General features: G+C 37.3%; 1 protein-coding gene and 1 pseudogene across 1 annotated transcript; both read right to left on the bottom strand.

Moving 5' to 3' along the window:
* Positions 1-56806: 56806 nt before the first annotated feature.
* On the bottom strand, positions 56807-118876 carry TEKT3 (tektin 3). The gene is made up of 7 exons (XM_036767578.1): positions 118298-118876; positions 113783-113866; positions 87349-87419; positions 75773-75916; positions 73574-73796; positions 67750-67904; positions 56807-57023 (listed from the first exon to the last, which is right to left on the bottom strand). Exons 1-7 carry the CDS (start codon positions 118874-118876, stop codon positions 56807-56809), a joined length of 1473 nt encoding a protein of 490 aa, XP_036623473.1.
* Positions 118877-125380: 6504 nt separating this feature from the next.
* Positions 125381-126858, bottom strand: LOC118856994 (annotated as a pseudogene).
* Between the last annotated feature and the right edge of the window lie 17321 nt (positions 126859-144179).

Below are 144179 nucleotides of genomic sequence, written 5' to 3'. Positions count from 1 at the left end.
TTCCTTAAAGTCCAAGAAATGGTAAGAAGCTCCAACTGACAGCAGTAGCAACAGATATCCCAAGGTTGGCAGATTCCTCTTCAAAGTCCCTCTTTGAAAAGTCTTGGTGATTCCTTCTTGTTACTAGAACCCCAGATCTGATGATTTCCCAGTTTATTCAGCCACTGGTCTAATGCTGGGATATGTCATGATGGTCTGAGCACTGCACAACCTCTACTATTTAAAGAGACAGCTTTTATGTGTTCTTTCTGAATTCAGAGAACATGAAATATCTATTCAATATACAAAGGAGATTAAATTAATAGGGAGTGATTTGGGTGGCACAATTGCAATTTCAGTATTCTAAAAATGTGATAGCCAAACAATCCAGATAAAACATTTTATGAAAGTTGTCAGCCTGGGTAACAGCAAAAAATGGTTTAAATACGTGATATTATTGTACCTGGGTAGTGAAAAAATGTAATACACTATAAAATGTGCTATAAAAACTATAAAGTTATGGTAGAATGATACCTATTCTTATGGTTAAGAGAAACAATTTGGCATAATGGATAGAATGAGCATGGAGAAAGAAAGATCTGGGTTCTAATATTGTCTTGTGGCTTATTAGCTGTGTGACTCTGAACAAGTCACTTAATTTCTATTTTCATCAAGAAACTCTCTGGGATTTCTTTACTAAGCCACATATCAGTATGACTTTGGGCAAGTAACTTAAACTTATTAGGCTTCATTTTCCTAATCTGCAAAATGAGAGAGTTGGATTATATGTCTTCTGAGTTCCTTTAAGCTCTAGATATATGATTCTATAATCCTATGATAAAGCTTTGTTCTGCATTGGTGGAGGGAGTTCCCATACCCAATTTCCAAGCTGAACAACATATATTAAATATTTGTATAATGTGTTACATAAGCACTCTTCATTTCTTGAACTCACTTTACATACAGCATTCCATAATATTGTTTGAGGTGGGCAGAGATGAGATTATTAAAGACATGGTAAAGAAAAATTCTCCAGGGCCAGATGGATTTACAAGTGGATTCTATCAAATATTTAAAGAACAATTAATTCCAATACAATATAAACTACTTGGGAAAATTCTCTTTGTGATACTAAAACTGGGAAGAGGCAAAATAAAAAAAGAAAATTGAAGACCAATTTCACTAATGAATATAGAAGCAAAATTTTTAAATAAAATATTAGCAAAGAGACTACAGCAACATATCGCGAGGATAATACATTATGACCAGGTAAGACTTACACCAGGAACGCAGGGCTGGTTCAATATTAGGAAAACTATCAGCATAATTGATTATATCAACAACAAAGCTAACAGAAACCATATGATTATCTCAACAGATGCAGAAAAAACTTTTGACAAAATACAACACACATTCCTATTAAAAACACCAGAAAGCATAGGAGCAAATGGAGTGTTCCTTAAAATGATAAGTAGCATCTATCTAAAATCATCAGCAAGAATTATATGTAATGGAGATAAGCTAGATGCATTCCCAATAAGATCAGGGGTAAAATAAGGATGTCCATTATCACCACTATTATTCAATATTGTGTTAGAAATGTTAGCTATAGCAATAAGAGAAAAAAAAAGAAATGGAAGAAATTAGAGTAGGCAAAGAAGAAACAAAGCTGTCACTCTTAACAAATAATATGATGGTATACTTAGGGAATCCTAGACAATCAACTAAAAACTACTTGAAATAATTAACAACTTTAACAAAGTTGCAGGATATAAAATAAACCCACAAAAATCATTGGCATTTCTATAAATTAGTAACAAAGAACAGCAGCAAGAGAAATTCCATTTAAAATAACTGAAGACAAAATAAAACATTTGAGAGTCTACCTGACAAGACAAACCCAGGAACTATATGAACACAATTACAAAACACTTTTCACACAAATAAAGTCAGATCTAAATTGTTGGAAAACTATCAGTTGCTGGTAGGCTGAGTAAATATAATAAAGATGATAATTCTACCTAAATTAATTTACTTATTGTGTTGGTAAGCAAAATGGTCTTTGTTTTCTTTGAGTAACTCGGTGTATTTCATTGAGCCTTGCTAGGTGCTGGGCCCCAGGCCCAGAGTGGAATCTATGTGGGTGCAGATTGGTGACTGGGGTGGGGCCTAAGATGGGGCTGGCTAAGGGGAGGTGTTAACTCCAGAGCCATGCCCTATTGGGTGTTAACCTAATCTATGTGGATGTGAACCTCCCAGGGTCCTAACGGAGGGGCCAATTCAAGAACCAATCACCAGAGCCTGGGCTCTGGTCTTTCAGATGACGCTTGATGATGTCAAAAACTCTGTAAGAGGAGAGAAGACAGCTTGAAGATCCTTTTCTGTTGGAGCTCTACCTGCAGCAGTGGTAGCAAGCATGACTCTGGGCCAGCCCTTGTTCCGAGCTCCCGGTCTGAACCTAGGTGTTGGTAACTATGAATTGTATTGGGTCTGGCTGTTGATGTTTGTAATTTGTTTGTATTTTGTTCTGAAAGTGAATGCTGTCTGTATGCTGGATTAAAGTAAACTGGTCAACCCCTTCACCTTGCTTTCCTTGGTTAAGCAGATCAAAAGAACCTGTGCTTTCCCAGTGTGCCAGCAGCTTTCTGGGTGCTGTCTGTGGGTGGATCTTACACCCCCACAGAAGCTGCTAGCCGGGTTGTGGAAACACTTATTCAGTGCCATACCAATCAGTCTGCCAAAAATTATTTTATGAGCTAAAAAAAAATAATAACAAAATTCATCTAGAAGAACAAAAGATCCAGAATTTCAAGGGAATTAATGAAAAGAAATGCAAAAACCCAACAATATCATTTCTAGGGCTGCATCCCAAAAAGATCATACAAATGGGAAAAGGACCCACATGTACAAAAATATTTATAGCAGCTCTTCTTTTGGTGGCAAAGAATTGGAAATTGAAGGGATGGCCATCAACTGAGGAATAGTTGAACAAGATGTGGTATATGAATGTAATGGAATGCTATTGTGCTATAAGAAATGATGAGTGGGTGGACTTTGAAAAAACCTAGAAAGACATATGAATAGATGCTGAGTGAGGGGAGCAGAACTAGGAGAACATCATACACAGTTACAGCTACATCATATGGTGACTAACTTTGATAGACTTGCCTCTTCTCAGTAATGCAAGGTTCTAAGCCAACTCCAAAAGACTCATAATGGAAAATGCTATTGACATCCAAAAAGAGAATTATGGAGTCTGAATGCAGAATGAAGCAAGCTATTTTGTCTCTTCTTTCCCATTCATTCCTTTGGTTATAATTCTTCTTTGAAACATGACTAATGTGAAAATATGTTTAATGTGAATGCATACGTAGAGCCTATATTGGATTGCATGCTGTGTTGTGGAGGGAAGGAGAGGGGAGGAGGGGAAAGGGGGGAGAAAATTTGAAACTCAGGTTTGTGGGACTGAATGTTATAAAGTAAAAATAAATAAATTAATTTAAGAAGAAAAAAAAGAAATGCAAAAGAAGGTGGTCTAACCTTGCCAGATCTAAAACTGTATTATAAGGCAGCAATCATCAAAACTACTTGGTACTGGCTGAGAAATAGAGAGGTAGATAAGTGGAATAGAATAGGTACACAAGACACAGTGTTCAATGACTGTAGTAATGTATGTATGTATTCAATGAATGTAGTAATGAAAACTTTTTGATAAACCCAAAGATTCCAGCTTCTGGGATAACAACTCACTATTTCACAAAAATTGATAGGAAAACTGGAAAATAGTAGGCATGGACCAACATCAATGGGTACATGATTTAGATATAAGATACTATAAGCAAATTAGGAGAGTAAGGAATGCTTTACCTGTCAGCTTTATGAGGAATGGAAGAATTTATGACCAAACAAGAGACAGAGAACATTATAAAATGCAAAATGGATAATTTTGATTAAAACAAATTTAAAAAGTTTTTGCACAAATAAAACCAATGCAACCAAGATTAGAAGAGAAGCAGATAGCTGAGAAACAATGTTTTACAACCAGTATCTCTGATAAAAGCCTCGTTTCTAAAATATATAGAGAACTGAGTTAAATTTATAGGACTACAAGTGATTCTCTGGTTGATAAACGGTCAAAGGATATGAACAGGTTGTTTTCAGATGAAGAAATCAAAACTATCTATAGTCATATGAAAGAATGCTTTAGATCACTACTGATTAGAAAGATGCAAAATAAAATAACTCTGAGGTATCACCTCACCCCTATCAGATTGGCTAACATGACAAAACAGCAAAATGATAAATATTGGAAAAGATGTTTGAAAATTGGAACACTAATGCATTGTGGGTGGAATTGTGAACTGATTCTGGAGAGCAATTTGGACCTATGCCCAAAGGGCTATAAAACTGTGCATATCCTTTGACCCAGCATTCTAGGTCTGTATTCCCAAAGAGATCATAAAAATGGGAAAAAGACTCACATGTACAAAAATGTTTATAGCAACTCTTTTTGTGGTGGCCAAGAATGGGACATTGAGGAGATTCCCATCAATTGGGGAATGGCTGAACAAGTTGTGGTATGTGAATGTAATGGAATACTACTGTGCTATAAGAAATGAAATCTGGAAGGACTTATGTGAACTGATGTTGAGTGAAGTGAGTAGAACCAGGAGAACATTGTACACAGTAATAGCAACATTGTGTAATGAGTAACTTTGGTAGACTTAGCTCTTCTCAGCATTGCAAGGATCTAAGACAACTCCAAAAGACTCATTGTTATCCACATCCAGAAAAAGAACTATGGAGTCTGAATGCAGATTAATGCATACTATTTGCTCTCTTGTTATTGTTGTTTGAAGAAACATGGTTCCTCACATTGGTTCTAATTCTTCTTTACAACATGACTAATGTGAAGCTATGTTTAATATGAATGTATATGTATAGCCTATATCAGATTGCCTGCCATCTTGGGGGCAGGGAGGGCAGGGAAGAGGAGAAAATTTAGAACTCAAAATCTTATAGAAGTGAATGTTGAAAACTAAAAAGATAGAAAGAAAGAAGACACGGTAGAGTTTTCATGATCTATTTAATGTTACAAACCAGAACCAAAACTATAATCCAATTTTGTTAATTACTGTAGAGCTTCTTGGTTGTGCTTTCTCTGCTTTAACTATATTATCAGCAAGAAAGATGCATTTGAAGAATATATATTCTTAGTGGCATTCTGCTGTTTTCTGAATATAACTCAACAAGTATTTATCTACTGCTATATTTAGTAGGAAAATACAAAAATTTTATTATAACTTTATATTTATATCTATATTTATATTTAAAACTTTATATTTCTATCAATTCAGTGCTTTTCAGACTTTAAAAGTGCTATATAAATGTTAGTTATTGTTAACTCTCATTGTATAAGAGGTTATGATTTAATTGATATGAATATAATTATTATAAAATGTAATGTATCAATAGTTCTTTTTTCGAAAATTTAAAATATTTTATTATTTAATATTTTAGTTTTACTTAGTTTTATTATTTAATATTTTAGTTTTCAACGTTGATTTCTGCAAGATTTTGAGTTACAAATTTTCTCCCCATTTCTACCCTCCTCCCCATCCCAAGATGGCATATATTCTGATTTTCCCTTTCTCTAGTCTGCTCTCCCTTCTGTCACCCACTGCACCCCCCCCCATCCCCTTTCCCCTTACTTTCTTGTAGGACAATATAGATTCCTATACCCCATTGCTTGTATATCTTATTTCCCAGTTGCATGTAAAAACAACTTTTTCTTGAACATTTGTTTTTAGAACTTTGACTTCCAAATTCTCTCCCTTCTTCCCTCCCCACCCACCATCCTTGAGAAGGCAAGCAATTCAACATAGGCCACACATATATCATTATGCAAAACACTTTCATAATAGTCATGTTGTGAAAGACTAACTATATTTCCCTCCATCCTATCCTGTCCCCCTTTATTCAATTTTCTTCCTTGACCCTCTCCCTTTTCAAAAGTGTTTGCTTTTGATTACCTCCTCCCCCTATCTGCCCTCCCTTCTATCATCCCCCCTTTTTATCAGTTTCCCCCTACTTTTCTGTGGGGTAAGATACCCAATTGAGTGTGTATGTTATTCCCTCCTTAAGTCAAATCCAATGAGAGCAAGATTCAGTCATTCCCCTTCACCTACCCCCTCTTCCCTTCCATTAGAACTGCTTTTTCTTGCCAATTTTATGTGAGCTAATTTACCCCATTCTATCTCTCCCTTTCTCCTTCTCCCAATATATTCCTTCATATTCAACTCACCCTGTGCCCTCTGTCTATATATATATGTATATTCCCTTCAACCACTCTAATACTAAGAAAGGTCTTGTGAGTTACAAATATCATCTTTCCATGTAGGAATATAAACAAAATCGTTCAACTTTAGTAAGTCCCTGATGATTTCTCTTTCCTGTTTACATTTTCATGTTTCCCTTGATTCTTATATTTGAAAGTCAAATTCTCTCTTCAGCTCTGGTCTTTTCATTAAGAATGCTTGAAAGTCCTCTATTTTTTGAAAATCCTTATTTTGACCTGGAGACGTAACACTGAGGTGGATAATGATGAAGCAAGATAGGAAGGGGAGAGGATTTCACCTCAGCAAACTTCAAATATAGTATTATGGATTTCGATAAGTTAGGTGGTCATGAGTACCTGAGAAATGAGATTTCTCAAATCTATTGCATATCAGATTCTATTGCATGAATAAAATTAATACAACCAGGATAAAGGAAGGAAAATGGTTGATTGGGTAAAATCTTTGCAGCTAGTTTATGATGGCTATGACTAATCCAGAGGCATCTAGGTCATGCAGTGGATAGAGTATGGAATTTAGAATCTGAAAGACTTGAGTTGAAGTCCTGCCTCAGACGACTTTTTGCTATGTGACCCTGGGCAGTTCACTTAACCTCTCATTCTCAGCTTCCTCATTTGTAAAATGGGAATGATTTTTTTTTTAGCACCTACCTCACAAAGTTGTTATAGGGATCAAATGAAGTAGCATATATAAAACACTTTGCAAACCTTGAAGTACTACATAACTTCTAGTCATTATTATTATTGTTCATCCCACCATGTATAAAGAAACTTTTGTCACATAGGATTTCTGAAACTACAAGTGTCATCCTTCCTTTAGGAATATAAACATCAATGTGGCTTGATCTTAGCAAATGGCTAAACACACATACACATACACGCCTAAGAGGAGTTGAGTAGATATGCTTAATAAAGCTGGAGATTGTTCAGAAAAGGGCAATGAGGATTTTGGGGGGCCTTAGGTCCATGACACTGTTTCAACAATCTGGCTAGCAGCTTCTGTGGGGGTGTAAGATTCACCCACAGACAGCACCCGGAAAGCTGCCAACAGCACAGGTTCTTTTGATCTGCTTAACTAAGGAAAACAAGGTGAAGGGGTTGACAAGTTTACTTTAATCCAGCATACAGACAGCATTCACTTAGTTCAGGGGAAAAAGCCAGCACCCTGAACTTCAGAACAAAATACAAACAAATTACAAATATCAACAGACAGACCCAATATGGATTCATAGTTACCAACATCTAGGTTCAGCCCAGGAGCTCAGAACAAGGACTGGCCCAGAGTCACGTGCCACCACTGCTTCGGCAAAGAGCTCCAAAGAACAGACAGCTAACCCCTGGTTTTTATATCCTTTTCAGCAGCAGGGGTGAGTCACACATGCAACTCACCCACGTGACCTAAAATCGTCACAAAGAGGCGGACTTAAACCCACGTGGTCTAAAAGCCCAGACATGTAAAGTAGGCCTTCCCTGGAGTTAGCCCCACCTTGGGCCCCACCTTAGTTGCCAATCTGAACCCACTAAGGTTTTACACCTAATAGGGGTTTGGGCCTGGGGCTTAGCACCTAGTAAGACTCAACTAAACGAGGGAACAAAAGCCAAACTATTCAAGGGCACTTGTTGAACTAAGTGCTAAGGAGCCCATTTTGCTTACCAACACAGACACATGAAGATTAATTTAAGGAACTGGGGATCTTTAGCCTGAGAAGAAAAGACTGAATCTTACTAACAGGGAGAACCTGGTTACTGAGGTAGAAACTGTGCAGATTTTAGGGTCAAGTTATCATTATATCCCATAGTTTATGATAAAAAAGGATAGAAAAACTAAAAATGGTGTGACATGTACCTTAGATTTTGGAAAAGCAGATTTCAGTGGGCCCAGAGGAAAGATGGGCAGATCTTATGGACTAAAATAGGGAAAGTCCAGGTGATGTGGGAGATGATAATGAATGAAATTTTGCAGACATAAAGGAAAAAAAATTCCATTGGGAGATGTATCAGTAATTAAGGTGGAACTTTTTTTTTTTTTTTTTTTTTTTACTGTTTTCTCTTTTGGAGCACTTATTTAATCAAGTACCCTTGATGAGTCTGGCCTTTGTTTCTTTGATTAAATCAGGAGTCTCTGATGATCTGCTTACTTCAAGGGAAAGCCTAGTTTACATGGGCTTGAGTTTCGTGTTTGTGATGCTTTTAGATCATGTGGATTTGAGTCACATGTTGTGACACCCTTTGACCCTGAATAGGGTATATAAACTTAGAGGTTGGTGTCTTGCCTTTGGGGGATCATTCATGAAAGGAGTGTTGAGACTCTTGGCAAGACATTTTAACTGCCCCCTGGCTTTGCTAACCCAGACCCATTGGTTCTTCTCTGGTAACTGAATTGTGATTTGGTCTGTTTATATTGTCTCTGTTTGTAATTTGTTTGTATTTGCTCTGAATTTCAGGGTGCTGGCTTTTTCCCCTGAACTGAGTGAATGACATATCTATGTTTAATTAAAGTGAGACTGTTAACCCCTTAAAATTGCTTTCCTTAGTAAATCAGATCAAAGAATCTGTGCTGGCAGTTCTTGTTGCTGGTCTTGTTGGGTCTTACACTCCTACAGCAGCTGTTAGCCAGATTGTTGTTACAGGGGAGCAGGATGGGATTTGTCTACAGAGACTGATGTAGAACATTATAGGGATCTCACTAAACAACTAATTTTTTTTAAAAAAAGAGATATAAAGAAGATGAAAGCAAGACCAGGTAACAGAAGATGAATATACATGTGGCACAGTCCTATAAAAATGAATGTAATGCCAAAGGTTGTAATGAATTGCAGTTGGTTAAAGGAGCTAAAGGGGAGAGTTAGGTGGTACAATGGATAGAGTGCTGGACCTGGAGTCAGGAGGACCTGAGTTCAAATTTGGACTCAGACATTTACTAGCTGTGTAACCCTGGGCAAGTCATTTAACTTTTGTTTGCCTCAGTTTTCTCATCTATAAAATGAGCTGGAGAAAGAAATGGCAGACCATTCCAACATTTTGTCAAAAAAACCCGAAGTAGAGTCATGAATAGTCAGACACAACTGAACAATAGGGACAAGGGAGCTGAAGACAACAAAAAGGATTTTTAAAGTTATAATGGAAGAAAGAGGAGAATCAAAGAGGGTATAGGACTTTTACTTGGTGTGAATAGGATGATGATAACTGGCAACAGAAAGAAGGCAGAGATACTCAATTTTTTATTTTGTTTCTGTATCAAAGATAGTGTCCTTTGCACTAGAAATGGTCGGGAGAGATTTGAAGACGAAGAAGGAGTTGATATCCAAGATAAGTAAGAGAGATCTTAGCTGTCCTTCACAAATTCAAGTTACCTGGCCTAGAAAATCAAAATTTTTGGATCCTGAAAGAACTGGCAGATAAGATTGCTGAGCCACACTGTCAGTGATATTTGAAAGATCTTTAAGAACAAGAGAAGTACCATAAGATTTAAAGAAAATCAAATGCTTTGAATACTTGGGAGGTAGACCCAAGATGGCAGAGATAAGCCAGGAAGTTGCCTGAGCTCTCCCCAGTTTTCCTCAGAAACAATGTTAAATCAAGCTACTAAACAGATTCTGGAGCAACAGAATTCACAAAAAGACAGAGTGAAACAATTTTCCTATTTAAGATAACTTAGAAGGACTTCAGGAAAGTCTGTCTCCAAATAATGTCTGGGCAAGCCAGTGGGAGGCTGGCACAGCACAGATCAACAACTGAGGCCCTTTAGTTTTGGCTCAGCAGGCCAGTTGTGAGGCCTCCAGCCCAAGTGCAGAAGGCAAGTTACGAGCCCCCAAAATCAGGCAACAACAGGCATGACTAGGCCAGGACACCGCTGTACAGTGCGTAAGCCACCAGTATCTGAGGCCCCAGGGCACAAAGCCAGAGGCCAGGTCCCTGGTCCCCAGCACAGGAAGCTTGGGACAGTGCCCCCCCTGTGCCCCAGGAGAAGAGCTCAATTTTAAACACCATGAAATAGGCAAAAATGAGCAAGAAGCAAAAAAGAACCTTGACCATAAAAAATTACTATGGTTATAGGGAAAATCAAAACACAAACTCAGAAGAGGACAACATTGTCAATGTACCCACATCTGAAACCTCAAATAGAAATACAAATTGGTGTCAAGCCCCAAAAGCCTTCTTGTAGGAACTCAAAAAGGATTTTAAAAGCCAAATAAGAGAGGTAGAAGAAAAATTGGTAAAATAAATGAGAGGTATGCAAGAGAGAGTCAACAGCTTGGAAAAGGAAGGACAAAAATTGACTGAAGAAAACAATTCCTTAAAAAATACAATTGGCCAAATGGAAAAAAAGTCCACTGAAGAAAACAACTTCTTAAAATAGTAGAATTAGCCAAATGGAAAAGGTTGTACAAAAGCTAAGTGAAGAAAATAATTCCTTAAAAATTAGAATTGGGCAAGTGCCAGCTAATGACTCTATGAGACATCAAGAAGCAGTCAAACAAAATCAAAAGAATGAAAAAAAATAGAAGAAAATGTAAAATACCTCATTGGAAGAACAACTGACCTGGAAAATAGATCAAATAAAAATTATTGGACTACCTGAAATCCATGATAAGAAAAGAGCCTAGATGTAATCTTTCAATAAATTATAAAGAAAAACTACCCTGATTTTCTAGAACCAGAGAGTAAAATAGTCATTAAAAGAATCTGCTGATCACCTCCTGAAAGAGATACCAAAATGAAAGCTTCAAGGAATATTGTAGCCAAATCCCAGAATTATCAATTCAAGGAGAAAATATTGCAATCAGCCAGAAAGAAATAATTTAAATATCATGGAGCCATAGTCAGGATTACACAGGACTTAACAGGATCAAAGGGCTTGGAATAAAATATTCCAGAAGGCAAAGGAGCTTGAATTACAACCAAGAACAAACTTCCTAGCAAAATAGCATAATTTTTTAGAAGAGGTGTCATGTTAATGAAAATAAGAAGATCTTTCCCATCCACTAATAGGCCCATGTGACCTGCCTGAGTCACATGAGTCTGAGTCACACGAGCCTGTAGTGGTAGGAGCTTGCCCAAAGGGTGGAGCAGGAAGTTGGAATGAGTCAGAGCTGGGAGAGAGACAGAGGGAGCTGGAACTTGGAGAGAGAGGAGGCAGATACAGAGAAGAGAGCAGCTAGCTGTATCAGTAATTATGGTGGGACTTTTTGCTGTTCTTCTTTTAAGTGCCTTTAATGATTCTGGCCTTTGTTTGAATGGGGCAGGTAAAATGGCATCTTGGAGTGTTTCTCAGCACTAAGCCAATGTAATGGTAATCTGGGCAGGACTTTTTGTTGTCTTCTCCTTTGGAATGCTCAGGTAGTTAAGTACCTTTGATGAGTCTTGCCTTTCAAATGCAATGGCCAGCAAAATGGGATTTTTCACTGTTCTTTGAGTGCTTCTCAGCACTGGGGTAATCAAGTGCCCCAGGGCCCTAAGACTAGTATATAAGATCCAAGGTTAATGTTTGACTTTTGGGGCTCTCACTCACTGGAAGAGTGGTGTGGGACTCTGGGCAAGCTGTTGTAACTGACCCCCGGCTTTGCTAACCCAGACCCATTGGTTCTTTGGTAACCATGAATTCTGATTTGGTCTGTTTATATTGTGTATGTTTGTAATTTGTTTGTATTTGCTCTGAAGTTCAGGTTGCTGGCTTTTCCTCCAGAAATAAGTGAATGATATTTATATGTTGGATTAAAGGGAGATTGTTAACTCCTTAAAGTTACTTTCCTTAGTAAAGCAGGTCAAAGAAACTGTGCTGGCAGCTATTGTTGCTGGTCTTGTTGGGTCTTACACCCCTACAGCAGCTGCTAGACAAATTGTTGTTACAGTAGTGTGAGTGAGAGAGGGAGTGATTTTGCTTAACAAAGGAAGGATTGGGCAGGGTGGTGCCCCCTGCATTGTTAATGTGGATAGATCTCTTTTTTTACTATGATGGATTTGGCTTTCTGGTGTTTGAATAAATGTTTTTGTTTCATCTTACATGGAGAGAGTCTGTTATATGTTGTGATTCAAACCTCCAAATTTACCTGCGTATTCTTAGCAGCTGCTGTGGGTATTGCATTGGTGGTATAGGAGGAAATGGATATTTAATGAAATAGAGGACTTTTGACCATTCCTGATGAAAAGACCATAACTGAACAGCAAATTCAATCTTCAAGAACAGGACTCAAGAGAAGCATAAAAAGGCAAACAGGAAAGAAATACAACAACATATTATTGAATAAGGTTAAATTGTTTACATCCCTACATGGGAAGATGATACTTGTAACTCTTGAGAACTATATATCTTCATTAGGGCAGTTAGAAGGGGTATACATAGACAGAAGGTGTAGGTATAATTTGATGCAGATGTGATGATATTAAAGAATCATATAAGGGGTGAAGAAAAGGATTGTATTGGGAGAAGAGGAAAGGGGGAGGCAGAATACAATAAATTACATGACATGAAGAGGCACAAAAGACCTGTTGTAGTAGAGAGAAAGAAGAGAGGGAGGTGAGCATTGTTTGAAACTTACTCTCATCAGATTTGGCTCAAAATAGGAAAAACATATACATTCAGTTGGGTAAAGATATCTATCTTACCCTATAGGGAATTAGGAGGAGAAAAGAGAAGCAAAAGGGAAAGGAATGGATAGAAGGGAGGGCAGAAAGGAAGGAAAAAGTAGTAGTAGGGGAAAGGGCAAAGAAAAGGGAGAAGGGCTGACAGAAATGAGGGCAGATTGAGGGAGGTGGTGGTCAGAAGCAAAACACTGGTGAGGAGGGAAAGGGTAAAGGAAGAGAAAATAGGATGGAGAGAAATAGGATGTGAATATGAATGGGATGAACTGTCCTATAATATGGAAGCAGATAGTAAAGTGGATTAAAAACCGCAATCCTACAATATGTTGTTTAGAAGAAACACATTTGAAGCAGAAAGATATACACAGAGTAAAGGTAAAAGGCTAGAGCAGAATATATTATGCTTCGGCCAAAGTAAAAAAAAAACCAAAAACCCAGAGATAGCAATCCTGATCTCAGACAAAGAAAAAGCAAAAATGGATCTAAGTAAAAGAGATAAGGAAGGAAACTACATGTAAGAAGGGATATTATGGTATCTTGTTTTGTTCACACAGAAGTTGTTGGAAGATAATCAATAACTGTGTGGAATCTCCCTTACTAAGACAATGGTCATCCCAGTATCAGGAGGACTAGAAAGGCTAGGCTGGGATAACTGGTTGGACTAGAAAGGCTAGGCTGGGACAACCAGTTTAAAATTCTTTTTTTTAATTTAATATATTTAGTTTTCAGCATTGATTTTCAAAAGAGTTTGAATTACAAAGTTTCTCCCCATTTCTACCCTCCCACCCACTCCAAGATGGCATATATTCTGGTTGCCCCATTCCCCAGTGAGACCTCCCTTCAGTCACTCCACTCCCTGCCCATACGATAAATTTCTATGCCCCATTGCCTGTGTATCTTATTCCCTAGTTGTATGCAAATACTTTTTTTTTGAACATCTGTTTTTAAAACTCTGAGTTCCAAATTCTCTCCCCTCTTCCCTCCCCACCCACCCTCCCTAAGAAGGCAAGCAAGTCAACATAGGCCACATGTGTATCATTATGTAAAACCCTTCCACAATACTCATGTTGTGAAAGACTAACTATATTTTCCTCCCTCCTAACCTAGCCCTGTTTGTTGAATTTTCTCCCTTGACCCTGTCTCTGTGTGAAAGTGTTTGTTTTTGATTACCTCCTCCCCCTATCTGCCCTCCCTTCCATCATCCCCCCCATTTCATCTTCTTCCTCCTTCTTTCCTGTGGGGTAAGATACCCAAGTGAGTATGTATGGTATTCCCTCCTCAGGTCAAATCCGATGAGAGCAAGATTCACACATTCCCCCTCACTTGCCCCCTCTTCCCATCCTAGAAAACTGCTTTTTCTTGCCACTTTTACATGAGATAATTTACCCCATTCTATCTTTCCCTTTCTCCCTCTCTCAATATATTCCTTTCTCATCCCTTAATATGATTTTATGTTTTAGATATCATCCCATTCAACTCACCCTGTGCCCTCTGTCTATATATATACACACACACATTCCATATATATATATATATATATATATGTATATATGTATATATACATATACATATACATATACATATATATACACACACATATATATGTACATATGTATATTCCCTTTAGCTACCCTAATACTGAGGTCTCATGAATCATACACATCATCTTTCCATGTAGGAATGTAAACAAAACAGTTCAACTTTAGTAAGTCCCTTGTGATTTCTCTTTCTTGTTTACCTTTTCATGCTTCTCTTGATTCTTGTGTTTGAAAGTCAAATTTTCTATTCAGCTCTGGTCTTTTCACTGAGAAAGCTTGAAAGTCCTCTATTTTATTGAAAATTCATATTTTGCCTTGGAGCATGATACTCAGTTTTGCTGGATAGGTGATTCTTGGTTTTAATCCCAGCTCCACTGACCTCCAGAATACCATATTCCAAGCCCTTCAATTCCTCAAGCTAGAAGTTGCTAGATCTTGTATTATTCTGATTGTGTTTCCACAATACTCAAATTGTTTCTTTCTGGCTGCTTGCAGTATTTTCTCCTTGATCTGGGAGCTCTGGAATTTGACGACAATATTCCTAGGAGATTTCATTTTGGGATCTTTTTGAGGAGGCACCCTTTCCAGATTTTGATATAATAAAAATTACATATAATAAGGTCATGGAAAGATAGAATAAAAATTAATTAGAAGTTAAATGATCTAATCCTAAAGAATAAGTCAAACAACAAATCATAGAAACAATCAATAATTTCATCAAAGAGAAAGACAATAATGAGACAACATATCAAAACTTATGTGATTAAACCAAAGCAATTCTTAGGGGAAATTTTATATCTCTAAATGCTTACATGAATAAAATAGATAAAGAGGAGATCGATGAATTGGGCATGCAAGTATAAAAACTAGAAAAAGAACAAAGTAAAAATTCCCAACTAAATATCACATTAAAAATTCTGAAAATCAAAAGAGAGATTAATAGAATTGAAATTAAGAAAACTATTGAACTAATAAATAAAACTAAGAGCTGGTTTTATGAAAAACACAATAAAATAGATAAACCTTTGGTTAAAATGATTTAAAAAAGGAAGAAGAAAACCAAATTACCAGAATCAAAAATGAAGAAATTATCAAGAAAAAATGCCCCGATATTCTAGGAACAAAAGGGTAATGTAGAAATTGAAAGAGTATGCCAGGCATTTCCGGGGGGGCAGAGCCAAGACGGCAGCCGGAAAGCAGGGACTTGTGTGAGCTCCCACCCAGATCCCTCCAAAAACCTATAAAAATGGCTCTGAACAAATTTTAGAACTGCAGAACCCACAAAATAGCAGAGGGAGGCAGGGCTCCAGCCCAGGACAACCTGGATGGTCGCTGGGTGAGGTCTATTGTGCATGGAGCTGGGTGCGGAGGGGAGTGGAGCCCAGCATGGGTTGCGGCAGGACCAACCAGACCAGGAGCCAGGCGGAACAAGACCTAGTGCCCTGAATCAGTGAGCTGTGGCAGTTACCAGACTTCTCAACCCACAAACACCAAAGACAACAGAGAAGGTTAGTGGGAAAAGCTGCAGGGACAGAGTGGAAGGAGTTTGTGGTTCAGCGACTGCCCGGGGCGGAGTGGGGGAGGTGCAGCTACAGAACTACAGCTGCAGTTGCTTCCAGCCCCAGGCCCACCTGGTGGGAGGAATTAATTGGCAGATCAGAGCATGAGTGCAGAGCCTGCTTAAGATTTTCATCACATCCGGGTTGGTGGTGCTTGGGGAAGGAGGAGTGCTGGTGTGGCAGACCTGGATGTATAGAAATAGCACTGAAAACAACAATGTATCACCTCAAGCTTGGAACAAAGTACTCTCTACTCTTCAAGCAGTCATACCCTGATGAAAAACTCAAGCATCAAGTAAGTTGGCTGGGAACATGGCCAGGCAGTGAAAACACACTCATATTCAGTCTCAGACTTCGGAATCTTTCTTTAGTGACAAATAAGATCAAAACATACAGCCAGAAGAAGTCAACAAAGTCAAAGAGCCTACATCAAAAGCCTCCAAGAAAAACATGAACTGCTCTCAGGCCATGGAAGAGCTCAAAAAGGATTTGGAAAAGCAAGTTAGAGAAGTAGAGGAAAAACTGGGAAGAGAAACAAGAAGCATGCAAGAAAACCATGAAAAACAAGTCAATGACTTGCTAAAGGAGAACCAAAAAAATACTGAAGAAAACAATAACTTAAAAATAGACTAACTCAAATGGCAAAAGAGCTCCAAAAAGCCAATGAGGAGAAGAATGCCTTAAAAGGCAGAATTAGCCAAATAGAAAAGGAGGTCCAAAAGACCACTGAAGAAAATACTACCTTAAAAATTAGATTGGAGCAAGTGGAAGCTAGTGACTTTATGAGAAATCAAGATATTATCAAACAGAACCAGTGGAATGACAAAGTGGAAGACAATGTGAAATATCTCATTGGAAAAACCACTGACCTGGAAAATAGATCCAGGAGAGAGAATTTAAAAATTATTGGACTACCTGAAAGCCATGATCAGAAAAAGAGCTTAGATATCATTTTTCAAGAAATTATCAAGGAGAACTACCCTGATATTCTAGAGCCAGAAGGCAAAATAGAAATTGAAAGAATCCACCAATCACCTCCTCAAGAAGATCCCAAAAAGAAAACTCCTAGAAATATTGTTGCCAAATTCCAGAGCTCCCAGATCAAGGAGAAAATATTGTAAGCAACCAGAAACAAACAATTTGAGTATTGTGGAAACACAATCAGAATAACACAAGATCTAGCAGCTTCTACCTTAAGGGATTGAAGGGCTTAGAGTATGATATTCCAGCGGTCAATGGAGCTAGGATTAAAACCAAGAATCACCTACCCAGCAAAGCTGAGTATCATGCTCCAAGGCAAAATATGGATTTTCAATATAATAGATGACTTTCAAGCTTTCTCAGTGAAAAGACCAGAGCTGAACAGAAAATTTGACTTTCAAACACCAGAATCAAGAGAAGCATGAAAAGGTAAATAAGAAAGAGAAATCCCAAGGGACTTACTAAAATTGAACTGTTCCAACTCCTTTTTGAGCTCTTCCATGGCCTGAGAGCAGTTCATGTTTTTCTTGGAGGCTTTTGATGTAGGCTCTTTGACTTTGCTGACTTCTTCTGGCTGTATGTTTTGATCTTCTTTGTCACCAAAGAATGATTCCAAAGTCTGAGTCTGAATCTGAGTCCATTTTCGCTGCCTGGCCATGTTCCTACCCAACTACTTGACCCTTGAGGTTTTTGTCGGGGTATGACTGCTTGTAGAATAGAGAGTACTTTGTTCCAAGCTTGAGGGGATGCGCTGTTGTTTTCAGAGCTAAGTTCTATACAGCCAGGTCTGCCACACCAGTGCTCCTGCTCCCCCAAGAGCCACCAACCCAGAATGGACTCAGATCTTAAGCAGGCTCTGCACTCCTGCTCTGATCTGCCACTTAATTCCTCCCACCAGGTGGGCTTGGGGCCAGAAACAACTGAAGCTGTAGTTCTGTAGCTGCACCATGCCTGCTGCCCCTGGGGCAGTGGCCTAACTGCAAACCCCTTTCACTCTGTCCCAGCAGGTTTTCCCACTAACCTTCTCTGTTGTCTTTGGTGTTTGTGGGTTGATAAATCTGGTAACTGCCACAGCTCACCGATTCAGGGTGCTAGGGCCTGTTCCTGCCCGGCTCCCAGTCCGGTTGGTCTTGCTGCCACCCATGCTGGGCTCTGCTCTGCTCCCAGCTCCCTGGGTGATAGACCTTACCCAGCGACCATCCAGGCTGTCCTGGGCTGGAGCCCTGCTTCCCTCTGCTATTTTGTGGGTTCTGCAGTTCTTTTTGTTGTCTTTGGTGTTTGTGGGTTGAGAAGTCTGGCAACTGCCTCAGCTCACTGATTCAGGATGCTAGGGCCTGTCCAGGTGTGGCTCATGCTGGGCTCTGCTCCACTCTGCTCCCAGTTCCATGCAATAGACCTTACCCAGCAACCATGCAGACATGTCCTGTGCTGGAGCCCTGATTCCCTCTGTTGTTTTGTGGGTTCTTCAGTTTTAGAATTTGTTCAGAGCTATTTTTATAGGTTTTTGCAGGGACCTGGGGGGAGCTCACGCAAGTCCCTGCTTTCCAGGTGCCATCTTGGCTCTGCCCCCTGACCAGATTGTTCGTGGATTCTTTCAATGACTATTTTGCCCTCTGGTTCTAGGACCTTGGGGTAATTATGCTTGATTTCTTGGAGGATAGCATCCAAGCTCTTTTCGTCAGCATGGCTTTCTGGTAGACTATTAATTCTTAGATTCTCTCTCCTGGATCTATTTTGCAGGTCAGTTGTTTTTCCAATTAGATATTTCACATTTTCTTCTATTTTTTTCATTCTTTAGATTTTGTTTGACTGACTCTTGGTGCCTCATATAGTCATTAGCTTCTACTTGCTCAATTCTAATTTTTAATGAATTGTTGTCTTCATTTTGCTTCTGGGCCTCCTTTTCCATTTGGTTTGTTTTACTTTTCAAGGTGTCATTTTCTCTGACTAGATTCTGAATCTCCTTAGCCATTTTGCCAATTTTATTCTTTAAAGATTTGTTTTTATCAGTGAATTTTTCCCATTTTTTTCTTTTACCTCTCTAATTTGGTTTTTAAAATCCTCCTTGAGCTCTTCCAGGAATGCTTTTTGGGCTTGAGACCAGTTCACATTCCCTTTTTGATGTTTCAGATGTGGGTATAGTGTCCATGCTGTCCTCTTCCGAATTGGTATTTTGATCTTCTCTGTCTCCATAATAAGAATCAGTAGTCCTTGGTTTTCTAGAGTTCTTCTTCATTTTGGTTAACTTTTCTCTGGCTTTAAAGTGGATTTCTGCTTCTGGGGTACAAGGGGCTCTGTCCCAGGCTTCTTGTTTTGGGAATTGTGTGTTACAGTTTCGTGAGGTGTGTGTGGGGTGGTCTGGCTGCTGGAAGTCCCCTCTTCCCTTAGTGCTGTGGTACAGCCTTTTCTTTACTGATGTCTGATGTCTTCCAGTTCCCCTGGCTGTGCGAAGGCATGTCCGGGGTCCTGGTGTTGATGATTGCTGACTCTGCCCTCCTGGGGCTCGGGAAATCCCACTGTTCTGCTGAGGTGGTGTCTGCTGGGATGCCTCTCTTCTTGCACTAGTCTCCTTCTACCACCACAATAAGGGTCCTCTCCCCAACTTCTCAAGCTAAAAGGGTACTGAAGTCCCACTTCTGGCTCTTCTATTTCAAAGTTTCTCCCGAAGGAGTATTATCTGGGTTAGGGAGGGAGGGATGAGAGCCATTTTAGCTGGCCATTATGGCTCCTGTAAGTTCAGCCTCTGGAGTAGATCAGTTATTCTCGTGGCCTCAGGTGCTGTGCTGCTTCCTCCTGTGGCTCTGACAGACTCCTATCCTGGACTGGGAGGCCTGGGGATCACCACTAGTTTTGTACACCCAGCGTTCTCCCAGCCTGGATCACTGGCTGATTTCCACAGCTGCTTCAGTCTTGGTGTGGTCTGGTGCAGCTCTGCATGCTGGGCACTCTCCCAGGCTACAGATCCATCCCGTCGACCCTGAGATCTCTCCTGGCTTGGAAATTTGCCACATTCAGTCTACTAGTGGCTTCTAGCTCTCTCGAATCTGTTCAAATTCACTTTTTTAGAGGTATCTGACAGAATTTGTGTGAGAGCTCCTGTGAGACAATGTTTTTATGTGGCCATCTTGTCTCCCTAGGTCCTTTATAGTTGATTTGCATATTTATAGTACTCAGAAAACTTGGTTGTTCACAATTATTCTCCAAACAATATTGTTATTACTGTATACAATATGTATACAGTACTGTATCCTTGGTTCTGCTTGCTTCAATTTTCATCATTTCATGAAAGTCTTTCCATGTTTTTCTAAAATTAGCCAGTCCATCATTTTCTACAGCACAGTAATATTCCATCACAATCACATGCCACAACTTGTTTAGCCATTGCCCAATTGATGGGCATCCCTTCAATTCTTTACCACAACAAAAAGAACAGCTATAAATATTTTAGAACACATATGTTCTTTTCTTTTTTGTTGATCACCTTGGGAAACAGATCTAATGGTGGTATTGTTTGGTCAAAGGGTATACATAGTTTTATAACTGTTTGAGCATAATTCCAGATTACTCTTCAAAATGGTTGGTTAAGTTCACAGTTCTACCAACAGTTCATTAGTGTCTCAATTTTTCCACATGTCCTCCAAAACTTGTCATTTTCCCCTTCTATCATTTTAGCAATCTGATAGGTGTGAGTTGATAAGTGGTTTTAATTAGCATTTCTCTAATCAATTGTGATTTAGAGCATCTTTTGTATGACTATCTATAGTTTTTATTTCTTCATCAAAAAACTACCAGTTCATATCCTTTGACCACATTCTCCTTTGACTTATATTCTCATAAATTTGACAAAGTTCCCTTTATCTGGAAAATGTCTATGTAATCCACCCCCCCCCCCCACTTTTCTGCTTTCCTTCTAATCTTGGTTTTATTGGTTTTATTTGTACATTGGTTTTATTTGTACAACCTATTTTTAATTTAATATAATCAGTATTATACATTTTACACCTCACAATGCTCTGTATCTCTTGTTTGGGGTGTAGGGTGTGTTCAAGGAAGACTAGTACCTCTGGTGCGAGGGCTGCCAAACCCTTTTCAGGGCTGCTTTCAACCTTTGGTATCTACCTGATTCACCCAACTCTCCCCTGTGGCTCCAAGAATCTGCAGCAGCCACAGTGGCCACACCCTATAAACTGTTTAGGCAGATGGGCTAAACCAGTTAGAAGGCAGCTGAAGGGTCTCAAGACCTTCAGTGAGTTAGGAGGGTGTTTACCCCAAGCATGTGAAGACTTCTCCTGGAGGAATGGGTGGATGAGAACGATTTGTTCCAATGCACATGAAGATGGCTGAAGCAGATGCTATGTAGAACTTAGAGCTTGGCTAGACATTGAAGATGCCAAGGTCATCCAGTGCATCCTGAGTCATCACCAGTCATCTTGAATTTGTCTTGCCACTGGACTTGGATGACTGGAAGAGAGAATGAAGTTGAGGACTTGGCACAACTCTACCTCACTTAAATCCAATTTATATGTGAATCAAAAGAAATCATCCATACCATTTTACCAATTTTATCCACCTTGTCTTGTGATGACAGCCAAATGATGAAGCAGCAGGTATGGATACAATAGGAGCTATAGTTACAAGCTTATACAGTCCAGGCCATAGGTTTGTCTTCTGACTGGACTGAAGCAGCAGTGGGATTTGGTAACCCCCTGGGTGTCTGAGCAGCCTTTTGGAAGGATCCAGTGGACTTCCTCTTGGCATGAGGAAAGTGCTAGAAAAGGTGCCCTAAAAACTATCTACTTTACCCATCCCTGACTTGCTTATCACAGCAGATGGGGATCTCACCTTGAGGTTGAAACACAAAAAAATATACAAAAACTGTTGCATAGATGATTCTTCTTATCATCAGCACATGGAATGTGCACATGCTTATGGACAACATGAAATTCAGTGACCTGAAAGATGAATAGCTATCATGTCCAAACAGCAGCTCAAGGCAGACTTACTGAAGCAGAAGGCCAACTTACTGAAGTCAGAGCTGGATACATATTTTTCTAGAGTGCCTCCAGGGAAAAAGATTGCTGCAAAACTGGCATAGGGTTTCAATCAAAGCTAATCTAGTTAACAAGGTTGTGTGCCTATCAAAAGGAGTGAAGGACAGGCTCATGACAATTTGAGTGCCATTTGCAGAAAAGTGCCAGGTCTCTATCATCAATGCATATGCTCTCACCATTATGAACCCTAATGAGGTCAAAGAAAAATTTTATGGAGACCTGGAGACCATCACCATCAATGTGCCAAAAAGAGGATAACCTTATAATTCTAGGTGACTTTAATTCTAGAGTAGGCATAGACTGCCAGATGTGACAGGGAGTCTTTGGAGGGATGGAGTCAGAAACAGCAATAGCAATGGTCACTTATTACTGAAGACTTGTGCATCTCATGACTTTCTTATCACCAGCACTATCTTCTGTTTACCTAAACACAATAAAACTGTGAATGCACCTTCTCAGCAAATGGCATTTAATAGACTATGTCACTGTAAGAAGAGAGATAGGATATAAGAGGGACAAAGTGATATGTGACTCAGAGTGCTGGACTTATCATAGACTTAATCCTCTCCTAAATATTTGCATTTAACAAAAGTAGTACTCCCAAGACAACTACTAGAAGATGATGTCAAAAAATCAGAGCACTTCTAAAGCCAGAATGGTGTGTTGCTAACTTGGAGGGAAAGCTGAGCCATGGTTGGCAATAGTGGAACAGAAAAGGAGTAGGCAGCTTTCAGATTTTTGGTGTATAGCACTGCATTTACTCATCTGGGCCAGAATACTCACAAACATCAAGATTGGTTTGGTGAAAATGATGGGGAAATTCACAAGCATTAAATGAAAAATGATAACTCCTCAGAGTTTACCAGCAGGGTAGTTTATCTGTCTCTAAGAAGGCAGCATTTAACTCCAAAAGCAAAGTGCAAACAAAGCTTAGAGGGATGCAGGATTCTTGGCTCAGTAAGAAGGCAGATAAAATTAAGTTTTATGCTGATAATAACAATCCATGTTATTGCCCTGAAGACTATTTATGGGCCAAAGACCTATGGTGCTTCTCAACTACTCAGTGCCAATGGAGTCACATTAATGAGTTATAAGGACATGGTCCTGGAGAGATAGGCTGAACACTTCCACAGTGTTCTAAATAGAACATCACGAATTAATGCTGACCATATACCTCAAATTGAAGTCAATCCATCTCTAACTGAATTTCAAACTGAAGTAGTTTTGAATGCCATTAGGCTCCTCTCTTGTGGCAAAGCACCTGCTCATGTTTCTATTTCTGCTCAGACTTACAGGGCAGGGGATCCACTGCTCATACAAAAGCTGACTGAAATTTTCTGGTTATTGCAGGCAAGATTCTCACCAGAGTCCTCCTTAATAGGCTGGTCCTTCACCAGTTTGATCAGCCACAGTCACACACACTGTACTTTAATTCCATGTGATATCTTTTTGGCCCTCTTTCAGAAGAAAGACAACAACCAACCAATCTCTTGTTTATTCATAAATTCTTCTCCTGTCCATATGTCTGATAGGTAATATGTTCCATGTTCGTCCAGTTTTCTTATGATATCTTCCTTTATATCTAGGTCATGTATCCATTTTGACCTTATCTTGGTAAATGGTGTAAGATATTGATCTATACCCAATTTCTGGCAGACTGCTTTTCAGTTTTCCCAATAATGTTTTTTAGTGTATTTTTGTCCTGAAAGCTTAAATGTTTACATTTGTCAAATACAAATATAATAATTTATTGCTATGCATTGTATGTCTACTCTGTTCCACTGATCCACCTTTCTATTTCTTAGCCATTACCAGATAGTTTTGATAATTATTGCCTGATAATATGGTTTAAAATCTGGTACTGCTAAACCTCTTTCCTTTACTTTTTTTTATCAATTCCTTTGATTTTCTTGACCTTTTGTTTTTCTAAATGAATTTTATTATTTTTTTCTAGCACAATAAAATAATTTTTGGTAGTTTAATTGGGATGACATTGAATAAATAGATTAGTTTTGGTAAGATTGTGAAAATCAGATCAAAATAGTTCAGGGATATGTGAATATGTATCGCGAGACAAAGGAAAATAAATCAATACCTGATGAGAATTTGGTAGGATTCCTTCTTTTCCTATTTTTTCAAACTGTTTATGCAGCATTGGAATTAATCGTTCCTTAAATATTTAGTAGAGTTCACTTGTAAATTCATCTGGTCCTGAGATTTTTTCTTTGGGAGTTCATTTGTGTCTTGTTTAATTTTCTTTTCCAAGATACAGTTACTAGTTAGGTATTCTATTTCCTGTCCTGTTTATATGTTGTAAAAATTTCTCCACTTCATTTGTACCATAAACTTTGGTGGAATATAGTTGTGTGAAATAAATTCTAATAATTTCTTACGTTTCTTTATTGGTTGCAAATTTACTTTTTTCATTTTTAAACTGGTATTTTTATTTTCTTTCTTTTAAAAAATCAAGTTCACTTATTGCTTGTCTATTTTTAAAAAGCAGCTTCTAAATTTATTAATTCAATAAGATTTTTTTGCTTTTAATTTTGTTAATCTCTCTTAATTTTCAGGATTTCTATTTTAGAATTTAATTGAGGGTTTTAAAAAGTTTTGTTTTGTAGTTAAATGCCCAATTTGTTGATGTGTTCTTTTATTGATGAAAACCTTTAGAAGTATAAAATTTTCCCTAAGTACAGATTGGGCTACATCCCAAAAGTTTTAGCATGTTGCCTCATTATCGTTGTTATTTTTATTGAAAATTATTAATTTTTCTTTGATTTGTTCTTTGACATACCAATTATTTAAGATTAAGTTATTTAGTTTTCAATTAATTTTAAATCTTTGCTTCAAAAAGTCTTTATTGAACATAATTTTTATTGCAGTATGGCAATTAGAAGATGCATTTGATAGTTCTGCTTGTCTGCATTCATTTGTGAGGCTTTTATGCCCTAATAGAGTGATGTCAAACTCAAATAGAAACAAGAACCATTAAACGATACATAAGGATCCCTGTGGACTACACATTGACTTAGAAAACCACACATTTATATATTTCTTTTTTTATTATTACATTAACATGTTAAAATCAGACAGTAACTACATGTAACTCATATTTAGAAAGCAACATGTTATTATGAATTTGAAATTTTGTTTTTGAATACTTATGGATATTTATTTATTACATATATATAAACAAATCAGGTAGGACTTATAGATAAAAATACAATTTTATATTTTAATATCAAATAGATTGTAAATCATTAAATACATATCACTACAAGAAGATTAAAATTAATTTAATATTGTTTGCTAGAAATGGTATCCTTTGCCATAATATTTTTTATCAACATTGGATATAAGCTTTTCTGATAAAACATTTTTAAATATAAATGCTGTTAATCTCATCCTATGTACAGTGTTAATAGTCTTCAGGAATGAAAATAACTATTCACGTAGATAAGTATTACCAAACATTGTTCAGTATCTTGTAGCAAACATGCACTTTAAAAAAATGTTTTCATGAGAAAGAATGATATTTGAGAACACTAACTTCATTCTCTTAAATGCTTTAATGTAGTCGAACAACCTTATTTCAACTCTGATGTTTTAAATTCCTCTCATTTAAATGCCCTATGTATTATCTACAATGAAAGCAAAATCTTGAAACCAGTTCTGCAGTTTTTCTATGACTCCTTTAATTTCTAAAAACATTTTGATTTCATGGCAAAGTTGCAAAAATCATTTAAAAATCTCATGACAGGAAAGCCAATGAACTTCTGCATAATAAAGTAAATCTTCCTTCTCATTTTCAATTTTCAATGATGAAATGGGGCAGTTAGGTGGTGCAGTAGATAACCCAGTGTCAGGAGGACCAGAGTCCAGATCTGGCTTCAGACACTTATGTGTCAGTAGGCAAAATGGCCTTTGTTTTCTTTGAGTAACTCAGTTTATTTCATTAAGCCTTACTAGGTGCTGGGCCCTTGGGGCCCAAGATAGGGCTAACTCCAGAAAGGGCCTAGTTTACATGTCTGGGACAGCAGAGGCTTTTAGACCACATGGGTTTAAGTTTGCCTCTTTGTGACGATTCATGGGGCTAGCTAAGGGGAGGTGTTAACTCCAGAGCCATGCCCTATTGGGTGTTAACCTAGTCTCTATGGATGTGAATCTCCCAGGGTCCTAAGGGGAGGGGCCAACTCAAGAACCAATCACCAGAGCCTGGGCTCTGGTCATTCAGGTAACACTTGATGATGTCAAAAACTCTATAAGAGGAGAGAAGACAGCTTGAAGATCCTTTTCCATTGGAGCAGGAGCTGCCAGTAGCAGAGCTGACCCACATGTGGACCGAGGAGTGCTGAGCAAGGACTTGAGGCCAGTGGGTAATCTTCTTACCGTAGAGGGGAAGCATGTATATGATTTTGCTTTATACAATCATGCTTCTCTGTGGCCTCCTGGTTACTCTTGTGAGGTGGACTTATTGGGCCTGGAAGCTTTTGATCAAAATATCAAAATGGAGATGCTGGTTTGTGGGTCTGTTACTTTGGAGCTTAAATACATGCTTTAATTCTTCTGCCTTCTATCTAGAGAATTCCTTATATCCTGCGGTTCCGAACCTTTCAGACATATATATGATTCTCTTTGAAATCATAAATTCTGCCTTCATAATACAACTTAATAACTGTATGACCTTAGGCAAGTCACTTAATCCTGTTTGCTACAGTTTCCTCTTCTGTAAATTACATTGGAGAAGGAAACGACAAACCCCTCCAGTATCTTTGCCAAGAAAATCTTAAATGGGATCACAAAGAGTCAGATACCAATCAACAACAGCAACAACAAAAAAGAAAACTATTGTTGATTTAATCCTCAAGAAGGTATATAATTTACCATTTTTTTTTGCAGGGGGGAAGGTAGGGCAATTGGGGTTAAGTGACTTGCCCAAGATCACACAGCTAGTAAATGTGTCAAGTGTCTGAGGCCGGATTTGAACTCAGGTCCTCCTGACTCCAGGGCCAGTGCTCTACTCACTGTGCCACCTATTTATCCCTATAATTTACCATTTTTTTAAAAAAACAAACTTCAGCACATTTTTTTCATTACTTTTAAACACAACATGTATAATTTAGGAAACATGATGAAACTTACCATCAGGAGAAATTTCATTCTGCTTAGCCCACAATTTAGCTAAAAAATAATTTTTCTTCCCTGTCGGTGCTGCTACACCATCTGTAGCTGCACACAACAATTTTGAATATGGAAGATTATATTTTTCTGAAAGTCCATAAACTTCATTTAAAATATTTTCATCAGTTATAGTGTCATTCAGAGAAAGAATATCAAACAATTCTTAACTCACAGTAATATTTTTGTCACATGTATAAATAAATACAGCTACTTGAGCCAGTCCACTAATATTTGTACTTTCATTTACTGTAATGAAAAAAAAATCAGAAAATTTTCTAATTTTATTTCTCCCCCCATGACAACTAGTGGTATTTCAACTAAACTTTCTGTAACAGTGTTTCATGGTAATGAAATATCCTAAAAAGCTTTAACTTCTTCAGGATGAAGAATTTCAGTGACTTTTACCATACATTCCTTGACAAATTCACCTTTATTAAACACTTTGCATATTTTAGTTGAGTTCTGAAATAACAAAACTAGCTTTGACCATACTCTGGCTGTGTTCATGGATTTTTGAAAATATTTTTTGCTGTTTTTGAAGGGCAGATTCCAAGTTTCTTTACTTATTTTCTCTTATACTGAATATAATCTTATGTGTAACTCTCTTATAGGATTGCGTGGGAGCACTTATGGATTAAATGACTTACCAATGGTTTTAGAGGCTTTGAATGCAGGCCATCCTGACTCCCACCCAGACTCTCCAGCTACTACATCATGCTATCTGATTAATCTTCTTAAAACATTATTTTCAGTGTCTTTCCTTTGTTCAAAAATCTTCATTGGCCTCCTCATTCATTATAGGATTGTTGTAGAACAGTGGTTCCCAATATCTTTTTTCTTTGAATCCCTTTCAACAACAGAAAAGTGGTGTTAATCCTAGGGTAATTTAATATACTACTCTTTAAAATTTTTTTTAAAGATTTATTCAATACTTAAAATAAGTACAATGATAAATTTTGCTTCTAAAAGCTCCAAATTAAAATTTACATGATATAATTGCAAAATATACAATTTTATTCTACTTTAATTATAAAAGCTCTGAATATAAAATTGCAAATCTATAATTATAAAAATCAAGAATCTATTATGAGATGTTCTATAAGAATGAAAAGATAAAAATTAGCAAGATCTCACAAGTTTATCATCTTTGAGATTTCATATAAAATTTATTTTACAAACTTTGTTGAACATAAATAACATTTTAAGTAAAATAATTTACAACTTGGAAGATGTTTAAAATAATATAATAATCATCTATAAGCTTAATTTAACCACTGGATTTTTTTTTTAAATTTGAACATAGGTTTGCAATATTTGGCTCAACACCAGACAAACACAGTCTCAAATCTGGTTCCACACTGAGTTTCTGTATTTTGATTTAAAAGAAGAACAAAGTGAAAAATACTTGCTCATACAAATATGTTGCAGAATATGGTGGGAGAGTTTTCTGACTTGCTTACTTGCATTTTCTATTTTTTAACCCCAAATTTATGCCTGTCATTTTTGAATTTTGAATGCTTATAGTAAAAAATCTTTAACATGTAGTTAAATATTCCTTTTCATCTACTGTCAGTTCACCAGCCAGAGATGTAAAAGACATGTCAAATGGGTTGTTAATACAATTTAATTTGTTGGAATTTTCAAGGAAATTACTAAAAGACATCATGTAGACCAGCAGTTTCCTGATGCACTTTCTCTGGCTTCCTTAACATAGCTTTCTTCTCCCCACTACAACCTGATTGACCCTACCTTTCCTGATTTAGCTTCCTGTTCTGGGGGCAGAAAAGATCTGAGCCATGTATGAGTCAATGACTTTCAGACTAGTGAGTACTTGAGATTACACAAGTTGGCTATTCCCAAGGGGCTGCAACCAGAGAAGCTAAGTAGCACTGCATCCTTGGTGTAGATTAGGGCAACATAAACTTCCTCCTTTGTTAATTGTTCATTGACTTGTGAACTTCATTTCATCCCAACATCAAACCTGAAATAAGAGGATTCTGGCTTTAGAGCCAACACATATGAAAATTTCAGCTAATCATTGATTTTTTTTGACAGCCTGATCCAAACATCCAAAGATAGTTCACTTTTCCTTGCAATTTGGGTTAATAAAATAATCCCCAACAATTCCAAAGGACTCATGATAAAAAATGGAGAATTGACAGAACCCGAGTGTAGATTGAACCATATTTTTTCTTTTTCTTACAACAAGATTAATGTGGGAAAATGTTTTGCATGACTTCATATGTATAATGGGTATCATATTTTTTGCCTTCTCAATTGATGAGGGAGGAGGTGGAGGAAGGGAATTTGTAAATGAAAATAAAAGTAATAATAATAATAATGATAAAGAAATCAGATGACTGAGACCCAGTTGGAAGGTATAATATTAAGGAACTGCTTAAATTGAACCTAGCATGGAAACAAATAAACAAACAAAAAAGATAGTTCATTTTTAATAAGAAATTATGTAATGTCACAAAGCACACAGTGTTCTCAGTTGTATGATTCCAAAATTTTAGTTTATTATTATTATTTTACTTTGCCTTGAACCTTGAATATGTTTGTATTTTCATTCTATATGCATTGTTTGTTAATCTTTGAAAAGATATTTGTTAAATATGTGTTTCTTTGTAGCCTTGTCATTTCACTTCTACATTTGTATACTCACCCAAGTGAAAAGGATGGTCAGTAAAAAACAAAAACTAACAAACAAAACAACCAACTAATTCTTCTATCAATTCAAATAATAGATGAGTAATAACTATGCCATGGAAAAGGCACCTAACACCTCTGCATTAGAAATGTAATATGCTTGCTGCCAGTCTCTACGTATAAATGATAACTATTGTTAGTGAGTTTACCACATTATTTTGACAATATCATTTAACATGCTTTTAAGTTGTGGTATTCTCATTGATGCTAAAACTTGTTTGTGAATGTTGTAGTATATCCATTCTATATTTAGCTTGTTTTTTAAATATATGGAACAATGCAACCCCTCCCTCTATATTTCCCAATTACTAGAGCAGAATTAAGATGGCAGAATAAGAAAAAGCAATACACCCTAGCTCTCTGCCAAACCTAAAAAATGTGTCGCATTGAATTCTGATTATAAAAGTCAAGAAAAAAATGAGTGACTCATTTTTTGAATCCAGAGCAAGTTAAGGAAATATTTTGAGAGGTCTGCGGACACTGGAAAAAGGGTCTACCCAGAAGTTTACCACATGTAGAACATTCCAGTGTTCAGGGACTGAAAAAGGGCCCAGACTTGGCAACAGGGCAGTAATCATTTGAATAGAATTATAGAGCTCCTTGAATTAGCACATAGTGCAGGAACGGGTGCCATCTGGTAGCTCTGTCACTAACTATCCAGTTCTGGGTCACAGATCCAGGGCAAAAAGCAGCAGGTATGAGAGTGGGCCTTAATTTTTTTTAATGTATTGTTTTCTTCTATTAGATTTTGTACTTCCTTTTCCATCTGGCCCATTTTACTTTTTAAGGAGTTCTTCTCTTCAGTGAGTTTCTGTGTCTCCTTTTCAATTTGACCAATTCTAATTTTTAAGGAGTTGTTTTCTTCAGTGTACTTTTCCCCCCATTTGGCCAACTGTATTTTTAAGGACTTGTTTTCTACAGTGAATTTTTGTCTTTCCTTTTCCAAACTATTGACTTTCTCTTGCATACCGCTCATTTCTATTCCCAATTTTTCTTCTCCCTCTCTTATTTGACTTTTAAAATACTTCTTGAGCTCTTCCAAGGAGGCTTTTTGGGCTTGAGACCAGTTCACTCTTTTGAGGTTTCAGATGTGGGTATATTGGCAATATTGTTCTCTTCTGAATTTGCACCTTGATCTTCCCTGTTTTTTGCTCATGGTGTGTGTCCATTTCCCAGCACAGGGAGCACTGAACCAAGCTTCTTGTGTTGAGAGTTTGGGACCTAGTCACTGGCTTTGCGCTTTGGGCCATCAGGTGCTAGCAGCTGGAGGATGTAGGGGTCTGGCAGCTTACCTGGTGCTGGGGTTAGCAACACTGGAGCTCTCAGGATGGGGGTGGGGAGTCTGGCTCCTGAAGGACACCTGCTCACCTGGGCTTCATTAAAGCATGTGAATGTTTGTTTGCTGGAGGATGTCTGCCAGCTTGGAGCTGTGCCTCCTTGGAGTTGTGCTTCTTGGAGTTGTGCTGAGGCACTAGGAGATTTGGCTGCTGGAGAACATCAGTGCATGTGGTGGTTTTCTGAGTTGATGTCTACTGCTTTCCCTGCCTGTGCTGAGGCACTTGGGGGTCATGGTGTTGGCACTTGCTTGGTCACCACCCTGGGGCTCAGGATCTTCTGCTGGTTTGCTGAGGTGGGGCTCACTGCTGACTTGCTGGGATGCCTCTCATCCTGTACTGCTCCCCCTCCCCCAAAGCAAGAGAGGCCTTTCCTGTTAATCCACCAAGCTTCCTGGGCTACAAGACTGCTGCACCCCATCTTTCTGCTGGCTCAGCTGGTCCAGGGTTTCTCCTGGGGTGATGTTTTCTGGGTTTTCAGAGGTCAATAAAGGAGGGTGAGAGCAACTTACTTTTTACTTTGCCATCTTGGCTCCTGGAAATGGAATCCAAGCCTTAACTCTGTATTGAACAACAAACAAGTTTGGGAAACAAATCTTAGCTGTGTGTCTCTGATCCCAGGTGCAGAGTAGGAACTTGTTTCAGCATGGAAACCTGAAATCAAATAACCTAAGCACAAGTCCTAGACCAAATGTAAGTTCAGTTGATCTGAACATGGAAAGCCTCCCAGCATTCTAATGGTGGCTGAATCAACAAACAGTCTACTGAAACTCCCAATTAGGGATAAGCCAATAGACCCAAACCTGGGTCTAGCACTTGTAGACCTCAGATCACGAAAGCTGTAAGCAAACTTTTCCCCAATCATATTACTTTGGGAACACTGAAAGCTTACACGCCCTCAGCCTGAAGGGTATAAGAGGCCAGACATCCTCCCAGATAAGCCAACTACCAAAATTACTGCAATGACTACAAGAAAAGCCTCAAAGTAAAATTATGACTGGACAAAAGCACAAGAATTCCTAGAAGAGTTAAATCAAGAGTTAAAAAAAGAGCTAAAATGATTTAAAAAACCAAATGAGAATAAAAACAACAAAAATCATATAATTATTTCAATAGATACAGAAAAAGCTTTTTGGCAAAATACATGCTCATTCATATTAAAAGCACTAGAGAGACTAGGCCAGAGCAGACAAGGCAGAGCAGGTCTCAGGGCCCTGAATTACTGAGCTGTGGCAGTTTCCAGACTTCTTAACCCACAAACACTAAAGACAATGTCCTAGTCAGTGGTCAGTGGGAAAACATTGGACCTGGGTGAGAGAAGGGTGTGGTCCAGCCAAAGCCCCAGGGCAGCAGAAGAGGCTGCAGAGGCAGGGGTGGCAGCAATAGAAGCAGCAATGGTGGCTGCTTCCACAGCTCCAGGCCCACAGATGGTGGGGAGAATCACGTGGTTGTTCAGAGCAGGAGGGCAGGGAGATCTTTGATGGTACTGAAGGAGGATTATCTTGCTTTCCCCTACTTGGATCTGGATCCTGGTCACAGTCCTGGTTGCTGGTCCTGGGGAGAGGTGGAGTGCTGGTGTGGCAGAGCTTGTGGTGGCTGTGGAGAGGGAATCCTCCTGGTAGTTACACAGCAGAAAGGAGTGATTGAGATCACTCACAGACCAGAGTATAGGCCAGGAGATGAGAAAACACCTCAGAAGAATTGAAAATTTACAGATGCCTAGAAGTAGCTCTGAAAAAAGTAGTGCAAAACCTCTTAGGCTTGGGACACAGCACTGTCCACTTTGGAGGCAGTCTTCCAAAGAGCTCTGACAAAGAGGTCAGAAGTCAAATAATTGGCTGGGAAAATGAGCAAGCAGTTTAAAAGGACTCAGACTATAGAATCTTACTTTGGTGACAAAGAAGATCAAAACATACAGCCAGAAGAAGTCAACAAAGTCAAAGAGCCTACAACAAAAGCCTCCAAGAAAAATATGAATCGGTCTCAGGCAATGGAAGAGCTCAAAAAGGATTTGGAAAATCAAACAAGGGAAGTAGAGGAAAAATTGGGAAGACAAATGAGAGTGATGCAAGAAAATAATGAAAAATGAATCAACAGCTTGCTAAAAGAGACCCTAAAAATACTGAAGAAAATAACACCTTAAAAATAGATTAACCCAAATGGCAAAAGAGCCCCAAAAAGCTAATGAGGAGAAGAATGCCTTAAAAGGCAGAATTAGTTAAATGGAAAAGGAAGTTCAAAAGATCCCTGAAGAAAATAAAGCCTTAAAATTTAGAATGGAGCAAATGGAAGCTAGTGACTTTATGAGAAATCAAGAAATTATAAAACAGACCCAAAAGAATGAAAGAACAGAAGACAATGTGAAATGTCTCATTGGTAAAACCACTGACCTGGAGAATAGATCCAGGAGAGATAAACTGAGAACTATTGGACTACCTGAAAGCCATGATCAAAAAAAAAAGCCTAGACATCATCTTTCAAGAAATTATCAAGGAAAAATGCCCTGATATTGTAAGAACCAGAGGGCAAAATAGAAATTGAAAGAATCCACCAATCACCTCTTGAAAAAGATCCCAAAAGGAAAACTCCTAGAAATATTGTAGCCAAATTCCAAAGTTCCCAGGTAAAGGAGAAAATATTGCAAGCAGCCAGAAAGAAACAATTCAATTATTGTGGAAACACAGTCAGGATAACACAAGATCTAGCAGCTTCTACATTAAGGGCTTGGAATATGATATTCCAAAGGGCAAAGGAGCTGGGATTAAAAGCAAGAATCACCTACCCAGCAAAACTAAGCATAATACTCCAGGTCAAAATATGGATTTTCAAAAAAAGAGGACTTTCAAGCATTCTTGATGAAAAGACCAGAGTTGAATAGAAAATTTGACTTTCAAATATAAGAATCAAGAGAAGCATGAAAAGGTAAACAGGAAAGAGAAATCATAAGGGACTTACTAAAGTTGAACCATTTTGTTTACATTCCTACATGGAAAGATGATATTTGTAGCTCATAAGACCTTTCTCAGTATTAGGGTAGTTGAAGGAAATATACATATATATAGACAGAAGGCACAGGGTGAGTTGAATATGAAAGGATGAGATCTAAAAAAATAAAAATTAAGGGGTGAGAGAGGAATATATTGGGAGAAGGAGAAGGGAGAGATAGAATGGGGGTAAATTATCTCACATAAAAGTGGCAAGAAAAAGCAGTTCTAATGAAAGGGAAGAGGGGGTAGGTGAAAAGGAATGAGTGAATCTTGCTCTCATCAGATTTGACTTAAGGAAGGAATAACATACACACTCAATTGGGTATCTTACCCTACAGGAAAGTAGAGGGGAAGGGGATAAGGAGGGGGAGATGATAGAAGGCAGGGCAGATTGGGAGAGGAGGTAGTCCAAACCAAACACTTTTGAAAAGGGACAGGGTCAAGGGAGAAAATTGAATAGAGGGGGACAGGATAGGATGGAGGGAAATATAGTTAGTTTTTCACAACATGACTCTTATGGAAGTGTTTTGCATAACAATGCGTGTGGCCTATGTTGAATTGCTTGCCTTTTCAACGAGGATGGGTGGGAAGGGAAGAAGGGAGAGAATTTGGAGCTGAAAGTTCTAAAAACAAATAATAAAAAAAGTTGTTTTTACATGCAACTGGGAAATAAGATATACAGGCAATGGGGTATAGAAATCTATCTGGCACTACAAGAAAGTAAGAGGAAAGGGGACAAAATTGGGGGGGGAATGGGGTGACAGAAGGGAGGACAGACTGGGGTAAGGGGCAACCAGAATACATGCCATCTTGTGGTGGGGGGGGAGGGCAGAAATGGGAGAAAATTTGTAACTCAAAATCTTGTGGAAATCAATGTTGAAAACTAAAAATATTAAATAATAAAAAACAATTTTTTTTTAAAAAAAGAATGTTGGAAAGTCTTCTATTTCATTTCATTATGGCTTTCAGGTAGTCCAATAATTTTTAAATTATCTCTCCTGGATCTATTCTCCAGGTCAGTGGTTTTTCCAATGAGCTACTTCACATTGTCTTCCATTTTTTCATTCTTTGGTTTTGTTTTACAATTTCTTGATTTCTCACAAAGTCATTTGTTTCAACTTGCTCCATTCTGATTTTTAAGGTGGTATTTTCAGAATTGGAAATCAAGGGGATGCCCATCAATTGGGGAATGGCTGAACAAGCTGTGGTATATGAAGGTGATGGAATACTATTGTGCCATAAGAAATGGGGATGATGCAGACTTCGTAACAACCTGGAAAAACCTACACGACATAATGGTGAGTGAGCGGAGCAGAGCCAGGAGAACGTTGTGCACAGCCACAGATATATGGATTCCGTGAGTACCAACCCTGACATACTTCGCTCTTCTCAGCAACCTAAGGTGCAAGGACAACTCCAGGGGACTCACGATGGAGAATGCTATCTTCATCCAGAGAAAGAATTGTGAAGTTTGAACACAGATTGAGGCGCACTACATGCTCGCCTTTTTTGCTTCTCTTTTGTTTTTGTTTTTGGGTTTTTTTTTTTGGTTCTGTTTCTTCTTTTTCATGATTCATTCCATTGGTCATAATTCTTCTCCACAACTTGACTAGTGTACATATTAATTCAATGCGAAGTTATACATGGTAGTTATATGGGATTCCATGCCGTCTTGGGAAGGGAGGGGGAAGAGAGGGGAGAAAATCTGGAACTCAAAATTATGTAGAGCTGTGTGCGGTAAACTAAAAATAAATAAATAAATTTAAAAAAATAAATTAAGGTGGTATTTTCTTCAGTGATCTTTTGGACCTCTTTTCCCATTTGGCTAATTCTGTCATTTAAGGCATTCTTCTCTTCATTGGCTTTTTGGAGCTCTTTTGCCATTTGGGTTAGTCTATTTTTTCAGGTGTTATTTTCTTCACTATTTGAGTCTCCTTTAGACTTGTTTTTTATGATTTTCTTGTATCACGCTCATTTATCTTCCCAATTTTTCCTCTATCTCTCTAACTTGATTTTCCAAATCCTTTTTGAAGTCTTTCATGGCCTGAGACCAATTCAAATTTTTCTTGGAGGCTTTTGATGTAGGCTCTTTGACTTTGTTGACGTCTCCTGGGATCTTCTTTGTCACTAAAGTATAGTCTGAGTCTGAGTCCTTTTACACTGCTTGCTCATTTTCCTAGCCAATTACTTGACTTTTGAGCTTCTTGTCAGGGTATGACTGCTTTCAGAGTGTAGAGTGCTTTGTCCCAAGCTTTAGGACCCTTGTGCTGCTGTTTTCAGAGCTACTTCTATTCTGAGGTGGTATGATGCTCCTCTCCTGTCCTGTGCTCTGGTCTGTGAGTGCAAGCACTCCTTTCCACCATGTAACTACCAGGAGGACTCCCTCTCCACAGTCATCACAAGCTCTGCCACACCAGTGCTCCTCCTCCTCCAAGACCTGCCAATCAGCACTGCAACTCATATCCAAGCAGGGCAAAGCAAGAGAACCCGGCCTCTGCACTCCTGCTCTGATCTGCCGCTTTATTCTTCATGCTGTGTGGCCCAGTGGCTCTGGCAGCAGCTGCAGGTGGAGCTCTGGAAGCAGCTGCAGGTGGAGCTCTGGAAGCAGCCACTGTGCTACCTCCACTGCCCTTGGAGGCTGGGGCCAGACCGTGCACTTCTCTCACCCAGATCCAGCAGTTTTACCACTGCCCTGCTCATTGTCTTTGGTGTTTGTGGGTTGAGAAGTCTGGTAACTACCACAGCTCAGTGATTCAAGGCCTTGAGGCCTGCTCAGCCCAGTCTCCTCCCAGCCTGGTCTCTTCAGGTGCAGCCCAAGCTGGGCTGCACTCTGCTTCCAGCATAGTGCTATAGACCCTTCCCAGTGACCATCCAGGCCATCTTGGGCTGTTGACTTGTTTCCCTCTGTTTTTTTGTGAATTCTGTAGCTCTAGTATTTGTTTAGAGTCATTTTTAAATGTGTTTGGAGAGGTTTGGGGGAGAGCTTAAGCAAGTCCCTGTTTTCAAGCAGCCATCTTGGCTCCACCCCCCTCTCCAACATTCTTTATGAAAAGACCAGAGCTGAATAGCAAATTAGACTTTCAAATACAAGAATCAGGACAAGCATGAAAAGGTAAACAGGAAAGAAAAATCATAAGGGACTTACTAAAGTTGAAACGTTTATATTCCTACATGGAAAGATGATATTTGCAACTCATGAGACCTTTCTCAGTATTATGGTAGTTGAAAGGAATATCTATCTATCTATCTATCTGTCTGTCTGTCTATCTCTACATCTACATCTACATCTATGTCCTTATCCACCTCCTCATCCAATTCTGCCTCCACCTCCATATCCATATCCATATCTATTTCTAAATCTATATCTATATCTATATCTAGACAGAGGGCACAGGGTGAGTTGAATATGAAGGGATGATATCTAAAAAAATAAAATAGGGGGTGAGAGAGGAATATATTGGGAGAAGGAGAAGAGGAGGGATTGAATGGGGTAAGTTATTTCACATAAAAGTGGCAAGAAAAAGCTATTATAATGGAAGGGAAGAGGGGGTAGGTGAAAGGGAATGAGTAAACTTTACTCTCATTGGATTTGGCTTAAGGAGGGAATAACATACACACCCATTTGGGTATCTTACCCTACAGGAAAGTAGGGGGGAAGGGGAATAAAAGCAGGGATGATAGAAGGGAAGGCAGGTTGGGGGAGGTGGTAATCAAAAGCAAACACTTTTGAAAATGGACAGGGTCAAAGGAGAAAACTGAAAAAAGCTGGACAGGATAGGAGGGAACAAAATATAGTTAGTCTTTCACAATATAACTATTATGGAAGTGTTTTGCATAACGATACACGTGTGGCCTATGTTGAATTGCTCACTTTCTCAAGGAGGGTGGGTGGGGAGGAAGAAAGGAGAGAATTTTGAACTCAAAGTTCTAAAAACAAATGTTCAAAAAAGTTGTTTTTACAATGCAACTGGCAAATAAGATATACAGGCAATGGGGTATAGAAATTTATCTGGCCCTACAAGAAAGTAAGAGGAAAGGGTTTGAGAAGGGAGTGGTGTGATAGAAGTGAGGGCAGACTGGAGAAAGGGGCAATCAGAATACATACCATCTTGGGGTGGGGGGGAGGGCAGAAATGGGGAGAAAATTTGTAACTCAAAATCTTGTGGAAAGAATGTTAAAAACCAAAATAAATTTAAAAAAAAGCACTAGAAAGCGTGGGAATAAATGGAGCTTTCCTTAAAATTATAAGTAGTATCTATCTAAAACCATCAGCAAACATTATCTATAATGGAGATAAGCTAGAAGTCATCCCCCAGATTAGGGGAGAAGCAAAGATGCCCATTATCACCACTGTTATTCAATATTGTACTAGAAATGTCAGCTATAGCAATAAGAAGAAGAAATTGATGAAACTGAATGGGCAATAGACAAAACTCACTTTTTGCAGATGATATGATGGTATACTTAGAGAATCCTAGAGAATCAACTAAAAGCTATTTGAAATATTAATGACCTCAGCAAAGTTGAAGGATAAAAAGTTAACCCACATAAATCATCAATATTTCTATCTATTGCCAACAAAGTTCACCAGGAAAAGCTAGAAAGAAAAATCCCATTTAAAATAATTGTAGGCAATATGAGATACTTGGGAGTCTACCTGCCAAGACAAGTTCAGGAACTATATGAACATGATTATAAAACAATTTTCACCCAGATGAAGTCAGATCTAAACAACTGGAGAAGTATTAATCACTCATGGATAGGTTGAGCTAAAATAATAGAAGTGACAAAACTACCTAAATTAACTTACTTATTCAGTGCCATGCCAAACTACCAGAAAGTACTTTATAGAGCTAGAAAAAAAGATAAAATTTATCTAGAAGAACAATAGGTCAAGAATATCAAGGGAATCCATGAAAAAATGTGAAAAGTGGTCTACCAGTACCAGATCTCAAACTGCATTACAAAGTGGTAATTATCAAGAAAACCTGGCTAAGAAATAGAATAGTGGATCATTGGAATAGATTAAGTACACAATATGCAGTAGCAAATGACCCCAATAATCTAGTATTTGATAAACCCAAAGATCCAAGCTTTTGGGGCAAGAACTCACTAATTTGACAAAAATTTCTGGGAAAAATGAAAAGCAGTTTGTCAGTAACTAGGAACACACTGTGTACCAAGATAAGGTCAAAATGGGTACATGCTTTAGACATAAAGGGTGACATAAGCAAGCTAGGGAAACATGGAATATTGTACTTGTAACATCTATGGATAAACGAAAAATTTATGACCAAACAAGGGATAGAGAGATTTATGGAAAATAAAATGGATTATTTTGATTGCATTAAATTAAAAAGATTTTACTCAAAAAATCTAATGCATCCAAGATTAAAAGGAAAGCGGAAATTTTTTTTTACAGCAAATTTACCTGAAAAGGGCCTCATTTCTCAAATATAGAAAGAACTGAGTTACATGCATGAGAATACAAATCATTCAAATGGTCAAAGGATAGGATCAAGCAGTTTTCAGAAGAATTCAAAGTTATCTATAGTCATATAAAATGCTATAAATCATTATTAATTAGAGACATGTAACTTAAAACAACTCTGAGGTACCATCCCACACCTATCACATAATCTAATATGATGGAAAAGGGAAATGACAAATTTTAGAGGGGATGTGGAAAAATTGGGACACTAATGAACTGTTTAGTGGAGTTACGAACTGATCCATTCTTGAAAACAATTTGGAACTATGCCCAAAGGGCTGTAAGACTGTGCATACCTTTTGATTTAGCAATATCACTACTAGGTCTATACCGCAAAGAGATCAGAGAAAAAGCAAAAGGACCTATATGTAACAAAAATACTTATAAAAGCTCTTTTTCGCTGTGGCAAAGAATTAGAAATTGAGGGGATGCCCATATCATTTAGGGATTGGATGAACAAGTTGTGGCATATGGCTGTGATGGATTATTGTTGTGCTATAAGAAACAATGAGCAAGATGCTTTCAGAAAAACCTGGAAAGAGTTGTATAAACTGATGCAAAGTGAAATGTGTAGAACCAGAAAAACTTTGTACACAGTAATAACAATATTGTGCAATCAGCAATATCGTGATCCGAGACAATTCCAAAGGACTTATGATGCTAACTACTTCCAGAGACAGAACCAATGGAACCTAAATGCCAATTGAAGCAAACTTTTAATACTTGATTTTTCTAGTTTTGTTGTCTATGGTTTTGTTTTGTTTTTGTTTTGTGTTTTTGCAAATGTCTAATATGGAAATGTTTTGCATGGCTTCACATGTACCATCTATATCTAATTGCTTGCCTTCTTAAGGAAGGGGTGAGGGCAGGGAAAGAGGGAGAAAATTTGAGACTCAAAATTTTAAAAAAAGGAATGTTAAAATTTTTTTACATGTAATTGAGAATAAAATAAGAGAAAATAAACAAATAAATAAAAAAACTTCCTAAAAAGCCAAATGAGAATGGTAGTGGAAACTATGGGAAAATAAATAATTAATAAGGAAGAATATGAACAGAGAATTAACAGCTTGGAATAAGATGTACAAAATTTTGCAAAAGAGTAATTCTCTGAAAATTAGAATTTAGACATCAAGAGATAAGAAGTCAAAAGACAGAAGAAGAAAATCCTAAATATATCAGAAGAAAATCACTTGACCTGGAAAATAGACTGAGAAGAGATAATTTAAGAATCAATGGATTACCTGAAAGCCATCGACATCATTATCATCATCATTGTCAACAACAGCCTAGACATAACATTCCAAAAAACCATAAAAGAAAAAACTTTCCCAATTTTCAGATGGCAAAGTAGAAAGTGAAAGAATCCACAGGTCACCATCTGAAAGAAACCTTCAAATGAAAACTCCTCAGAATAGTATAACCTAAATCCAGAGCTCCCAGGTGATTTTTTTTAATCCTGCAATCAGCCAGAAAGTAAGACTTCAAATACTGAGGAACCACAGTCAGGATCACACAAGAATTAGCAGCCACCATTATAAAAGAGTGGAGTGGTTGGAATATGATATTCCAAGAAGCAACGAATTTAGGCTTACAACAAAGAATAACTTATACGCTGCCCCCAAAATGGATTTTTAATGACATAGGTGAGTTCCAACCATTCTTTATGAAAAGAACAAAGACGAATAGAAAATTTGACATGCAAACACAGAAGTCAAGGGAAGCATACATAGGTAAACATGAGTAAGCGACCATAAGGGAGTAAACAAGGTTAAACTGCTTACATTTTTATATGGAGATCATGTAGTCCCTCAAAATGGATTATAGTGGGACTATAACTAGACAGAGGGCTGTGTGTGTGTGTGTGTGTGTGTGTGTGTGTGTGTGTATGATTCTTTTGTGTTTTGATATTAAAATATCAAAGAATGGAAAAGGTAGGCAAGAGGAACACATTGGGAGAGAGGAAAAAGGAGAGGAAAAATGGAGAAAATTATTCTACATAAATGTAGTGCATAGGTAGAAATCTGTATAACAAAGAGGAGTCTGTTTGGGGAAGGAGCAGGTGACACTTGAACCTCAGTCTCACCTTAACTCATCAAAGGAGGGAAGACTACAGACAGTTCTCACTTTATGTAAATGGACCTCTACATAAAGCAATTTTTATATAATGCAAATTTGTCCGCAGATGTGGGGAATGGAGGGAGGAATGGATGCAGGAAAGAGACCCCCCATCCATGGATGGAGGCGGCTTGCACACATTTCAGGGACATAGGGCCAGGGAGAGGTAAGCAAGAGCTAGGGGAAAAACATGTGTGTGTGTGTGTGTGTGTGTGTGTGTGTGTGTGTGATATGTGGAGGCCAGACACAGATATAGACAGGAGAGGGTGGGTGACACAGGGGACTGGGGACAGACACATGGTACTTAGTGCAGATGGATGGGTGGCCAGGTGAGCAAAGGTCTGCTCTCTCAGTGCTGGAAGTCTTACGCCAAGCCCTGATCCAGAGGATGTGGTGGTCTCTCCACCCATCCATTCTTCTGTATTCACTTGGAGTGACTATTTTTTAAAGTGTGGAGGTGGGAGGCTGAGCCAAGTGGGAAACGGAGAGGTAAAGGGAGAGGAAAAGGGAAAGGGAGAGGGAGAGAGAGAGGGGGAGAGGGAGAACACATGCACAGTATTGTATAGTAAAGTTAACAGCTTTTTTGAGGTGATGATTTCTTTCAGAATTCTTTACATGAAGAAATTTTATAATGCAAATTTATGTAAAGTGAGAATGTCTGTATACATACAGATATATTTGGAAACAGAAATACATCTTACCTAATAGGGAAACAGTAGAGGAAATGGTTAAGGGAAAGGTATGTATGTGGGAGGAAATAGAAAGGCTGAGTAGGTTAAGGAAGAGATTAGTCAGATGCAAAATAAATTCTTAAAGAAGGGATGGGAGAGGAAGAGGAAAAATATAAGAGAATAAATAGGATGAAGGAAAATATACAACTATCAATCACCACCATGAATATGGATGGGATGAACTAACCTATAAAATGGAAAACATTAGTAAAATGGACTAGAAACAAAAACATAACAATACGTTGTTTACAAGAAATACCATTGAAACAGAAAAATACACAGCATTAAAATAAGGGGCTAGAGGAGAATTTGTTTCCACTGAAGTAAAAAAGGCTGGGGTACCAATTGTGACAAAGCAACAATAAAGACCTAATTAAAAGAAATAAACAGGGAAATTACATTTTGCTAAAAGGAAGGACAGACAGTGAGTTAATATCAATATTAAACATATACTAAATGTCATAGCACCTAAATTTTAAAAGAAAAGTTAAATCAGTTTTAGGGAGAAATAGACAGTATAACTTCAATAGTGCGTACCCTCAACTTGCCCATCTCAGACCTACATATAGCTAACCAAAAAAGAAACAAAACAAAAAAGAGCCTTAAAAAGAGAATTTCAGAAAAGTTAGATATGATGAACATCTGGAAAAAATCAAATGGGAATATAAAGGAGCATTCCTATTTTTAAGCTGTGCATGGCACTTTCACAAATATTAACCACACATAAAAACTTCACAAATGCAGAAAAACAGAAATATTAGATGCATGTTTCACTGGCCATAATGCAATATAAATTACACTTAATAAAAGCCTCTTGATGAAAAAATTAAAAATTGGAACTAAATAACTCAAGAATAGATGAGTCAAGGAAAAAAATCAAAGACACAATCAACAATTTCATTAAAGATAATGACAATACTAACACATTATACCAAAAATTTCATGAAGCAGCCAAACAATCCTCAAGGCAAAATTTAAAATTCTAAATAATTAGAAAAGAGAAAGAGTAGATCAATAAATTGAGCATTTAACCAAAAAAAGGAAAACCAACAAATTTAATCACCCCAATTAAAAACAACAACATAGAAATCATAAAAACCAAAGGAGAGTTTAACAAAATTGTAAAAAAAAGACCCATTGAAATAATAAGTAAAACTAGAAGCTAGTTTTTGGGAAAAAATCCAATAAAGTAGAAAAGACACTAGCTAATTTGATTTTTTAAAAAAAGAATTAACAATATAAAAAATGAAAAGAGTGAATTCACAAGCAATAGAGAAGAAATGAAAAAAGATATCAGGAGATATTTCACCCAAACATATGCAAATAAAAAATTACAAAATAACTGATATTGATAAATATTTTTTTTTTGATAAATATTTTTAAAACTACAAATTGCCCAGATTGAGAATACTTAAATAATCCTATCTTCAGAAAAAATTGAGCAAGCCATATACGAACTCCCAAAGGGGGAAAAAACCCTAGGACCAGATGGATTTACCAGTGAATTCTAACAGACGTTGAAGAACAATGCATTCTAATACATAAACCATGTGAGAAAATAGGCAAAAAAAAGAAGGGGGTCTTAACAATTTTCTTCTATGAAATAAATATAGTCTTGATTCCTAAATCAGGGAGAGCCAAAAGTAAAAGAAAACTATAGGACAAAATTCCTAATGAATTTTAAGTAACATATTAGTAAGGAGACTACAACTATACATCAAAAGCATCATGGACTGTGACCAGGCTATATTTTTACTAGGAATACCAGGATTGTTCAATATTAGGAAAGCTACAATTGACCTTGTTAATAACAAAACCAACAAAAATCATAAGATTATTTCATAGATGCCAAAAAACCTTTTTGACAAAATACAACCTCTGTTTCTTTTTAAAAAATAGAAAGCATAGGAATAAAAAAAGGTTTCTTTAAAATGGTAAGTTGTAACTATCTAAAACCAAGAGGCTGCATTAATTGTAATGAGGATAAGCTAGAAGCCTTTAAATAAGACCAAGGAAGGATATCCATTGTTGCCATTTCTATCAATATTGTACTAGGAATACTAGCTACAGAAATAAGACCAGAAAAAGAAATTGAAGGAATATGTATAGGAAAAGAGGCAACAAAACTATCACTTTTTGCAGATGTTATGATTTACTTAGAAAAATCTAAAGACTCAACTAAAAAACCAGTCAAAATAATTAATAACTTGGCAAAATGTATCACCAAGGCAATAATCACAGCAGTTACTATTACTATGAATATGCCAACTTGGTTCTGTATCACAAATCATAACAGACTTTCTATATAGAGGACAGAAGAAGCAAAAAATTTATTCAGATACCAGAAAACTCAATCCCAAAATCAGTAAGTCCCATCCATTCAAGTAGCATAGAGGTTAATACACATTATCACAGCAGAGAGACACTCCATTTGATAGCCTTCCCCCCACTGCTGGGGCCTTCCCACGAACACTCACAAATCCTAGTTAACTCCTTGCCTGCATCTACTCTCTCCCACAGCTCTAACTGCTCTGAGCATTTCCTGTTCCACCCTTCCAGTTCCACTTGTTCAGCAAGCTCCTCCCACTACATATGACTTAGGCTTCCTGTGACATAAGCAGGTCACATGGGCCTATTAATGTACGGGAAGATCTTCAAATTTACATTACTGTTAATATTGGCCCCAAGATCTTTTTTATCCATTATATAGGTCAATGGACAACTGGTGTCAACAGAACTTTACAATATAACAGTGATAACACAAAATGAACACATAAAATAGTATCATTATTCCCTCCTCGAATGAATGGGGCTCAAAATCTTGGGGCAAGGGGGGAAGGTCTTATTCTCCATAGCTTCTTCCTGCTGAAATTGGACATAGAGCTGTCCCTGCCCCAAGAGGTCAAGAGTTCCATTTGAGAGGTCAGTTCTTTAGCTGGCATCTGGAGCTTGGTCGACTTCATGTCCAGGGGTGACACATTGCAATCGTCAAGTCCAGGGGTGACATCAGGGGATGACATCAGGCTTTAGTGATCAGGCATCTGCAGGGGGAGGGTACTAAGCTTGCAGGAAACAAATCAAGCAAACAAATTTAACAGACAAAAAGCCAACAAGAAACAAGGAGACAATAACCAGAGGCAGGGTAGATATAGGGTCCGCCATGATTCTGGAGTCCATGAACTCACGATCATAGCCTCATTCACTGTAAAATACATGAGTCAAGGGTACAATTTGGTAATCATCTTCTCCTTAATAAACAACAGTTACAGTATTATCTTTCCCATGTGCTATAATTTCCACAGCCTTTGGAACATCATCCAGCTTCTGTTTTACTCATACTTCAGCTCCCAATTTTATTCTATTGGTAGAACCAAACCCTTCAGTTCCTCTAAGAGTTATTTGGGAAGGAGGGTCAGTTTTCACAAGGGGTATTGTTTCACAAGGAATAATAATCACTTGAACTATTCTATCATTTTTCCAGAACTGTATGGGTTCTTCACCCAAATTTTGGAATGTCACAATAATTTTGCCTTGATAATTAGAATCTATCACTCCAACCAATACATGTATTCCTCGAGCTGCTAATCCTGATTTAGGTAATATCCATACAAAATGATTCTTAGGGATTCTAATACATATTCCAGTAGAGATTTTTCTTATTTCTTTTTCTATCCAACCAAAAAGTCCTCTAAACAATGTAAATTATATCCTGCTGAATAAGGTGTTCCTGGGTACAGTGCCGGGACATCTTCCCTCACAGTTCAATTCTCAATATTTGAGATCTTATGTGTTTGCTATTTTCTAATTTTCAGATTTGGGGTCATCATTCTGGCTAGAGGTGTACTTCTTCCTAATGGTCTGTTATTCAAATTACATAAAGCAGTGAACAAATTATCCTTCCAATGTTGATGTGAATTATGAGAACATCTTCCTTAACTGTTCTTTCAATAATCTATTCATTCTTTCAATTAACCCAGGTGCTTGTGGATAGTATGGAATATAATATATGTTAATGGTAACTGTTTCTCTTTGGAACCGCAACTTTGAGGGTCTTCCTCTCCCAACTTGATTTTTTTCCTTTTCTTTTTCTTTTTTTTTCTAATTAAAGGGGTCATCCCTTGTCTCACTTCTTAAAGGGGCCTGTTCACTCAATGGGCATTACCTTACTCTAAGTGAGTACATAAAAAGGCCTTAGCCCAAAAGGGCCAGGGTCTCCCTTTGCATCCTGGATCATCTCCAGTCATCCTGATGAATATCTGGTCACTGGATCTAGATGGCTCTGGAGGAGAAAGTGAGGTTTGGTGACCTTGCACAGTACCCCCTCACTCAAATCAAAGTCAACTGCAAGTCATATCATCATTTCACTGATGTGATGGTACTCTTCGAAAATGAAGGACAGACACACATATGATATATCCATTTTATACTGTTCAATATGCAATATCTCTTCATTTCATTACCTTTAATGTGACCCACTATCACTTTGAGTCTGCATTGGGGTTCCATAATATAAACTTATGATATCTAGAGTTTTACAGGTGTTTTTTTGAGTTGCGTTCTTATAAGGACAAGCCACTAGTACACCTGAATAGATGTCAACACAAGTACATATAACTTTGCATCCTTTATCTTGGAGTACTGGTCCAATTCAATCTATCTGCCATATTTGGACTGGAACTTTTCCCCTTGCTCTCTCTCCAGTTACTACGCTAGAAACAGTCTGTTTATTTTCCAATTGACATATATAACATTCCTCTGCTACTTGTTTTAACAATGAATGAGAGATACTAATACCTTGATCTTGTGCCCACCAGTGTGTGGCCTGGATCCCTAAATGGCTAGTTGCTTGGTGGATCAATTTTGCTAGTACCAGATCATCAGTTGGGGTCAGAATAGGGACTATATAGTCAATAGCAATCTTTGCTAGTCGATTGGCATGTGCATTGTACTCACATTCTGGCGTAGTGAGGGCCATGTGAGCGTCTATGTGAAAAACTGACAAATTAGTAACCAAAGACATGTCCCATGTATCTTCCCATAATTCTTTGCCCCAGCTTTGTTTACCATGAATTTCCTAATTTTGATTTTTCCACATGGGCATCCATTTAATTATGCTAGTCTCTTAGGCATGTCCAACTCTCTGAGATGCTGGGGTACCCATTACCCAGGTCATAATCAGGATTCCAGGCCTTAATATTACTTCACAGCCTAGAGTCAGTTGTTCAGTCTCTACCAAAGCCCAATATGCAGCTAACGACTGCTTTTCAAAAGGTGTATATTGAACTCCAGATGAAGGGATTTTCCTAGACCAAAATCCTAAGGGTACCTTTAAGCTTTGTGGTTTTTGCCATAAAGTCCAGTTTGCATATTCATCCTGTACAATCACTTGTAATTCCAATGAGCCACTCTGCAGAGGCCATAAATCTAGGGCCAGTTGTACAGCAGCCTTGGCTCCTTCAACAGCTTTTTTCTGTTCAAGTGCCCAATGAAATTAATATTTTTTCATAGTAACTTTATATAAGGGTTTCAAAATCTGTCCAAGATGTGGAATGTGATGTCTCCAATATCAAAATAGTCCTATAAACTTTTGGGCCTCTTTCTTATTGGTAAGGATAGGAAAATCCTGAATCTTTTGTCAAGCTTGTGGGAGAATTTTTAGCAATCCCTTATTCCATCATATACCCCAAAATTTTACAGTTTGAGCTAGCCCTTGAATCTTTGCAGTGTTAATTTCCCACCCTTTGCTTTTCATATGTGCAATTAAAAGCATCAAACTCTTCTCCACTTCTGTTACATTTTCTCCCAGTATCATGATATCATCTATGTAGTGGATAAGCTATACGCCAGGTAGCTTTAATTCATCTAAATGTTTAGCCACAATCCTACGACAAACATTTGGGCTATGCAGATATCCCTGTGGCAATTGGGTAAATGTATATTGTTGGCCCTGCCACATGAAAGCAAACTGGTCCCATTGTTTAGAAACTATTGGGATAGTAAAGAAAGCATTGGCCAAATCAATAACTGCATACCAAGTCCCACCATATTTCTGAATCCTTTCTATTAAGGTAACAGTGTCTGGAACAGCAACATACAAGGGAGAAGTCACTTTATTCAGTTGCCTATAATCCACTGTCATTCTCCACATCCCATCTGACTTTCATCCTGGACAGACAGGATTATTCCATTGAGTGATTGTAGGGACTAACACTCCTGCCTCAATATATTCCTTTATAGTATTGGTAATTTCATCTTGCCCACCTGGCACATGATACTGCTTTAAAGTAATTACTTCAGAAGGTTCAGGTGAAGTGATTGGGTCCATTTTAACTTTTCCTACTAAAACTGTATTAATTCCTATTTTCCTTACTGCAAATTGATATCTCACCTCAGGTAAATTGAGGGTCATGCCTTTCAACATATCTATTCCAATGATGTATTCAGGAATGGGTACAATTATCATGGTATATTCTTTCTTAGATAATTGTCCAATTTTCATCATTAGTTTGACTTGTCTGGCTGATTTTTCAGCCCCTCCCAGCCCTATGCTGGTTCCATGTTTAAACTTATCAGGGTTTCCATAAATAAAGGAGGCCTCCACCCCAGTATTTATTAACACCCTAGTTACAGTATTTGATCTATTTTCCCCAATATATTGTCAGATTAATATGGGGTCTTTAATCCCGTCTGTGTATTTCTTTAATCTGAGCTGGTGCTCAGCCTAGTTTCTAGTCTCCCTGAAGGTGTGACACACTTGGATACAAGGATCCAGGGTCTGTAGTGGCAGTTCTTTTTTTTTTTTTGCATTTCTGAGTGTTTTTATTTTATTTTTTAATTTAATTTAATTTTTCATTTTTAAAATTTAATATATTTAGTTTTCAGCATTGATTTTCACAAGAGTTTGAATTACAAATTTTCTCCCCATTTCTACCCTCCCCCCCCCACTCCAAGATGGCGTATATTCTGGTTGCCCTGTTCCCCAGCCATCCCTTCTGTCACTCCACTTCCCTCCCATCCCTTTTTCCATTCCTTTCTTGTAGGGCAAGATAAATTTCTATGCCCCATTGCCTGTGTATCTTATTTTCTAGTTGCATGCAAAAACTTTCTTTTTGTTTTTGAACATCTGTTTTTAAAACTTTGAGTTCCAAATTTTCTCCCTTCTTTCCTTCCCACCCACCCTCCCCAAGAAGTCAAGCAATTCACCATGGGTCACATGTATATCATTATGTAAAACCTTTCCACAATACTCATGTTGTGAAAGACTAACTATATTTTCCTTCTTCCTAACCTATCCCCCTTTATTGAATTTTCTTCCTTGACCCTGTCCCTTTTCGAAAGTGTTTGTTTTTGATTACCTCCACCCCCATCTGCCCTCCCTTCTATCATCTCCCCCTTTTTGTTATCTTCTTCCTCTTTCTTTCATATGGGGTAAGATACCCAATTGAGTATGTATGGTATTACCTCCTCAGGTCACATCTGATGAGAGCAAGATTCACTCATTCCCCCTCACCTGCCTTCTCTTCTTTTCCTACATAACTGCTTTTTCTTGCCACTTTTATGCGAGATAATTTACCCCATTCTATCTTTCCCTGTCTCCCTCTCTCAATATGTTCCTCTCTCATCCCTTAATTTGATTTTATTTCTTTTAGATATCTTCCCTTCATCTTCAACTCACCCTGTGCCCACTCTCCCTCTCTCTATACGTACATACACATACATATATACGTACATACACACTCACATATACATATATATACATGAACATATACATATATATGTGTATATATATATATATGTACATATATATGAATATTTCCTTCAGCTACCCTAATACTGAGGTCTCATGAATCATACACATCATCTTTCCATGTAGGAATGTAAACAAAACAGTTCAACTTTAGTAAGTCCCTTGCAATTTCTTTTTCTTGTTCTTTTTCTTGATTACCTTTTCATGCTTCTCCTGATTCTTGTGTTTGAAAGTCAAATTTTCTATTCAGCTCTGGTCTTTTCATTGAGAAAGCTTGAAAGTCCTCTATTTTACTGAGAATCCATATTTTGCCTTGGAGTATGATACTCAGTTTTGCTGGGTAGGTGATTCTTGGTTTTAATCCTAGCTCCATTGACCTCCAGAATATCATACTCCAAGCCCTTCGATCCCTTAAGGTAGAAGCTGCTAGATCCTGTGTTATTCTGATTGTGTTTCCACAATACTCAAATTGTTTCTTTCTGGCTGCTTACAGTATTTTCTCCTTGACCTGGGAGCTCTGGAATTTGGCGACAATATTCCTAGGAGATTTCTTTTTGGGATCTTTTTGAGGAGGTGATCTGTGGATTCTTTCAATTTCTATTTTGCCCTGTGGCTCTAGAATATCAGGGCAGTTCTCCTTAATAATTTCTTGAAAGATGATATCTAGGCTCTTTTTTTGATCATGGCTTTCAGGCAATCCTATAATTTTTAAATTCTCTCTCCTGGATCTATTTTCCAGGTCAGTGGTTTTTTCAATGAGATATTTGACATTGTCTTCCACTTTTTCATTCCTTTGGTTCTATTTTATAATATCTTGATTTCTCTTAAAGTCACTAGCTTCCACTTGCTCCAATCTGATTTTTAAGGTAGCATTTTCCTCAGTGGTCTTTTGGACCTCTTCCATTTGGCTATTTCAGCCTTTCAAGGCATTCTTCTCCTTATTGGCTTTTTGGAGCTCTTTTGCCATTTGAGTTAGTCTATTTTTTAAGGTGTTGTTTTCTTCATTATTTTTTTTGGGTCTCCTATGTTTTTCATGGTTTTATCGCATCACTCTCATTTCTCTTCCCAATTTTTCCTCTACTTCTCTAACTTGCTTTTCCAAATCCTTTTTGAGCTCTTCTGTGGCCTGAGAGCAGTTCATGTTTTTCTTGAAGGCTTTTGATGTAGGCTCTTTGACTTTGTTGACTTCTTCTGGCTGTATGTTTTGGTCTTCTTTGTCAGCAAAGAAAGATTCCAAAGTCTGAGTCTGAATCTGAGTCCATTTTTGCTACCTGGTCATGTTCGCAGCCAATATACGTGACCCTTGAGTTTTTCGTTGGGGTATGACTTCTTGTAGAGAGTACTTTGTTCCAAGCTTGAGGAGATAAGCTGTTGTTTTCAGAGCTATTTCTATACAGCCAACTCTGCCACACCAGTGCTCCTGCTCCCCCAAGAGCTGCCAACCCAGAATGGACTCAGATCTTAAGCAGGCTCTGCCCTCCTGCTCTGATCTGCCACTTAATTCCTCCCACCAGGTGGGCTTGGGGCCAGAAACAACTGAAGCTGTAGTTCTGTAGCTGCACCATGCCTGCTGCCCCTGGGGCAGTGGCCTAACTGCAAACCCCTTTCACTCTGTCCCAGCAGGTTTTCCCACTAACCTTCTCTGTTGTCTTTGGTGTTTGTGGGTTAAGAAGTCTGGTACCTGCCACAGCTCACTGATTCAGGGCACTAGGGTCTGTTCCTGCCCGGCTCCCGGTCTGGTTGGTCTTGCTGCCACCCATGCTGGGCTCTGCTCCGCTCCAAACTCCGTGGGTTACCCAGCCATTTTAAATAGGTTTCTGGAGGGACCTGGGGGGGAGCTCACGCAAGTCACTGCTTTCTAGCCCCCATCTTGGCTCTGCCCCCAATCCTAGCTCCTTTGACCTCCAGAATATCATATTCCAAGTCCTTCAATCCTTTAATGTAGAAGCTGCTAGATCTTTTGTTAAACTGTTTGTGTTTCCACAATACTCGAATTGTTTCTTTATGGTTGCTTGTAATATTTTCTCCTTGACCTGGGAACTCTGGAATTTGGCTCCAGTACTCCTAAGAGTTTTCCTTTTGGGATCTTTTTCAGGAGGTGATCAGTGGATTCTTTCAATTTCTATTTTACCCTCTGGTTCTAGAATATCAGGGCAGTTTTCCTTGATAATTTCTTGAAAGACAGTTTCCAAGCTCTTTTTTTTGATCATGGTTTTCAGGTAGTCCAATAATTTTAAAATGATCTTTCCTGGATCTATTTTCAAGATCTGAGGTTTTTCCAATGAGGTATTTCATATTGTCTTCCATTCTTTCATTCTTTTGGTTCTGTCTTATAATTTCTTGATTTCTCACAAATTCATCAGCTTCCATTTGCTCCATTCTAAGTTTTAAGGAATTGTTTTCTTTAGTGAGCTTCTGGACCTCCTTTTCCATTTGCCCAATTCTATTTTTAAGGCATTCTTCTCTTCATTGGCTTTTCGGACCCCTTTTAAGGTGTTATTTTCTTCATTATTTTTTCGGTCTCCTTTAGCAAGCTGCTGACTCATTTTTCAAGATTTTCTTGCATTACTCTAATTTCTCTTCCCATTTTCCCTCTACTTCTCTTATTTGATTTCACAAATCCTTTTTGAGCTCTTCCATGTCCTGAGATCAATTCATATTTTTCTTGGAGGCTTTTGATGTAGGCTCTTTGACTTTGTTGTCTTCTTCTGACTGTATGTTTTGATCTTCTTTGTCATCAAAGTAAGATTCTATAGTCTGAGGTTTTTTTACGCTGTCTGCTCATTTTCCAAGCCAATTATTTGACTTTTGGAGCTCTTTGTCAGAGCTCTTTGGAAGACTGTTTCCGAAGTGGAGAGTGCTCTGTCTTGAGCTTCAGGGGTTTGGCACTGTTTTTTTCACAGTTACTTGTAGGCACCTGTAAATTTTCCTTTCTGCCTTGGAACTGCCAAGAGTGCTCCCTCTCCATAGCCACCACAAGCTCTGCCACACTAGCTCTCCTCCTCACCTGAGGACCACCAACCAGGACTGTGACCCAGACCCAAGCAGGGCAAACAAATCCTATCTCAGCACCAGCAAATAGATCCCTGCACTCCTGCTCTGATCAGCTGCTTGATTCCCCACTATTCTGTGGGCCTGGAGCTCTGGCAGCAACTGCTTCTACAGCCACCTCTGCTGCCCTGAGGCTGGGACTGGGGCTGGACCATGCCCTTCTCTCACCCAGGTCCAAGAGAGTTTTCCCACTGATCTGCTAAGTTGTCTTTGGTGTTCATGGGTTAAGAAGTCTAGAAACCACCACAGCTCTTTGATTTAGTGCCCTGAGGCCTGCTCCACCCAGTGTGCTCCAGCCTTGTCTGTGTTGTTGCAGCCCATGCTTGGCTGTGCTCTGCTTCCAGCAAGGTGCAATAGATCCTTCCCACTGACTATCCAGGACATCTTGGGCTGGAGACATGTTTCACTCTGTTGTTTAGTGGGTTCTGTAGCTCCAGAATTTGTTTAGAGGCATTTTTACAGGTGTTTGGAGGGATTTGGCAGGCTGCTTGAGCAAGTCCCTGCTTTTACTCCACCACCTTAGCTCTGCCCCCCAAAATTGGTAGCATCTTATACATCTCATTTTTTTTTACTTAATGACAGTTGCTTTGGCACAAGGAAAAATTAATTTTTATGAAATAGTTGGAGCTTCCCCATAATTTTGCAATTTGATAATTTACTAAATATGAAGCTTCAATCACTTTTCCTTCTTACTTGCAGAGAGAAATCAATACTGTGTGTTTTCCAATCTTGTTCTGCCCACCTAAAAAAATCAAAAGGTTTATCAACATAGTTTTCATGTTTTGATCATAAATATTGAGACAAAAGGGAAGGGTTTAAGCTATTATTTGCAAGAATTTCTCCAGAAATCAAACATTATGTTCATAGGCATTATCTCTAAGAAATCAAAAAACAAATTTAATATATACTTTGTTATATCCTTTCCCATATACCTCTCAGAATTGCGACCTATTAAATGATTTTTACTAATTTCCTGATTGCAGAGTGCTAAAACTAAATTGATATTTTGAAATTCCTCATTAATACATTTTTCAATATTCCTTTTTTTTTTTTAAAGAAACAGTTCCAATATATCAAATGATCCATTAGGGATTCCTACAAAAATTTATTTTTTATATTTAATACTTATTAAATCTGTAATAATCCTGTATCAGTACAGCTGATGAAGATTTGTATTTTTCCAAAACATTTTGTTTCATAACAATAGACTATTGTTTATGGGGACACTTCCTTCTCTCTCTGCTCCTCCCCCCATCTCATCTAAATTCTGCCATTACTGGTATACCTAGACTCCAGAAGATATGGCTACCTAATTAATTGATGAAAATGGATAGTTTTGATATAAAATATTTACTTTTTTATTGGTTGACAACAATTGTTCTATTAAATTGTAACTGTAAAGTTCAACTTCATATATTGCTTTCATTTTTATCAATGTTTATATATAAACTAATCTTTTTAAGGAAGAATCTCTTCAAACATGACTTTTTTTGGTCTGTCACTGGCAGATCAGCTATATCCTCTCAGAAACTCTACTGAGCAACTGACCAGTATTGCCAACTAGCTCCTTTGAAAATCTACCAGGTAGAAGAATATTCACTTAAGTAGAGAATAAGTTTAAAAGGGAAAAAGAACCTTAATACTGCAGTGAAAGGCAGTATAAAGTTTGTTCTATAGAACACTTGTTATAGTTTCAAGAAGCTGTAATGTGCATACCCAGCAATCATAGTTTTCAGACAGTCTGACATTTGTGCTGAAAAAATGAAAATGTTTGTAACATCATGATCATAGCTGATGAGGTATGATTACAGGGTAACAGAGGGAAATGAAGGAGCTATTCTTTTACAATATGCAATATGCAACTGAGGGTTTGCATGTGTGTCTGATCACTCACTGAGAATCAGTTTGTTGAACTGCTGTGGTGGTTTGGAAACAATTTGATGCCAAGTTGAGAAAATGCAAGAACATATTTATGCTTAGCTATAAACAGCATTTGATGTAATCTTTTATTGAATACCAAAATCACTGTGCACAGAATTATATTGGTTTCAAATAACTGCAGAAACAAACCTATAATATCTCAAATTTGTACATGTGTGTTATATATTTGTAACATAATTGAACAATTATTTGTTACTTATGGTTCCACTAAAACATTTTTTAGCACAAATCCCTTAGATCATCATTGGTCCTTTTTTGTATCGTTGATCTTTAAGGGGTTCATGAACCACTAAATAGGAACCAATGCTGTAGTTTTTTTTATTCTACAGAATCAAGTCCAAATAATTCAACTTGGCTCTCTGTAATTTGATTCCAACTTAAACTTTCCACACATATCTTCCAATATTGTCCTGAACAAGTCTCGACTTGTTAATAAGCATTTAAGTGCCTGATATGTGCTCAATACTGTGCTAAGTACCAGGTACACAAAGACAAAACAATCCCTATTTTCAAAAAGTTTGGAGTCTAATGAAGACACAACATGCAACTAACCATGGGCAAACAAAATAAATACACGATAATTAGTACATAATCTCTGAGGGAAAACACTAACATTTTTATAGAAAATGGAATTTTTAGCTGAGACTTGAAGCCAGGCAGTCCAGGAATAGGAGATGAGGGGGGAAAGAATCTTAGGCATGGGGGCCAACCAGTTAAAAACACATGGTAGAGACTCGTGTGTGAGCAACAGCAAAGAGGTCAGTGTCACTGTATTGTAGGATATATGGAGCAAGGTGTAAGAAGAAGCCTGGAAAGGTAGAAAGAACCATATATGAAGGGCATTTAAAAGCCAGACAGCTGGTTTTTATTTAATCTTGGAGCTAAAAAGGAGGAAATGGAGTTTATTGAATAGGGGTCTAGTCAAATTGGTCTAATCCCTGTTGCTTGAAGGGTTTTAAATTTCCCATTTTGTACTTCTGTTTAAAGGTTTCCCTCCACCTGGATTGCTCCTTTACCTTTTCTTTCCATTCATATACATTCTCCCCATTCTTGTCAAGGTCCTACTCAAATTCCAAGTCTTCTCTATTCACCCCCTCCCCTCACTGTTCATTTTCTCCAACTCTGTTTACTATTTATAGCACTTAATTAGCATTATTTACTGCCTTATATTGTAAAATGTCTACACATGTCTATGACTCATCTGGCTAGGTAATAAGTTCTTGGAATGGAGAGTTGGTTTCTACACAGTTCCTGAGAGCCCTTGAAGACTACAGAAGCTACTAAAAAAATCTGTGAATGCATTTTTCTTGGAAACAACAAGGGAAAGGTAATAAAAAATAGAATCATTTAATTTGTATTAAGAGTATTCTTTAATGAATTAACATATTCTCACACTGTTTTTATAATATTGTAACAGAACCCTCAGAGCCTTTCTTTTGTTTAATGGTATTGAATGCTTGGGTAATAACATTTATGAGTATCCCACCAGCCTGAGAGTGCTAGGGTAGTTTTTGCGCATTCCCATGCATTTTTCCTGGTCAATAAAGAGAGAGTTTGATTTGACAGCCAGGTCATGTTCCAGCGTAGCTTTGGCATGGGCCAGTGCTTGTAGGGTGTCCTCAGCATCTCTCAGTCGCTGCTGCAGACTCTGGATTGTGTCATCAATTTCATGAACCTCATTAACAAGGCTGCAAAATAATAATAAACAGAAGTTCCATGATCCCATGGCTGGTTTACAGTTAAATTTAATTCATATGCTATTTACTGAATGCTCATAAGATATATAGTCACTATTGCTGTTGCATGTATATGCATAAAACATTATTTCGCAGAGTGTTGGATCACACAAGTACAAATAAATATTGAGTCATAGGAAGATGGACAATGTGATACAGTAGAAAGAACAGTGGATTTGAAGTCATAAAACTTGGGTTCAAGCTCCAAGTCTCTGACTCAAATAAAAAATGCCATTCTGATAGGGTATTCTGGGCTCTGCTCAAAAAAGTTCTCTGAGCTTTTCCTATGGTTTTGAGCACTGCATTGTACTTAGCTTTCCTGGGTTGAACTAAACATCTTAACTAATACCACTGGGATTCAGCAGAGTTGTTCTATTTTCTGATTTTTTTTCTGTTTATTTTTTTTCTAATGCCCATCATGATTACCTACAGACATTCTATTTCTTGTCATCTCAAGATGATAGGTTTATATTACCTAAAGAAGAGACTTTAGAGATCATCTAATTCTCCACAAGTTGAAGAAACTGGAGCATAGAGAAAATAAGTAGCAGGCCTGGGATTTGAATACAGGAATACTGACTTCATATCTTGTGTTGTTTCCACTATGCCATGAGGGCTTTCACCATAAACTACCCCCAGAAAGGCACCTAAAAGCTTGTTTCTTTAAAAGTCAGTGCCTCAGCTTTACCATTTAGGAGTTTCCATCAGGGATCTTGGATGGCATGTCTCCCAGAAAAATTGGGGAACTTCAACCACTGGCATATCACCCACCTTCCTGGGGCTTTTAAATCAGAGGTTCTTTACCTTTTTGTGTTGTGGACCCCTTTGTCAGTTCAGTGAAACCTATTGGCCCCTTCACAGAATAATGTTTTAAGTAGAATTTGTAGGATTACAAAGGAAACTAATTAAACCAAAATATAGTTAGTAAGAAAAAAACACAAGTTCACAGACCTCAGACTAAGTACTCCTGTTTTAGAGCTTTTGTAGCCCTTTATAAGTGCCCTCTTTCTATTTACAGACACTAGACAAAAGCCCATATTGTTCAGTGGGAAGACTGACAAGTGAAAAGATTCAATGAGTGTTAGTCCTTTCTGGTTGATCCCATAAATATCAAAGGTTTGTCTCAAAGTTTGAGTCATGCATGTCTAAAGTACAAGTGGTTAGTACAGTGAAAATGTGAATGGTTCACTTATCAGCTACAGTTTATTTGATAATACCCTCCCCTCCAACGTGGACATCTGTGGTAATTATAAATCAAATATATGCTGACAAGTGCTGGCCTGATGGGAAAATTTCCGGGGAATCATAGCCAAAATGCAGGGCTTTAAGGTCAAAGAAAAGATATAAGTACCCAGAAAGAAAGTTCAAGAATTGAGAAGGCACAGCCAGGACAACACAAAATTTAATGGCCATCCCTATGAGAGACAAAGAGCTAGCAATATAATTTTCCAAGAGGCTGGAGAGATAGGCTTGCAACCAAGAATAATTTACCCAGAAAAACTGAGTATATAATCCTACAAGAGAACAAATGGATCTTTGATAAAATAAGGGCTGTTAAACATTCCTGATGAAAAAACCAGAAGTGAGTAGAAACTTAGAAATACAAACAAAAGAGTCAAGAGAAACATAAAAACTGAAAATAAAAGTGAGCAATCAGAAGGGAATATACAAAACAGGAAATATTTGTATTCTAACAGGGAGAAAGAAACAAGTTTCCTCTGAGAAACAAAATGTTAGCAGGATTGATGGAATGAGTTACATTAATATACAGGCCTTTGGAGTAGTTTTGTTATGTTTACATAATCTTTTTTAGGTGTAACGATGTTTAAATTTTTTTAATTAAGATTTTTTATTTTTAGTTTACAACACTCAGTTCCGCATGATTCTGAGTTCCAGATTTTCTTCCCTTCACCCCCAAGACGGCATGGGATCCGATATATCTTCTACATGTAACTTCACATTGAACTTATTTACACAATAGTAAAGTTGTAAAGAAGACTTATGACCAATGGAATGAATCATGAGAAAGGAGAAACAAAACCAAAAACAAACAAACAAAAACAAAAACAAAAGAGAAAAGAAAACAAAAGAAAAAAAGGAGAGCAAACAGTTTGCCTCAATCTGCATTCAGACTCCATACTTCTTTCTCTGGATGTAGATAGTTCTCTCCATCATGAGTCCTTTGGAGTTGTCTTTGAACCTTGTATTGCTGAGAAGAGTGAAGTCTATTAAGGTTAGTCATCACAGAATCCATATATTTGTGGTTGTGTATAATGCTCTGTTATTTCTGCTCTGCTCACTCGCATTATATCGTGTAGGTTTTTCCAGGGTATTATGAAGTCTGTATCTTCCCCATTTCTCATAGCACAATAGTATTCCATTACATTCATATACCACAACTTGTTCAGCCATTCCCCAATTTATGGGATTCCCCTTGATTTCCAATTCTTTGCTACTACAAAAAGAGCCACTATAAATATTTTTGTACATATGGGTCCTTTTCCCACTTGTGTGATCTCTTTGGAATACAAGCCTAGAAGTGGTATTGCTGGGTCAAAGGGTATGAACATTTTTTATAGCCATTTGGACATAGTTCCAAATTGTTCTCCAGAATGGCTGGATCAGTTCACAACTCCACCAGCAATGTAACAGTGTTCCAATTTTCCCACATTCTCTCCAGCATTTATCATTTTCCTGTTTTGTCATTTTAGCCAATCTGACAGGAGAGATATGGTACCTAAGAGTTGTTTTGATTTGCATTTCTCTAATCAGTAGTGATTTAGAGCATTTTTTCATATGCCTATAGATATCTTTAATTTCTTCCTCTGAAAACTGCTTGTTCATATCCTTTGACCATTTCTCAATTGGGGAATGACTTGTATTCCTATAAATTTGGCTCAGTTCCCTGTATCTTTTAGAGATGAAACCTTTATCTGAGACACTAGTTGTAAAGATTTTCTCCCAATTTTCTGCTTCCCTCCTAATTTTTATTGCATTGGCTTTTTTATACAAAAACTTTTCAATTTAACATAATCAAATTATCCATTTTCCATTTTGTTATGCTCTTTATATCTTGTTGTGTCATGAATTCTTTGCTTTCCCATAAATCTGATAGGTAAACTATTCCTTGCTATTCCAAATTGCTTATAGTATCAGCCTTTATTCCTAAATCATGAACCCATTTTGACTTTATTTTGGTATATGGTGTAAGATATTGGTCTATGCCCGGTTTCTGCGCTACCATTTTCCAATTTTCCCAGCAGTTTTTGCAAAATAGTGAATTATTAGCCCAGAAGCTGGATTCTTTGGGTTTATCAAAGAGTAGATTGCTATAGTCATTGACTTCTCCATCTTGTGTACCTAACGTATTCCACTGATCCACAACTCTATTTCTTAGCCAGTATCAGGTGCTTTTGAGGACTGCTGCTTTACTGTATAGTTTAGTATCTGGTATAGCTAGGCATTTCTTTTCATTAATTCCCTAGACCTCTGGGGAATTTTAGACCTCTTGTTCTTCCAGATGAATTTTGTTATTATTTTATCCAGTTCTGTAAAATAATTTTATGGCAGTTTGATTGGTATGGCACTGAATATTTAATTTAGGTAATTAAATTAAATTAGGTAATAATTTAATTTAGGTAAAATTGTCATTTTTATTATATTAGCTCGGCCTAACCATGAGCAACTGATATTTTTCCACTTATTTATATATGACTCTATTTGTGTGAAAAGTGTTTCATAATTATGTTCAAATGGGCCCTGGGTTTGTCTGGGCAGATAAGACTCCCAAATATTTTATAGTGTCTACGGTAACTTTGAATGGAATTTCTCTTTCTATCTCTTGCCGTTGGGCTTTGTTAGTAATGTATAGGAATGCTGAGGATTTATGTGGGTTTATTTTATATCCTGCAACTTTGCTGAAATTTTTAATTATTTCAAGTAGTTTTTTACTTGATTCTCTAGGATTCTCTGAGTAAATCATCATATCATCTGCAAAGAGTGATAATTTCATTTCTTCTTTGTCTATACTAATTCCTTCAATTTCTTTTTCTTCTCTTATCGCTACAGGTAACATTTGTAGTACTAAATTGAATAATAGGGGTAATAATGGACATCCTTGTTTCACCCCTGATCTTATTGGGAATGCATCTAGCTTATCCCCATTACAAATAATGCTTGTTGATGGTTTTAGGTAGATGCTATTTATAATTTTAAGGAAGGCTCAATTTATTCCTATGCTTCATAGTGGTTTTTTTTCTTTTTTTTTCTTTTTAGTTTACAACATTCGGTTCTACATAATTTTGAGTTCCAGATTTTCTTCCCTCCCTCCCCCCCTCCCTCCCCAAGATGGCATGGAATACCATATAGCTTCCACGTATAACTTCACATTGAATTAATTTACACAATAGTCAAGTTATGGAGAGAATTGTGATCAATGAAATGAATCATGTGAAAGAAGAAACAGGACCAAAAAAAACCCAACCCAAAAACAAAAACAAAAGAGAGAAAAAGAAAAAAAAAGTCGGGGGGAAGGCTAGCATGAAGTGTGCCTCAATCTGCATTCATACTTCATAGTTCTTTCTCTGGATGTAGATAGCATTCTCCATCGTGAGTCCTTTGGAGTTGTCTTTGTACCTTGTGTTGCTGAGAAAAGCAAAGTCTGTCAGGGCTGGTCCTCACAGAATCCATATATCTGTGGTTGTGTATAATGTCTAGTGTTTTTAATAGGAATAGGTGTTGTATTTTGTCAAAGGCTTTTTCTGCATCTATTGAGATGATCATATGGTTTCTGCTAGTTTTGTTGTTGACATAATCAATTATGCTGATAGTTTTCCTAATACTGAACCAGCCTTGCATTCCTGGAATAAATCCTACCTGGTCATAGTGTATTATTCTTGTGATAAGTTGCTGCAATCTTTTTGGTAATATTTTATTTAAAATTTTTGCATCAATATTCATCAGGGAAATTGGTCTATAATTTTCTTTCTCTGTTTTGACTCTTCCTGGTTTGGGTATTAGTACCATATTTATGTCATAAAGAGAATTTGATAGAACTCCTTCTTCACCTATTTTCCCCAACAGTCTATTGAGTACAGGAATTAATTGTTCTTTAACTGTTTGATAAAATTAACATGTAAAACCATCTGGCCCTGGAGATTTTTTCCTAGGGAGTTCATTGATGGCTTGCTCCATTTCTTTTTCTGACATGGGTTTATTTAGGCATTTTACTTACTCTTCTGTTAACCTGGGCAAATTATATTTTTGTAGATATTCACTGATATACCTAAGGTTGTCAAATTTATGGGCATATATAATCTTTTAAAATAGGAAAGGTAAGGGAAGGGAAAAGGAATGCACCAAGGAAGAAAGGGGAAACTCTAGGTGAATTATTATTAAAATTATAATTAGTATGAACAAGTGAAGCACACACACACACACACGCACACGGCACTGAGTGTCACTTAAACCTCTCTTTCATATGAATCAGTCAGAGTAGGGAAGAACACACACAGAATTTAATATAGAAATATATTTGACATAATGGGAAAAAGGAGGAACATGGGAGAGAAAGGAATAAGAGGGTTATATTGATCACGAACAAAATAAACATTAACCACAAAAGGAAGATTCTGAAGAGAGGTTTCCAAGAAAAAAAGTGAGATCCTGACATTGAGGTTTGGGGGAGAGTAAGAAGGAAAGGAAGGGAAATAAAATTATATCTAACACAGATCACGTTTCTTTCCTATCACCACTCTTGTCTTTGTAAAGAAGGGGCTGGTGCAAAGAGAAGAAAACATATTAACAATCATACCTGTGAATAGGAATGGGATTAACTCACCCATAAAATGGAAGAGGATAGAATATTAGCTTATAAAGGAGATTCCAACCAATATTGTTCACAAGAAAAATACCTGAAACATAAATATTTGCAGAGTTAAAACAAGGGGTAGGAACCAAATTTGCTTCAGCTGAACTCAAAAAAGCAAGGATAGCCATTAAGATATCTCAGATAAAGCAACAGAAAAATAAACTTGATTAAAAGTCACAAAAAGGGAAACAGCACCATGTTTAAATGCAGGCACCATATGCAATGCATTAATATCAATAGCTAACAAATATGCATGCAAATAGCACAGTATGTAAATCCTTAAAAGCAAAGATAAATGAATTAAGGGAGAAAACACAAAACTATAAAAGCTGGAGATCATGACATACCTCTTGTAGGACTATAGAAATCCCCCAAAAGAAGCAACAACAAAAATGAGAAATAAAATGATGACCTGAATAATTTTTTAAAGGTTAGATATGATAGACCTCTGGCAGTTAGTGAACAGGAATAGAAAGGAGTATGTTTATTTCTCAGTTGTGCATGGCACCTTTACAGAAACTGAAAATTCATTAAGGCATAAAAACCTCATAAATGAAGAAAAACAAATATTAAATCTTTTAAACACCACAATGCAATGACAATTATATTCAAGAAAAAACTGCTGAAGAAATAATTAAAAATTAATTAAACTAAATCACTTAACTCTAAAGAACTGGCATGCAAAAAAAAAAACCCAACCACAGCAATAAGAGATAAATAAAAATAGTGAAAATTATGATACCTGTTGCAACAATGCAGCTAGCAGCTGCTGTGGGGGTGAAAGACCAACACAAGCCCAACAACAAGAATGCTGCCAGCACAGTTTCTTTTGATCTGCTTTACTAAGGAAAGCAATGTTAAGAGTTTAACAGTCTTATTTCAATCCAACATACAAATGTCGTTCACTTAGTTCAGGGGAAAAAGCCAGCAACCTGAACTTCAGAGCAAATACAAACAAATTGCAAACATACATTACAAACAGACCAAATATAATTTATAGTTATCAAGAAACCATCAGCATCTGGGTTGATGACCCGGGAGGCTCTTACAGTGGCTGCCCAGAGTCCCACACCAACACTCCTCTAGCAGTGAGAGCCTCAAGTAACAACTCTATTCTCTCTTTTTGTCTTTAGACATCATCAAACATCTGAGCAACCAGAATTTAGGTGCATACTGTTGGCTCTGGTCCTAACAATTCCCCTTCGGGCCCTGGGGGCTTCATGCCCACCTCAGCTTAACACTTAGTAAATAGGGGTTTGAGCCTGGGGCTTTGCACCTAGTGAGACTCAAAGACTCAATCAAATTTCACATTCTAAAACAGTAAAAAAGTCCCACCTTAATTGCCAATGCAATACCACATACCAAAAATTGGGAAGTGATTTATATTTCTAAAGAATTTCATCAACAAAAGAAAGAAGGATCAAAGCAATGAATTGAGCATACAACAATAACAAAAATCCTACTAGAAAACCAGAAAGAAAAAAACTCTAATAAAATACAAAATAGAAATTCTAAAATTTAAAGAAGAGATTAGCAAAGCAAAACCAAAAATTAAAAAAAACTATTGAATTAATAAATAAAACTAGAAACTTAAAAAATAAACATTTAGATAATTTGATTTTTAAAAGAGTTAAACCAAATCATTATTTGTGAAAAAAATTTAGAAAAAATAAATTATCAGGAACTATTTTGTCCCATTACATGTCAATAAGACTGATAATGTAAGTGAAATGGATGAATATTTACAAAAATATAAAAGGTCCAGATTAACCAAACGATAAATAGAGAAATCAAATAACCTAATCTCAGAAAAAGACATTGAACAAGCTATAATGAGTCATGAAAAAAGTAGGTCTAGACAGCCTTACAAATGAATTCTGTCAACCACTCAGAGAAGAATTAATTTCAACATCATGTAAGCTATCAAAAAAAAAATAGGAAAAGGAGAACTTCAACCAAATCCCTTACATGATATAAATATAGTCTTTGATAATTAAACCAGGGTAAGTCAAGTCAGAAAAAAGAAAACCAAAGACCAATGACCCTAATGAACATTAACATAAAAATTTAAATAAAATACTAGCAAAGAGACTATAGCAACATGTAACAAATATTACATACTAAACCCATATTGAGTTTATACCAGGAATTCAGGGTTTGTTCAATATTAGAAAAACTTTCAGCAGAGCACATTAAAAACAAGAATAACAAAAATCACATAATTATATCAATGGATGAAAAGATGCAACATCTGTTACCATTTAAAGAAAAATTAGATCAGGGTTTCCCCATTTCTGTACTACAGGAGTTAGTTTTCTGAAGAAAGCAACTAAGCTGTCTCTGGGACCTGGTTGGCCCAGGTCTCCCTTGATACAACCTCTGGATCATCTTAGGACATAAAAATTTCCATCCAGATGAATTTGGTGCCAAGTGCCATGGTATCCTTGTTATACATCCTTGGCCATATTCAGGCAAAATTAAGCTCCTTTTCTTAACGGTTCAATGACTTTCAAGTGTCTCATTTCATCCTAATATTGAACCTGAACTAACAGGATGCTGGTGGTATGCCCACTAACAGAAATAAATGGAAGTTTCCTTAATACAGTATGTATTTTATTTCTAAGGTGAAGAGCGAGCATTATATGTAATAGGGATAAACTAGAAGTCTTTCCAATAAGATCAAGGATAAAGCAATTATGTCCATTGTCAACAGTACTACTTGATGTGGTGCTAGAAACCCAAGCTATAGCAACGACAAGTAGGAGAAAATGAGGGAATACTCATAGGCTAAAAAGGAAATAAAAGTATTGATTTTCACTGATATGATGCTTTACTTAGAAAGTTCTTGAGAGCCAAGGAAGATTTAATTGAAATAACTTCACTAAAATTGAGTGATGCAAAATAAATTCACATAAAAATCACCATTTCTATATTTCCCCAACAAATCCAGCAGGAATGGATGGAAAGACAAATTTCATGTATAACTTGCTTAGGAGTATACCTACCCAAGACATACACAGGAATGATATGAATTCAGCTCTAGAAAGCTCTTTTTGGAAATAGGCATAAATAACTAGAGAAATATTAATTGAGTAGTTTGAGTCAATACAATAAAATTACTATACTACTTGAATTAATATGTTTATTTGGTGCTATACTTATTGAACTATTATTACTTCATATAGAAGACTGAAAGGTCATGAATTTTAAGGAAAATAATAAAAAATGAGAAAGGAGGTCTAGAAGTACCAGATAGTTAACTACATTACAATGCAGTAAACATTAAATTAATTTGGCATTGATTAAGATATAGAGAGGGTGACAGAGGAATAGACTGTAATAGAAGAAAATGAACACAGTAGCCAAGTGTTTGATATTTCTAAATACTCAAGCTACTGGGCTAAGAATTCACTCTTCAAAGAAAACCGCTGGGAAAATTAAAAAGCAGTCTGGCAGAACCTAGGCATAGACCAACATCTTATACCATTTACCATGAACAGCTTCAAATGTATATATGACTTGGACTAAAAGAGTGACATTATAAACAAATTAGAGGAGTAAGGAAGAAATACCCTTTCATATCTATGGATAGGAGAATGGTTCATGACCAAACAAGGGGTAGAGAAGATCACAAAAAATTAATGGACACTTTTGATTAGATAATTTTTTTTAAATGATGAAAGGGATGAAATGGATGAAGGGATGAAAGTTTCCTGGAATGACAAATACTGAAGCTGAAGCTTTAATACTTTGGCCACATAATGAGAAGACAGGACTCACTGGAAAAGACCCTGATGTTGGTAAAGATTGAAAGCAAAAAGAGAAGGGTATGGCAAAGGATGAAATGGATAGATTATGTCATGGAAGCAATGAACGTGAGCTTGGACAGGCTTTGGAGATAGTGGAGGACAGAAGGGCCTGGCATGCTATGGTCTGTGGGGCCACAAAGAGTTGAACATGACTGAATGACTGAACAACAACAACAACAAAGGGACAGTTTCAGAGAAACCTGGGAAGACTTGTATAAACCAATACCAAACAATTTATATAACTGTTATTACAATGTTATAAAGACAAACAAGTTAGAAAAACTTAAGAACTCTGACCATTGGAACCATTGTCCAGGGAACTTATTATGAAGCAGAAGTAATAGGTTCAGAATGTTGAATGAGACATATTTTTTGGACATGACCAATGTGGTAGTTTTGCTTGACTGTATATTTAGTACGAGGATTTTTTTTTCTAAGGAGGAGGATGTGGGAGGGAGAGCAAATATGAGTCACATATATTAATCATTCACTATTTTATATTTTCATTGAGGACAGATTAATTGAAATAGGTTTAAAGTGCAAGTGAATTCAAGTTAGATATGAGGAAGGACTGTAAGACTTGCTAACTACTAAAGCTGATAAGACAGGATAGTTTTCTAAATCATTCTGAAATGTTCTTTTACACTGAAGTAACATAAAATTCATGACACTGAAAAATGCACATAAAATAACCAAATTTAATTTCCTTCTAGGGAAATTCTATAATAATTCTAAAAATTCCAACTGAGACTTATGATTAAGTCATTTCAATATCATCATGACCTCATCAAATGAAGTCAAACCATTTTTTAAAGTTTCAAACCTAGTATTTCAAACTCCTTCCAAATTATTAATTCTTCTTTGGAAAAAAATAAACATTATAAATATACAAACATATGCACAAAACTATAATCAACAATGGATGTTGAAGTCAAATATGAATGAAAAATACTTTCTTCATTCATAAGTAGTCATTTTGCACCATGAATTCCTGCCTTACCGTAGTTGGGCTGTATCTTGGCACAGTTCTACATTTGGTCTTCTTGTACGCTCATCCAGTCTAGTGTGTGCCACCTTCAAAGATGCTGCTTTGTTCCGAATGGCTTTTTGGATTGCTTCTATGGTCATTTCAGTTTGGAAGATTTCTTGTAGTGTCTAAAAGATTATAAAATATAAACAAACATTAAATTCTACTTGGAATTTTCTCTCAGCTGATCTTTTCTCCTTATCAGCTGTTGCTTCTTCATGTCAAGTGTTACCAGTGTTTTTCCTCTTCACCATAATCCTCTTTACAAAACTGTTCCTCCATCTCATTTTAGAAGTAGCTAAGATACCGTTCTATGGCCATTCTGTGTGACAGAATTCCATTTCTCTCTCAGAGTCAGAGAACTTTTGAGATATTTAGCTCTGCCATCCTCCATTGCCATTCCACTGAATGTGGGGAAGGTTAATGTAAAAAGAAATGGGCAAATTCCTTTCATTAGGTATCAGCAGAATAATAACTTAATTGACAGATGACTGCACCAAATATCAGCTCTACTAGAGTGTGACAATTAATAAATTACTTAACTGCTCTCAACTTCAATTCCTCATGTATAGAATAGGAATAAAAAGTACTTTTGATACTTACCTGACAGGGCTGTTGTAAGATTTGCACTTTGTAAAGGTGAATGATTATAATAAAATAGCTTATATTGTGTAGTATATAAAGTTTTTTACAAAGCACATTCATATGTGTTATTTCAACTGACTCTGAAAATAAATGAGTTAGACAGCCTAGTCATTGTTGTCTTCATTTGAAAGATGAGAAATTCATTTCTTTTGATCCTCCACTCCAGCCCAATATTCTTTCACCTATATCTTACTACCAGCATCTGAAATTGCTTTTGCCTTTCCATAGTATTTACTTTTCCTCCACAGTATTTACTGAATTAAATCAGACCTAGGTCTAGACCTTCTAGAATTTCCTCAGTCCTCCTGTCAATTAGCCTTGACTAAGGAGTTCTTGACATCCTGAACTCACAATCCTGTTACAAAGGCTAGGAATATCCAGTTCAGGATCCATTGGAATGTGAGCTCCTTGAGGAGCTCACCATGCTTTTGCCATTATCTCCAGCACTTAGCACAGTTACTGGCATATAGTAAGTGCTAAATAAATTCTTTCTGATTGACTGACTAACTTATACTCAGGGAAAGACAGAAAGCAAAAGAAGACTCCTGTAGCCTACAATATGTATTTTAGCTGTTATATGTAAGCAGTCATCATTTTTACAATGTGGATGAGAGTGCTTTGAGCCTGTGGTCCAAAGGGGCCCTCCAACTACCACTCACTGGAGGGGTTTGTGGAGAGAGATTTATTTTCTTTTTTTTTGTCTTGCTGTTTTTGTTCTTTCTTTTATGTTGATCAGTTGATATCTCCAATTTATCCTGTATGTCTTGTTTGTACGTAATTGTTTTAATGCTGTCTCCTCCACTACACTATAAGTTTCTTGAGAGCAAAGACTATCTTTTGATTTTCTTTGTATCCCAAGAACTTAGCACAGGCACTTAATTAATGCTAGTTGACTGAGTGCTTACCATATATTCCAGGCACCATATTAAGCATATTGATAGAGAAAGGCAAAAATAGTACCTACTCTCAAATCTCACATTCTAATGAGGGAGACAAGATGTAAACAACTAGGTGCATATAAGATATGGATAAGAAATATGGGAGATAATTTGAGAGGGGAAGATATTAGCACGAGGGGAAGGGAACATGGTGGGTATAAGGAGGAGAGTAAATGGAAAGGAAAGGGAACCAGGAAAGTACTCTTGCAGCATGTGGGATTTGATATGAATCTTGAAGGAAGCCAGGGAAGCAAGGAGTTGGAGTTAAGGGAAGAGAGTTTGGGACATGGGTGACAATCAGTATAAATACAAGAGGTTGGGAGATGGAGTGTCCTGTGAAAAGAAGAGTAGGCTACTGAAGCTAGATTGTAGACTGTGTAGAAGGAAGTATAACAAGTGTAATAAGGCTGAAAATGTAGAAAAGATCTAAGTTACGAAGTATTTTAAATGTCAAACAGATTTTATTCTAAGAAATAGGGAGCAATTAGAGTTCATTAAGCAAAGAAATAACATGGGTATGGCTAGGCTTCAGAAAAATCACTTTGGCAACTGAGTGGAAAATGGATTAAAATGGGAACAGACCTGAGGTACGGCGGCTAAACAGAAAGCTATTTCAGGTTTTTCTAGGTGAGATATGTTGAGGGCCTGAACTAGGATGGTCTCTGCAAGGGTGAAGAGAAGGCAATGTATATGAGAGATGTTGTGGAGGTAGAAATGACATGATTTAGCAGCAGAATGGATATGTGAGATGAATGGAAAGAAGTCAAGGATCATACTGAGGTTGCACATCTGTGTGACTGAGAAGAAGGTGGTATCTTCAATAGCAATATGGAATAGGGAAGAAGGGAGGAGGGTTGGGGAGAGGGGGAGAAGATAGTGAGGTCTTGCTTTCAAGGAAAAAAACATCCATTACTCTGTAGCTAACCTGGTGATGGGCCTTTCCAAATTTAGCTCATATGTTCTTTAGCACGTCTGTCACTGTTACTCTTCTTACTCAGAATCTTTCCCACTTAGTAAGGTTTGTTAAGAGTTTGTAATCTGTTGACATTGTCTTTGTGGGTCCCCCATGATAACTGAATCAATGGGAGCTGATGATATTACCAAATAAGAAGTATAGAGGGAGAAGAGGGCCCAGGACTGAACCTTGGCATCACCCATGATTAGTAGGCATAACATGGATAAACGTCAAGCAAAAGACATTGAAAAAGATCAATCAGCTAGGTAGGAGGAGAATTTTAAGGGGATGGTATCATGAAAACCTAGACAGTTTTCAAGAGGAGATGGTGATCAACAGTATCAAGTGCTGCAGTGAGGAAAGACTATTAGATCTGGCAATTAACTCATCATTGGTAACTCTGGAGAGTATAGTTTCAGTTGAATGATAAGGTCGGAAGCTGGACTGCAGAGTGTTTAAAAGCAAGTGGGAGGGGAGGAAATGGAGATGTCTAGTTTTGATGACTTTCTCAGGGAGTTTGGTTGAAAAGGGAAGGAGTGGTAGAGGATCATACCTAGTAGGAATGGTGAGATCAAATGAGAAATTTTTAAGGATGGCAAAAAACTGGGTTTATTTTTAAGCAATAAGACTTTAAGGAGCCAGTAGATAAGGAGATACATCAGACTGGGGAGAGTGGGGAAAATAATGGAGACATAAGAAGAAGATTGGAGGTAATGTGACAAGAAATGCATATATGGTGATTTACCTTGGCATGGAGAAGCGTCACAACTTCATTAGAGATAGGAGTAAAGGAGGAGATAGTTCAGGATGCCTGAGTGATATGAAATGTGGAAGAGCGGGAAAAAGGAGCTCTTGTCAAATGCCCATTTTTTTTTGAGTTGAGGACCTCATCTGAGAGGGTGGAGGAAGGGGAAAAACAGGAGAATCAGTGCCAGTTAGGGAGTTACTCCAGTGAGGTCCCAACTGATTTTATGTAACATAAAATTTTTGGTGACTCAATCAATAAAATATTGTGATTTTCTTTATCTCAGTTCTGCATATAAATAGGAGTGAAAGAAGTAGATGGTGGGAGTAAGTTAGGGTTGGGATTTGGTCAGGTATGATTGGTGATATAATAAGGGGGTAAGGGATTCAAGAATAGATCATAGTTTGGAGCTGAACTTGTTCATCAAGGATAGGGAAAAGAGAGTATAGGCAGAGTAGGAGTAATGGTTTGACAAAGAACAAAGGGTGGTGGGGAAATAGGCACTTTAATTTACTATTGATGGAGCTGTCAATTGGTCAAGCCATTCTGTAAAGCAATTTAGAACTATGCCCCAAAAGTTTCTGAATAAGTACATACCCTTTGATCCAGCAATACCATTATTAGATATATATTACAGAGTCAAAAGAAAAGGGAAAATGACCCATGTGTATAAAATGTTTATAGTAAATCTTTCTATAATGGCAAAGAACTGAAAACTAAGGGGTGCCCATTAATTGACAGAACAAATGGCACATATGTGAATGCAATAGAATACTATTGTGCTGTAAGAAATGATGGAGATAATTTTAGAGGAATCTGGGGAAACTTGTATGAACTGATGCAGAGTGAAATAAGCAGAAGCAGGGGAAGAATAATTTTATGTGATAGAAACAACACTGTAAAGACAAATAACTTTGAAAGACTTAAGAACTGTGATCAACACATTAACCAATTATGATTCCAGAGGACAGATGATTACAAATTGCTACCTGCCTCTTGACAGAGAGTTGATAGGTTCAGAATGCTGATTCACACACACACACACACACACACACACACACACACATGCATATATATTTATATTCCCAATGTGGGAATTTTTTTGCTTGACTATGAATATTTGTTACAAGCGGTTTTATTGTTTTTCAATGGGGGATGGGAGCTTGGAAGGAAAGAAAATATTTATGTGAAAAAATGAAAATGTCATAAAACTTTTTAAAAGAAAAACAGAGGGCTTGAGGGAATAGAAGCCATAGTGAGGTTGAAGAACAGGTTTAGGAATTATAAGACATAGGAAAAAATGAAATGATAAAAGATTCTGATCAGATATAGGAATTTGGGTATTCACAAACATATAGGGTATGATTATCTTTTAGTAGCTGAAGTGAAGTGGTAGAGTAAATCATGGGCACTGAGTAGAATGAGGAACTAGGAAATTAGGGCATTTGAGGGCTCATCAATATGTATGTTGAATCCCTTTACTATGAAGGCAGGAGTTGGGGTAGAAACAAGGACTGAGTTAGGAAAGGTAATATTCTGGAGGTCAATCAACAATGGTCCCCAGGACCTGGGTTGGATGATAAATTTATATAGCATGAATTTCAAAGAAGGGAGTGTTGCTGAATAATGGTGGTAGAAAGAGATTATGAAAGTGGAAAGGAGTATTGTGAGTCTTCCACCACAACCAGTGAGGCAGAAAGATGTATGAGTGAAAGTGCAACCCATTATAGAAAGGGTAGCCAGATAGGCAGCATTTTTAGGAAGAATATGGGCCTCAGTGAGTTCTAGAAGATGGAAGGAGAGAAAATGGAAAAGGTTTAGGAGCAAAGGAAGTTTGTTAATTATGGAGCAAGTGTTCCAGGAACCACAATGGAAGGGGCATAAGGTGGAAGGGGATGGTATAAAGGAAGAGGGAATGGTGGATGGGGAACACCATTTGTACGTTGGCAGCTGAGATATTCAGAATTACTAGGATTGGGAGAGAATAATGACAGATAATGCTAACTACTCAGAAATAAATCCCGATAAGAGTATCACCAGTTGTGAAAGAATAAGAGAGAAGTTCTGTTCTCGGAGGCAGAAGATTAGACTGTTTCAGGCCCTTCTTACAGGTCATATCAGATGCTTCTGCTGTATTCTGTAAGGCCTGCTATACAAAAGGCAGGTGCAAAAGTATTTCTTTCATATACTTCCTAGTTATAATAAATGATTATAGTATTTATAATTTTGAGGTTTTTGATCTACTTAACTAAAGACCAAGTTATTTTTTATTTCTTTTGCTCATACCATTAGTGGACAAGTGTTTTTTTTTTCCATCCAGGACAGATTTGTACTTATTCATAAACCAATTTGTGAAAAATAGCATGTGTTCCTAGGAGAGCTAGCTTTGGTTAGGCTACAGTCTGGATAGAGTGAAGATAATTGATCCATATGATGACAAAACCCAGGATCTTGGCTTTGTTATTTCATGTCATGACCAAATGAGTGATGAAATACTAAAAAGATCTGGTTTACCTTTCCTAAATGCATCTGAATCTTATTTTTGGCATCTCCTGTCTCAGAAATGCGATTGGCAAGAGCAACATTGACTGTATTGAATTGATTCCACATCTCATTTGCAGTCACAACCAATAGGTTTTCAGTATCACTTCTCAGTTTGGCAGAAGCTGCCCTTTCACTCTGAGAACGCAGAATGTTGTCATCAGTAAACTTGGCCCATGATTCTGGCACTGAGATCCTAAGAAAATGAAGCAAAATCAATGGTGAAATAGTCTAGACAGGCTACAGTCAATTATATGTTGTATTAATAAGGAATTCAGATTAAAGTTATAATTAATCTTAATATAATTTTTATTATTAAATATATCTTAATATAACTGATCTTAAATAATTTAGCTTAAATCTATACAGAATAGGATAGTTGAAATGAGATTAGAAATGAAGGGTGAGGGGCTAACACAGGAGTGGGCACTGGGGAGTTCCTGAAAGCCCATGGTCAAGATAAAACTCGAGAACAGAAACCAAGTAAACCATTATAATCCAAGGAACACACACGTACTGAAAGGCTAAGGCAAAGAAGATGGGGGAAAAGCCTAAACCAACAAGCTGTCACAGGCCATGGGACACATAAGCACATGAAGTCAGAGTCAATTAAGGGTTCAGGAACAAGTTGAGTAGTTAAGACAACACATATGAGGTATTTGAAAATTAAGTCAAAGCTTCCAGAAAAGACAGTCTGCTCTGTAATGAGAGGATCTGGGATCAAACTCTATCTCTGATGCTTACTACCTTTGTGACCCCTTGGACAGGTCACTTAATGTCTCTGGGTGTTAGTTTTCTCATCTGTAAAATAAGAGTTGGAATAAATGGTCTTTGAGGTTGCTTTGTGCAACAAACATGAGGTATCGGTGAAAATTAGGTCATGGCCAGGCAGTGGGTTATAAATCAAGGAAGCAGTCATGAGCAAAGGAATAGTAAAAAGCTAAAATTTCAAGTAAGATCGCATGGTGGGAAGGGAAGAGGGGAGAGAATTTGGAACTCAAAGTTTTAAAATCAGATGTTCAAAAACAAACAAAAAAAAGTTTTTGCATGCAATTAAAAAATAAGATACACAGGCAATGGGGCGTAGAAATTTATCTTGCCCTACAAGAAAGGAAGGGAAAAGGAGATGAGAGGGGAGGGGGGTGATAGAGGGGAGGGCTGACTGGGGAACAGGGCAACCAGAATATACGCCATCTTGGAGTGGGGGGGGAGGGTAGAAATGGGGAGAAAATTTGTAATTCAAACTATTGTGAAAGTCAATGCTGAAAACTAAATATGTCAAATAAATAAATTTAAATTAAAAAAAAAAAAAGATCGCATGGTGGTGGTCGGGCAAATACTTAGGAGATAGGGGGCATGTAGGCACTGCAGACCAAGGCAAAGAACTTGTAAAAAATCAGGCAAACAATGAAAAAAGGACCTTGAAAATGAGACAATTAGAGCCTCAGGTTGGAAAAGGTGCCAACACCAGGGCTCAATCAAACCAGAGATGGCAGGTAGAGAAAGAGGTGAGCTAGTTCTAAGGAAGAGGGTAATTGTGTTCCACCTGGATGGAGTGTGAGGTCAGAGACAAGGGCAGACACAAAATGATACATAAAGAGTATTTACATTATTATTAGTAGCACTATTAATAGCTAGCATTTACATGGCACATTATCATTTATAAAGCACCATACAAATCATGATTTCATTTTATCCTCACAACAATCCTGGGAGGTGCTATTATTATCCCTATTTTTACAGATGAGAAAATGGGCTGAGAAATGTTAAGTGACTTGCCTGTGGTCACACAACTAGTATTTGAGGTCGCATTTGAGCTCAGGTTTTCCTGACTCAGGCCACTTCTCTATCCACTATGCCTCCTACTTGCTACATAGTCATTGATCATTTTCCAAATGGTCTGGGCAATAGAATCATCATACTACTAGACCAACATTCTTATAGTTATGGGTTTACATTAAGGTGAGGTGACATTAAATCTTTTTAAAAATCAGGTTTATGAAAATGGCATATGTAAGACAGCATAATTTGACCATTTCACTGGAAATGGAGATTGTTCTATAATTTGGCTGTGATAATTAATGTCATTCCTAAAGACTACTAAAGCAGTAGCCACACAAAATCCTTTTTTAATAGTCAAGCATAGACACTTCAAAAATATATTTGACTTACGTAGCATCGACCCGTTCCACACCTCTATAATAACTAATACCATCTGAGGTATTTCGCAGATGGTGACACTTATCATCAATTCGAAAGGCTGTCTGTTTATCACTGAGATCCTTCTCAAGCTCATGTTGGGATGCTCTGTCAGCTCTGAAGCAAAAGGGGGAAAACTTTAGGATTTATGTTAAAATTGCTACAATTAAATGTGATTATAAAAACTTCATTATAATGAAATTTGCTGTCACATGATCTCACTGCTCAAATGTAATTTGCCTTTTAGCTAAACAGTAGCCTTATTTGGAACTCAAATATATATATGTATATATATTATATATATATGTATATATATTATATATGTATATATATTATATATATGTATATATATACATATATATATATACATAGTCTATTTCTCTCTTACCAATCTTACCTCCTACCTTCTTTACCTACTTGGGCGATGTGCTGAAGTAGAAAAGCACTTCACCACAATTTGCCCTGTTCCAGAAGACATAGTAATTAAAAGCAGATATTATGCATTCTGTTCCTTCTTCCTTGTTTTGTTCTTCTTTCCTTACTCCTTGTCCCATTCTTTCTCCCATACTTGAATATAGTTCACTTCTTATCTCTAATACCTCATTCCCCTGAGTCCAGAATTCAGCCAAAGTTAGAAGGCAAGACCAATAGGAAAGATTCAACATTTCTACTATGAGCCAGAATCAGTTAAATATAAGAAATTTTGTAGAAGGAATTTCTATACTAGGTAGGAGGTGGGGCTATGTGATCTCTAAGGTCCTTTCTAACTCTGGATTTTGTGATTCTTTTGATTTTCAAGATAATTATTGGTAATAATTAACATTGCAAGATGGTGGAGTAAAGGCAGGGACTTGTCTGAGTTCTCCCCCAAGCCCTGCCAAGTATTTTTAAAATGACTCTAAACAAATTCTAGAGCAGAAGAAAAAGATGGTATGAAACAAATTTCTAGCCCAAGACAACTTGGAAGGTTGGCAGTAAAGGTCTCTTGCATCAGGGTGAGAGAAGGGCACAGTCCAGCACAGGCCATGCCAGCACAGACTGGGCCTCAGCAAACCAGGTTGCTGATTCAGTAATCAGCAGCGTCAGGGGCAGTGACTGCTTCCAGGACTCTCAGCCCACAGAAGGTAAGGGAGAGGAACAACTGGTCAGAAGGAGATTACAAGGGTCTTTTTGCTAGTATTGAGGCAGAACTCTATTGCTTTTCCCATACTTAGATCCAGGTTGCAGTCCTGGGTGGCGGTCTCAGGGCAAAGAAGAGCACTAACATAGCAGAGCTTGCAGCCACAGTGGAGGGGGGAGCCTCCTTACAGTTCCAGGGCAGAAAAGTGTGGTCACTCACAGACCAGCACACAGGCCAGGAAAGTAGTAAACACCTCTCCTTAGATCATACCACCTTGGAAGAACTGAAAACTTACAGGTTCCCTAGAAATATCTCTGAAAACAGCTCCACAAAACCCCTGAAGCTTGGGACAGTATGCCCTCCACCCTGGAAGTGGAACTCTACTTTTAAAAAAAGTTAAAAGTCATGTAGTAGGCTGGGAAAATGAGCAAACAATGGAAACTACTCTGACTATAGAAAATTATTATGGTGACAAGGAAGAACAAAACACATACTCAGAAGAAGGTAGCAAAGCCAAAACTCCCACAACCAAAGCCTCCAAGAAAAATATGAATTGGTCTCAGGCCATGGAAGAGCTCCAAAAAGATTTTGAAAATTAAATAAGAGAGGTAGGGGAACAATTGGGAAGAGAAATGGGAGTGATGCAAGAAAATCAAGAGAAAAAAGTCAACAGCTTGGTAAAGGAGGTACAAAAAAGCACTGAAGAAAATAATAGCTTAAAAAACAGACTAGGCCAAATGGCAAAAGAGGTCCAAAAGAATGCCTTAAAGGGGCAGCTAGGTGGTGCAGTGAGTAGAGCACCAGCCCTCGAGTCAGGAGGACCTGAATTCAAATCCGGCCTCAGACACTTGACACACTTACTAGCTGTGTGACCTTGGGCAAGTCACTTAACCTCAATTGCCCTGCCTTCCCTTCTGCAAAAACAACATAAAAAAGAGAATGCTTTAAAAAGTAGAACTGGACAAATGGAAAAGGTGCAAAAGCTCCCTGAAGAAAATAATACCTTAAAAATCAGAATGGAGCAAAGGGAAGCTAATGACTTTGTGAGAAACCAAGAAGCAATAAAGCAAAAACAAAGGAATGAAAAAATGGAAGACGATGTGAAATACCTCACTGGAAAAACAACTGACCTGGAAAACAGAAACAGGAGAGATAATTTTAAAATTATTGGATTACCTGAAATCTATCATCAAAAAAGAGCCTCGACATTATCTTTCAAGAATTTATCAAGGAAAACTGCCCTGATATTCTAGAGGCAGAGGAGAAAATAGAAATTGAAAGAATCCACTGATATCTCCCTGAAAGAGATCCCCAAATGAAAACTCCCAAGAATATTGTAGCCAAATTCCAAAGTTCCCAGACCAAGGAAAAAATATTGCAAGCAGCCAGAAAGAAACAATTCAAGTATGGTGGAGCCACAGTCAGGAAAACACAAGACTTAGCAGCTTCTACATTAAAGGATCTCAGGGTTTGGAATATGGTATGCAGGAAGGCAAAGGAGCTAGGATTACAACCAAGAATCACTTACCCAGAAAAGGTGAGTATAATCCTTCAGGGGAAAAAATGGACATTCAGTGAGATGGAGGACTTTCAAGCATTCTTGATGAAAAGACCAGAGCTGAATAGAAAATTTGACTCTCAAATACTAGACTCAAGAGAAACATGAAAAGGTAAACAGGAAGGGGAAATAATAAGGTATTTAATAAGTTTAAACTGTTTGTATTCCTACATGGGAAAATGATATTTGTAACTCACAAAAGCTTTCTCATTTTTAGGGTAGTTAGAAGGAGTATATATAGACAAAGGGCACAGGTGTGAGTAGTTGAATATAAAGGGATGATATCTAAAATATAAAATTAAGTGGTGAGAGAGGAATGTACTGGGAGAAAGAGAAAGGGAGAGGTAGAATGAGATAAATCATCTCACATAAAAGAGGCAAGAAAATGCTCTCATACTGGATGGGAAGAGGGGGGAATTGTGAAGGGGAGTGTGTATTGGTAATTAAGTTGGGACTTTTTTTTTACTGTTTTAGAATGATAAATTAAGTGTCTTTGATTGAGCCTTACTAAGTGCAAAGCCCTAGGCCCAAACCCCTAATTACTAGGTGCTAAGCCAATGTGGGCGTGAAGGGAAATTGCTAAGACCAGAGCCAATAGTAGGCACCTAAGTTCTGGTTGCTCAGATGACATTTGATGATGTCTAAAGACTGTATAAAAAGAGAGAACAGAGTTGTTAGCTTGAGGCTTTCACTCCTGGAGGAGTGTTGATGTGGGGACTCTGGGCAGCCACTCTAAAAGATTTCCAGCTTGTCAACCCAGATGTTGATGCTTTTCTGGTAACTATGAATTGTGATTTAGTCTGTTTATATTGTGTATGTCTGTAATTTGTTTGTACTTGCTCTGAAGTTCAGGTTGTTGGCTTTTCCTCCTGAACTTAGTGAATGATATCTGTATGTTGGATTAAAGTAAGATTGTTAATCCCTTAATGTTACTTAGCAAAGCAGATCAAAAGAACCTGTGCTGGCAGTGTTCTTGTTGTTGGGCTTGTATTGGTCTTTCACCCCCACAACAGTTGCTAGCTGAATTGTTGCTACAAAATGGCATAGTTGGCAGGATAAATACTCAGAAGTTCATCCCATACATCAGAGGAGGATGGAAACCCAAAGTGATAATTCAGTTATGAGGGAAGTTCTGGAAGATTTTACACAGCAAGAGATCACAGATATTTTGAGTAGATTCATCCAAAAAATTGGAGAATCATTAATATCTTGGATGGTAAGAATCAGTGATCAAGGGGCTGGTGGAATATCAGTAGATAGGGTGGACTGTATGAGATTCATACATATCAGGCCAGGATCCTGTAGTTCAGCAAGCATTAGGGATTATCATCAGCAAGAAGGTGATGATGGCAGGACCAATCTGTTGGTGTTAGCCACTGAGGGATGTAATAAAAAATATCCTACCGATTCTGTGTGGCCCACTTGGAATAAACCTTGGCATTCACTTAGAGAATTGTATCATAAAACTAAAGGAGGAGGTAATGAAGACTACTATCATGACAGGAACTGCAGATACATATTACGATGATTCCTTGGGAGTCTCTCATAGGACTTTAATAGTTAAGACAGCTTCTCCTGCTTATAAACACTTAATTTTGACTCTGCTACTTGGGGAAATAGGGCGCTGTCTTTCAGTGGTGATAGATAAGATTTTACAGTTAAATGACTTAGGAGACTGGGGAAGAGAAAGATCTCCTCAAGAGAGGAGAGTGAATAACCAGCAGATCAGGCACCGAAATAAAGTGACAAGAAAAGAAATGTTCATTGCTCTATTGAGAGCAGGGGTACATTTTGAAATGATAAATGGCATTCCATCCAATTAATTGTACAGAATGTGCCGAGATAAGGGACTTGCTAACAGATGAAATAGAGAAGTAAGAACTGTCCCTATAGACACTACAGATTCTGAATCTTTGTACCTGAGTTTGTCACTCCTTCAGGGAGACTCAGATTAGATCAATGCCTCAAAGCCACTAAGAGGGAACATGATCTTGTATGATTAACAAGTAGAAGTTTGTATCTGGAGGAAAAAAGTCTTGAGGACAATCCTAGTCTCCATCTAGCATGGGATACTCCTGGCTTAGTTTCCTCATTGTGTTCCTTTTGAAAAGAAACATTTTCCCACCTGAGTTTGGCTATGAGATTGAATCTTTGCATAATTGGAGTGTCAATCAAAATGGAGATGATTTTATTTGAAGGATAATAGCCCATACTTACCTACTCTTTTTGTTCTTTGTTTTGGTTAACTTTGTTGCTAGTTCTATCTCCTTTAGGCTTAAGTACCCCAAGTACCTTACAGTTTCAGATGACTGACTGCCTAAGTACCTGGCATTCCTGGAGTTCCCGCCAGCTTGCTAAAGAACCGACCTCTAGAATGGGACTCCTGACTTCTTGGGGCAGGGACAGCTCTATGTCCAATTTCAGCAAGCAGAAGCTATGGACATTGAGACCTTCACCCCTCACCCCAAGATTTTGAGCCCCATTCGTTCCAGAGGGGGAATGATGATATTGTTCTGTGTACTTATTTTGTATTATCCTTGTATGGTCATATTGTTATGCTGTTATTGATACCAGTTTCCCATTGACCTAGGTAATGGATACAAAGATCTAGGGGCTGACAAGTGAGCCATGTGGCCACTCTGATGATGAGATGTTATGTTAAGTATTTTGCAAATGTGATGTGTTCATTTTGAGGGGACTCTATTGTACTTGAAAAAAAAAGTTTGTACCTATTTAGACACAAGTTGCCTATGCAATAGATATGAAAGTTCTTGGGGCCGAATATAAAGGCAATCAGTAAGTGAGAAGATCTTTCCAGCCCATTTGAATGGGCTTCAGGTGGGGCTCCAGGTGGGACCAATGAAGGAAGGTCTGATTAGATCTTCTCTCCTAAGTAGGCCCCAAACCTCTAACTACTAGTTGCTAAGCCAATGTGGGCATGAAACCCTCAGAGGTCTAAGGGGAGTTGCTAAGACCAGAGCCAATGGCATGTGCCTAAGTTCTGGTCAGTCAGATGACATTCTAGTCCATCTAGGATGACATCTAAGGACTGCATAAAAAGAGAGAACAGAGCTTGGAGAAGCAGACGTGGCAGAAGCAGAACCAGTAGGATCCTGGAGCCATAGAGGATGAGGAGTGGAAGCTGAGGAGCAGAAGAAGTTCAAGCAGCAGAGGCTGGAGCAACTGAGGATTAGGAGGAGCTGTGAGTGATCTTTTTACAAGAGGGATCTAGCATTGGGGGGAATAACTTATGGTTTGGCTTGGTGCCATAATATTTTTCTGTAACCTCCTGGTTACTATTGTGAGGTGGGCTTATTGGATCGGGAAGGTTTTGGCCATGATATAGAACTGGGGACATTGGTCCTTGGGTTTGCTACTTTGGAGCTTGAATAAATGCTTTAATTCCTCTGCCTTCTACTTAGAGAATTTTTTATATCCTGTGATTTTGAGCCATTCAGGTATGCTCATGATTTTCTTTGAAGTCATGAATTCTGCCTTAATGCTATAGGGAGTGAGTGAACCTTACTCTTATCAGAATTGGCTCAAAATGGAATAACATGCACACACGATTGGGTATAGAAATCTATCTTACCCTATAGGAAAGTAGGAGGGGAAGGGGATAAGAGAAGGGTGGGGGGGTGATAGAAGAGAGGGCCTATTGAGGGTGGGAGTGGTCAGAAGCAAAACACTTTTGAGGAGGGAGAGTGTGCAAGGGGAGAGGGAACAGAATAAATGGGGCGGGGAATAGAGGGAAATACAGTTAGTAATTGTAACTGAAAAAAATTTTGAAGCAAGTTTCTCTGATAAAGAGAATTTTGAAGCAAGTTTCTCTGATTTCTCAAACATATAGAGAACTGCATCAAATTTATAAAAATAAGAGCCATTCTCCAATTGACAAATGATCAAAAGATATAATCAGTTTTCAGATGAAGTAATGAAAGCTATTTATAGCCATATGAAAAAAATTCTAACTCAGTATTGATTGAAGAAATGCAAATTAAAACAATTCTGAGGTACCTATTAGATTGGCTAATAGGACAGAAAAGGTAAATGACAAATGTTGCAGGGGATGTGGGAAGAAGAGACTTTTATGTACTGTTGGCAGAGTTGTGAACTGATTCAACCATTCTGCAGAGCAATTTGGAACTATACCCAAAGAGCTATAAAAATCATTCATATCCTTTGACCTAGCAATACCACTACTAAGTCTATGTCCCAAAACAGATGAAAAACAAAAAGGGAAAGGACCCATATGTACAAAAATATTTATGGGAGGTCTTATCTGTGGGTAAAGAATCAGAAACTGAGGGAATGTCCATTAATTGGGGAATGGTTGAACAAGTTGTGGTATGTGATTATGATGGAACACTATTGTGCTTTAAGAAATGATGGGCAGGATGTTCTCCGAAAAACCTGGAAAGACCTACATGGGCTGATGCAAAGTGGCATGTACTGTGTACAAAGTAACAACAACATTGTGAGATGATCAGCTGTGAATGACTTAGCTATTCTCACAACACAATCATCCAAGACAATTCTGAAAGACTTAGGATGAAAAATGCCATCCAACCCCAGAGAAAGAATTGATGATGTCTGGATACAGATTGAAGCATATTTTTTTTAACTTTATTTTTTCTTGAGTTTTTTCATCTGTTTTCTTTTATAACATGACTATTATTGGATATGTTTTGCATGGCTACACGTGTATGACCTTTATCAAATTGCTTGCCTTCTCAATGGGAGAGGGTGGGGAGGGAAAAAGGAAGAAAATTAGCAGCTCAAAGTTTTGAAAACAAATGTTAAAAATTATTTAAACACATAACTGGGGAAAAATAAGATACTAAATAATCAAATAAATTTAAAAAATTAATATTGCAATTCATGTAATTAGAAAATATATGGAATAGAAAGTTAATTATATAAAATTATGAATACATTATATTTATAAGTATTTCACACTTTTTTTCCAAAATACATTCAAATATTTCTTCACAGCAATTCTGTGATATAGAAAGGGTAGATATTATTTTTCCTGTTCTACAAATGAGGATACTGAAAGCTCAGAGAGGCTAAGTGACTTGAACAACATCTCTAGGATATGTCACATCCAGAACTAGAAATCTATAAAATCTATTTTATATCATTTTACTTCAAGTCTAGTGTTCTATTGTAGAGGCCACCTCAACAATTCAATCTTGTTTTTTATTACTCCTATTTCTATGATTTCTCTCACTCTAGTCTACTTGAATGCTCCTTTCTCTGAATTCTCATAGAACTTTAAGTCTATACATAACACTGGTACTTAGTAGTGGTTCCAGTTAATTTATGGAAATCCTAGTGGTTCCTGCCAATTTACTTGGAGAGTTGGGAGAACATAGTGAGAGGTGACAAAGTTAATTTCCCCCTGTCCTTGATCATTACTTAGTTGAGATGATGATCACTATCCCTATAAGAGGCTCCCATATTGTTTCATATTTTTCTCTACTTTGTGTAAGGAAAAGTCTTTAAGGGTAGACTGCATACTCCTTTTATATCTTCTGCAGTCTTAGCTGTGTGGAACATATACTAGATCAGTATTCGCTATGTCTTCATTACATTATTCAAAGCAGGGTCCAAATTATTTGCATATATATGTACATGTGTATATGTGTGTGTATATATATATATATATGTTTGTATGTATATGTGTGTGTGTGTGTTTGTGCGTATCCTTTAAAATCTTAGAACCAAACAGATAAAACCATCTCACTGATTCAATACTAGCCACACTAAGGACACAAAAGAGATGTTAGAGAGTCCTGCCTTCCAGAATTTTATGATTCAATTGGGTAAACGAGTCCTGTAGATATGAAATAGATAAATAAAATGGAATTAAGAAATGGAGGAGATCAATAGTATATGTACTATATATAGTCTACCTAAGTTTTATATATGTTTATTTCTGCATATAGATTATAAACTCCTTAATGGCAGCTCCTTTTTCCTTTTTGTTTTTCTATTCCCTCTGCTTAATACAGTGCCTAGCCTATAGTCGGAGCTTAATAAATGCTTGTTTATTCATCGATGGATGGGTAGGATTTGGAAAGACAGAGAGGAGGGTGAAGAGCATTTTAGATGAGGAGAAGAAAATGAGCAAAGGCCTAGAGCTGATAATGTTCTGGTATAATAAGGAGGCTGGTCTGGCTCCAACAAAGGTTTCATGCTGGTGACTAGTGGGTTAGGCAGGATGGGCCAAGGTTAAGGAGAGCCTTGAATGCCAGATTAAGCAGTCCAGACTTTGTACTATAAGCAACAGAGAAGAACTGGTGGTTCCTGAGCTAAGGAATAATCTCTTAGAACTGCTGTTTCAAAGAAATCAGTCTGGAAGTGATATGTAGTATATATTAAAAGGGAGAGAGACTAGAGTTAGGAGACTCTAAGCAAGAGCTCCTAAGCACCTGGATCAGTCCCAGTAGGTGGTCCTAGTAGGAATAGAAAGAATGGGACAGATGTAAGAGATGTAAAAGGGAAGTATCTAAAGGATTTGCTAATTAATTTTATAATAATAGGGCAAATTTATGTAGAGCTTCAAAATTTTAAAAAAACATTTTCTTTCTAACAACCTTATGAGGGTGAATTGTACAAACAGCTGGTGTCCTTATTTTACAGGTGAATAAATGGAGGATGAGAGAGGTTAAGTGCCTTGCCCAAGGTCATATAAGTATTAAAAACTAGTACCCCATTCAGGCCTCAACCATAAGCCATCTGACTGAATGTTAGTACTTTTTCTACAATAGCATTCAACAGGGGAAGGATAGAAAATAACTACTTCTTCAGTTTCTTATGCTGCTCAGCAGTCAATTCACTGTATTTTATATCACCAGAAACTCTTAAATTGTTTCCAGGGTTCTTAAGTTCAGACAGCTGAGGGTTGGGTTTTGAGGAGGAAAGGGTAATATGCTTGCAAAAGGAATTCCCAGGCACCTTAAAGATTGAAGGCCTGATACAGAAGAAAAGAGGTGGAGGAGAAGGTAAAAATCAGACAATGAAAACTTTTACTTGAAGGGCTCATTCATGAGATAAAGCCAAATGATTAAAATGGAGAAAATGAAAAGGACAGGGTGAAAGAGGAGCACATTTGAAGGCCAGAAGCTATTAAGTTGTTTATAGCTTGAACTTTCCTTTAATAATGAAACGTACTTCCCACAATTGAGTATTGGTCCATTATGAAGGAATCCTAGAGCTTATGTTTTTAGATGCCCTTCATGAATAACCCAGGAAATTCTGAAAATTGAGGAACATTATTTGAAAAATTATATCAATGATAAATGTACTAATTCAACTTAGAAGTCATATGAATGATTGGTAGAATCATATGGATCAATGCTAGCAGGAGTTAGGTGATACAGTTAGGAACCAAAGAAATCTCTGATTTGCACTTTGGGCTGAATTCAGTAGGGATAAATGTTAAATTTTACACTTGAGTTAAAAATAATTAATTTCACAAAGTACAAGATAGTGGACTGAATAGTAGTTCAACTGTAAAAGCTCTTAAGACTTTAGTATAATACAAGATCATAATAAATCAATGGGTGGATAACAGCAACAAAAGTTTATGAAACCTTAGGCTGCACTAAGAGAAGCATAATATTTAGGACTAAGGGACATGATAGTCCTCTTACACTCTGCTTCTGGTCAGACTATGTTTTAGGAAGGATACTAATAAATAGAAGAATATTCAGAGAACAGCAATCAAGAAGGTGGAAAATGGCCTAAAGACCATGTCATATGAGGATCAGTTGAAGGACCTGGGTAAGTTTAATCTGGAGAAGAGAAAATTTAAGAGAGATGTGTTCAAGTCAAGTCCATCTTGTGGAAAAGGGATTAGATTTATTCATTTGACAAGGCAGAACCAGAAATAATAGGTGGCAGTTGTAAACAGGGAGATATGAATGTGATATAAGCTTCCAAACAGATGAATCCAAAATTGGAACAAGCTGCTTCAGTAGGCAGTAGGTTCTCCTCTCACCAATAGTCTTTGAGCAAAGATTGGCTGACCACTCTGCGACAGGTTTTAGAATGGCTTCTTGGTTAGTTTAAATAGATGACTTCTGAGGTTCCTTGCAACTCTGAGATCTTGTGATATCCAAATCTGGGAGAAGTCAATTTTTGTCCTAGAGAGTGACTGAAAAAGTCTTTCAATTACAGCTTCCTAGAGTTTTAAGACAATGATAAAGTTTAAAGATATCTATAGGCCTATAGATATGGATACAGATACAAACATATAAAACATAGAATCAAAGACTGAAATACTCTGATGTGCACACCAGGAAAGGCAAAAGTGTAAATCTGTTAACCTGGTTTCTATTTATACTTCCACTTTCATGAGATATTCAGTCTTAATTTCCTCTGTATCCAAAAAAGAAATGAAGATGCATTGGGATTTTACACTTAAAGTAAGCTCCTTAGGCTTAGCCAATTAAACTTTATATACTAATACTTGTTATCAAGGAATAAGATTGCTTAAATTCCTTTTCTTCATTCTAGAACATTTATGATTTTTACCTATAATACACACAACTCAGTTTTATGTTATAGAATCCAAGAATTTTAGGTTGAAAGAATCCTTAGAGATTTTCTATTGTAACTTTCTGCACAGTGCATAAATCCCTTGTATGGCATCCCTGACAGTATCCTCTTAGGAAAGTTGATTCTAATTTGTTTGAAAGCAACAAACTATTTACAACTATAGTGGACATCTTAGCTTCTTGTAGGATTTTATTATATTTTTGTATTAAAGTTTAAAAGAAAGTAGAATGGAAAGTTATAAAAATGTATAGATTACGAATTTCAAAACCCACCAATAAAAGCAAAGGTAAAATTCTTTCTTACGCAAGTTGAGCAATAGCCTTGTCCAGATGTTGCTTCATTCTTTCTTGACAAGATTTAATAACATCAACTTCCTACTCAATCGAAAGAAAAATTTCATTAGTGCTTTCTATCAATTTGTATATCATTCAAAATTATTTACTTAATGATACGCCGATAAAAAGAAATTTATTTGACTTTAGTAGCTAGTTAAATACAAATAGTTATCATGTCAAAAACTTAGTTTATAACTTCGTCTTTTTATTTGTTCATACTATGCTGAAATAGTCCCCTTGGCCTGCAAAGAAACCATGGTACAAGTTATATAATCCACTGCTGTCCCCTTTTCTGAGTCCTGCTATCATGGCTGGAACCAAGTAGGAGCAGGGAACATTATTATGCCTATTATTCCAAATAGCTAGAAGATGAAAATGATAATTCTACTAAGTATAGCTTAGTATAGCTATGTTTAGCCATGTTAAGTACAGCTAAAAGTTTAATTCATAGCCTCTTCTTTTCCTTCATCCATATTTTCCTGGGATTTTCGCCTTAGCCCCAAAAAGAAAAAAAACCTGGTGTTTTCAGACAAAAGACATGGATCTGAAATTCAGTTGGTGGGGTTGATGAACAGACATGGACAAGTTGAGAAAATAATGTGAAAAAGAAAATGAAGGTTAAACTCATTCAACTATTTTTGAGTTATGAGAAGGAAAATTTTCTCTTTCATTTCCATAGAAAGCTCCAACAAGTAACCTGCAAACAGTGATGGCGGCCTTTTAAGGATGTTGATGTGATGGGTACCATAATATTTAACATATAGCATACACCAATATTACATTTCAATACATAAGGGCTACACTTCAGGAATCTTCTACTTCCTTCCTACCCAGTACTGAACTAAATGTGTCATTGATTGCTTCCTCCTAATTCTTACTCTTACAATGACAGTTGGAATTTATAATCATAGTCTTTCTTGTGATTCAGTTTATGATTGTTCAATTCTGATGGGATTTGTGTATCCTCCAGTATAATTTTTGTTTATGTTAGTCTGTTTTTTTTTATTCGGATTGTAGTGTATGCATATGGCACATATTGAGAACTCCTGATTATCTTATGGAAATAAGACTTTAATGAGGCTCTTGGAGTCAACCAAAAATTATTAAATATAGATATATTCATATAAATGCATTTATGTAAATATAAATAATTATTAACAATTACAGATATTTAGGAGAAGAGGGGTTAGTGGAAATGGGAAAAATTTAAACCCAAAGTTTTGAGATAGGCATATATTATTCTAATTTTTCCTCTTTATTAAGTCACTTGAATATAAAGAGGCTCAGTTACCATGAAAGAACTGGCACTCTAAATTAGTGATGTGTTGACCTCCTTAGAAATTATTTAGGTAGCACAATGGATAGAGCACGGAACTTAAGAGTTAGGAAGACTTGAATTCAAATCCAGCCTTAGACACTGTGTGTCCTAGGGCAAATCATTTAACTTGTGGATTTCAGTTTCCTTATCTGTAAAATGCACATGATAAGAGCACTGACCTCCTATAATTATTGTCTGAGGATAAAATGACACATTTGCAAAGGTAAAGTGCTACATAATTGCTAGCAGCTGTTACTGTTATTGTTGTTTTTGTTGTTGCGTCACTTTGGAAATCATTTGTATATCTACAGAGCAATGGTAATATGTATCCTCTCTTGACTGAAGAAGGATCCAAGGATATCTTAGGGATACAGGAGAATGGTGGTGGTATTGAAATGTGGGAATACAAAAGATCTACATGTTCAGTAGCTAGGATAGGACTACTACCAAAAAGCTTCTATTTTAAAATTTTTTTAATGACTACATTTCAATATGATTGGTTTTCTTTGTAATCTTATGTATTTTAAAAGATTACTATGAAAATGATAGGGTATCTAGACTTTATAGGACTGCCAAAGAGATTAATGACACATACAAAAAGGTTAAGAACATCTGTCTTAGAGAATTGTAACGTTAAGTAAGGGTAACACAGCTCATGTGTGTATGTCAGAAGTAGGCCTTTAACCTAGGTCTTCTTGACCTGGAAGTTAACTTGCAAAGTGTCTTCCTTATAACAACCTTGTGAAGTAGGTAATGAAAACATTATTAGCCCCATTTTATAGATGAAGAAACAGGCTCTCAGAGAAATTAAATGAATTACTGAGTCAATAAGGTCACATGGTTAATAAGTTGTAGAGTTGGGGCTTAAACTCAAGATTTCTAACTCTAAGTCTAGTACCCTGCCAGATGGGGTGATGGGACCTGGACCCCTACAAGGAAAGACCATATCTTTGAAAGCCACCCAGTCCTGAATTTTCCCACACATTCTAGGAGCCCAGATCACTGGCCTACCCCAGACTACTTCATCACCTAATCAGCTTACTTGACATTCCTCTCACTGTCATATGTGGCCCACTGACTACTTGCATTTACTGATAATCCTTAATCTCACCTAGATCATCTAATTAGCCTCTAATTGGTATTCCTTTCACTGTCCTTCTTGGCCCACCTCAGACTACTTGTCACTCCTTAATTCCATGCAGATCCTTTTGTATGTAAGCATCAGTCTTTTGCAACAGTTCGGCTAGCAGCTGCTGTGGGGGTGAAAGATCAACACAAGCCCAACAACAAAGATGCTGCCAGCACAAGTTCTTTTGATCTGCTTTACTAAGGAAAGTGGTGTTAGGGGGTTAACAATCTTATTTCAAACCAACCTACAAATATCATTCACTTAGCTCAGGGGAAAAAGCCAGCACCCTGAACTGCAGAGAAAATACAAACAAATTACAAACATACATTTATAAACAGACCAAATACAATTCATAGTTATCAGAAATGCATCAACATCTGAGTTCACAAGCTGGAGGGCTCTTAACTACAGCTGCTCAGAGTCTCCACATCAACACTCCTCCCAGAATGACAGCCTCAAGCAAATAGCTCTGTTCTCTCTTTTTATACAGTCTTTGGATGTCATCAAACGTCATCTGAGTGACCAGAACTTAGGTTCATACTATTGGCTCTGGTCTTAGCAACTCCCCTTAGGGCCCAGAGGGCTTCATGCCCATGTTGGCTTAGCACCTAGTAGTAGGGGTTTGGCCTGGGGTTTAGCACCTAGTAAGGTTCAATCAAAGAGACTTAATTTATCATTCTAACACAGTAAGAAAGTCCCACCTTAGTTACCAATGTACAATCTCACCCCCATTAAATTGCAGGTTCACTAGGAACACTGCCTGATTCTAAATTTGCTCCCTGACTGGAAGAAGGTTTTAGTGTGTGAATTCATTCCAGACTGGTGCCGTCCTGCACCCTGGCATTTCAGGGTTCCCAGAAATCCCAAGCTGCATCATGCCCACTATAAAAATTGCCTCTGAGAAAACTGTGAGATGGTGGGGTTACCTTCTGGATTCTGTGCCTGTAGAAGAGTAACAGTGAGTGTTAACTGACCACTAATATTTAAAAGTGTGCATTACTAGGAAGGAAGGAAACCCACTTTTATTCAGTGCCTACTATGTGCAGGCATTGTGCTAAGTGCTTTACAAATATTATATCATGTGATCCTTACAACATCCCTGGGAAGTAGGTGAGTATTGTGAAAACTGAGAAAAAGGTTAAATGACTTGCTCAGGGTCACATAGCTAGTAAATGTGTGTGTGTGTGTGTGTGTGATAGATAGATAGATAGATAGAGAGAGAGAGAGAGAGAGAGAGAGAAGAGAACCATTCATATGTGTATTAGTGTATCTGGTTTCCCGTGGCCTCTCCAAAATTAGTCATTTTTCCTTTTTCGGGGGGTCAACTTTGACAATTTAATGAGTATGAAGTAGAACCTCTGAGTTGCTTTAATTTGAATTTCTTTAGTTATCAGTGGTTCAGAGAATATGGGTGTTCAAAGCTTGGATTTCTTCCTTTGAGAACTGCCTATTCATGTATTCAACAATTTATCAACTGGATAATTTATTTTATTTTTATAAATTGGAATCAGTTCCTTATATATCTTGATGTTGAGATTCTTATCAGTGAAACTTGTTCTAAAGATTTCACTCCCCACCCCCCCAGTTAACTGTTTCTCATCTGATTTTAGTTGAATTGGTTTTGTTTGTACAAAAACTTTTAAATTTTATACAATCAACATTGTATATTTTATTTTCTGTGATTATTTTTCCCATTCTTTGGTCAGGAACTCTTTCCCTATCCATAAATCCAAGAGAAAATTATCTTTCTTATTCCTCCTATTTGTTAATGATGTCACTTTTTATATGTCATTATGTATATATTTAGTGCTTATCTGGAGATACTGTTCTAAACCTAATTTCTGCCAGTCTATTTTGAAATTTTCCCATCAAGTTTCTTTTTGAATAGTGAGTTCTTACTCCAGTAGCTGGAGTCTTTGAGTTTATCAAACACTAGGCTACTAGATTAATTTCCTCTTTGTGTTGTGTAATTAATTTAATCTACTGATTAACTTATTTAACCAATATAAAATGATTTTTAAAAAATGATTGCTTTATTTTCAGATGAAGAAATTAAAGCTATCTATAGTTATATGAAAAAATGCTCTAAATCATTATTGATTAGAGAAATGCAAATTAAAACAACTCTGAGGTACCATCTCACCCCTATCAGATTGGCTAATATGACAAAAAAGGAAAATGATAAATGTGGAGTAGATGTGGGAAAATTGGAACATTAATGCATTGTTGGTGGAGTTGTGAAATGATCTAACCATTCCGGAGAGCAATTTGAAACTATGCCCAAAGAGCTGTGAAAAAAAAAAAGACTATACCACTACTAGGTCTGTATCCCAAAGAAATCATAAAAAAGGGAAAAGTACCCACATGTACAAAAACATTTATAGCAGCTTTTTTTTTGTGGTGGCAAAGTATTGGAAATTGAGGGGATGCCCATCAACCTTGGAATGGCTGAACAAGTTGTGGTATATGAATGTAATGGAATACTATTGTTTCATAAGAAATGATGAGCAGGTGGATTTCAGAAAAACCTGGAAAGACTTACAGGAACCAATGTTGAGTGAAGTGAGCAGAACCAGGAGAACATTGTTGTTGCAACAATTCGGCTAGCAGCTGTTGTGGGGGAGAAAAACCAACACAAGCCAAGCTGCAAGCACAGGTTCTTTTGATCTGCTTTACTAAGGAAAGTAATGTTAGGGGGTTAACAATCTTACTTTAATCCAGCATAGAAATATCATTCACTTAGTTCAGGGGGAAAAGCCAGCACCCTGAACTGCAGAGCAAATACAAGCAAATTACAAGCATACATTTATAAACAGACCAAATAAAATTTATAGTTACCAAGAAACCATCAGCATCTGTGTTCAGCTGGGAGGCACTTAAAGCAGCTGCCCAGAGTCCCGTGACTCCAGGAGTGAGAGCCTCCTGCAAATAGCTCTGCTCTCTCTCTTTTTATACAGTCTTTAGATGTCATCTAATGTCATCTGAACAACCAGAACTTAGGCTCATATTACTGGCTCTGGTCTTAGTAACTCCCCTTAGGACCCTGAGGGCTTCATGCCCACATAGGCTTAGCACCTAGCAGATAGGGGTTTGGGCCTGGGGTTTGGCACCTAGTAAGACTCAATCAAAGACACCCAACTTAATTGACATTACAATTGTACACAGTAATAGCAACATCGTGCGATGACCAACTTTGATACTTAGCCCTTCTCAGCAATACGATGATCTAAGACAATTCCAAAAGACTCATGATGGAAAATGCTATCCACATCCAGAGAAAGAACTATAGAGTCTGAAGGCAGATTGGGGCATACTATTTTCTTTCTTTTTTCTTTCTTGTAGTTTTTCCTTTTTGTCCTGATTCTTCTTTCACAACATGAATAAGGTGGAAATATGTTTAGTATGATTGTACATGTATAGCCTATATCAGATTGCATGCTGTCTTGGGGAAGGAGGAGGGGAGGGAGGGAGGGAAAAAAAAATTGGAACTCAAAATCTTTAAAAGTGAATGTTGAAAACAAAAGACCCATTAGGAATCCAATGCAACAATCCAGATGAGAGTGATAAAGGACTAAAGCAAACTGTGATGATGATGAAAATATACTTAATCTGATACTCTGATAGATGTGTGTCTTAATTGGCTACTTCTTTCACCAATACAGATAACAGCCTTTCCAAAAAAAAGTTTGCTTCTTTGTATGGTAGTTTAGGGTCTGGTACTGCTAGACCATCTTTCTTTTTACTACCTCCCTCCTCCATTATTTCTCCTCAGATTCTTGAGCTTTAGATCCTCTAGAATTTTTTTTATATCTATAAAGCAATCATTTGGTAGATTGGTTGGTGTGGCACTAAGTAAATTAATGTACGTAATAATGCCATTTTTATTATTCTGACTCAGCCTACCCATGATCAATTGATATTTCTCCAATTATTTAGCTTTATTTCTGTAATGTGTTTTGTAGTTGTCTCCCAATTATGTAAACATTCTGTAGTTGTTTTAAATGGAATCACTCTTTCTATTTCCTTTCTTTTGTTATTACATTTTGTCATTAATTTGTTTATTAACAGATATGCTAATTAAGTTATATTTTGCAACTTTACCAAAATCATCATTTCAACTAATTTTTAGTTGACTTTCCAGGTTTCTCTAAGAGTCATATTGCCTGCAAAAAGTGATAATCTAGTTTCCTCTTTGCCCAAATTTATTCCCCCAATTTCTCTTCCTTGTCATTGCTATAACTAGCATTGTAATCTTTTATTGAAACAGTAGTGGTGATAATGGACATCCTTGCTATATCCCTGATCTTATTGAGAAGTCCTTTAATTTGCCCTCATTATATATAATGTTGGCTCTTGGTTGCTGTTGTTTTTATTAAATTTATCTTGGTTTGAAAGGAGTACACTAGAGTACCAGACTATTATAATTTCACTTTCTATTTCTCTCTGTAACACATATACCTTTTCCTTTAAGTATTTACATACAATACCATTTCATCTTGTATGTAAATACTTCATTCAATATATTAAGTATTGATATTAATTGTCTATGGCACCTTTAGCCTGTTAACTTTACTATTTAACCCCTTTTTAAATCAAGTCTATTTTTGCTGTTGCCTTGTCTGTGATATTGATAACCCTGATATTTTGAGTTTAGCTAAAGCATAATAGATTTTTTCTAGTCTTATTCACTATGAGAAGATTTGTTTCAAATGTGTTTCTTATAAGTAAAAATGTATTGTTGGATTTTGCTATTCTTTTCTATCTTTTTGGTGAATTCATACGATTTGTATTCACCTTTAGGATCACTGTTTATGTTATATGTTTTCATCCTATTCTCATACTTTCTTTTCTCTGCTTCCTCATCCCCTTTACAAAGAACAGTGGTGAGGGGAGAGTATGCTCAGCATCAGTGATCTTTGATTGATGAAGTCTCCTGTTCCCCTGCTACTCTTCTAGACCCCAGTAACAGATTTAAGATTTTTTTCCTTTTAAAATTACTTTTCATCATCTACTTGATTAAGCTACAGGGTGTTGTTTTTTTTTTGCTTATGATGAGACTCTCCTTTTTTCATGCCCTCCTTCTTCTCTGTTGAGTTAAATGTGTTTCTACATCAAATTCTTCATGTGTATGCGTTTGTGGATTCTATCCTCCTTTGACTAGTTCAGATAAAAGTAAGCCTTTTGCTTCCCCTCCCACTTTTGCCTTATTTGCATAGTCTGCTACTTGTACATTCTAACTATATGATTCTTCCTTTGTGGTTATAAGAAAATAACAAAAATACTCCTAGGTCCTCTGTTTTATTTATATCTGATTCCCTCATAAGAGGGATATTTTCTTTGCGGGGGCATTTGAATAATTTTCCCCATTAGAGTGTAAATACCTCATTCTTGTATAGTCCCTCCAGATTGTCCACTTATATTTACCTTTTAACGTTTTTTCTTCACTGCTCTCTGTTCACAGTTTCTATTCAGCTCTGTTCTTCTCATAATGAATGCTTAGAAGTCCTCCATCTCATTAAAAATCCATTTCCCCCCTCATAGGATTCTATTCAATTTTTTTGAGTTATTACTCTTGGTCCACATCTTTTATCTTTTGGAATGTTGTATTTCAAAACCTCTGCTTCTTTATGATAGTAACTGTCATATCTTGTGTGAGTCTGACTATGTCTCCTCTGCACTTGAATATTCTTTGGCTGGGTGCAGTATTCTCTTTGACTTGAAAATTATGTTTTTGCTATGACACTACAGGGACCTTTTGTTGTGGGGTTTCTTTCAAAAAGTTCTAATAGATTTGAAAAGTTTCTTTTTCATCATGATTTCTTGAACACTGCTATCTAGGTTTTTATTTATTTATTTTTGGTTATGACTTTCAGGTAATCCAATGATCCTTAAATTATCTTTCTTTGACTGGTTTTCCAGGTCAGTTTTTAAAAAGAGGCAGCTTACATTTTTAATTTTAAAATATTTTGAGTTTGTTTTTAGTATTTCTTGTTGTCTCATAGTTATTGTTTGTTGCATTCTAATTTTTAGGGAGTTTGTTACTTGAATATTTATACCTCTTGTACTAAGCTATTAATTCTTCTTCCAATCCTCTCCCACAGAGATATCATTTCTTTTCTAATTTTTTCCTTTAGAGCTCTCATTTTATTTATAACATCATTTAAAAACTCTTGATTCATTTGCTCCAGGAATCTAATTTGACTTTTTGGTCAAATTGTTTTTTTTTGAGACTTTGTAGGCATTGTAATTTTCTTTTTCTTGACCCATATCTTTGTTTCTCTTTCTTCCCACCTTACTTCCTGAATTAGGACTTTGTATTAATGCCAGGCTCTGTACAATTCTGTGTGAAATGTCTGTGCCTTGTATCGTCCTGATCTGACTTATCTGGGATCCTTTTCCTGCTTTCTCTGGCTGGCTATGGACAGCTGTGTTCTTCAAGGATCTTAAGTGTGGCTCAATCCAGAGAATTGTAGACTTTCGGTTGGCCCTAAGCCATCTAATGTAGGACTCAATCTGATTGCTCCTCTCCTGGCTTGAGCTTTGTAGGTTTCTAACAATAGTCTGGGTCTGGGCAACAACAACTGTAGGCTTGCCCATAGCTAGAGCTACAGTAGATGTTTGGTTGGTCCTAAAGCTATATGTCCACTAGATGGAAGATTCTGCAGGTTCAGAATGATGGAGCTGTAGGCTCACCCCTACTTCATGTTTGGCAGTTCTTGCCTTTGTTACTCAAGCTGTGGATCTCATTCTAGTTCTGTGGGCTGAATCCATGATTCTGCTCCAGGGTCAGAGCAACAGAGTTGCATGCTCACCCCTGTCCTGGTTACTCACTTGTGGACTGAATCTGTATTCCTGCTCTAAAATTGGAGTGAAAGTGCTGCAGACCCATCCCTGGTTGAAGTTCTTGCCCTGTTCACTCACTCTTTGGCTGAATCTGCAGTCCTGGGATGGAAAAATGATGCACTGTGCTTTCTACTTGGATTTCATGATCACCAGTTGTTCTGATATTCTTCCTTGATCTTAGAATAGTTATGGGAGAGAGCAGAGCTCTACCACTTTCTCTTACTCCATCATCTTTTCCAGTCTTGAGAAAACATACTTACTTTCTTTTCAATTCAAACTTTTCAAAATTGAATTTTTTTTAAACTTGTAGCTATCACCTCCCAGGCTCTACACTTCCTCTTAAATTTCCTTCTTGCCTCCAACCCTACTTCTTTCCCTATAGTTTAATATGTTTCTAATATTTTAAACATTTCTAACATATGTTTTAGTATAGTTCTAACACCAAACTCTCTGTGTGTGTATGTATTCAAAACTCTTTTGTCAGATTCAGGTAAGAATGAGGTTCATGTAAAGCTTGCTCCCTTAACTTTTTATTTCTTTTTCAGAGACTCTTCATTCCACTCCATTTCTCTCATCTCTTCTTTTTTCTTTTTCATTCCTTTTTCTTTCATCTATTAAGATCATCAAAAAAGAACAAAACAACTCTCAGGCACTCCCTTTGTGATTCTTGAAAGACAGTAGGATTTTAAAGAGTCATTTGTCTCTTCTCCCCTATCATTTAGATCCTTCCAACTTTTCTTAAATATGTTTTCCTTTCTAGATTTTTATCCCCTCCTGTGTATTTGCATTTTAAAATTTATATTCAACTCTGGTCTTTTCATAAGAAATATTAAAAACCCCTCTCTATTTCATAAAGATCAATTATTTCCTTTCTAGTTATAAGGGGTGTGTGTTGTTGTGGTATTGTTTGGACCATGGATCTTGCAAGGAGGCAAAAATAGAAATCTCTAGCTCTTCCTTTCTACATCCTTCTCGAAGGGAGACTTTGATTCCTTCCAAGAGGGGAAACAAAAGATTGGCGCCAGAGGTTGGTAACTCCACTTTCCTTGGGACAGGGGTGTGTGTATTACTGGCCTAGCTTTATAACTATCTGCTCCCTTAAATATTTTTAGTCTTGGTGGGGGCGGGGAGAAGAGTAGATTTTTGGTTCAAGCTGCAGCTCCTTATCACTATTTTTCAACAGGAAGGAGTATCCCAATCTCCATATCCAAGGATTGAGTCCATTCCCACCAGATGCTAGTTCCACAGTGAATACAAATAGCAAATAAACTCATTTATCCAAGCAGATAAAAAACAGAAATCAGAGAAAGTATGTATGAGAGCATGTACCAGACAATACAGATTGAATGAGCTCTCCCTTTGGGAGCAAGATAATGGCTCAAAAAAGAGAGGGTCCCAGATCTCACCTAAGAGAAATTTCCTGGTGTCTCTAGTGTAGCAAGCTGGGAATAGGGACATCACAGAGCTTGCCAGTTCTTCATGTCAGTTTCTTCCCAGAGTCTTTTCCTCCTGTGATCTGTAGAGTTTGGAATAGTGCATCTTCTTTCTCAAAGCTGGAAGCCAGAAGACCCCAGATCTCTCTTCTTTTCCCTTCTCATCAACTCTGCCTGTCCCTCGTGCAGGCATGAAGCACTGCATAAACAATCTCCACCAATGATAAGAAAGTCCCATGGTATATTGACCCTTTGAGCCAAGTGTTACATATACTATACTCAGTCTTGCATATTAAATTATGTCTTAATTTCTTAATCAAAGATTTTCTCTCCTATGATAATAGCACTACTTCATGAGGCTGTTGTGAGGATTGTAGTCTATGATTCAGATTAGATGAATAGAATTTTTTGTGATTATCTATTACTCTAACTATGCCACATTTCGTACTACCTGTCAGTTGCTCATTCTCTTATTCTCTCAGAATTAAAGAAAAACCAGTAAAATAAATCAGTAGTAAAATCCAATTAAAAACCAAAGATTTTCTTTCCTTTACTGGAGTTGATGCAAATTCTTTTGTGATTCTGACTTTAATTCCTGGTACTTAAACTCTTTCTGGCTGCTTCCAGTATTTTTCTTTCACCTGGTAGTTCTGGATTTTGGTTGTGAAATTCCTAGAAGTTTTGATTTTGGGGATTTCTTTCAAGGGGTGAATAGAGGATTCTTTCTATTTTTACTTTATCCTTTGGTTCTTATAGATCTGGGCAGTTTTTCATTTATGATTTCTTAAAATATTGTATCCAGGCTTTTGGGTTTGTTGTGGTTTTCAGGAAGTATGATGATTTGCAAATCCTGCCTTCTAACATGTTTTTCCAGGTCAAGTGTTGTGGTTGTTGTTGTTTTTAAACCAGTAGATTATTACATTTCATTCTTTTTTTTTTCATTTTATTTTGTTCTAGTATTTATTGTTGCCTCCTAGAGTCATTGATTTGCTTAATTAATTCTAGGGATTCTTCTGCTTTAGTGAGGTGTGTTTTAAGTCACCACCACCACCACCACCACCACCACTACTTCTGCTTCTTCTGCTTCTTATTCCCCTCCTCCTTCTCCTCTCCCTCTTCCCCAAAGTTATTTCAATTTTTATCTCTTCATTTCATCTAGGTACTCTCAGAGTTATTGTAGCAAGATCTTTTTTTTTGGCCCTGCTTGTATTTGCTTTTAAAGTTACTCTCTTCTTCTAGGTTTCTCTATTTCTTTATAGTCTTCAGTGTCTTTTTCTTTTTATTCATATCTTCAGCCACAGATCCTTCTTCACAACTTTTTGCCAGACTGCCCACTTATATACTATTACTAAAACTAGATGTCCCATTTGGTCTTGACCCCGATTTCCTGGTCTCTTACTACTGACTTCCACCTCCTCTGGCATATTTGTACCTATTGGTAGGTTTTAGGCCTCTGTGAAATATCCTAGGCCAGAGAGATATGGTCTTCAGGGTTACCTGGAGAATATCCAGTCAGAATGCTATGGGTTTTCAACCCTCCTTCCCCTTCCTTCTCCCCTCAATAGAACTTCTCTGTCAGAGCCCTCCAGGCTTCTAGCCCTCCACAAATAGCATTCTAAGCTTCATGTACCTTTGAAGCATCTGTGATAAAGTACTGGTAGGCTTCAAACCTATTTAACCTGTGCTGTACCCAGCTTCCTTGGTGGGATTTCTCTTCCAGTGCCCACAGTTTCTGGTTGTCCTTGTTTCCTTGTATTTCTTGATCATTATTTGATCTGATGCAGTTTTTAGAGCTTAACTGGAGTATAGGTGGGAGGGCTGGATTCCTCTATGACATTTAATGTTACTATCTTAACAGAAATCCATATATTTACTTAAAAAATTGGCCAAGACTGAGCCAGGTTGGAAATGAGCATGGCTAGGTGGTTACTTCCTCAAAATTCTAGGTCAAGTATTGTTTATTTAGGGATAAGCTCAATAACTGAAACAGGAGGCTGCAGCTATAGACTTTGAGAAGTTTGAAAAGGCCCCTATCTGAAAATTCCTTTTGAAAAAATAAATTGATAAATTTTAAATCTTTTTTTCCAGTAAATAAAATTGTTCCCCCCACTTTTTTTTAAACAAAGAAACTTATTTCTCCATTTTTGGACATTACCTTTTAAACTAATTTTCATTTTCAGTTCCAAGTTCTCACTCTCTCTACCCCTTATATCGCCCATTGAGAAAGCAAGAAATACAGAATCCATTACAAATATGGATTCTGTATTAACCCTGTCCTAAAAAAAGCACAAGAAAAATAAAGAAAAAATATGCTTCTTTGCACTCAGAGTCCATCAGTTCTCAATCTGCAGGTGAATTACATTTTTTTCTTGATGAGTTCTTTGGATTTTTTGTGGGTCACTGCATTTATCAGTCACTAACTCTTCACAATTGATTATTTTTACAACATTGCTGTTCCTATGTGGATTTTTCTCCTGGTTCTGTTCACTTTATTTTACATCAATTCAAATAAGTCTTGCCAAGTTTTTCTGAAACCATCCCCTTCATTATTTCTTACAGCAGAATAGTAATTTGTTATTTTCGTATACCATAACTTAATAGCCCAATTAATGGATATTCCATCAGTTTCCAATTCTTTGCCACCACAAAAAGATCTGCTATAAATAGCTTTCCTTTTTCTTTAATCTATTTGAGATATAGACCTAGTAGCAATGTTTCAGGGTCAAAAGATATTAATAACTTTTTAGGCATTGTTCTGAATTGCTTTCCAGAATGTTTGGACTAGTCCACCAGTAGTGCATTACTGTGTACCTATTTTCCCACATCTCTTCCAGTAGTTGTCATTTTCTTTTTTTATCATCAATTTTGGGTCACATCTTAGAGCATGAGGTGGTACCTCAGAGTTGTTTTAATTGTAATTCTCTAATTATTAATGATTTAGAGCATTTTTTCCATATGATGATTGATGGATTTTTTTTCTCCGAAAACTGCCTGTTCATATCCTTTGACTATCAATCGGACAATGACTCCTATTATTATAAATGTCTCCATCCTTTGCATATTTGAAAAATGAAATCTTTATCAGAGAAACTTGCTCCAAAGATTCCCCACCTCCCCTCCCCCACGTTCCTGCTCTTTTTCTAATTTTGGATGTATTGGTTTTGTGTGAAACCTTTTTAATTTAATGCAGTCAAAATTATCCATTTAACCTCCTGTAAACCTCTCTTTCTCTTATTTAGTCATAAACTCTTCCCCTATTCATAAATCTGACAAGTAATTTCTTCCATACTCCCATAATTTGCTTATGATATCACCCTTTATCATTAAATCATGTGCCCATTTGGATCTTACCTTGCTATACGGTGTGAGATGTCAGTCTGTGGCCTATTTTTGCCACACTATTTTCAGTTTTCCCAGCAGTTTTTGTCAAATGGTGAATTCTTGCCCCAGTAGCTAGGATCATTGGGTTTATCAAACCCTAGGTTACTGTGCTCTTCTGCTTCTGTATGTTGTGTAATCTATTCCACTGATCAACTACTCTATTTCTTATCCAGCACCAAATTGTTTTGATGATCATTATTTGTAGTATAGTTTCAGATCAGGTATTGCTAGGCCTCCTTTTTCCCCAATTTTTTTTCAATGATTACACCTTGATATTCTTGACCTTTTATTTCTCCAGATGAATTTTGTTTTTATTTTTTCCAGCTCTATAAAGTAATTTGTTGGTAGTTTGACCAGTATGGAATAGAATAAGTAAATTAATCTAGGCAGTATTGTCATTTTTTATTATACTGGCTTAGCCTACTTATGAGAAAATATTTCTCCACTTATTAGGTCTGTCTTTATGCATGGGAAGAGTGATTTGTAAGTGTGTCATGCTATATGGATTGTAAATCATATAAATCCTGTGTATGTGTGTTCATAGGTAGACTTTCAAATATTTTATTCTGCTTGTAGTTATTTTAAATGGAACTTCTCTACCTCTTCCTGCTGGATTTTGTTGGTAACATAAAAAACGATTATTTTTACTAAAATTGTAAATTGTTTTGACTAGTTTTTTAGTTCTCTAAGTATACAATAATGTCATTTGTAAAAAGTGATAGTTTTGTTTCCTCATTGCCTTTGCTTATTCCTTCTACTCATTTTTCTTGTCTTAGCTAGCATTCCTAGTACAGCATTAAATAATAACAGTGATAATGGACATCCTTGTTTCACTCCTAATATTACTGAAAAGGCCTCTAGCTTATTCCTATTATACAAAGCTTGCTCTTGTTTTTGGATAGACAGCACTTATTATTTGAAGAAAAACTCCATTTATTGCTACATTATATGCTAATGTGTGTTTTTAAACACAAATGGGTGTTGTATTTTATCAAAATGTTACGATTTTTATTGTCTTTGTTAATGATATGTTTATTGTTTTCCTAATAAGAAACTAGCCCTGTATACCTGGTAAAAATCCCAGTGTATGGTCTTTGTGAAACATTGTTGTAATTGCCTTGCTAGTATTTTATTTAAATTTTTTGCATTGACATTTATTAGAGAAATTGGTCTAAAATTTTCTTTGTCTGTTTTAGCTCTTCTTGATTTAGTTATTAAAACCATATTTATGTCATAGAAGGAATTGGTAGGACACATTCTTTACCTATTTTAAAAAATAGTTTACATAGTATTTGAATTGTTCTTTAAATATTTGTTAGAATTTGCTTGTAGATCCATATACTTCTGGGATTTTTTCCTTAGGGAGTTCTTTTATGGTATTTTCAATTTCTTTCTCTAAAATTCTATTTCTTCTTCTCCTAATCTGGGTAATTTTATTTTTATAAATATTTATGCATTTCATTTTGATTGCTGGATTTATTGGCATATAGTTGAGCAAAATGATTACTTTTATTTCATTTTCATTGGTTGTGCAGACACTTTTTTCACATTTGATACTGTAATTTGATTTTCTTCTTTCTTTTTAAAATTAGTCAATGGTTTGTTTTTTTAAAGAGCTCTGATTTTTATTTATTAGTTCAATGACTTTTACAAATTTTATCAATCTCTCCTTTGATTTTTAGAATTTCTACTTTTGTATGTAATTGAGGAGTTTTAATTTGTTTTTTTAATGTTATTAGTTACATGCCAAATTCATTGATCTGCTTTCTCTTTTTTTTATTGAGGTAAATAGAGATAAATATTTTCCCCAAAGTACTGCTTGGGCTGCATCCCACAAATTTTGTTATGTTGTCTCATTGTTGCCATTATCTTTCACGAAATTATCATTTTTATATGATTTGTTCTTTTACTTGCTCATTCTTGAGGATTAGATTGTTTAGTTTCCAATTAATTTTTATTCTATGCTTCAAAAACTCGAGTGTAATTTTTTTTTGCATTACAGACCAAAAAGAACATATTTAATATGTCTGGTTTTCTGTAATTGATTCTGAGACTTTATATCCTAATACATGGTTAATTTTTGTGAGGATGCTATGTACGGCTGAGAATAGGTATACTTCTTTCAATTCTCATTCAACATTTTCTAGTGGTCTATTATAGGTAACTTTCCTAAAATTCTATTCATCTCCCTAACTTCTTGTTTAACTTATGCCCTCTGTCTAAGTAGACTCCCTCTAACAGCCTACTAATCTAAATTTCTGAGAGGTTAGATATATCATCTTCCCATATAGAATGTAAACAGCTTAACCATGTTTCCTTCTTTATGATTTCTGACTCATGTTTACCTTTTTGTGCTTGAGTCTTGTATTTGTCAAACTTGGACTTGTCATCAGAAATGCTTAAAAGTCCTCTATTTGACTGAATATTCTTTTATTTTTACTCTTACAGGATTATACTTTGTTTTGCTGGATAAATGATTCCTGTTTGTAATCTTAGCTCCTGTAAATTCCAGAACATCATATTCCAAGCTTTCCATTCCTTTATGTAGCAGCTGCTAAATCTTATGTCATCCTGACTGTGGTTCCATGGTATCTGAATTCTTTCTAGCAAATTTTAGTATTAATGAAAAGAAATACTAGGAAAGGTGGCTTATCCATACCAGATTTCAATTTGTATCATAAAGCTACAATCATCAAAACTACTTGGTCCTGGCTAAGAAATAGAGGGGTACATCAGTGGAATAGATTAGGTAAGAAGACACAGTAGTTAATGATTATAGTAATCGGTTTGATAAACCCAAAGATTCTGGCTTCTGTGATAAGAACTCACTATTTGAAAAAAACTGCTGGGAAAACTGGAAAATAATATGGCACAAACTGGGCATAGAACACTGCCTGGCATCATATACCAAAGTAATGTCTAAATGGGTACATGATTTAGATATAAAGGCTGATACTATAAACAAATTAAGGAAGCAAGGAATAGTTTATCAAGATTTATCAAGAATGGAAAAATTTATGACCAAACAAGAGTTAGAGAACATTATGAAATGCAAAATGGATAATTTTGATTTCATTAAATTGAAAAGTTTTTCCACAAACCAAGCCAATGCAACCAAGATTAAATGGGAAGCAGAAAACTGGGAAATAATTTTTGCAACTAGTATCTCTGATAAAGGCTTCATTTCTAAAATATATAGAGAACTGAGTCAAATTTACAAGAATACAAGTCATTGCCCAATTGAAAAATGGTCAAAGGATATAAACAGGCAGTTTTCAAAAGAAGAAATTAAAGATATATATATATATATATATAGTCCTATGAAAAAATGCTCAAATCACTATTGATTAGAGAAATGCAAATCAAAACAATTTTGAGGTCCAACCTCATATCTATCAGATTGGCTAACACGATGACAAAACAGGAAAATGACAAATGTTGGAGAGGATGTGGGAAAATAGGAGCACTAATGAATCGTTGGTGGAGTTGTGAACTGATGCAACTACTCTAGAGAGCAATTTGGAATTATGCCCAAAGGGCTATAGAAATGTGTATACCCATTGACCTAGCAATACCACTTCTAGGGCTGTATCCCAAAGAGATCATAAAAATGGGAAAATGACTCACATGTACAAAAATATTTATAGCAGCTCTTTTTGTGATGGCCAAGAACTAGAAAATGAGAGGATTCCCATAAATTGGGGAATGGCTGAACAAGTTGTGGTATATGAATGTAATGGAATATGATTGTTCTATAGGAAATAATGAACAGGCGGATTTCAGAAAAATCTGGAAAGACATATTATATGAACTGATGCTGAGTGAAGTGAGAAGAACCAGGAGAACATTGTACACAGTAACAGCCACTGACTTTGATAGAGTTAACTCTTCTCAGCAATGCAAGGATGTAAAACAATTCCAAGACTCATGATGGAAAATGCCATCTACATCCAGAAAAAGAAATATGGAGTCTGAATGCACATCAAAGCAGACTATTTTCAATTTTTGTTTTGTTTTGTTTTGTTGTATGTTTTTCTTTTTCATGGTTATCCCCATTTGTTCTAATTCTTCTATATAACATGACTAATGTGAAAATGTTTAATAGGAATGTTTATGTAGATTGGATTGCATGCTGTCTTGGGGAGGGGGAGAGAAGGAAGGGGAAAAAATTTAAAACTTATGGAAGTGAACGTTGAAAACTAAAAATAAATAGACTTATTACAAATTGTTTTTACATGTAACTGGGAAATAAGATATACAGGAATGGGTTATAGAAATCTATCTTACCCTACAAGAAAATAGGGGGAAGGGGATAAGAGAGGGGAGGTAGGCTGATAGAAGGGAGGGCAGACTCAGGGAAGGGGTAATTAGAATGCATGCCATCTTGGGGTGGGGAGAGAGAAGAGATGGAGAGAAAATTTGGAACTCAAAATCTTGTGGAAATGAATGTTGAAAACTAAAAATAAATTAATTAAAAATTTAAAAAATGAATAAAACTAAATCAAACAAAAAGAAATATTATTTATGCTCAACACTACTTAGAAATTACTTTTATTATTAGACCCACCATTAGGCTGCACATGATCATAGTCTTCCTGCTTATAGCCTTGTGTGACATACCTGGCTAAGAACTGGGCAACTCTGAGCCTAGTAGTCACCAAATGGTGAAGTTTCATATTCTCACATTGGTAACCCATTGCTTTCCAGTATTACCTATTTACAATTATTGATCAATATGTGGAAGGAGGTGAGTAGTTTTCATTTCTACATTCTAGAAAAGGGAGCAGTTCAAATGAAAATTCTTAGCTCCATAAGGCACTTTTTGTAATACAAAGAGGTTTGAACCAGGGACATTCAAATATGTCTGACAAGTTAAGATAACTGTTGAAATGTGTTACTTAAAGTCAGTGATTACTGCTAACAGACTGCATAATGATACAAGTCATGTAAATTGTTTTAAGTTCTGTGAGTAGAGAAGTTTTACATTTTTTATCTTCATACTTTCCTTTATGTAAACTGTGTCAGGAAGTAAAAGCAAAAACATGAAGTATGTTTTAAAGTTTTGTCCATGTATTATTATTCTGTGTACAACCCTAGTACCAAAGCCAATTGGCATGAGATCTTCTCACTGGAGATCAATGGTGGAATTGGTAAGAGCAGGAAAGAGAAGAGCTCTCAAGTTCTCTTCAAGTTTCAGATCTCTTAAGGGCTCTTCAAATCTCTGGTTACTGAAATCATTGAGAATTTCTTAAAATTTGCTTCTGTTTATAGCTGCTTAGAGTATTTCTGGCTTCCAGCTTCAAGAGAGAAGGTGGGTGAGGTCGACCACTATTTGTGATTATACCATTGGAGGCAAAGATTCATTTGTAAAAGGTTTTGTCTTACACATGAAAATGTCATTCATTTAAAAAATAACTCCAAGAGAAAACTAGGAAGAAAGTCAGAAATGAGAATCATTATTTTTAGGAAGCCAAAGATAACCATGTGTTTCCAGTAACAGCTGAATTTCAGGAACGACACACCTCCTGAGCTACTGCAGCCATACATTAGAGAAACAGAAGTTATTAAAAGTCCCAAAACATTGGATAAAGTTTAGAAACAGCTTTATTTTACTTATCTGACAGACAAATTCCTTGAATATCTCACTTCTCTTTGATGAGACACAAACTATAATATGGATGTATATGGATTACTTATTTTTATGCAGACTTGCAAAAATTACTTTGAAACCATCCAGAAATATTGTGTCAAAAATACCAATTTAATCATGTGTTTTATTTTATTTTAGGTTTTTATAGACTCAATTTAAGTTCAAATGTTGAAGAAAAGGAAACATGATGAAGTATATATATTGCAGTATTTCACTTACATTACTGAATAGAAATTAAAATGCATCTAATGATTCAGGGTTATTTTTTGCATGTGTGCAAAGAAAATACAATTTGAAAAACCTCAGACATATCTAAAACTTGGATTTTGCCATTTCACAAACAACTTTTCTTGAACCATCCTATAAAATTGCTTCCCAGGTTGCTAGCCAAAAGAATCCCAAAATTATTAGAGAGACTTTTTACATCTGTGTGCACTGGAAGTGATCAAACTATCGTGGACTGGAACATAGGGGGAAAAATGGAAATAATTAGATTGTCAAACGATGTAATGTTCTAGAGTAGTTGCTATTTCTTTTGACATTTTGAAGCAGGTCATCAAGTGAGGAATTGGCAGCCTCACCATTGCACTTCAGCATGCAATTGGATGAAACTCCAGACATCTGTCACTGTAGCTACCTCCTTTCTTTGGTTTATCATTTGTTTGCTGATGTCATTAAAGACTTCTTATTTTAAAGTCACTTTTGGAAACTACAAAGGTCGTGAACATCATGAAAATGTTAAGAAAAGTTTGCAAAATAAAACTTTGACAGGAAAGAAAAATTCATACTCTGTATAGATGGAGTGATACTTGGTAATAGATATGGTTTTGTTACTTTATGAAAAAGAAGTTTCTCATGTTATTGTCATTCATGGCTTGGTACACAGATGTGCAATCGCTCTTCCAAAAATCCTGAAAGAAGCCATAAAGGTCATCAACTTTAACAAAAGCAGGTCTCTGAATCATCACATTTTTAAAAGATTTTTTTTCAAGAAATTGAAGCAGAATATAATGTTCTCTACCACACAGAAATTTAAAAGGACATCATGAAGCATTTGTTTAGATTAAAGGTCAAGTTTTCAAAACCCGTTATTGGAAAGAAAGATAATATAAGATTATTATAAACAGAAAATAGAATTAGTAAATAGTAAAACTAGTTTAAAGAAAGCTTAAAATCCACCCAACTAAGTAAGAAAATTCCAAGGAAATTTTTCACCTGAAACTAGGAGAAGGATTAGCAAAAAAGATAAATGATCAGTAAAGATTTCTATAATAAACTCTTATCACCATCAAAAATAATGGAGCCATTTGAACTCTAATGTTAGAATTAGACTGTGATGTTACAGTCTTGGAGAGCAAAGATAGGAGAAGCAGCTAGGCTAAATCAAGTGTATACAGAGGAAGCCCATGCTGGTAAAATTGTGAGGGCATTTGAAGGATCAGTTCTTAAAGTATCTGAAAGAAGATTCAAAGATGTGGTTTTAAAAAAGAAAGGACCTTATTGATACCAAAGTAAGGGAATGGAGAGAACAATGTACATGCATTGAAGGCATCCTTGATGAGGGTATTAGTAGGGAACATAGAATAGTCTTGACTACATGATAACATAACTGACAGACAGAGAATGCCAAATCACACTGTTTATTTGTTGTTGATTATAAAACTGCACTGATTTAATATTAATCAGTCAAAAAGTATTAAGTGTCTACTATGTGCCAGGCACTGTGCTAGAGACTGAAGATATAAGTACGAAAAATGAGATAGTTCATATACAAAAAATTCTAAAGGGGAAGAGAACAAGTACATAATAAATGTATATTGCATAAATATAAGGTTAATAAATACAAATACATACATATATGCACAAATATGCATACATGAATATCTTCAAAATAGTTAAATGTAAGGTACTATGTGAAAGAGGATACTAGCACTTGGGGGATCAGGAAAGGCTTCATGCTCAGAAGGATGTCTGAGCTGAATTTTAAAGTAAGAGAGGGACTCTATGGTGGTAAGGAGGTATTGTAGACCAAGTACGAGGGATGATTACTATAAATAAACAAGAGGTGGAGTACTGTGCATGAGGAACAGAGTTGTAGTCAGTTTGGTGAACTGCAAAGTGTATGTGTGGGGAGTAATGCCCAATGAGGCTGGAAAGGGGTTGGGACCAAGGGTATACTGATGAATGTTTAACATTTATTGTTAACTAGCTCTTTGAAAAAAATACACACAGGATACTTTAAGGTTTAATCTGCATTTTTAACATTTTCTCCATCACTTTCTTAAGTCTAGGAACTCAACAAAACAACAAGTCAAACCCTGATTTATAGCATTTGCTGATTTCCAAGTTTAAATGCTCACACTGAAAGTAGAATAATCAGCTCTCAGGAGCCAGTTCAGTCCAGTACCAGCATATCCCTCGTTCAGCCAGGGCATGCAAGGCTTTAAAAGGCAACAGAGAAATTTCTGTTTTATTCTAGAAGCAATAGGAAGACATTTACTTTGGCAGCAGTGTGTTGGAATGGTTTGGAACAGTGAGAGACTGGAGGAAGTAGAACACAATAATGCCTTAGTAACTTTCCTCCAACAGTCTTCTATGCATATGTCAAAGTCATAGAAAATTCTTTGAAAGATTTTGCAATAGAGATAACCTCATTTTGTAACCTTTCTACCATTATTAATTCCAGGCAAGGGATAAAACACAGTGCTATATGCTCTCCAGAGGGGTTCACCACTGTCATAGAGGAAATCCAAAGTAGATTCCAAGTTGAGGACAAATTTCCTGATGAGGTCCTCTAGAAGCTCCTATTTGCAGAAGACATTGTGCCCCAAAATACTGCAGAGGCTTGTAGGTAAAATAAAAATTATTCAAAAGAGTTTGGGCTCAATTATATCCCTAGAAAAAACCAAGTAGATGAAGAATGCCTATGGTTTAAACTATAATGTGCAGGTTGGACAGACAACCTATAGATCTACTCTCCATTAAATGAATGAACAAAGAAAGATATGTATGTGTGCTTATATGTATGTATGTTTTCATATCACACAAATGTATACTTATATATGAAAGAGGGTTGGATTGACTTTGGGAAATTACAAGACTATTTTAAAGATATCAAGCTTCTCTGTGAAAGGCCCACATTTTTAATACCAATATTCCTCTGCAGTTTTATATGGTTTTACAACATAAAACACCACCATCTCTGACTAAAAATGAGCATCATCTTGAGGGCAATGGAAAAGTGCATGGGGGGTATGTATAGTTGCAATATATTATAAATTACGAATGAATTATAAATGAGAAACAGATTAAAGAATTTTATCAAAGAAATATATCATTGAAAAAGATGGTTGTTAAGTAGCAAGGGCAAGGAATTACCATTGTACAGCCTATTGCTACCATATAAAAATTAAACAAGCAAAGCATGCACCATGTCAATGGCCCCCTTCTGGTGAGCTTATGGGAGTACCTGGATAAGATTCACACAGGAAGGGCAGACCCAGATGGGTTGTGATGAGGGGATATTGATGAGGGGAATACCCATATCTAGTGTATTGTTAATGTATTGAATGTATTGTTAATGCAATAGGAGGATCTTTCCCATCTCTTAATAGGCCCATGTGACCTGCTTGAGTCACATGGAAGTCTGAATGACATGGAACCTGTGGTGGGAGGAGTTTGCTAAACAGATGGGGCAGGAAGGGGTGGGCAGGAAGGGGTGGGGCAGAGCTGAAAGGAAGTGAGACAGAGCAGTCAGAGCTGGGAGAGAGACAAAACAGCTGTATCATGAATGAGAGCCAGGGAGTGATTTTGCTTGAGGGAGCTTGTGCTGTGGAAAGGCCCTAACAGAGGGGAGGCTTGGGGATGTTGATGCCCCCTGCATTGCTAATGTGTACAGATTTCTTTGTTGCTATGATGGATATGGCTTTCTGGTGTTTGAATAAATGTTTTGGTTTTGCCTTCAACGAAGAGAGTCTGTTATATTTTGAGATTCAGAACTATGCCAGCATATTCATAGCATCCACTGTGGGTAATCGCACTGGCACTACATCTAGTCACAAATCCATTTGCTGCATTGTAATGAAATGTTAGAAAGATAAGTTGAATGAACAGTAGGCAAAACTCAATAGATATAATATAAAGTATATCTACAAATATACACACACAATCTTCTACTAGAATATAAGCTCCTTGAGGACAGGAACAACCTTTTTTTTTGACACCTAAAAGCATTTTATTGTTTCTCAACTTCACAAGAACCAGGGAGTAACCAGACAGCAAAAGGGGACAAGCTTGGGCCCAGGGTGCAAACACAGCAGGGAAGCTCTGGCAAAGGTGGACCCGTTCCAGCCCGTGTTGCCTGCGTAGTAATTGATATAGATCCTGTCTCTGGGAATTTTTTTTTTCTAGTTAACTTTTTTAAATTATTTAAAGTACCATTAAGTTAAAATGTTTACATTCATTATAAAAAAATGTTGTTAAATCTTATGCAAATGATTTAACACTGATTGCTGCAACGCAAATTGCACTTCTTAAAAAATTATTGTATACATGGAAGAAAAATATCTTGTTTGCTACCCTGTTTACAAATTCTGACTGACTTCAATCAGTCATGTAGAAGATGAACTTTTAAAAACCTCAGTCACAGTGTACGTTAAGAAGTTAGAATGCAGTCTTAAAACTGAGGAATATTTTTAATGCAAGACGTCAGGAACCAGCTCGACCTTGAGAAACGTGTGCCCAACAGCCTCGTTCTGCTTTCCTCCATGAGTGTACACAGGAGCTCGGATATGAAAAATTAGAAAGAAAGTCTGTGGTCATGAAGGAGCTGTTTGTTGGTTTCAAGGACATCAAACTTCTAGCTCAAACTGTCTGTTAGTTGGGGGCAATAAATGCTCAGAAACCTTTTTTGTTTTCTTAAATCTCTCCAGGCATCCTTTAGAACGAAAGCCCCAGATAAGTCTCTTTATCCGGCGGGTGAAAGCAAGGATGAGGAAGTCACATCGGCATGCATCTTGCATCCCAGAGGCAGGCAAGGCAGGCAGGCTGGGCTGGCTGACTGACTGACTGTGTTGAAGATGCACGAAGCAGGCCTAACAATAGAGGAGGAAGGACGATATTCTCTTTGGTTGTGTTATCTTTACCCTGGAAGAGATCCGTCTTCTCTCATTTCTCTTGCATAGATGAGGAGTTGGATGGTAAGGCAGAAAGCCTCTTTGGAAAAACACCTCTATCACAATAAAGGCACAAAAAACGACACATCAGAGGAAAGTTCTGCCAGCATCTTCACTGCTGCATAGACTGCTTGAAAAAAAAACATTACAGAAAACGTGGGCGTCTTAAGGTCGAAGCGCCCTCCCTCCCATCCCCCATCCGTGGAGGTCTCCCAACTTCCTTTTTCCACTGAATCAAGCAAGTGCTAAAGCACACCATGAATCCTGTCTCACAGATGCTGTAACTTCAGCCGTGGAGGTCAGGCTGACTCCCGAGTACAGCCCATCTTGACCTGAATACTTGAGAGCGGTGCTTTCAGGGCTAGTGTTCTCTCCTGGCTGTCTCTGGGAATTTTGAGGTGCTTGGTGAGTAGCAGCATGCTGTACTGTTCTGGGGCCCACTGATCTTGCCTATGCTGCACAGGCTGAAGAGGGCGCATGGGTCTGAGGAGCCATCAGCTGGTCCACCAAGATGTGCACCATGATGTACTGGGCAGGCTTGCCGTGGCTTGGGCCAGCTGCTTCTTGAGCTTGTTCAGCAGGGAGTCAGGTACTGCAGAGCGTAGTACTTTGGCGCCCCTGCGGCCAGTGCCCTGGGGAGGTGGGAGCGGGGCTGGGCTGAGCCAGCAGTGGGGTGGGCTTTCTTTTCGAATTTGCATTCCTAAGGCTTCATACAGGAACTGGCACAAAATAAGTGCTTAATAAGTGGTTTTTTTTTTCATTCATTCACATTGTGAATGCAATTACATTTCAGATAATGATCAGTAGATCTTCCATTTATTTTTCTGCTGAATAGGGCTAGTCCTAGTTAAAATGGTATAAATTATATAGTAGACAGTTTGTCTTCTATAGTGCCAACTTTCCCTTTCTGTGCCTTCAATCCTTTTCCTCCCTACTTCCCTTTCACTCCCCTCCTTCCCTAAAGTTGCTTTATGTTGTCAGGTTTTCTCTTTTTCCTATCTGCTTTCTGAAAGGTATCTTAAAAATCCTATTATATTCAAGAGATAAATGATCAATAAAGTTTATTCTATTACTTTCACAAGGATGTTTGCATTTCACAGAAGATAAATCCACATAAATGAATTGCTAATTGTGGAATTGCCACGGGAGAGGTAGTTTTGGGGTATGGCATTCTTTTGTCATACCTTGGAATCATATAATTTAGGCAGCAACTTATTTATATAAGAATGTTGTCTGATATGATTTTAAATAGGTATGCATACTGAACTGCTAGATTTATGTTGTTAGTTACTAATAAAAAACTGATAACTGAGTGCCTTATTATAGTGGTATGGTTGATTGCTTTCAAGTTTTAAGTATTTACTATAATGGCTCAACATCTTTTATTGATATTGTACTCTATTTTTCCATAATGAAAGCACTCATTAATTTATAAGTAAGTATTTTGTTGCCTAAAAGAGTAAACAAAACTTACTGTCAAGAGTTGCTTTTCCACCTCATCATGAACAAGATCAATGCCCATCCTTTTCTCTCTATGAAATAAACATTCTTGAGCGACCTATAAATATAAAAGGAACCATTGAAGAGTATTATTAACTATTTCACTATAATAAATGAATAGCAGTTATTTTACTTTAATTTTTTAAAAACTCATTTCAGTCTGTAGGAACTATTAGGATTAATTTTTCAAACTTCAGTTATATAAATCCTGATTGCTCTAATCAGTTTGATGACAACCCTGCATCACCCCCTACCCCAACTCCCCAATTAAATGGTGAGATTAGAAGGTATGAACCATTGCTGGAAGGATACTTTCCAAAGAGGTAGACATGAGCCTTAGCACCCTGTCTTAGTACCATGATTGCAAGATGATTATTGCCTAAGTGTCAAAGAGGAGAAAAAGCTCTAGCCAAAAGCGCCCATCTTTACCTTGATAAAGGTGAGCTGAAATGTCAGCTCTGCCTTTTGTGTTCTATCTCCCTTGGACCTGCAATAAAGTGAAGGAGAGGTGATTTCTTCTCTCCCTGTTGAAAATGACAACTGAAAAGAAAAGTGCACCATGATCTGCCTGTGCTTACTCATGGGAGTTCGTAGAATTTGAGTTACTAGTCATTTTCTGCCTTCTGTTTCTTTTTTTGAGGACACATCAGAGATCCTTTCTGAGTTCAGGTACGTCCCTCCTAAAGGGAGAAGAGGATCCTCAGTGGAAGACACTCAACAGCTAAGAGACTAAAATCATGCCATGGAGGCCTGGTAAGAAAGAGGAAGAGATTTGAATCTTTCTAACCCTGCTATTGCTGAAAATCATTCAGTGGAATAGGCCTAAGGTGAATGGGAAGAACTGGTTTAGTAGTCTCCCCAAAATGTCTTCACTTTCTGGAAATAGTCTAATGGACTATTTGAGTATTTCATGTTTCTGCATTTGTTTGTAGATTTCTGTGGCTTCTTTGAATCTTATACATTTTCTGTAGAGAGTGAGAGATGCACCCACTTCATGAAGGACTCCCACGATCAATCTTCTTTTAGATTTAATAATATGAAATATCTTGTGATAAAGCAATTCTATAAAAATTTAGCTACCAATTGAATTGACAGTAACGGACCCTTTGCCTTTCCTATATTTCAAATGAATACCTTCACTTTGGGATTCTGTCAGCTTTCCATTGGACTTCCAGAAAGGGAGGAGGGGAGATAGGATTTTACTGCATACCCTCCCTCTCGCAGTTAGAAATAGTGGATACAAGCACAGAACAATAAGAATATGACATTGGACCTCAAGTCTATGGCTACCTATTCTCTTTTTAAATGTCTGTCCCAGACCACCAAAAAATGATTCTGAGAAATGGATTTCCCTTCCTAGAAGTAGCCTTATGAGTTTGAGAGGCCAGGGATTTCTGAGTTGATGTCAACATCCTCATAGGAGATGTTTCCTGCTACTAAACCACTTCGCAGATGAGAAGACTGCCAGCAGGATCTTTCTGAACCAGAAAAGAATGAAGGGCCACACCTGGATGACCAGAAGATCTAGAGACCCTGAGTATGTTAATCTTATAGTAAAGATGCGAAATAAATGTGAAATATCTGTTCAACAGTCTTACAAAGTTGGGTTTACCTTCCAGAAAAGTATAATGTGTATGATGAGTTTTTATTTCATGTCTGAAGAATTAATGTACATGTGCACTTTTAGGCATTTTTTGTTGATGGGGGAGATAAATAGCTGTGCTATGCCTGATAGCTGTATTGTATTTGGAGTCTCCTACTAGATCCCTGTTAAGCCTTTTTGGGGATACCATAGATATGAGCCATACTAGAGATAAATTTTCCCTGTAGTCCTACTTCTTGGTGGGAGCACAATAAATAGGAGATACCACCTCTTTGCCATTAGGCTGCCCTTAGGTTGAATCTGGCTCCAAAGCGTAAAGATGGAATAGTTATGGGAAGGGCATGCCTCAGATTACATAGGGAATAAAGAGAAAGTTTAAAATTTTTGGGGAGAGGGGGAGGGGACAAGTACAAACAAACCATCTCTTTTACTATCAATGAACAATGAATGGCAATCTAGTGGGCTGAGTGAAATTGTCTTCCACACCTTGTAACTTTAGGTGAAGCACAAAAAGACCCCTGACAAAATCTCAAAATTGGAAAGTTGGGTGAACTCAGATACAGTTGAAAACAGATACATAGTTTGTGATTGGTAGTATTTGAGAACATTATTTGGATTTTACCCCCTTTTAGAAAAACATTTCAATAACCTGAAATCCACAAGTTAAATATCAGTTACTAAATACATATTCTAAGAAAGGAACAGATAAATTAATGATTGTATTTATATATAGCAAAACTTTTTTTTTTGCAGAAAAAGTATCTAAGAAATTGATTTTTAAACTTTTTCTCCAGGTGATTTGATGTCATGTGGTTATGGTTGATTAAATTTTTGGAACAATGAGAAAATATAGATATAAACTAGAGAAAGATCTCAGATTAGATGTTAGCATAATTTTCTTTACAATGACGGAATGGAATGGGAAATGGAAGCATTTATATAAAGTGCCTAATACCTAGTATATACCAGATACTGTGCTAAGCACTTTACAAATATTATCTCATTCAATCTTCACGACAATTCCTCAGGGAGGTGCTATTTTTATCCCATTTTACAGTTGAAGAAACTAAGGCAAACAGAGGGTAAGTGACTTGCTGTAGGGTCACACATCTAGTTACGTGTCTGAGGCTAGATTTGAGCACAGGTCTTCCTAACTTCAGACCCATCCACTATATAAGAGGTGTCAAAAATGAGGCCTGCAAGCTTCATTAAGCCTACAATATTCCCTGAACCAGATTAAAATGTGATGGAGATATATTTAACAAACTAAAAATGCAACAAAATACAGATAATATTACATTTTAAACTAAGTAGATATGCAGCCTCCAGTAATCTTTTATGTAAGGATTTGAGTTTGACATCATGGCACTATACTACCAAGCTGACTATGAGAACCAATAAGAACTATTTGATACTGATAAAAGTTACTGAAGGAAAATATTGAATATACTTATCTAGAAGTAGAGTAAAAAAGGTGTTTCAGAGAGCCTAAGGAATTTGCCAATGGTTACACAGCAAGTAAGTGTCAGAGCAAGCAATCTCTCTGGAATATTTTTTGGTCATTAAATCCTCTGGCAGTTGGTGAAGTCTATGTAGAAGGATGGACTAGGTCAATGGTTCTCAATATGTGGCTGGAAGACTACACTATAGTCTATAGTCTATAGTAGTCTATAGTAACATACATTAGTAATGCATGGTATTTAATAATTTTTTAAAAGACATTTTTGTCCCAGCAAAAGCAACATAATTTTTTTCCTTGAATTTTGCTTGTATTTGTGGTATTTTCTTGTCTGGTGGCAAGCAATAGAGAGTAGGATAGGTGGCTTATAGGAATGATGCTTAAATCTCTTAAATTCCTTGAAAGCATCTGGAGGTCCCTTTTGGTTTTATTTTAGAGCAATATTATATACATATACATGTATATGTATGTATATATATATGTATACTCAGTTTCATGTAGATATTAAGTAAATAAACATTAAAATAACTGATGAGTATGTTTCTTACAAAAATATACCCTAAATTATATTTTAACTTTAAAATCTTCCAAAATAGGAATATCCTGTTCTCCAAAAACAAGCTTATAGACATGTGTATACATACACATATATACATATGTATATATGTGTATATATGTGTGTATACATGTGTATGTATGTATATATATGGAGAGAGAGAGAGAGAGAGAGAGAGAGAGAGAGAGAGAGAGAGATCTTTTCTTGAATTCTGGCTTATATTTGTGAGATTTTTATCATCTGGTAGCAAGCAATAGGAATGATCCTTAAAATCATATATATATATGTATATATAATTTGATCAATAATGAAGACACAAATTAAAATTACAGACTCGAGAAAGACAGAGATGACCTGAGCACAGGAGAAAGAATGAATACTTAAGCCTGAGACCACTTACTGATTTGATTCCCTGGTAACTGTAGCAAATGGTTTGACCTCTATTTAAATTGTTCATTTTTTAGATGGGATTTGATTTGATTAGCTAATGTTTTTATAGTGTGCTACAACAGGACATCAATAATATTGTATGCATATACATCTAACGAAGCAGATTTTTCTTCAATATCCTATTAGTAGGATTGTGCTAATTTTGCTTCATTATGTGATATAACAATGAATCTTAGTCTTTTCTCCACACTCAAAACCCCATTTGAGTAATTCTTCTATATCCTAATCTACAAAATGCACATGTAAAATGGATTACATGATAGTAATTTTTAATTATGGTAAGCTATGATTAAAATTTGCTTATAAAATATATATGCTATTACATACATCTAGTTGAAGTATTTCAATAGCTACAAGAAGATGTCTACTAGATTACAATACATAACATAGAGTAAGTTTCACCACAAGATGCAATATTTACCTGAAGAGGTGCTTCTGTTTCAGCCAAAGCTCTCTCCAACCTTTTCTTAACATCTGTAAGAGCATTTGTTTCTCCAATCATCTCATCCAACTCATGAACGAGTTCTGATTTCCAAAATCCAATGTCATTGACTCTTTCTCCTAAGTTTTTGGTGGTATCTGATTGGGTGGTTCTTGTTTGTTGGTCTTTGTCTTGAATCATCCGATATGTATCTACTCTCAGTCTTTCTGCATTATGTCTGGAACTTTCAGACTCTTTGTAATTTGTTAGGTTGGATCTGTACCAATCATCTGGTGTATATCTTGTGAAAAGTGCTGTTCTATTAGAAACAAAGGGAAGCATCCTGTTCTCACATAAGCCCTCAGCTCCTTTGGATAATGGAGCTAAAGTAGGTGAACAGGAAGCTACTTTATAATATGTGCTTGGCCTCCATGGAAGGCTCAAGCTATGAGTCAAGGAGTAGTGAGGAAATCGATTCTTATAACTTGATGCCATGGTACTGATGGCTGGTAGAAAATTGGGAGGTGTTGGGCTAGGGTGGGCGTAAGTTGCCGTCAAGGTAGATCCTAATTGCTCCATGCTGAAAAAATCGTTACTTAAGTCTGTCCTGTATAAAACAAAACAGAAAGATCACTTAGATCACAGTAACCTTTGGTTAAAAACTAACATATTTATTATTATTATTATTATTAATATGGGGGTTATGAATCTAAATCTAAGTTGGAAAAAGCAGTTTTCTTCCTGACAGCTAGATAATTACCTCTACTTTTATCATTTGTAACCAGGTTCCAAATATAAACTTTGAATTTTTAAATACCACAATATGAAAATAACATTTACTTTCCAGCATCATTGGAAAAAAACATTCTATAGAATTAAAGATAAGTATATCATATGCTTTTATTTTCTTTAGAGTACATTTAAATGCTTTATTTCTTTACTAATAATAACTGCGGTTAGTTACTTAAATATGATGTCCAATCCTACAACCTGATAAGAAAAATTCCATTTATTTGTTGAAAGATGACTATTAAACAAGATTTAAATCACATATACTATAACACTCTTGAAATGTGCTTAAACCAAAAGTCATGCAGAATACAGGAAACAAAACTACTACATTACTTTTACTAGTGTCATGTTCTGCTAGGCCTTCTCTGATTTGATGACCCTAAGTACTTTCTTCAATTTAATTTTAAAAATAGTAATTAACTCCTTAGTATGTGTAAGGCACTGTGAGATACAAAGACAAACATTTACAACAATCCTTGATCTCAAGAAATCGCAAGACATCCTCTATTTAGATAAGTTTTGAATTGCAGCAAAGGCTAATGTGCCTCTCTGAACTAGTGGACTTTATTTCAGAAATTTAAGATTGAATCATTGGCTTTTGGACCAAAGATCACAGAATATCAGAGCCTGGGAAAGAACTTAGGAGTTATCTAGTCCAATTCTATTTGAACAAGAACCCCCATCTCTGAGGATTAGATATCATCTTCATTTAAAGACCTCTACAAAGGGAGCCCATTCCACTTTTGGATACTTCTAATTGTTACAAAGTTTTCCATTATCAAATCTGCCTGTTTGTAACTTCTACCCATTTTCCAAGGTCTGTAATCTGGGGTCAAGCAGAGATAAAGGGGCTTAATTCCTCTTTCACATAACAGCCCTTCAAATACCTAAATATCCTCAATTCCTTCAACTGACCCTTGTGTGTCATGATCTTTGGGCTCTTCACCATCTTAGTTATTCTCCTCTACATACTCTCCAGCTTGCTGACAATTTCCCCAAAATGAAGCACTTAGAATTGAACACAATACTCCAGATGAGGTCTGACCTGAGTAGAGAACAGTAACTCCAAACCATGCATCCTGTACTCACTCTAGGGCAATGCCTCTTTTTTTTTTTTCCAAAAAATAACAATAGCTAGCATTTATACAGAGCTTTAAGGTTTGCAAAGTGCTTTACAAATATTATCACATTTTTCCCTCACAACAACACTGGGAGGGGGGAGCAGCTATTGTCTTCCCCTTTTTACAGATGAGAAAACTGAGGTAGAGGTTAAGGGAATTGCCCAGAGTCATCATTAGCGTCTGAAGCTGGATTCAAACCCAGGTCTTCCTGACCTGTGGTCCAGTGCTCTTATCTACTGCATCACGTACTTTTTCTCTGCAGCTGAGATTCCTCCTGCCAGGACAGGATGAGGAGGTAGGGGGAATAAGAAACAGTAGCAATTTGCTGGTGAGAATGGAAAATCCAAACCTTGGAGTGGGAAGTGGGGCTGGGGGAAGGGGGAGCTTGGGAACAGCTCTTGTCAGGGGATGTCATAAGATGGAAGGTGCACAGTTCAAAGGACCAGTATGTACAAGGGCACCCTATTCCTCATCGTGGCTAGGTTAGCTTTTCCATTAAAGGCCCCAATGCCAGGACTTGGGTTAGGGCAAAGCTCAAGCTATGCCTCCGTTGAACAGCTTCCTGGTAGCCTCTGACTGTATCAAGGTGGCTTCCTGGTCACCCAAGCGGGGTCAGGGCCTTTCAGAGGGGAGAGATGTCCGAAGTCTGTGGGAGCCATCCCACTCTGAGCAGCTGACTACACAGTATTTACATATGGAGATGGAGGTGGGGGGGTCACATTTACCAGGACAAAGTGCCGCATTATTCTTGTTGAATATCATTTCTATGTGACGGCTAAGTAAAACTCTTTTTGTTAACTGTGCAATGACTTACTGAACTTAAACTAGTAGCATGCTGGCCTGAATCAGGCCTGCCCCTAACAGAAGGCAAAAGGAAGGAAAAAGAAAAGCTTCATTTTTTTTTCCTTCTCCAGCTCATTTTATAGATAATTTAAATTTATTTATTTAACATATTTGGTTTTCAGCATTGATTTCACAACAGTTTGAATTACCAATTTTCTCCCCATTTCTACCCTCCCCCCCACTCCAAGATGGTCTATATTCTGGTTGCCCTGTTCCCCAGTCAGCCCTCCCTTCTGTCACCCCACTCCCCTCCCATCCCCTTTTCCCTTCCTTTCTTGTAGGGCAAGATAAATTTCTACACCCCATTGCCTGTGTATCTTATTTTCTAGTTGCATGCAAAAACTTTTTTTGTTTTTGAACATCTGATTTTAAAACTTTGAGTTCCAAATTCTCTCCCCTCTTCCCTTCCCACCCACCCTCCCTAAGAAGTCGAGCAATTCAACCTAGGCCACGCATGTATCATTATGTATAACCCTTCCACAATACTCATGTTGTGAAAGGCTAACTACATTTTGCTCCTTCCCAACCCATCCTGCTTTATTGAATTTTCTCCCTTGACACTGTCCCCTTTCCAAAGTGTTTGTTTTGATTACCTCCACCCCCATCTGCCCTCCCCTCCATCATCCCCCCCCCTTTTATTTTTTTTTATCTTCCTCCCTCCTCTTTCCTGTGGGGTAAGATACCCAACTGAGTATGTATGGTATTCCCCCTCAGGCCAAATCTGATGAGAGCAAGGTTCACTCATTCCTCACTCACCTGCCCTCTCCTCTCATCCCACAGAACTGCTTCCTCTTGCCACCTTTATGTGAGATAATCCACCCCATTCTATCTCTCCCTATCTCGCTCTCTCAGTATGTTGCTCTCTCATCCCTTAATTTCATTTTATTTCTTTTAGATATCTTCCCTTCATCTTCAACTCACCCTGTGTCTGCTCTCTCTCTTTTACATATATATATATATATATACACACATACATACACATACATATACTCATAGATATATACATACATACACATTCACTTATATATATATATACACATAAACATATATATATACACATAAACATATATATACACATAAACATATATATATACACATAAACATATATATATGTACATATATATATATGCATATTCCCTTCAACTACCCTAATACTGAGGTCTCATGAATCATACACATCATCTTTCCATGTAGGAATGTAAACAAAACAGTTCAACTTTAGTAAGTCCCTTGCAATTTCCGTTTCTTGATTACCTTTTCATGCTTCTCTTGATTCTTGTGTTTGAAAGTCAAATTTTCTATTCAGTTCTGGTCTTTTCACTGAGGAAGCTGGAAAGTCCTCTATTTTATTGAAAATCCATATTTTGCCTTGGAACATGATACTCAGTTTTGCTGGGTAGGTGATTCTAGGTTTTAATCCTAGCTCCATTGACCTTCGGAATATCACATTCCAAGCCCTTCGATCTCTTAATGTAGAAGCTGCCAGATCTTAGGTTATTCTGATTGGGTTTCCACAATACTCAAATTGTTTCTTTCTGGCTGCTTGCAGTATTTTGTCCTTGATCTGGGAGCTCTGGAATTTGGCAACAATATTCCTAGGAGATTTCTTTTTGGGATTTATTTGAGGAGGCAATCGATGGATTCTTTCAATTTCTATTTTTCCCTGTGGCTCTAGAATATCAGGGCAGTTCTCCTTGATAATTTCTTGAAAGATGGTGTCTAGGCTCTTTTTTTGATCATGGCTTTCAGGTAGTCCAATAATTTTTAAACGATCTCTCCTGGATCTATTTTCCAGGTCAGTGGTTTTTCCAAGGAGATAGTTCACATTGTCTTCCATTTTTTCATTCCTTTGGTTCTGTTTTATAATATCCTGATTTCTTATAAAGTCACTAGCTTCCACTTGCTCCAATCTAATTTTTAAAGTAGTATTTTCTTCAGTGGTGTTTTGGACCTCCTTTTCCATTTGGCTAATTCTGCCTTTCAAGGCATTCTTCTCCGCATTGGCTTTTTGGAGCTCTTTTGCCATTTGAGTTAGTCTTTTTTTTTTTTTTAAGATTATTTATTTGGCTTTTTGGCTGGGCAATTGGGGTTAAGTGACTTGCCCAAGGTCACACAGCTAGTACATATGTCAAGCGTCTTAGGCCAGATTTGAACTCAGATCCTTCTGTCTCCAAGGCCAGTGCTCTACTCACTGCACCACCTAGCTGCCCCACGTTAGTCTGTTTTTTAAGGTGTTGTTTTCTTCAGTGTATTTTTCAGTATTTTTTTGGGTCTCCTTTAGCAAGTCATTGACTTGTTTTTCATGGTTTTCTCGCATCCTTCTCATTTCTCTTCCCAATTTTTCCTCTACTTCTCTAACTTGCTTTTCCAAATCCTTTTTGAGTTCTTCTATGGCCTGGGGCCAGTTCATGTTTTTCTTGGAGGCTTTTGTTGTAGGCTCTATGACTTTGTTGTCTTCTTTAGGCTGTATGTTTTGGTCTTCTTTGTCACCAAAGAAAGAATCCAAAGTCTGAGACTGAATCTGGGCGCGTTTTCGCTGCCTGGCCATATTCCCAACCAACTAACTTGACCCTTGAGTTTTTCAGTGGGGTATGACTGCTTGTAGACTAACGAGTTCTATGTTCCACGTTTGGGGGTGAGGTGCCAGCTCTGTCGGACCCGCACTACTCCTTCCCCAAGAACCCCCAGTCCAGACTGGGCTTAGATCTTCAGCAGGCTGTTGCACTCCTGCTCTGATCCGCCACTTAATTCCTCCCACCAGGTGGGCCTGGAGCGGGAAGTAACAACAGCTGTAGCTGCCCCACCTCCGCTGCCCCCGGGGCTGGGAGCTGAACCGTGAACTCCTTCCACTCCCGCAGCTTTTCCCACTAACCTTCTCCGCAGTCTTTGGTGTTTGTGGGTCGAGGGGTCTGGTAACTGCCGCAGCTCACATATTCAGGGCGCTAGGGACCCCATCCGCCTGACTCCAAGTTTGGTTGTTCCACACCGCTCAGGCTGGGCTCTGCTCCACTCGGTTCCCAGCTCCCAGCTCCCAGCTCCGTGTGGAATAGACCTCACCCAGAGACCATCCAGGCTGTCCTGCGCAGGAGCCCTGCTTCCCTCTGCTGTTCTGTGGGTTCTGCCGTTCTAGAATTGGTTCAGAGCCATTTTTTATAGGTTTTCGGAGGGACTCGGTACAGAGCTCACTGTAGTCCCTGCTTACCAGCTGCCATCTTGGCTCCGCCCCAAGCTTCATTTTTTCATAGCAATTAAATATGGAAGGCTGTATGGTACAGTTGTAGGAACACTGGATTTTCAGTAGGAGCTTGTTATTGTTGCCGTTGTTTAGTTGTTTCAGTCATGTCTGACTCTCCATGACCCCATTTGGTATTTTCTTGTCAGAGATACTGGAGCCTTTGCCGTTTCCTTTCCCAACTTATTTTACAGACAAGGAAACTGATGCATACAGGGTTAAGTGAGGGTCACACAGCTAGTTATTATCTGAGGCCAGATTTGAACTCATGAAGATGAGTCTTTCTGATTTTGCGCCCGGTGCTCTATCCATTGTTGGGTTCTAATCCTAGCTCTGATATTTACTATCCCAGGTCACATGGGTGGGTCACTCCTTAACTTTTCTGGTCTTCACTTTCCTCACCTGTAAAGTGAGAGGGCTGGACCAGTTGTTTGCTTAGGTCCTTTCTAGTTCTGATTTTATCATCCAATGACCAGGAAAATTCAGGGAGAGTTATCATCCTCCCTCTAATGCTAGAATAATATACCCAGGGAATCATCCATGACAGAGTCTCCTCCTGCCTTCATCGCCTCTCCCTTCTCTATAGAGCTTCCAAAGTCCAAAAGCCAACCAAAGCCCATGTTAAGGGGTCTCTTTGTATCTACACAACTCAACTCTAGGGCAAAGTTCAAGGCAAGGCCCTTGTATTGCGTGAAATTTGATAGGAAACTCTCTCACTGGTTGGAGTAGGCAAGTCTGAATATGTGGTAGAAGGACTGGGATAAGGAGGTGAGAGGAAGAATAGGAACCCTTTTCAACTAGAAGAAGAATTTCCTGAGAATGCTAGAAATTATTACTCATCCTAACCAGATGTTCCAACTGTTGTTCCCTAAAGGTCTGAGTCCATTTTAAGATGAATAGGTTTTTCTTCCATCATTTCTCTATAGTGCCACCTACTGGGGTTTTCCTTGGGTACATCACTCCAAAAGATGAATCACAAGAGAATTCCACAGTGATCAATGGCATATGCTATAGAGAGGCCTTTTCACCATCTCTTGCCTTAGAATAAGGCCCAATTGGTTGGCATGAGTAGGACAATCCTGGGTTTTGGTGGAGTCTTCATTGACATTATAGGGCTAGAAAATTCACTCTTCACTCAGGTATTTCTCTGCTTCTTCAAGGGTGGAGAAATGTTGGAATCCCTTCAGGTCAGCAGACAGAAGGTCAGAAAGAACCAGAGCCTGCAACTTGGCAAAAACCAAGGAGGCCCTGTGATTTTGAAAATCTTCTATCAATTCCCCAAGTCCTGTCACCACTGTATAATCAATGTTGCTGACATGGGTACAGTCTAAGATGGTGCAGCATGGGGGTGATGCTGAGAAAGCCTGGCTATATATAGTCTCCCGATGAGCTTCAACTGCTGGAAATTGAAGGCCACTATTGGGCTGCAGGATAAGCATGGGGCCTTGTGATACCTGAATCTGGGGTCTGGCCACATGGTAAATTAGGAGTATTCCAGACACCAGGATCCTAGCCAGGATGCCATATTGCACTTCCCAAAAACAGAGCAAGAAAGTCACACACAATGGCACCAAATCTATCCCTGTCACCAGTCCTCCTGCTGGAGTACATATCCCTGTCTGGAGTACATACCCATTTACTGCTGTCCATCCAAAGCTGCCTGTGACAGGGTAGGAGGAAACAAAGGAGCCCAGTAAATTGATGAAGCTAATGGCCAGCAGTTCTTGGTTGGAGTCAATGTGGTAATTGTTTTGAGATGCAAAGGTTTTGGCAATAGTGATGCTTCCAAACAGGGCCATTAGGGAAACCACAGCCAGCCCAGCACCCATATCCTGTGCCATTTGGTTAAAGGAGACAGTCCCATTGGGGGTGGCCACAGAGAAGGGAGGAAGCTGGAAGGGAGGGAGACCTTCTGAAGTTTTCCCAGTCAGAAGGAATGGTGGAGATCCCATCACCTGGAAGGAGTGGGCAATCAGGCCAGCAAATAGTATCACTAAAGCATTGTGGGCTGTTGTAATGGCCCAGATGAGCAGGTGGCTGAGCTGGACACAAAGTGGCATCTGGTCCCTCATCACCTTTAGCAGCAGGAGGAGCACCATGTAGACCAGCCCTAAGACAGCATCTCCTACCCTGGTGTGCTCAATTCTGAGGAAGGTGTAATACACCTAAAGGAAAAATTGCTGGGGGAGGTTCTTGATCTGGCCAAACCCAATGGTGATGGAAGCAGCAGATGTGAAGCTTTTAATAAAAGGGTAGGAAATGAAGTCCAACAAGAACCCCAAGTGCAGGATCCCCATCGCCAACTGGATACAGCCAGAGAGGAAAGCTAAGGAGCATGGCATAGGCAGGATGGTGTAAGGTGTAGAAGGAAACCAGCAAGGACATGATGGCTGGACAGGTAGCCCAGCCACCTCCGCATAGGCCAGAGCCTGGGGCACAACAGTCAGCCCCACAGTGAACCCAGTGATGCTGTCCAGTTGTAACCACTTCAGGGAGTAGTGGGGGAGCCATCCCAGGATGGGAAGCCTCTTCCAAACTATTCCTGGAGAGCAGCACCAGGCTCTCTCTGTCATTCTGAAGTCTGCTTGACGTAGGCTCTGAGGACGACCTCCGTAGCTTCTTTCCAGCAGTCCCAAATAATTTCCTTTCACTCCAACCTAGGAGCCCCCAGGTTCCAGCACTTTTGGGCAGCTCAGGCAGGTGCACTTCATTTGGGAATGGCAGGATCTCTTTAGAGTTACTAGAACAACTTGTGCCCCTGCCCCAGGCGGTCTCAATCTCAGTCTACGGCTTGGAGGATTTGAGCTCTGGGGAACACAAAATCTAGTGCAGTATCTATTAAACTTTGGGTTGTGTAACTGAATGTGGGGGTCTCAAAAATTTGGCAACAGTAAATGGCTTCTGAATGTTCAACAACCAAAAATTAATTCAAAATCAAACATGAAACGAATCTGAGGTGTTTCAGCAGCACTTGTCTGTGTTGCATTGGGAAACTTCACTGCAGCCTTGGTTCTGAACACATAAGATGGGCACTTTGCACTGCATATGATATCCCACCATGCAACACCAACAAATGCTGCCAGAAATACCTCAGCTCAGATTCAAGAATATTTTATGTTCTGAATTGCAGTGTTTTTACTATACGTATAAAATTCTTAAATGAATTTTGGTTTGGAATTAGGACACAATTTCCAACAATTTATGAAATGGCCCTAAACATACTGCTGCCATTTTGTACTATGTATTTATGTGAAGGGGCATTCTCAGCATTGACGATTATAAAATTAAAATATCAATCAACTCTGAAAAAGTTGAAGATGCTCTACATTGTGCAGTATCAAATATTCTGCCCAGATTTAATTCTTTATGTAAAAATAAACAAGCACATCTATCTCATTAGTATGCAAATTTGCTTTTGTCTTTAATAAATGGTAAAATTATATGTATACCAAAGGATTGTTTTAAAATAAGTTTCTTTATGATTTATTATCAGTAAATGTTTGATTTGTATACCTGTTTTATATACCTATATATCTGGGGTCACATTAAAATTTCTTAGGTGAAAAAGGGTCTGAGGTGGAAAAAGTTCAAGAAGCCCTGTTCAATAGTGATCCTCTATCCCTACAGTAACCTTGAACTCTGACTGGGAAATGCCTCACACCCTGTGCCTCTCCCTTCCTCCCTCTCCCAACCCCTCAAGCTCTTACAGGTGAGATTTCACATTATGTTGCCGAGAATCTCACACAGACACACAGATACACAGACACACAAAGACACACAAACACACCCCTTTTCAGCTCCTTTTCATGTTTCAACTAAAACGTAGACTCCTAAGAGCAGGGACTAACTTGCTTATTTGTATATATGCCAGGTTCATAGCAGACACCTAATAAATGTTTCTCTTTTCTTAGGCCTTTCTTTAGTCATCAGGCTGGTGGTGCACTGTATAGAGAACTGGCCCCTGGAGTCAAGAAGACCTGAGTTTAACCATGGTTTCAGACACTTAGTAGCTGTGAGACCTGGGGTTGGTCACTTAACCTCTGTCTGCCTCAGTTTCCTAAACTGTAAAATGTAGATAAGAATAGCACCTTTCTCTTAGGGTTGTTGTGATAATAAAATGAGATAATATTTTAAAGTCTTTAACAAGGTGCTTGCCATTTAGTAGGTACTTAATAAATACTAGTTTTCTTCTTTTCTTAAGATGTTAGCATTCAAAGCTGCTCTACTATTTGCATGCTAAATAAAAATGAAAGGTATTGGCAAAAACCTTGCCTCTTCAGAAAATTGTTTGCTTGCTTAAAAGAAAAAAAAATATATTAACTACTGCTAAACTACTTACATAAAAAACTACAAGCATTTAAAGATAAAACAGAGATAGGCTTGGTCTATGCTGCTAAAACATATGTGGAAATAAGACTGCTCCATCAGAAAAAGGTTTTTACCTGAAATATCTGGATAGGCTATCTCAATATCTTAATTGTCATACAGTAGTGGGAGATCCCAGATGGCCACATGAAAACAGCATCTCACAGGAGCTCTCACACAAATTCTGTCAGATGCCTCTAAAAAAGTGAATCTGGGGGGCAGAGCCAAGATGGCAGCTGGAAAGGAGGGACTTGCTTAAGCTCTCCCCCAAATCCCTCCAAACACTGTAAAAATGACTCTGAACAAATTCTAGAGCTGCAGAACCCACAAAATACCAGAGGGAAACAGGTCTGCAGCCCAGGAGAGCCTAGATGGTTGCTGGGAAGGATCTATCACACACTGCTGGGAGTGGAGAGCAGCCCACCATGGGCTGCACGAGGACAGACCAGACTGGGAGTCAGCTAGCCAAAACAGGTTTTAGAGCGATAAATCATTGAGATGTGGCAGTTACCAGACTTCTCAACCCACAAACACCAAAGAGCAAGTTAGTGGAAAACTGCAGAATTGAATTCAGAGCAGTCCCATCACCAGCCCTGGGGGTGGCAGAGGTGGTGTAGCAGTGGCAATGGCAGCAGCAGGAAACTCCTGAGGCTGCTTCCAGAGCTCCAGTGTCAGCTGCTTCCTGAGTCCCTGTCTCACACTGTGGGAGGAATCTAGCAGCAGATCAGAGCAGGAGTTCAAGGAGCACTTTCTGGTCACAAAGGCAGGTTCTCTTGCTGTGCCCTGCTTGGATCTGCATTGTGGTCCTGGTTGGCAGTTTTTGGGGGAGAAGTAGCACTGCTGTGACAGAGTCTGGGCTGATGGTGGAGTAGTAGTAGCTTTGAAAACAGCAGTGCTTGGACCCTAAAGCTTGGGACAAAGTACTCTCTACTCTACAAGCAGTCATACACTGACAAAAAGCTCAAGGGTCAAGTAGTTGGCTGGGAATGTTAACAGGCAGCAAAAATGAACTGAGACTCAAACTCAGACTAGAACTCAAGCTCTAGATTCCTTTTTTGGTGACAAAGAAGATCAAAATATACAGCCAGAAGAAGTCAACAAAGTCAAAGAGCCTACATCAAAAGCCTCTAAGAAAAATGTGAATTGGTCTCAGGCCATGGAAGAGCTCAAAAAGGATTTGGAAAAGCAAGTTAGAGAAGTAGAGGAAAAATTGGGAAGAGAAATGAGAAGGATGCGAGAAAACCATGAAAAACAAGTCAATGACTTGCTAAAGGAGACCCCAAAAATTACTGAAGAAAATAACACCTTAAAGAATAGACTAACCCAAATGGCAAAAGAGCTCCAAAAAGCCAATGAGGAGAGGACTGGATCAAGTGGAATCTAATGATTTTATGAGAAATCAAGAAATTATAAAACAGAACCAAAGAGAATGAAAAAATGGAAGACAATGTGAAATATCTCACTGGAAAAACCACTGGCCTGGAGAATATAACCAGGAGAAATAACTCTAAAATTATTGGACTACCTGAAAGCCATGATCAAAAAAAGAGCCTAGACATCATCTTTCAAGAAATGATCAAGGAAAATTGCCCTGGTATTCTAGAAACAGAGGGTAAAATAGAAATTCTAGAAACAGAGGGTAAAATAGAAATTGAAAGAATCCACAGATTGCCTCCTGAAAAGGATCCCAAAAAGAAAACTCCTAGGAATATTGTCACAAAATTCCAGAGTTTCCAGGTCAAGGAGAAAATACTGCAAGCAGCCAGAAAGAAACAATTTGAATAACGTGGAAATACAATCAGAATAATACAAGATCTAGCAGCTTCTACATTAAGGGATCGAAGCACTTGGAATACGATATTCCAGAGGTCAATGGAGCTAGGATTAAAACCAAGAATCACCTACCCAGAAAAACTGAGCATAATGCTCCAAGGCAAAATGCAGACCTTCAATAAAATAGAGGACTTTCAAGCTTTCTCAATGAAAAGACCAGAGCTGAATAGAAAAGTTGACTTTCAAATGCAAGAATCAAGTGAAGCATGAAAAGGTAAACAAGAAAGAGAATTCATAAGGGACTTACTAAAGTTGAACTATTTTGTTTACATTCCTACATGGAAAGATGACGTATGTAATTCACGAGAGCTTTCTCAGTATTAGGGGAGTTGAAAGGAATATACATATATATAGACAGAGGGCTCAGGGTGAGTTGAATATTAAAGGATGATATGTAAAAAAATGAAATAAATTTAAAGGGTGAGAGAGGGAGAAAGGGAGAGATAGAATGGAGTAAATTATCTCACATAAAAGTGACAAAAGAAGCAGATCTGTTGGAAAGGAAGAGCGGGCAGGTGAGGGGGAATGAGTGAATCTTACTCTTATCGGATTTAACCTGAGGAGGGAATAACATACACACTCAAATGGGTATCTTACTCCACAGGAAAGTAAGGGGAAGGGGATAAAAAAGAGGGGATGACAGAAGGCAGGGCAGATAGGAGGAGGAGGTAATCAAAAGCAGACACTTTTGAAAAGGGACAGGATCAAGGGAGAAAACTGAATAAATGGGGACAGGATAGGATGGAAGGAAATATAGTTAGTCTTTCATAATATGAGCATTGGGGAAGTGTTTTACATAATGATACAGGTGTTATCTATGTTGAGTTGCTTGCCTTCCTAGGGAGGGTGCGTGGGAAGGGAAGATGGGAGAGTTTTTGGAACTCAAAGTCTTAAAAGCAGATGCTCAAAAAAGTTGTTTTTTTGCATGCAGCTGGGGAACAAGATATATAGGGAATGGGGCATAGAAACCTATTTCTGCCTTACAAGAAAGTAAGGGGAAAGGGAATGAGGGTGGGAGTGCGGTGACAGAAGGGAGGGCTGACTGGGGAACGAGGCAATCAGAATATATGCCATCTTGGAATTGGGAGGAGAGTTGCAATGGGGAGAAAATTTGTAACTCAAAATCTTGTGGAAATCAATGTTGAAAACTAAAATATTAAATAAAAATGATAAAAATTCAAAAAAAGTGAATCTGAGCAGATCTGAGAGAGTTAGAAGCCACTAGTAGACTGAGTGTGGCAAATTTCCAAGCCAGGAGAGTCTGCAGGGTCAACGGGATAGATCTGTAGGCTGGAGACTGCCTGGAGTGTGGAGCTGCACCAGACCACACCAAAAACTGAAGCAGCTGCAGAACTTGCCCAGCAATCCAGGCTGGCAAAACTCTGGGCATGTGAAATGGGTGGTGATCCCCTGGCCTCCCAGCCCAGGATGGGAGTCTGTCAAAGCTACAGGAGGCAGCACAGTAGCACCTGTGGCCGCAAGAACAAGTACTCCTGAGGCTTGCAGCCAACAGTCTAAATGTTTGAAATGTGCTTTCTTGAATTTCCAGGAGCCATGACAACCAGGTAAAATGGCTATCATCCCTACCTTCCTCACACAGATAATACCCCCTTAGGAGAAACCCTGAAATAGAGGAACCAGAAGTGGAGCTTCAGTAGCCAACACTGGGAGTTCCCGCGCCCCAGGTGGGTGGAGCCAGAAAGGGTCAACACCAAGAACCCAGAGGTTCCTTCACACAGCCAGGGGACGTGGCAGACACTAGCATAGATAATGGCTGAGACCACCTATGCTGTAGCACAGCACTAGGGGAAGAGGAGACTTCCAGCAGCCAGATCACGTCCCCCCCCCCCCCACCTAATGAAACCAGAGGCCATAGCACACAAAACCAGTAACTAGGCCCACAATTCCCAGAAAAAGAAACCTTGGACAGGAACGGAGCCCCTTGAGCCGCAGAAGCAGAAATCCACTTCAAAGTCAGGAAAAAGTTAGCCAACATGAAGAAGCACTTGAGAAAACTGAGGACCATTGATTCTTTTTATGGAGACAGGGAAGATCAAAATACCAATTGTGAAGAGGACAAAACTCAAAAAGGAGTGTGAATTGGTCTCAAGCCCAAAAAGCATTCCTGGAAGAGCTCAAGGAGGATTTTAAAAACCAAATTAGAGAGGTAAAAGAAAAAAGGGAAAACAAATTCACTGATGAGAACAAATCTTTAAAAAGTAAAATTGGTGCAAATGGCTAAGGAGATTCAGAATCTAATTAGAGCAAATGACACCCTGAAAAATAAAATTAACTAAATAGAAAAGGAGGCTCAGAAGCAAACTGAAGATAACAATTCATTAAAAATTATAACCGGGCCAGAAGAAGCTAATGACTCTATGAGGCATCAAGAATCAATGAAAGAAAATCTAAAGAATGAAAAAATAGAAGAAAATGTGAAATATCTGATTGGAAAAACAACTGACCTGGAAAACAGATTCAGGAGAGACAATATAAGAATTATTGATCTACTGGAAAGCCATGATGAAAAAAAAGAGCCTGGACAGTATCTTCCAAGAAATCACCAAGGATAATTGTCCCAATGTATTAGAATGAGCGGGTAAAATAGGCATTGAAAGAATCCACCGATCACACCCTGAAAGAGATCCCAAGTTGAAAACGTTAAGGAATATCATAGTTAAATTCCAGAATTATCAGGTCAAGGAGAAAATACTGCAAGCAGCCAAAAAGAAACAATTCAAATATCGTGGAACTACAGTCAGGATCACGTAGGATCTTTCAGCCTCCGCATTAAAAGACAGGAGAAACTGGAATATGATATTCCGAAGGGCAAAGGAGCTGGGACTACAACCAAGGATCAACTACTCAGCAAAATTAAGCATAATTTTTCAGGCAAGGAGATGGACATTCAATGAAATAAGGGAATTCCAGACCTTCCTGATGAAAAGGCCGGAACTCAATGGAAAATTTGATCTCCAAATACAAAACTCAAGAGAGACATAAAAAGGTAAACAGGGGGAAAAACCCCCACAAACCTTATTAAGCAATAAGGGCAAATTGTTTGCATCTTTATATAGAATTATATTGTCTTATATATGTTTTATATGTATACGTATATATGTCAATCTTGAGAATAGTACCGCTATTATGACAATTGAAAGGGATACACATAGATTGTGAATGTCTGTATAAAATAACTGATATAAGGATAAAAAACATAAGTAAGACATGTAAAGGGAGGGCTTTGAGAGAAGAGGTAAGGAGGTAGTAGAAAAGGGTAAATTACACCAAATGAAAAGGCACAAAACCACATTTTAGTAGAGGGAAAGAAGGGAGGGAAAAGAGCAGTATTTGATCTTTACTATCATCTGATCTGGTTCAAGAAGGGAATAACATACCCTGATAAGTATAAAAATCTAACTCGTCCCACAGGAAGGAGGAGGGGAAAGGGAGAAAAAAGGGAGGAGGGTGGTCAAAAGGGAGGGGAAAAGTAGCAAGTGGGAAACGGTAAGATAAGGGAGGGGAATAAAGAGGGAGGGTAAACTGAGGAAGATGGCAGTCAAAAGGAAAACTTTGTTGAGGAGGGGAAGGGGAAAGGGAGAAATAAAAGCATAAACAGGGGGAAATAGGATGGAGAAAAAGACACAGATAGAAATCATAACTGTGAATGTAAAATGAAAGCAGATAGCAGAATGGATTAAAAACCATAATCCTACAATATGCTGTTTACAAGAAACACATTTGAAACAGGGGGATAAACACAGGGTAAAGGTAAAAGGCTGGAGTGAAATATATTGTGCCTCAGCTAAAGTAAAAAAAGCAGGTGTAGCAATCCTAATCTCAGACAAAGCAAAAGTAAAGATAGATTTAATTAAAAGAGATAAGGAAGGTCCTGCTAAAAGGCACCATAAACAATGAAGCAATATCATTGTTTAACATATATGCACCAAGTGGCACGGCATGCAAATTCTTAGAGGAGAGGTTAAGGGAGTTACAGGAAGAAATAGAGAGCAAAACTATAATGTTGGGAGAGCTCAACCTTCCCCTTTCTGAACTTGATAAATCTAACCTCAAAATAAATAAGAAAGAAGTTAAGGAAGTGAACAGAATTTTAGAAAAGGCAGCTATGATAGACCTCTGGAGAAAACTAAATGGGGACAAAAAGGAATATACTTTCTTCTCAGTGGTACATGTCACATACTCAAAAATTGACCATGTACTAGGGCATAAAAACCTCACAATCCAGTGCAGAAAGACAGAAGTAGTCAAAGCATACTTTTCAGATCATGATGCAATAAAAATTATTTGTAACAAAGAACCATGGAAAAATAAGCTAAAAATTAATTGGAACTAAATAATCTAATTCTAAAGAATGAGTGGGCCAAAAAACAAATCAGAGAAACAATTAATAACTTCATTCAAGAGAATGACAACAATGAGACAACACACCACATCTTATGGGATGCAGCAAAAGCAGTTGTTAGGGGAAGTGTTATATCTCTAACTGCATACATGAATAAAATGGGGAAAAAGGAGATCAATGATTTGGGCATACAACTCAAAAAGCTAGAAAAATAACAAATTGAAAATCCCCAATTAAATACCAAATAAGAAATACTGAAAACCAAAGGAGAGATTATTAAAATTGAAACCAAGAAAACTATTGAATTAATAAATAAAACAAAGAGCTGGTTTTATGAAAAAAACCAATAAAAATGATAAACCTTTGGTCAATTTGATTAAAAAAAAGGAAGAAGAAAATGAAATTATCTGTATCAAAATGAAAAGGGTGAGTTCACCTCTAATGAAAAGGAAATCAAAACAATAATTAAGAATTATTTTGCCCAACTGTATGCCCATAAATTTGACAATCTTAGAGATATGGATGAATATCTACAAAAACATAAATTGCCCAGGTTAACAGAAAAGGAAGTAAAATTTCTAAACAACCCCATCTCAGAAAAAGAAATTGAGCAAGCCATCAATGAACTCCCAATGTCTCCAGGGCCAGATGGTTTTACATGTGAATTCTATCAAACATTTAAAGAACAATTAATTCTTATACTTTGTAGATTATTTAGGAAAATAGGTGAAGAAGGTGTCCTACCAAATTCATTTTATGACACAAATATGGTACTAATACCCAAACCAGGTAGAGTCAAAACAGAGAAAGAAAATTATAGACCAATTTCCCTAATGAATATTGATGCAAAAATTTTAAATAAAATATTAGCAAAAAGATTGCAGCAACTTATCATGAGAATAATACACTATGACCAGGTAGGATTTATTCCAGGAATGCAAGGCTGGTTCAATATTAAGAAAACTATTAGCATAATTGACCATATCAACAAGAAAACTAGCAGAAACCATATGATTATCTCAATAGATGCAGAAAAGCTTTTGACAAAATACAACACTCATTCCTATTAAAAACACTAGAAAGCATAGGAATAATAGGAGCCTTCCTTAAAATTATAAATAGCATCTACCTAAAACCATCAACAAGCATTATCTTTAATGGGGATAAGCTAGATGCATTCCAAATTAAGATCAGGGGTGAAACAAGGATGTCCATTATGACCCCTACTATTCAATTTGGTACTAGAAATGTTAGCTGTAGCAATAAGAGAAGAAAAGAAATTGAAGGAATTAGAATATGCAAAGAAGAAGCTAAATTATCACTTTTTGCAGATGACATGGTGATTTATTTAGAGAATCAAGTAAAAAACTACTTGAAATAATAAACAACTTTAGCAAAGTTGCAGGATATAAACTAAACCCACATGAATCCTCAGCATTCCTATACATTACTAATAAAGCCCAACAGCAAGAGATAGAAAGAGAAATTCCATTCCAAGTTACCGTAGACACTATAAAATGCTTGGGAGTTCATCTGCCAAGACAAATCCAGGGCCTATATGAACATAATTATGAAACACTTTCCACGCGAATAAGGTCAGATCTAAATAAATGGAAAAATATCAGTTGCTCATGGTTAGGCCAAGCTAATATAACAAAAATGACAATTTTACCTAAATTAATCTATCTATTCAGTGCCATGCCAATTGAACTACCAAAAATTATTTTACAGAGCTGGATAAAATAATAACAAAATTCATCTGGAAGAACAAGATGTCTGGAATATCTAGGGTATTAATGAAAAAGAAATGCTGGAGAAGGTGGCCTAGCCATAGCAGATATTAAACTGTAGTACAGAGCAGCAGTCATCAAAACTACCTGGTACTGGCTAAGAAACAGAGATGTGGATCAGTGGAATAGGATAGGTACACAAGATGGAGAAGTCAACGACTATAGCAATCTACTCTTTGATAAACCCAAAGAAGCCAGCTTCTGGGCTAAGAATTCACTATTTCACAAAAACTGCTGGGAAGATTGGAAAATGGTAGGGCAGAAACTGGGCATAGACCAATATCTTATACCATATACCAAAATAAAGTCAAAATGGGTTCATGATTTAGGAATAAAGGCTGAAACTATAAGCAATTTGGGAGAGCAAGGAATAGTTTACTTATCAGATTTATGGAAAAGAAAAGAATTCATGACCCAACAAGAGATAGCATTACAAAATGCAAAATGGATAATTTTGATTATGTTAAATTGAAATGTTTTTGTACAAAAAAAGCCAATGCAACGAAAATTAGGAGGGAAGCAGACAATTGGGAGAAAATCTTTACAACTCATGTCTCTGATAAAGGCCTCATTTCTAAAATATACAGGAAACTGAGCCAAATATATAGGAATACAAGTCATTCCCCAATTGAGAAATGGTCAAAGGATATGAACAGGCAGTTTTCAGAGGAAGAAATTAAAGGTATCTATAGGCATATGAAAAAATGCTCTAAATCACTACTGATTAGAGAAATGCAAATCAAAACAACTCTTAGATGGGCTAAGATTGGCTAAAATAACAAAACAGGGATAATGATAAATGCTGGAGAGGATGTGGGAAAATTGGAACATTATTACATTGCTGGTGGAGTTGTGAACTGATCCAGCCATTTTGGAGAGCAATTTGGAACTATGCCCAAAGGGCTATAAAAATGTTCATACCCTTTGACCCAGCAATACCACTTCTAGGGTTGTATCTCAAAGAGATCACACCAGTGGGACAAGTACCCATATGTACAAAAATATTTATAGTGGCTCTTTTTGTGGTAGCTAAGAATTGGAAATCATAGGGATGCCCATCAATTGGGGAATGGCTGAACAAGCTGTGGTATATGAAGGTAATGGAATACTATTGTGCCATAAGAAATGGGGATGATACGGACTTCATAACAACCTGGAAAAACCTACACTACATAATGCTGAGTGAGCGGAGCAGAGCCAGGAGAACACTGTACATAACCATGGATATATGGATATATGGATTCTGTGAGGACCAACCCTGACAGACTTTGCTTGTCTCAGCAACACAAGACACAAACACTACTCCAAAGGACTTGCGATGGAGAATGCTATCTACATCCAGAGAAAGAACTATGAAGTATGAATGCAGATTGAGGCACACTTCATGCTTGCCTTTTTCTCCCCCCTTTTTTTCCCTCTCCTTTGTTTTTGTTTTCGGGTTGTTTTGTTTTTTGGTTCTGTTTCTTCTTTCTCATGATTTTGTCATCTCATGATTTGTCATAATTCTTCTCCACAACTTGACTAGTGTGTAAATTAATTCAATGTGAATTTATATGTGGAAGTTATACGGGATTCCATGCTGTATTGGGGAGGGAGGTGGGGAGGGAGGGAAGAAAATGTGGAACTGAAAATTATGTAGAACCGTGTGTTGTAAACTAAAAATAAAAAAAAAATTAAAAAAACAAAAGGCAGATATGATAGACCTCTGGAGAAAACTGAATGAAGATTAAAAGGAATAAACTTTTTTCTCAGTGGTACATGTCACATACTCAAAAATTGACCATGTACTAGGGCATAAAAACCTCACAATCCAAGGCAGAAATAGTCAGTGCATCCTTTTCTGATCATGATACAATAAAAATTTTTTTGTAATAAAGGATCATCGAGAGAGAAACTAAACATTAATTGTAGACTAAATAATCTAATCCTGAAGAATGGGTGGGCCAAAGAACAAGTCACAGAAACAATTAATAACTTCATTCAAGAGAATGACAATAATAAGACAACATACCACAACTTATGGGATGCAGCAAAAGCAGTTCTTATGGGAAGTTTTATATCTCTAAATGCTTACATGAATAAAATAGATAAAAAGGAGATTAATGAATTGTGCAGGCAACTGAAAAAGCTAGAACAAATTGAAAATCCCATATTAAATACCAAATTAGAAACATTGAAAGTCAAAGGAGAGATTAATAAAAGTGAAATCAAGAAAACTATTGAATTCATAAATAAAACTAAGAGCTGGTTTTATGAAAAAAAAAAGAATTAAATGATAAATCTTTGGTCAATTTGATTAAAAAAAGAAAGAAGAAAACCAAATTACCAGTATCACAAATGAAAAGGGTGAATTCACCTCCAATGAAGAGGAAATTAAAACAATAATTAGAAATTATTTTGCCCAATTGTATGCCCATAAATTTGACAACTTTAGGGAAATGGATGAATATTTACAAAAATATAAATAGCCCAGGCTAACAGAAGAGGAAGTAAAATTTCTAAATAACCCCTTCTCAGAAAAAGAAATTGAGGAAGCCATCAATGAACTCCCTAGGAAAAAATCTCCAGGGCCAGATGATTTTACATGTGAATTCTACCAAACATTTGAAGAACAATTAATTCCCACACTTTATAGAGTATTTGGGAAAATAGGAGAAGAAGTCCTATTGAATTCTTTTTATGACACAAATATGGTACTAATACCCAAACTAGGAAGAATCAAAACACAGAAAGAAAATTATAGACCAATTTCCCTAATGAATATGGATGCAAAAATTTTAAATAAAATATTAGCAAAAATATTGCAGCAACTTATCATGAGAATAATACACTATGACCAGGTAGGATTTATTCCAGGAATGCAAGGCTGGTTCAATATTAGGAAAAATATCAGCATAATTGATCATATCAACAACAAAACTAGCAGAAACCATATGATTATCTCAATAGATGCAGAAAAGCTTTTGACAAAATGTAACACCCATTCCTATTAAAAACACTAGAAAGCATAGGAATAATAGGAGCCTTCCTTAAAATTATAAATAGCATCTACCCAAAACCATCAGCAAGCATTATATTTAATGGGGATAAGCTAGATGCATTTCCAATAAGATCCAGGGTGAAACTAGGATGTCCATTATCACCACTATTATTCATTTTAGCACTAGAAATGTTAGCTTTAGAAATAAGAAAAAGAAATTGAAGAAATTAGAATAGGCAAGGAAGAAAATAAATTATCACTCTTTCCAGATGATATAATGATTTACTTAGAGAATCCTAGAGAATCAAGTAAAAAACTACTTGAAATAATAAACAATTTTATCAAAGCTGCAGGATATAAACTAAACTCACATAAATCCTTGGCATTCCTATACATTACTAATAAAGCCCAACAGCAAGAGATAGAAATACAAATTCCATTTAAAATTACTGTAGACACTATAACATATTTGGGAGTCTATTTGCCAAGACAAACCCAGAGCCTATATGAACACAACTAAGCAACACTTTTCACACAAATAAAATCAGATACAAATAAATGGAAAAACATCAGTTGCTCATGGTTAGGCCAAGTAAATATAATACAAATGACAATTTTACCTAAATTGATTTACTTATTCAGTTCCATGGCAACTGAACTACCAAAAAATTATTTTATAGAGCTGGATAAAATAATAAATAAATTCATCTGGAGGAACAAAAGGTCCAGAATATTAAGGGAATTAGTGAAAAGAAATGCTAGGGAAGGAGGCCTACCAGATATTAAACTGTATTATAAAGCAGCAATCATCAAAACTACTTGGTCAGTGGAATAGGTTAGGTACACAAGACACAATAGGCAACAACTATAGTAATCTACTCTTTGATAAACCCAAAGAATCCAGCTTCTGGGTTAAGAATTCACTGTTTCACAAAAACTGCCAGGAAAATTGGAAAATAGTATGGTAGAAACTGGGCATAGACCAATATCTTACACCATATACCAAAATAAAATCAAAATGGGTTCATGATTTAGGAATAAAGGCTGATGCTATAAGCAATTTGGGAGAGCAAGGAATAGTTTACCCATCAGATTTATGGGAAAGGAAGAATTCATGACCCAACAAGAGATAGAGAGCATTACCAAATGCCAAATGGATAATTATGACTATGTTAAATTGAAAAGTTTTTGTATAAACAAAGCCAATGCAACAAAGATTAGGAGGGAAGCAGAAAATGGCAAAAAATCTTTATAATCAATGTCTCTGATAAAGGCCTCATATCTAAAATATACAGGGGACTGAGTCAAATTTATAGGAATACAAGTCATTCCCCAAATGAGAAATGGTCAAAGGATATGAACAGGCAGTTTTCAGAGGAAGAAATTAAAGCTATCTATAGGCATATGAAAAAATGCTCTAAATCACTGCTGATTAGAGAAATGCAAATAAAGATAACTCTTAGGTACCACATCTCTCCTGTCAGATTGGCTAACATGACAAAACAGGAAAATGATAAATGTTGGAGAGGATGTGGGGAAATTGGAACATTGCTACATTGTTGGTGGAGTTGTGAACTGATACAGTCATTCTGGAGAGCAATTTGGAACTATACCCAAAGGGCTATAAAAATGTGCATACCCTTTGACCGAGCAACACCACTTCTAGGACCATAACCCAAAGAGGTAAGACAAGTGGGAAAGGGACCCATATGTACAAAAATATTTATAGCTGCTCTTTTTGAGATGGCAAAGAAGCGGAAATCAAGGCGATGCCCATCAATTGGGGAATGGCTAAACAAATTGTGGCATATGAATATAATGGAATACTATTCTGCTATAAGAAATGAGGAGCAGACAGACTTCATTACAACCTAGAATGACTCATATGAACTGATTCTGAGTGTAGGGAGCAGAACCAGGAGATAAATATTACGGACACACGTTATCTATGAGGACTAACTTTGATAGACTTGACTCCTCTCATCAATGCAAGGTTCAAAGATAGCCCAAAAGACTCACGATGGAAAAAATTATGCACATCCAGAGAAAGAATTATGGAGTCTGAATGCAGATGGAGGCAAACTATTTGCTCTCTCTTCTTTCCTTCTTTTTCAGTTTTGTTTCTCCATTCTCACAACTCATTCCATTGGTTATAATTCTTCTTTACAACTGGACTATTATGTAAATAAGTTCAATGTGAAGGTAAATATAGAACCTACATTGGACTACATGCTGTGTTGGGGGGAGCAGGGAGGAAAGGAAGGGAGAGAAATTTTGGAACCCCAAAACCTATGGAATTGAATGGTATACTAAAAATAAAAATAATAAAAAAATGAAAAGGGTAAAATAAAAAATGTCACATAGTAGTGTAGCCCTTCTCTTTGCTTTAGTTGGGAAAGAAATGTAGAAAGAAAGGAAATTTTATTTGAAAGATCAAAATTTATAATGTATTTAGCCAAAACTTATGAAAACAACTGTTTGTATATTTTCTTATCTGTAAAAAGGGGCTGATGAGAAGTGTATTTTTTTTCCCCAAGATGGAAGAACTAAAGATCACAGAGGGCAGAAACCTGGAACCCTAGCTCCTATCTCCTTTGCAAGGGAAGGACACTGCTAACCTAAATTGGATATAACCTTGAGCAGTCTGGAGACTGGTCTGGCTCTTGACACACTTTAAGGAGTCCTCTACTTGGATAGAACTTACTTCCCCATTGGGATCTGATTATTCCCTCTTCACTTGCTCCCTGCTCCTCTGTCTTACCACTATCTGACAAACTGGCATTGTGTATTCTAGAGAGTTTCCTGTTCTCTTGCATTTTGTTATTTCCTATCTGTACTCTTATAATAGGTTTGTCTCTAGATAAATATAAGCTAATTTTGTTACATTCTGAGCAAGTGTTTGCTATAAATGAATGGAACATAGTATGGAGGACAAAGAAACCAGAAGTATGGGAAAATGTAATTGGGAAATAATTAACAAAGTAAATAAAATACAATAGAATATTGATAATGTTATGTGGTTTTCTAATTGATTAAGTGGCAGCAAGGATCCCAATGTATGGTTTAGTGGCCCCAGTTTCTATTTGAATTTGGTAGCAATGTCTTAGGCTTATACCAGTAACACTAGATGTCACTTATATTGAGGTCCTCTTCCTCCCTCTCTCCTTCCCTTTCTCTTGTCTGTCTGTCTCTCTCTCTGTGTTTGTCCCCCTCCCCCATTCTTTCCCTCACTACCCCGTCCTCCACTCCCCACCCCCAGGAGGGTTTCATGTATAAACAAGAACTATGTATTTGTATGAATAGCTGTGAGATAACATTTCAAAAGAAATTTTATTTTAAAATGCATATAAAACTTTGATCACCTCAGTAATGATCAAGGAGAATATATCCCTATGATATATTATATACAATTTAGTTATTAACCTTCCCCTTCTTGTATTTTATAGAAAGCTTAAAATAGACTGGTAGTTTTTTTTTCTGTTTAAAGTCCAAAGGAATTGGTCTCATAGGTCCACTTTTATCCTTCCTCTCCCTATAGTGAGAATAGTGAAAATAAGTATATTCCCCATGCTCCCACCTCCCCATTTCCCTTTCTTACCCACTACTCAATTGAAAACATACATTCAGGATGCAATAAATGTTGGCTTATCTTTACCTGGAGACAAAAGACATTTTAAAGGTACAGATAGTAAATAAACAAAGTTGCATCATCTCTCCCTATCCTTCAATCTTTCCTTCAAATTGGGAAAAGTAAACTTAGTAGCAACCCTAAGTGCCACTATGGGATGACATTAGGAAGAGGAAAAACAGAACATATAGACATTATATCCCATCTCATCTCATCTTTCTATCATAACCAATAGGGAAAAAGAAAAATAATACTGCTAGCTGTCTTTTTGAAACATACTGAGTTGGAGGTTAAGAGATATCATTCTCTGATTTCTATCCATTTGTTTCAAAAAATAACTGGAAAACCTCTTATTAAAATAGGTTGTTTACAAATATAAATTTTAAGTTAATAAGGAATAGTGAGGTAACAGAAAAAGGACTGGATTTAGAGTAAGGGGCCTGGTTTCCTGGACCCTACTAGTTTTTGTTTGGCAAAGGAAAGAGGAAGACTTTGGGTGGAGGAAGGGGAGAAAGACCGTATCATAGATGATATCAAGTGATGTAGAAACCAATGATGAAATCATGTCCAGTCAGTGGCAGAGCTAAGGCCCAGTTTTGAGAGATGGCATAGATAGAACACTGCACTTGGAGGGAAGAAGACCTGGATTCAAACTTCCTTCAGACCTTATTAGTTATGTGACTGGGCAAGTCACTGAACCTCTCGATGCCTCAGTTTCTTCATCTGCAAAATGAAAAGGGTGGACTAGATAGCCTCCGATGTCCCTTCTAGTTCTAAAATCTAATATCCCTGACTCCAAATCCAAACATCTTTTCATTAAAGTTGCTTCTGTTGTGTTTTTCATGTACAGTTCTGACTCTGTCCAAGGCGGGGTCAGGTCTGTGTGGGTTGGGGCTGTGGGGGAAAGGAATGTACTGCCCTCGGCCATGGATTTG

This window comes from Trichosurus vulpecula, chromosome 7 (assembly GCF_011100635.1).
Source record: "Trichosurus vulpecula isolate mTriVul1 chromosome 7, mTriVul1.pri, whole genome shotgun sequence".
In the NCBI taxonomy this organism is placed as follows: Eukaryota; Metazoa; Chordata; class Mammalia; order Diprotodontia; family Phalangeridae; genus Trichosurus; species Trichosurus vulpecula.
The sequence above is the reverse complement of the archived record's forward strand: the minus strand, read 5'-3'. Positions and strand labels throughout refer to the sequence as shown.

Coding starts and splice junctions, on each gene's coding strand:
- TEKT3 (XM_036767578.1), bottom strand. CDS start 118,876: ATGGAGCAATTAGGATCTACCTTGACGGCAACTTACGCCCACCCTAGC. Junction 75,917..87,348: donor AAGGCTATTGCTCAACTTGC/GTAAGAAAGAAT, acceptor CTTTTGCTTCAG/AGCTGACAGAGCATCCCAAC. Junction 67,905..73,573: donor TTCAGATGCATTTAGGAAAG/GTAAACCAGATC, acceptor ATAATCTTTTAG/ACACTACAAGAAATCTTCCA.